The sequence below is a fragment of the Ammospiza nelsoni genome, chromosome 3 (genome assembly GCF_027579445.1).
Source record: "Ammospiza nelsoni isolate bAmmNel1 chromosome 3, bAmmNel1.pri, whole genome shotgun sequence".
Taxonomy (NCBI): domain Eukaryota; kingdom Metazoa; phylum Chordata; class Aves; order Passeriformes; family Passerellidae; genus Ammospiza; species Ammospiza nelsoni.
In genome coordinates this window covers 51,913,555-52,057,733 of record NC_080635.1, presented here as the reverse complement: position 1 = coordinate 52,057,733, position 144,179 = coordinate 51,913,555, and positions in this window count along the sequence as shown.

Here is a 144,179-nt window from a genome sequence, read left to right as displayed (position 1 = left end):
TTAAAAATGCTGAGGACTATGCTAAGGAATAACCAACAGGAAGAAATGTACTTGTGAATTTTATTAGCTCATTTTCTAGAAAGAAGGAACCCCCAGGAGATGTGTCAGCCCATGAACAGAATAAACAGATAGCAAATTTAAGAAAATATGGACACCATGCAAATATGTCTTACATAATGCATCATTTCACCAACAAGGACACAGTAAACAGCATCTCTGTTCAGAAATGGCCGCCCTAGAGCCCACTTCCACTAACATGCAGAGCAGTCTGATCACAAGGAATTCTGAGTAATTCAGGACATAAATGAAGAATACAGCTTGCCCCTCAGTTCTTTTATGGTACATAGTCATAAGTGCTGAATTTTTTTTTTTTTTGTTTATTTGGAGTATGTGTGTATATTTTTCCCTAAACAATGTAGGACAGGATACCTTCTTGCTTACTAGCCACATCTGACAGTTTCTGTCATTTCTTTTTCCTCACAGTATTTGTCTGCCTTCTTATCCCTCTACCTCACAGATGCAGTCAACTTGAAATCAAGACAGCTTTCATGCTTATTCCTTAAGGGTTCAGTCTTCTTCAATTTACCCAAGTTCAGATTAGTACCGGCTCTCTTTTTTTTACCTCCCCAGCACCATCTCTATATGGCACAGAATTGTTGAAGGGGGATGGAATTTAAGAAAAGGGTCTGAAATCTGTCCTTCTTCTCCACCACAATTAGTTATTTTCCTAGTTTGTTAAAATAACAATGGAATTTAAGGATAAAATTCTTATTAAAACAAATTTAAACAATACGTACCCTCTTTGAAAGTTAAGAATTTAAACAAGACAACATTAAATTCAAATTCTGGCAAAGCTGATTGTATTATCATGCCAGCATACTCTGTATTTTCTCCAAGTCTTGAGATGAGCAATAGCTATTTCTCTTGTGGAAGAAAAAGTGGTTTGATAACAGGTGAATCAGTTAAAAATACACTCCTTACAAAAGGAGTAAATAAAAGGTGCACTCTTGTTTTCTGAGGTTGTCATTTTTTCGTATGTTTTTGGTTGAATAAGAGCAGGGAACGTAAACATTGCCTGATGTGTTCTTTCTCCAGATGCAGATATCTGCAAGTTCAGATCCTGGAAGAGATGTCATGTGGTTGTTACAGCTCATGTCATTATACTATAAATAGATATCCAGAGGCATAGGAATCAACCTTGTTGTGCTGTTGTTCACAATGATGACTGACTGTAGTAATGTTTTCCCTTTTGGTAATATAATCTTAGTTAATGACTGCTTCCCTCAGTGCTCTATTTTTGGAAAGGACATTTAATTATATGCCTGGTTTACAATTTTTTATATTAATTACATCTAGAGGTCATGTGCTAGCACTTTTAATATTTAATGTTTTGAAAATAAATTAAAATACATCATTTCAGGATAACTAATTTCCAGATATTACAAAAGGATTACAGAAACAATTATGCTCTATATTGTAGGTCTAGATGACTTAAATGATAGCTAAATGGAGGCTGTATGTTTCCACTTTAGGATACCAGTTCAAATCCATCTGGTTTACTAGAGACAGAAAGATAGATTCAAATATGGGTGGTTGACTCATTTGCTGGAAGAGTGAAACTGATTTAGGCTAGAATTTTCAAGGCATCCCAGAAGCATCTTATCCCCTCATATACCTTTGGAAATCCTAGTCTTAGGGGATTTTTTTTTGCTTCACAAAGTATAAAATCCTCACTCCACTAAAATCAATGGTAATTCTTGATTTCAGCAAGGCCAGAATTCAAACTATTCAGGCCAAGGACAATTTTGTTAATTTCTTTTTTACAGCAGCCAGTTTCCAAGGAGGGTATTGACTGTGTTTGAAGTGCTATTTCCAGACACTTCAGGATTTTTTTTTATTTCATCCTAATTTATGTATTACTACTTACTTTGTGAAGAGGGGAATGGTGGGAGGCAACCTTAGCAAGAAAAGGCAGAAAACAAGAAAATTATCTGAGTATAAATGATGCTGTTTGGATACATCAATTTGTCAAACAGAGTCTCCAAACTAATTGTCATACTGTGAGAGATTTTAGAAATCCCAGCACTGCTCAGAATCTTAAATTCTGGTGATGCCTGTAAGGAAAGTCTCAGCCCTATAAGAGTTGTAATTAAGCTAGCTAGAAATAAAATTATGAGAGCTGGACATCATCACTCCTCTTTACATATGGAGAGCTAAGGCACAAAAATCTGAAAAGACTGCATCATATAGGATGCAAGTAACCAATGCAAGAGCCACACTGAGTCTTCAAAATCCTCATCAAGCATAGTCATTTAACCTGTCTGTAGTCACATTTTCACTCAAATATTTGCATGTTGAAGTATTCCAATTTTCAAGTAATGCTCAGAGTTTGAACAATTTATTTCTTTTGTTCTGTTGTAATTCATCTTTCTGAGTGCAAGAAGCTCAGCAGGATCCTGATGATGACACCAAACTGGCTGGTGAGGTGAACAAACCTGTCAGATGGGACAACCATCTTACAGACACAATGGGACAGACTGGAAGACTGCCTACCAAGAACAGCATGAAATTTAACTAAATGCAAAATCCTGTACTTGGTTGGAATGAACTAAGAGCCCAGAGTCGAACAGGATGTATGTGGCTGGTGAGCAGGCTCGCTGAAAAGGATTTGAGGGACAATGAGCTGAACACAAGACACTAGTGTGCTGCTGGAGGAGCAAAGTTGAATCCTGGGGATTAGAAGGGACACTACAGGCAGAGGTACAGATGTGATTATTCCACTCTACTCAGCACCTGTCAGGCTGTACCTGGAGTAGCATGCACGTTTCTGGTCCCCTCGAGGCAAGAAAGACATGAGCATATTGGACAGGGTCCAAAGGAGTGGCGATGATGTTCACAGGGCTGGAAAGCCTGCCCTGTAAGGAAAGGCTGAAGGAGTTGGGTCTCTTCTCCCTGGACCTCCTCACAACATTCCAGTACTTAAAGGGCAGCTTCAAAAAGAACAGAGGTTCTCTCCTCACAAGGAACAGCACAGGGAAGACAAGGCACACACAGGGAGTAATTTCACCCTAGGAAATGTCCTCCCCAGGGATGTGGTAGAGTCCCCATAGCTGAAGATTTTCAAGATATGTGATTGGACAGGGTGCCAGATAATCTCATTTATGCTGCCTTTCCCATGAAAGCTTCAAACAGATAATCTTTTGGGGTCCCTTCTGGACTATTCTGTGAATGTAGGATAAGTTAGTAAATCACGGTTATCAGGAAATGGTAGCACTGAGATAATTTTCAAGGAGTCTAATATTTATATATCTAAATATAATTCAATATTTAAAGATTAAAAACCTAAAAATAAATTCCTTGGTATGTTCCAATTCTTCTGATTTGCACCAAGATAATTTAAGAGTGCTGCTTATTATCTCCCAAGCTTCTTCACACTTACCCATTTGTAATGCTTTTAGGAGGTGTGCTGGCAAAATGTTACTCTTCTGGTTTTTCAGATGATCATATACCCAGACTCTCATGTTTTGCTCTCTTCTTGGCAATGGCAAACAATTTCAACCCACTCAGTTCTCTGCAGGGCACAATTATATTTTCTGCTCATCCCTGCTGGAACATGGAAACAAGAAAACACCTGTAAAAACAAAAGTGATTTGATCCAGAAAGAAGCCATCCTGGTTTATCTATATCTAAGTCCATTATATATTAATTAATTTCCAGTTCTTGAACTTCTGTGTTGATGACTGACTGGATTGGATTGCTTATTTTGTGTCAGCATGCAGTGCATGCCCATATGCTGAAGCAACAAAGTAAGTAAATGCTTTGAAGATTAAAAAGATTGCGTGTGAGAGAAAAGAAGGGATAGAGAAAGAGCACAGGTGAAAATATAATTGCAGCTTCTCCTCTGAGGCCTCTAAGGGGCTGAGGAAGATTTTTGCAAAGACAAATCATGTCTTGAGGGAATTTTCAGATACTTGGTTTTACTTCTGGGACAGAAAGTGTCTTAGTTACCAGAAGAGATCTCAGACACTGGGAACATTTTTGCTGGAATGTTTTCCAACCCAGAAAGGTGAACAGAACCACACTTTAACATCCATCTCCCGTAACAAAGCCAAATAATTTAGCACTGTTGAGAGGGAAAACATAATGATACAAACTGATACAAACTAGGAAAACAGCATGTCAGGGGAACCAATCATGCATGTTTTCCTGATACTCTGGCAAGCTCAGACACTTTCTCAGATTGAAATGCTGTTTCCAAAACACCTGCCTACAAAGAGCTGACCACAGCAATGACTTGTCAGAGGGAGTCAATATAGGATAAGAAGAAACACACTGGCTTCTTGTATCATCTCAATAAGACTCTTAAATTTTCAGTGAGGAGTGAGTCATTGAGATTCTGGATGAAATCGGCTCTAGTCAATGCAAGTCTTTGGCAGACTGTGAGAAACTTTGACCTGCTTGAAGTGACTGCTTTCAATTTCAGAGTCAAAATGGTTAAGAGCTAGTTCTTTTGAGTCACTGGGTTTGTTCTGCATCTCTCTATAGCAACAACCATGTCTTGGAATACTCTTTGCTCCCTCTTTGCTAGTGTAAGGATCCCTTCATGGAAAGAAGGTTCTGAACTCTGAATAGTTCGCTGGGCAGAAATGAACATCTATTTCATTTAGCATGTTGTGTTATTCAAGCCCCTAACATGACAGTCCATTGACTGTGTTGACCTTAGATCACTATGTACCACACATTTTTGTGGCTCATGAACTAATTATTTGGCATGTACTGTAGAAAGGCAAAGGGAGAAATTATTCCAGGAAAGTATTACCTGGAAACAGTAGTGAGATTTAAGCTGAAAGTTATAAAATAAAACAGAAATCTGTTTTAATTTTGGATCTTGAGTCAGAGGGAAATACTGCTGACACCATCTGGCCTTCAACGTTCAAATTCTATGAATAAAGCATTGTATTAAATTCCTACCTCATTAAATCAGCTGTTTAGTTCTGTTGTGTTCTGCTACTGCAGCTCTGATCTGCATTTACACTGTTGTCTGTAATACCTTGTAAGGCAAAAAAAATGCTTGAACTATGAGGTAAAATGTAATGCAAAAGTTGGGCCAACTACATTCTTGTCTAGTTTACATTCTTTACTGAATACTTGTTGAGCAGCATATTTTTTTAATGTAGTGGGCAGATGCAAGGAGCAATCAGCTTTACCAAAAATCCAGAAAAACAGTCAAAATATCTTTCACAAGAAGAATTTCCTTGTCAGCACCATTCAGGAGCTGTTAACCTTAGAAGGAAGGAAAAAGAAAAAAAAAAAAAAAAAAGACAAACCAAAACCCAAATAACTAAGTCTAAGAATAGGGCTATATCTTTGAAACAGAAAGTTGTTGTTGAAAAGACTTATATTGGCACCGCTGGAGATTTTGACATATGATTAAGACAAATGCCACCTGGACAAGCAACATGGTCCTAATATGCTATTGTCTATCAGTCCTGGCCTTTAAGCACCAGCTGTGACTGTCAAGATAGGATGGGTTCTGTCACAGGCCCACTTACTCCCCTTTAAAAGGACAAGATGCTTGGCAGTAACTATGCTCTCCTGAAAAAAATGTTAAAAGCACTGTTCTCTTCTCAAACTTTTCCTTCAAATGTGTCTCCTGGCTCCTGCAATGAACTTGATTAAATAAGCAGCTGGCATATTGTGGGCAGTGCTTATTATAGCAATCACTAACATCTTAGTCTTCACTGTGGAGATTCTAGTTTTGAATCTCATCTTACACTTTGAATTTAAATATAGCAGGGTATTGTTGTTCTCTTCTTGCAGTACATGGCAAAAGCGTAGGGCATCAGTGTGCAGAAAGAAATTAGCAGGAGCACATGAATAATATAATTTTAAACAAACTAACCAAGTCCATTGCACTGTTCATATAAAATGATCCAAAATGTGACGAGATTAACAGCTTTATAAATATTGCTCCTTTTGTCTTTGCAAACTGTTGCCTAAAGGGTAAGGTATTTGGAGAAAAAAGTTTGAGAGGGTGGCACACAGTTGAAAAGGATACACTTTCCAGTGGGTCCCTCTAAAACATAAATTATATTTTATTCTATTGCTGGAGAAAATAAACTGGAGTCAGTGACCCAGCTGATCATCTCCCCAGTAACTTGTCAGTGCTCCCAAAACTTAGAGTCATTATATAAATGTGAAGGTCTCTGTTCACTCAGGAATGTCCTTTGGACATCAATGTCAAAATTAAAAGGACAGCCAGGGTTACTGTTTCAACTATTTTGCATTTCACTGCCTTTCTAGTTATTGCAAAATCAGAATTGTCAGGCTGATTTTCATTCATGGAGCTCATCTAGACAATCTTCTTGGCTCTATAAAGCCGCAGATTTTATCATTAGTTATTTCCTAAAATATCTCCAGCCTATTTCTCAATCAAGAAATACAAATAAGATACAATGTAAAATATAAGCAGATTTCCTAGAAGTTTTTCAAGAGGTGTTGCCTCTTTATTTAGTTATTAAAGAGCATTTTTGTTTGCTTGCAAAGCAAAGGAATACATTTGCCAGTCCCTTGACACCCGTCTGCAAGTGCATGCGTCTGATATGAATTCTGCCACAAGCCAGTGGGAAAAATTGATGTTGGTGCCCATTGTGAAAAGATTGGCAGCATATCCATGTTTATATCCCACTATGAGTCTCCTGAGCTGCTTATCTTTCTCAAGTGCTAGCACTCATCTTAGGCAAATCCTACATCCTGCCACAAACCTACTGCTAACTTGGTTCAAGTCACTTGGGGCCAGATCTAGTGTTGCAATGCAGAGCACCATGGTCATGCTTTGTGGTTATGTTTAATCCAGTATCCTCTCTCTGACTGCTGCTACTAGGAGAGCAAGGTGCAAAATGCCATATTTAAGTGGAATTTGCTTTTCCCTGCTTCATTCTGCTGGTAGCGGGAATGATGTGAGAAGACAAAAATAAATGGGGAAAAAAGAGCAAGAACAGAAAAATAAGTAAATTAATAAATAGATCTTCAAGATACAGAAATCTACCTTAGAATTGAGAATGAAAAAATAAAATGAAGCAGAAAGGAAAATTACAAAATCAAGTAGCAGAGAAGAAACATTAAAGAATAACAATGCTTACAGCATTCTTTGTAGTGGATATCTATTAAAAATTAATCTGTCTGAATGAAGATGTCTCAAAACCATATAGTTCATATGGTTACTCTGCAGCTGTAATCTCATGCCTCAGCCTGGGCTTTAACCCAGCCATATTCTGAACCCAGCATTTTATCCAAATTAAGTCACGAGATGTCTCTTTCCCTGGCTAGCTATCATGAGAATTCTAATATGTAGATTCTTTGTATTTTCACCTGAAGAGAAACAAATTGAAACCTAGTTGATTTTTGTCTACTATTTTTCAAACAGAGAGAGATAACAGAATTGCTAACAGGGCTGATACTTACTTTAGAGGTTGTCAGTGACTGACCATTCCATAAACTCACCTTTCATAGTCTATTCACAGAGTATCTGAGCATCTGAACTCCCCCACCTTGTCACCTTGGCAATTCTGTAAGGGGATAGAAAAGGGGATAATGATATCCCCAAATACTGATTGGGTTTTATATTTAAAGTGATTAATTTATATTTTCAGTGATTACTAAATCACTGAGCACAGGGACAGTCACCAGGTTTCACATCTTACCCGGGATAAATATACAATAAGGCTACAATTACTGACACCAAGATTCATGCTTTGTGAATCTCCAACTGACATTTAGAGGTCATGTGCATAAAAGAAAAAAATGTGCAAAAATATTTAAAGTGGTAATTTCATATGGATTTCCTCATTGTTGAAAAGTCCTTGCTGTCATAGAACTGAATTGGATCTTGAACATTCCTTACACTTAGCTCATTTTTATTTTAATAATAAAATTATGACTTTCTAAAGTAAAATCAGATTTGATAACTCCCACACAGATAAGAATAAACTGAAAGCATGTTATAAGTGTTATAATTTGCATTCATATAGCACCTGTTATCAAAGAAACTCAAAATATTTTTTAAATGGCTATTATTCAGCTTTTCAGAGAACAAAGCAAAAAGAGAAATACAATCATGAAGATTAGCATTTTTCATCTTGGATATAAATATTAGACACAAAATCCATGACCCATTATTCAGAATATGTGAACACCTAAAACTGCTAGTTGTTCTGAAAATAAGACCACAAGTGGTTTTCTAATCAACAAAAGTGCATTGGGTTTGTGTGGCAAGGTTGTGGCAGGTGAGGGGGGCTACAGGGGTGGCCTCTGTGAGAAGCTACCAGAAGCTTCCCCTATTATCTGATGGAGTCAATATCAACAGTCTTCAAGACAGACACTTTTATCCAAGACCAAATCCATCAGTAATGGCAGTAACAATTCTGGGATAACAGATTTAAGAAGGGCAAAATTGCTGCCTAGGAGTGATTGCACCCTGTCATTACAGGCCCCCAGCTGGGTAATAATTAGCATTGACTCCATGCTTCTCAGAAGGCTGATCAATCACTTTATTGTACTATACTTATCGAGAAACCCATCACCCTTACAGACAGTCACAATACAGGTGGACCCAACTGGTCCTTCAATCTAAACACCATCACCATTGACCAATTAAGAAACCTCCCTTTGGTCAACACTCCATAACACATTCCACATGTTCTCAACAACAGGTGCAGCAAGTGAAGAATTGCTTATCATTCTTTTCTCTGATCTTCTCACAGCCTGCCCCAGGACAATGCCTGGGAAAGTTGTGCATTGCTGTCTGGGGCCAGAGAGCTGCTGCTACAGCAGCCAGAGAGAGAAGTGAGAATTTGAGAGAGAAACAGCTCTGCAGACACCAAGGCCAGTGAAGAAGGAGGGACAAGAAGTGCTCCAGGCACCAGGGCAGAGATCCCCCTGCTCCCATGGAGAAGACCATGGTGAGGCAGCTGTGCCCCTGCAGCCCATGGAAAGCCCCTTGCCAGAGCACGTGGATGCCCAAGGAAGTGTGTGACCCCATGGAAAGCTCACACTGGAGTATCTTTGCTGTCAGGACTTGTGACGTCTCTGGGGACCAGCACCAGAGTAGTCTGTTCCTGAGGGACGTGTGGAAGGTGTCTGTGCTGGAGCATGAAGACCAGCAAGTCATGGGAATGACTCATGTTGGAGAAGTTCATGGAACACTATCTCCCATGGGAGAGGCCCCACAATGGAGCATGGAACAGTGTGAGTCCTTGCCCGATGAGAAGGCAGTGGCGCAGATATCAGGTGATGAACTGAACACAGCTCACATTCCCCATCCCACTGTGTTGCTGTGAGGGAAGGAAAGAGATAAAATGGGAAGCTAAGCCCTGGAAGAAAGGAAGGTTGGAGGGAAGGTGTTCTTAATTTCCCAAACTGAGTCTGCTTTGCCAGTGACAGTAACTGCTGAGTGAATGTCTCCCTGTCCTTGTACTGGCCCACAAGCCTTGCATTACATTTTCTCTCCTCTATCCAGCTGAAGAGAGGAATGACAGAAAGGCTTTGGTGAGAACCTGGCATCGAGTCACAGTCAACACCTCAGAAAAAAGAATTATTAAAATTAACTACTTTCTATTTAAGTAAGTTCTTATTAAAGACTTTAATTGCTTAGGACTACAGATGGTTTAAAAATGGAACTTGTTTTCATGAACTATGTTGATGTCTTGAGTTGGAGTTCGTTCCTAAGGACTTGAAACAAATTGATTTTTATTTCATTTTTCTGTTTATTGAGCAATGGTTTGGAAATTAATGGTTAACATTGTTTTCCATTTGGCTTTCAGATAAGCCAAAAGTATTCTTAGGATTATTAGGAGAGTTATTTTAAAAATTATAAATAATTCAGAGCAACATGCTCCCCCATTATCAGCAGCTACATGCTGGTCAGATGAGCCCATCTACTTTCCCACAGTTCCTTTTTAGTCATGATAAAGCACAACCCATTGGCAGCTTCCAGGCATATTTACAAAATGTCACTAACAAGTAAAATTACATGCTTGATCAGAAATTCTACAGTGGTTATTGAGGTTTAGGCTCAAGCAAAAATTGTCATCCATTCTTCTCCGTTCCCTCAGGAAAGGCCAGAAGTTCTGCAAGCATCTAACCAGAAAGGAAGTGATTGGAAAGAATGGGTAAGGGATTGAGGAAGGAATTCACTCTGCACCTCAAGATCCAATGCTGGAGCACTAGATCTACCCAGGAGAGGAAGGGACTCCCTTTTGTCAGGCTGATGCAGCTTTCCAGTAGAATCACAGAATATCTGAAGTTGGAAGGAACTCAGAAGTATCATCAAGCCCAACCCTCTGCTTCTTGCAGGAATCACCAAAACTAAACCATATCACTAAGAATATCATCCAGATGCTCACTGAGCTCTTGTCAGGCTTCATGCTGTGGCCACTTCCTTGGGGAACTGGCTCCACTCAGTAACCACACTCTTTGTGAAAAACTTTTTCTAATGTCCAATCTGAACTTCCCTTGACATTGCTTATTCTGTTGCCTCATGTGCTGCTTCTCACCAGAGAGGAGATCTGTCCCCCCATCTCTGCTGCCCACATTTTGCAAGATGGAAGCTGTGATGAGGGCACCCCTCAGCCTTGCCTTCTCAAGATGAACAAACCAAGTGGGCTCAGATACTCTTCATAAATCTTGCTTTTGAGGGTTTTCACAATCTTGGTTCTCATCCTCTGGACACACCCTAACAGTCTGATGTATTTTCTGTGTTGAAACAGCCTAAACTACACGCAGTATTAAAGGTGGGGCTGCACTAGGGCAGTGTGAAGCACTGATATTTGAATTTGTTAAAGTCCAGACCAGTCACCTGCAGCTTGGCTAAAATGCTGAGATATTTATGATAAAATCATAGAATAGTTTGGAATGGAAGGGACCTTAGAGATCATCCAGTTACAACCCCTCTGTCACGGGCAGGGACACCTTCCACTAGCCAGACTGCTCAGAGCCCTGGCCAATCTGGCCTTGAATACCTCCAGGGATGGGACATCCACAACCTCCATGAGCAACCTGTTGCAGTGCCTCACCCTCACAGTAAAAAATTTCTTCCTAATATCTAATCTGAACCCGCCCTCTTTCAGTTTAAAAGTATTCCCCCTTGCCTTGTCACTACATGCTCTCATAAATAGTCTGTCTTTCCTGTAGGCTTTCTTCAAGTGCTGGAAGGCTGCAATTAGGTCACCCCAAACTTTCTTTTTTCCAGGATGATCAGTCACAATTCTCTTAGACTTTCCCCATAGGAGAGGTTTTCCATCCATCCAGTCAACTTTTATGGCCCTTCTCTGGATTCTCAAAGTTGATGAATCTAGAGATGCAACTTCAAACTAACTTAAGTCTTGATTTTCTTTCCTGGAAAAATTGTCTAAATTATGAGGATACAGAGTGCCATTGGTGGAATATCTCTTCAGAAAGGGCCACCCAGCTCTGTTTGGTGCTTTGTCACCATAAAAAGAAAAGGCAAAAAACCAAAACAAAAAAAACCAAAACAAACCAAAACAAAACAAAACAAAAAAACAAGCCAAAACAAAACAAACAAAAAAAAAAAAACCAAAAAAAAAAAACCAACATCAAAACCAACCAAAAAAAAAAAAAAAGCCACCATGACTATGCAGATCTGGGAAGCTCTTGTTTCTGTTCATTTTTCTTGTGGTTTAATCCCAGTAAACAACTCAGCCCCACACTGCTGCTTGCTTGCTCCCCTCAGTGAAATTGGCAACAGAACTGGAAAGCTAAAAGTGAGAAAATGGGTTGAGGTAGATTCATCTTTAACAGGCAAAGCAAAAGCTGTGCATACAAGCAAAGCAAAACAAGGAATTAATTTACCACTTTCCAAGGGTAGGCAAGTGTTCAGTCATCTCCTGGAAAGCAGGACACCATCCCATGGAACAGTTACTTGGGAAGACAAAGACAAATGCCTTTAACTCTGAACAGTCTCTGTTTCCTCCTTCTTTCCTCAGTTTTTATTGCTGAGCACGATGTGCCATGGTGTGGGCTATCCCTTTGGTCATCAGGGGGCAGTGCTCCTGGCTGGATCTTCTCATGCACCCCAGTCCATTCCCTGGGAGTGCAGCATGAAAAAACTTTAAGGCTGTGTAAGCGCTGCTCTGCAGGAGCCAAACTGAGGAGTTCTTATCACCACCATTTTGGTCAGAATTCCAAAAGATATCACCATACAAGTTTCTACAAAGAATTCTATCCCAGTCAAAACCAGTACAATTCCCCACACAAACAAGCAGAAGCATGCCTATTCCTCTCAGGTCACCCACCACCCTATTTGCCTTCATGGGGATTTTTGGTCCATCTTTTGGGAAGCTCAATGCTACTTTCTCTGTCTCTAGTAGCAGAAAAAAGCCCCTTTACATTTCAAACACATCTTCAGCCAAGTTGGTATGATTATCTTTCTACACAAAATCCCAGCTGAACCTTCCATATCTTTTAGCACTAGTTTATTCGCCATCAATTTCTACCGCTATAATTCTTTATCATAGCCTACGTGCTACAATATATCTATTAAACTGTCAGCTTGGGGTGAGGCAGTTCAAGGAGGAGGGAAATAACTGAGAGTGCAGCCAGAAGTGTGGAAGGCAAAGATGTTAAAAAGTAGCCTTGTCATTAAAAGTGGCAGCAAGGTACTGAAGATAATCCTATTCAGACTCCCTGTCGGTAAAACTCATGCGGAGGGGAAAAATGGAAACATATAACATCTGTCACCCACCCAGTTGCAAAGGGCCTTTGCAGTTTGCAACATTTGGGGAGACTCAGTTTCCAAGAATATTGCCTTCATTCATCCCTAATTTTACTGTGCCTGACCAAGAAAATTTGCATTTGTCTCAAGCTCAGGAAAAAAAGTAGGGAAAGGGGGAAGGGGAAAGGGGAAAGGGGAAAGGGGAAAGGGGAAAGGGGAAAGGGGAAAGGGGAAAGGGGAAAGGGGAAAGGGGAAGGGAAGGGAAGGGAAGGGAAGGGAAGGGAAGGGAAGGGAAGGGAAGGGAAGGGAAGGGAAGGGAAGGGAAGGGAAGGGAAGGGAAGGGAAGGGAAGGGAAGGGAAACCTTCTTTGGTTTGTTTTCTTGATTTAACACTTCATTAGCTTATCGGCTGGGAAACACAGAGTTTACCCACAGACAATTCCCATCTGGTTCCTCAACAGGTTTTTTGCAAGCAGTAGGTCCATTAGTACTGCTAGGGTTGTTTGGCTTTTTCTTTTTGTTTTTCCCTATTGTCAGTCATTTCTACTATTCTTAAGTGAAATGTTCCATCTCAGAAACAACTCCCAGTAGGCAGTTTCTGCCCAGGCATGACCTCAAAACTGAGTGCTGTCATCATTGAAGACATGCAAACACTGAAGCTCTCTGGCACCAGTCTTTCAAAAGGAAACATGTCTTGTATTTGGGACTGTGATAAAGATCTCATATAAGTCAATGTGGCAACAAGTACTTTAAAAGCTAATAACAGTTTGATTTCTGCCTGAAGCTTCTCAGTCATTCTCAGATGTCAGAAATTTCATCTTCTGCTTCAGTGTAATTACACATAATTCTTCTGGAATTCAAATATTTCAGCTATGGTTAGAGAAAACTCAATGACAATATCAAACCTTTTTAGTAAAAATTCTAGTATATATATTTTAAAGCCAAGGGATGTCTCCTGTTTCAGTTTGATCCTGGCAGAAAAATAAGCAGGAGAACACGATGTTACAGTTCGACTTCCCCCTTACTGAGCCAAGACTGATAAAGACATTAAGGTGTCACTAGTGTTATCTGTCTGAAAAAATATTCAAAAGCAATGCTGACAGACGAATTTGCAAGTCTGCTGCCCACATACTAAATAGTCTGTATAGCATAGCATAGTCTTGTAAAAAAGATCTTTATTTGCTGCTCAGTCAGTTCAGCTTCTTCCTCCTGCAGCTGTTAATCAGAAATTGAAACTATGGCTATCAAATCCAGAAAGATGTCTCAAGGCAAACTGGTCAGGTTTATGATCAAAGGCTAATGAATAGGTTAGTAATCTATGCTGGGGACAGCTGGAAAGTTCACCCTGGAGACAAAACCGTGAATGCACAAGCTATCTTTTCGATAACGGTAAAAATTAAAAATGTAGAATAAAGAAATGTTTGTGTCCAAGTTTCACTGCATTCACTTCTCCTTCTCATACATAATAATAGACCTTTGTCAGCCCTTGAGAAATAACAGCACCAGTGTTTCTCACCAGCTGAGATGAAAGGGCAGAATAAGAAAATCTGTAAGGAGTTTGCTAAGACACTACTGTACAAAGTTAGTGTCGCTGATTTAAATCTCACTTTAATGTTTCACTGAAGCCTAAGAGCTGTGGTGAACTGCTTACTGTCTATTTTGTGCAAACACCAGATAGTGGATGAAAAATTCTATACTTAAAGGGCAACTTTTGCTGATATTTTTTATAAAATGCTCGTTTGGCCCTGTTCAGTTCTCATCATTTCCTCACAGACTTTTTGTTAAACCACAGACACCTTCTTTTATTTTTGGGCTGCTCGGGCTGCTCCCTAACTGTGAGTGATGACTAGCATTCCTCCTCCCTGAGAGCAGTGATGAGGAGACTACACTGGATGCTGTACTGGCAGATTGACTTTACTACACTGGTTTTTGGTTTTCTTTCTATTTCTTTATGTATTAGGGGCAATGCTGCAATGCCACAATGCCAGAGCTGAGGGCAAATATCATCTCAGATTCAGCTTTCAGATTCTTACAGCAGTCTCCAGAAGCTCTGTAATTCTCACACTGATTAACATTTGTTAGTTACTGATCATCAAATCCCTTAAAGCAGAAAGCTTTCTCTTGAAACTAATACCAAAAATCTGACTGAAAACAAAGTAGAAAAATAAAAATTGTTACCCCAATAGGTTTTATTTTACTCAATGCAAGGGTTAAATCCCAGTTAACAATTATGTTGCTCTGGTTTAATAGCCATGATGTCACTTATGGGGGAAAAAGACCCTATGAGAGCAAAAGGTTAATGAAAAATGCCTAATATAATTTTTAAAAGCATAAAAATATAGTAATGGGAAGGGTTAAAAGCATGCTAAAAGAAACTTGAATTTGCCTTCAGAATGAGACACTTGAGGGAATAGGGGAAAAAGTCTAAAATGAACTATGAAAGAAATAAAGGAACATGGAGGAAATACATAACTAAATGATAAAAAGGAAATATTTGTTTCCCATTTCTAGCATATAGTATACTAGAAAAACAAGTATGAACTTTAGTCAGCTTAGGAATTCCTTATTTATATCAGAGGGCAAGGGCAGGAGTTCTATTGGTTTCAGAGATATGATATCAAAGAGTGCTTCTGTCTTTCTATATGCTTTATCTTATGGAGTATTCACTTGATAGTTGTTCATTGTTGTAAAGTGTGAAATAAATCATGAGACTTATAGCATTTAAAATTATAATGAAATCAGCAAATTCCCAATCTGCTGTGTAATGGCTTTACTCTGGTAAACTTTCTTTCCTGTTAAGATTTATCTTTACAAAAAATAAAAAAAGAAAGTAGAGAAATTAATTTGGCTGATGATTTTAATGTATGAATGCATCACTTCCTTTAATATTTCTAACACAATTTCTGAAGACAATTTTTTCAGAATTACATACCTGTCCTTCTGGGACAGTGGTTTTACTCTAATAATATAATTAAATGTAATTAAATTAATGAACTATCACATTAAGTCTGTTTTTATATCAGTTTTATTTATAACAGACTCAGAAGGGCTAACGAAAACATGGTCCACATAAGATTCCATGGATTAAATTGCTGTATCTTTTAAACAAATTTGGACCAAGAGAAAAATTATTTATCAGATAAATGCCAACTTGCTATGGTACTGGTGCTTCTTGTTCACTACTGTAAAGTTCAAAACCAGATTTGCAATATTGTCAAGCAGCGAAAAGACTTAGGTGAGGCTGTGTCATATACACATTCCCAGAATGAAACATATTCACATTTACAAGTTTATGCTCTTTCACACTATCTAGGGTACTCTATCCCTGTTATAATACAAAATGTTATGGAGCTTTACATATCCAAACAAAGTATTTTGAAGTCAAGTAGCAAAGTAGCTATTCAATACTTAATGGTTGTGTTTAGATTAAGTTGTGAGTAGTTAATGAGCCATGTTCACTGAATTTTTTGGATAGTGGGACTTTCATTACACTTGAGAAACTCTCTAACTTAATGTAATTGCTGTAGATTCTGAGGTGGAAAGAAACTTGCATAAACATTTTAACTAGCTTTCCAAAAATTGGCTTGCTTCCTTAGTTGCTGTCTTGCACAGCTTCATGTGTTATACCCTTGTCTGGTGAACAAGTTTCGTTAAGTTCCACATTCCGTACTCCATCTACTGTATTCCATGCATTAACAGTTCCATAACACTCTGTATATTTTATCTGGCAGTGCTTTAAGTTTAGATTATGTTACACTTTAAAAATTTTGCTAGTCAGAAGGAGGCTTTATAAAACTCAATTGTGATTTAGTGTCCACAGATCTCTCAAATGTGGGACAATCTTCCAAAATGGACATCTTCCAAAAGTACCCATTTTAATATGCTTTCTTATTGCTCTGAAGGACATTTATTCTGATTTATGTTTTCAGCACTGTCTGGAATAGTATGTTGCATTTTTTTAGGAGTAACACCTAAGTATTTCACACTTCCTACAGGTTTGTGGATCCAGGGCCATAGAATAGGGAGGAACTTGTTCTGTTTATTATGTGGCAGAAAATGGAAAGGGAGAATAAGGTAACACTTGCTTGAAGTGGTACCAAATGCTGTATATTCTTTGCTGAGTTGTTGATGTACTCTTCACTGAGTTATTGAAGGAGGTCTTCAGCATACAAAACAACAACTGGTGACTCACCAGAACAAGAGTCCATCCTGGTCCCATCCATAGAATCATTTTTCCAAGTAAAGCTCTAAGAAATTAGGAGGTCGGATAAGTTGGTCTGCATCATTCCTTTCCTTTGGTATATTTTCACAACCCCCTCCCTAGCAAGGAGATGCCTGGTGTCACCTGGCAGAATGCAGTCACTGTCAAGCCACTGTTTGTAAATTTGGTCCTGTCCTGGACCATGAGACTATGCATGACTTCTCCTGCATGGTTTCCTGTTCTTTGGCTGACCAGATCTGTGTCCAGTTGTGTGGTCAGAGTACTGGTATGTGTGTTTCCCTCTGTAGCTCCCTGCATGTGTCCTCAGCGCACAGCACTGTAATATCTTTTTGACTTCAGTTTGGTGGCTAAGCCATTAGAGCCTCCACTATAAACTCCTCAAGGTAAGAAGATGTATATCACTGATTAAGGAATGGTTTGATTTGCTCAGAGTTCATGACTGGAGCAGTGCAGCTTCTGGATCTGGACAGAGAGATTATTTTAATGTATACATAAATCAAATTCACAACTACATTTTCCCACAGTTTGAAATGCTGGCTCCTTGAAATCCGGGGGAGTTTTGTCTTTGTCTTTAATGAATATTTGGAATGAAATCTTGGTCCAAAATCCTTTGTTATAAGCTTAAACACAAGCTTAAGTATTTTGCTGAGTCAAAGTCTTCCATTATGTATTCAAATAATATTTCAAACAACAGTTGAAATGGTTTTACTGATCAATTCATATGTATATATATATATTTTATACAGCTAAGTAACTATTCATTTTAATCTTTAATGGCCAAATCTTTATGGAAATCATAAAGAAATTAACAGGAGATTTTCCTAACAACCTGAGGTTCTGAGTTTAACAAGTCAGACATTAAAAAACAACTGACATATGTTGTGGACCTGCGCATGCACATAATAATCCTGATTTCTTTTTTAAGAGCCTTTATGTTTTATCTCAAGCTATTAAATGTTGTGAAAAATTAACCATGTACATAAGTTAAATGTCAAGGGACATTTATATACAGCTTGAATGTTGCACATTCTAAAAGCAACACAGAGCAGCGTATAAAAAGTTGTTTGATTGCTAGTACATTAGGTTACTTCATACCTAAAATACAAGTAAGAGGAAACAAAGTGTCTCAACATTGAAATGATCATTAAGGAAACACACATACAGAGATGAGAGAAGGAGGAGAAGAAATACTTTGTTTTATGCAGGTATTTAGTATCCAAACAAACTGCAGCTCATTTGTAATAATTTTTCTTACAGGTATTTTGTAAAGAGCAGCAAGCTAGTAAGTACCAGCACCTAGCCCTAGAAACTTTGCCTTACAGCTTTTAAAATTGATTAAAATCTTCTGCAAACTCATGATGTATTTCACCATTAACTCATGCAGACAGCAAATACCTGACCTCTCAGTTTGTTAACTAATTATCAGGTCAAATCAACTGCCAGAATTAAGAATATTTAATACTCAAGAGTGCAAATCAGCACTGTCCACACTAGAGATAATAATCTCCTTATGTAAAACCTTCCTCGATATTTCACCAGTAATGGTTGAACAGCCTCATTTATGCATCAACTCTTTTAGAAAATGTGCCCTAACATGTCCCAAGGCACATATACAAAATGCAATAACTTGCACAGAAATAATGCCCCACAGTATAATAATATACAGGCACAGGAAAAATTTATGGTATGTAAAAATCACTCAAACACTGAAATGAATACTGATGCTAACTTTTTTTTTTTTTTGCTAACTTTTTTTTTTTTTTAAGATATGGTTTATACACTGAAAATCTACTCACCCAATATGACTAAGAATTCAGAATACACCCTGTAGGGAATATCTAAAGACAGTAGATCCTAAATCAGACAGATAAATTGAAAAAAAAGTTCCTCCCAGTTCTGTTTTCCACACATGCTTGCCAGGAAGTTATGTGGCACACTAGCAGGGAATATTCCATAGAGCCCAAGGTTTTGCCTACACAGATATATGATATATGTGGAATGATCAGTAGAATAATTTTTCCACATGGAAATGTCTTACTGGCTGCCAGTTTTTATTTTCTATACCATTCCTTAGCTTCACTTTTTTCATCTATTGATGGCCTAGAAATTTTGTATCATTCACTTCAGTGACAGGCATTTTACTACAAAATTTTTCCATTTCTGAAGAAAAAGCAAGATTATTGCAAGGCGAAAATTGAAAATGCAGCACTTCATTTTCCATCTGCAGTAGCCTTTGAGGGTCAAACATCCTAGCATTGCTGACCTAGCAGTCAAAACTGAACTCTTTTCAGAGTAGAAGCAAAATGCACCTGACAGGTAACTACACCAAGACTACAAAGTTTCATTTCAGAAATATAGTAATCATAAAACAATATGTATGAAATAAAAACCACACTCATTCCCGACTAGAAGCTTTTCTAGACTTTCTACCTGTCATATGAATGCACTGGCATTTTACTGACCAATAGCATGAGTTATGACCTGTGCCGTCTACTCTCAGCACTGTAGATGTTACATCAGAGCCTAGTCCTGTCTCTTGGCCCCTTTTTGTCTTATTTTGTAAACATTTCTAAGTGAATTCTTCATATTTTGGAATGTCATGTCAAACTCTTATTTGGGATAAATGCCAAAATCAGATAAAGATCCTTGTCACAGGTGGTTTCAACTCTATTTCGATTTCAAAAGGCAGTTTCACAGAAGTTTTCTACTTTCATTTCAGAAAAATTATGCTGTTTATCCTCCCACGCACTATTTTGTTGACTTTTTGTGTAGATTTCAAAAACAAAAAAGGAAGTGTAAGTTAAAAAATATTAAACATAAGAAAAAAAGAAAAATTTTGAAAGGATTAGGATAAATGATAATTAATAATACAAGCATGCATGTGATTTATGTCATTTAACCTTTGTCTGTATTATGTATAAAAATGTTCCTTGAAAGCCAATTTAAAATTACTGAAATTATTGGGGGGGTTTTGTGTTCTTTTTCATTAATACAGAGATGCTATTTCTGAGATGTATAGATAGAGAATCCCACTGCTAATCTACTAAAGCAGTATTTTATTCATCCTACTCATCTCTAGACTGAATCTTCTATTTTCAATTCACAGGCAGTACAGCATTACTTTATTCTAATATTAGAGACAGCAATGTAAGGAGACCTGTCTTTCAACTGATGCTTCACTTCATACCTTGGTAGAATTAGGCCCATAGGTTCTCCTAATTTTATGAAGCTATAGGATCCATCAGGATCTATTGCCAGACTAGAAGCAACATGAATTGTCAGAGCTTTTAGTGAAAGCAATAACCCAAGAGAAGAAAACCTACTGATTTCCAGAGTAAACAGTGCCTACAGTCAGTATGGAGTGCCTGCTAGTAGACTGGATTTCAAATGGTCTCCAGATCGTGCTGGGAGGCCATTCTGAGAGAAGAGTATCAACCCTGACCTTTCTAGCATGATAGTAATGTTCTGGGGATCCACCATAAATAAGAATAAAGTCAACAGTGTGAAGACTCCACCTGAGAACTGATTAGGCTGCTAGCCCAATGATCAAACCAAGTGATCATTTCACTGAACTGTCCTGTCTGAGGTCCCAGCAGTATTTGGATAAACTGAATACCCTTGTTTTAGCAAAGCACTTAGAAAGCTATAGCCTGCAGGGTCTACTTACCCACAGAAGAGGATTTTAGGGGGATGCAAAACAACCCCTATCCTTTCATTGTCTTGTGTTTGGAGAGGGTGTAGAAAAAAGGCCGCCGAGCATTAGCACTGAAGTGAGTGGGATTCCATAAATTCTATGCAAAGTGATTGACTAACTCAGAGTTTAAAAATTTTGAAAAGTTGAATGCTGTTGTCTATTTTTTATTACACTAAGTGCACCAATGAATGTAATTATTTGAAAACAATAAAAAAACACACTGAAGAAAAACAAAGATAATAATTAAGGAAAACATTTGTTTCTAAAGCAGAGTTTTACTTCCAATGGCATATTTTAAGTATTAAGTGAAAACAAATTAATCCAAAAAACTAGCAATTCCTCATCAGAAATATCTTCCTGTCTCAATTACTCAGTTGCTCAGTTCTCCCCATATTTTCCTTTTTTGGTCCTCATAATTATTTTCTCACCACAAAGAAGGTCTTAATTCTCAATGTAAAAGCAGAAATTCACATAGGAAAAATTCATCCTTATATTAAAAATTAACTTTATTCTCCAAGAACTACTTCCTATATACTTTCAGATGTACACCATGAACAAGATACCTCAAGAAGGGGAAGAACAAGCTCTGTTTCTCCCATTTTTTGGCCACCTTTGAAAAGCTGTCTCCATACAGGTGGCTTGAAGCCTTCAACATATTGCATCTGTTATCTATGATATGCTTAGCGCAGACTCCTGTGGAGACATATTCTTAATTATGAGTCAGAGAAGCTCTTGGAATCCCAACTGTCTCTTTTACTTTATCTAATCTGATGGGCTCATTTGTCCTAAATACTTCACTTTGCAACCCTCAGAGTCATCCTCTAGCAGTATACTATAACATGTGTCACTCTTTCCCTACTAATATCCAATTAGGCAGACATCCATCTTTTGCTATTGCCTTCTCTAATCAGAAAGTCATATGCAGAGATGGAAAAGAACTATTTTATCCATCTCCTGTCAATGTAGATTCATTCCCTAGAGTATATTTTCTAGTGTTATGTTTATTTAACTTAGATTATTATATATTTTTCAAAATAAAGTTCAAGCCAAATTATATGAACAGCTTGATTACACCATTTGGGAGTTATATGATCAGTAACCAATGCCAAGAGAATCAATAGACAGGAAACGACATTTAAATGTGAGGAGAGAAATAAATGTGTCTTTTACTCTACAACCAATACAATTCATAGAACTAAATATTAGCTAAATAGATTCTAGTGGAAGTCTAATGGTTCTTTAGAAAAATTGGATCTATCTATTCCTGGCAAGGAAGCAAGAGGCAAAACAGAGATGGTCATCAAAGGCCAGATGTTTTACATTATCTATGCATTTGCACCACTAAATATTCGACTCTTTTTTTGTAAAGCATCATTGACGGTGTGAGATAGCTGACCTTCTCAACAAAAAGAGCCCAGTCCTGTCCAGGGAAAGCACATACAGCCAACCTCAACAGCTCAGTGGGTGTGACCAAATCCAGAAGCCTGTGCAGTGCCTCGGAGGCTCCCAGTAATGCCAGTGACTCCTGGCCACCACATTAGTCACTTGCCCCCAGGGATTTGGGATGAGACCACCAAACTTACTTCATGTACGTCACTGAGCTGTAATCAGATGGCAATATTAGGTTATTCCTGGCTCACAGTGCCAGCTCTTCATGCTTTCCTGATGCCTCTGGACCTGTGTACGTGGGTTATTCCTGCTCTATCTTCTCTCACCTTGAGTGCACAAAGCACATATCACTGTAAGCAAGAAAGTAAAAGAGGGATAAGAAGCAGCAGGGATCCAGGTCAAGTGATCTCTTAGCAGGGGACATAAACAGCCTTGTCAATACTGTCTCTTTTGGTGCAAAGGAGGTCACAGAAGTGAGAATTGCTGTCCAGAAAAATGAAAAAGACTATAGGGAGAAACAAATAAACAGATCAAGGGTGATGACACAGACAGGTCTTCAGCTTTCTAAACACCCTAACACAAAGATGTGACTACAGCAAAGCACAGTCACTGGATGAAGTGTAAACATGACATAGGTGGAGTTATAGGAATTCTGCCTCTAAATTAACATGCAAGTTGATGAAATTTCCACTTAGCCTTGCCTGTAGAAGTAAAAGCCCTAATTAAATAATAAAAATTGATATCCTAGAAGTTTAATTAAAAATCATAGTCATGCCAACACTTTCTACTTGGCTTTTTTATAGAAGCAATGAAATAAATACGACATAAAGTCCTTAAAGAGAAACTTCATTTTCTGCTGATGAAAATCATTAGCTTTACACACTGTCTCCATTTATAATAAGGTCAAGTTGCATGAAGCTGATGAAGAAAACTTCTTACAAAAGGCTAAACCAACAACCTGTGTGTAAAAAATTAGTCACTCTTGTAACCCTCAATCTCAGTGAGCACAACTACAGCAGTAAATTAAATAACTCAAGCAAATGTACACAAGAACCTGGATGGATTCCATTGTCTAAATAGCTAACACTGACACTGGTTTTGTTGTAGGAAAATTATTCTCCCTGTGATTTCCCTCACATGATCTGGAAACACTGGAATAACTAGCCCAGATGGTGAGGGCACCATCCCAGTAAACATTCAGTGTCAGGCTGAATGGGGCCTCAAAAACCTGGTCTAGTTGAAAATTACCCTGCTTATGGCCAGAGAGTTAAACTAGAAGGCTTTTAAATGTCCCTTCCAATCCAAACTAGTCCCTGTTTCTGTAAATCTATGACTCTTTATCAATTTTCAGGTACAGCTCAGGCATAATCAAGGACTCAGAAGAGGTAGGCATCCTTTTTGGGGGACCAGAACAGTGGATTGTTGTGGCTGTGGGCTGCTCTTTCCAAGTGGCTTCAGATAACAGTACCAGACATATTTAATTTGTTGTCCCAGACTTGGCATGTGGAAGCACAATCCAACCCAGAAACAGAGAAAGGAAGTGAAAGTTCACACTCTTTTCTTTCCCTTTTCTTTCCTTTCTTTCTTTCTTTCTTTCTTTCTTTCTTTCTTTCTTTCTTTCTTTCTTTCTTTCTTTCTTTCTTTCTTTCTTTCTTTCTTTCTTTCTTTCTTTCTTTCTTTCTTTCTTTCTTTCTTTCTTTCTTTCTTTCTTTCTTTCTTTCTTTCTTTCTTTCTTTCTTTCTTTCTTTCTTTCTTTCTTTCTTTCTTTCTTTCTTTCTTTCTTTCTTTCTTTCTTTCTTTCTTTCTTTCTTTCTTTCTTTCTTTCTTTCTTTCTTTCTTTCTTTCTTTCTTTCTTTCTTTCTTTCTTTCTTTCTTTCTTTCTTTCTTTCTTTCTTTCTTTCTTTCTTTCTTTCTTTCTTTCTTTCTTTCTTTCTTTCTTTCTTTCTTTCTTTCTTTCTTTCTTTCTTTCTTTCTTTCTCTTTTCTTTCCTGTGTCTGCATTTTGAAATGATGTGGTTAGCAGACATTCTGGCATACAGATCCCAGTACTGTGGTTTCCCCATGCACACTGACCTTGCAGTGAGTGGCTGTGTGAAGAGAAGATGCACTGTACAGAGGACAGGCATCACTGTTCATAGTCCACTCTTTTCCTTGCTGCCAGTGGGCACTGTTTCTGCTGTGAACTGTGAGATACTGTAAGAATTTTCAAGGGATTACCAAAATTTGAGGGTGAATTGTTCTTGTTCCAGTCAATAATTCAGACTTTCTTCACTCTGTCTTCAATGATAACTTCTCCCTCTCTATCAGATTTGAGGTTGCTAGTATGGTTTTGTGTCTGGTGAAGAGATAACACATTTAGCTGTCAGGAACTTGAACACCATGATAGCAGAGAAAAATGAGAATGTTAGGATGACAGACAATAAATAGAAAATGATGGGTGCTGAGAGCATTCACTGACCATCTGTATATGGCAGAATGGTCATTCTGGGCTCAGGAAATAAGAAGTCTTAATTATGATGCATAGCTGGGATGATTTACTGACTTAAGACACAGAAGGCTACATATTTAATATTGTACATAAAGTTTGCCACATCCCCATAGAAGTGCCACACTAAAATCAGAACTACTTTGAAGCATAAGAACTCATAAAGTTTTATCTTTGGGGCGCATAAAAGTAAGACTTACCCTGGTTAATTTTTAAGCTGTGCATGCTCTTATTTCTTCTGTCTTATGTAAAGCCATTAACTGAGTCCTGCAAAACAGTACCCTTTTAATCCTCTTGTGAATGGGGAATTATTTAACAGGCTGCCCATATTTTAATGCCACTACTTAGGACTCAGATTTGCCTCTTAGAATCTTCATCGTCAAAGAGGTCTCACAGAAATTAATGTGGGTTTCCAAAAGGCAGGGATGGTGTCTGCAGTGGAAGAAATGACAACAGGGTGGGAGTACAGTAGCAATGCCACCAGTGAATAGCAGCATCCTCTGAGCCACCCTTGCCCACAAAGCTGTAAAAGAGGCTCTGGAGCTGCATTATGAAAAACCTAGAAGCTCTAGAGCCTGCAATCTTGGAACAAATACAGCCTGCTTTCAAAAATGTATCATTCCTTAGACTGAAGCCATTCATCTGCTGCAAGAAGTATGAATCTCAACATTTCAAATGTCCCTGATGTTATTCCTGAAGGTTGTGACCACCTGTTAAATTAGAGGCAAATTAAAAAATTAGGAGTGAATGAGACACAGAAGGCATGGTTGTTAACCTTGAGCAGTTACCTATAAAGGTAGTTGCAAAATCACATCATGGTGTGAATTCATAGACAATAGCCCTAAGAGTATATTTACTGCCCTGTTTAATGTTTTGGCTTTGATGTTAAGTGATTGATAAGACAGTGTAAAACTCCTTGAGAAAAATGTCCTTCTGGGAAGAATTAATAAGTATTCTGTGTAGTAAAGCAGAGTATTAACTTTTGAAAAGTTAATATATAGAACGTTGCAAAACAAGCAACAATAATGCCTCAAAAGAAAACCATTTAAATTGCTGTGTTAAAATATCTCCTGCTGACTGACACATCTGTAAGTATTATACCTGTGGCTTCTTTTTATTTTTTTCTTTTTGTTTCTGAGACTGATTAGAAGAGTTTTCTTGTTATGCTCCACCTGAAGCTAAGTTGGAGAGAGCAAAGGAGCTCTGCACTGTTATTCCTATTGCGTACTGGCTTCTTGGGAACAATTCTTTGCATCTTTTTTTTTTTTTTATTCCTGCATGATCCTTTTGCCATCTGCTTTTTTTGGCACAGGAGCAACATGCTGTCTTGAAGCAATTTCTTATGTTTCTTTTGGTCTCTTTCATTCATTCCCTCCTATGTATCAAGGGTCACAAGCTCATAACACTTTGGGGCATTTGACAGACACCTCCCTCTTTCTTCTTTTATTCTTCTTCTGACATAAAATTGGTCTTTCATTCATTGTGTAGAGGATGCCTCTTACAGATATCCCAAATGAGGCCAATGGTGAAAATAGGTTAAGAAATATATTTTTAGAGATTTATCAAATACAAGATCACAGACAGAATTTCTTAAATTTTCTGTCAAAATCTTCCCAAAAAAAATTAACTGAAAGAAGTATCATGGTATATTTTCCAATAATAATTTAGAGTTAGCAGGGTGACTGCAGAGGTAATTTTCTCAAATTCAGATGATGATGGGAGTTTGTGGGTCCCAAGCATTAAGTGAAAAGTAAATAGAATGCAGATAAAAAAGAATTTTGCAAAGCCGATTGTGGTACAGACAGATCTCAACTGATGTGTCTTTCATGTAGCAGTTAAAGCCTCAAAGAAAGCTGCCAACTGACATTGCTAAAGACCTAGAAATGCCACTCTGAGCTGCTGGAGAGGCCCACGGAAAGATCTCCTATCAATCTACAGAGAAATGGCAGTCTACAGAAAACACTTTCACATGGATGCAAATGGTCCAGGGCAGTCTCTGCCCACATTCCCAGCCAGCCAGCTGTACTCCACTTGTATTTCACAAGATGTGTTAGCAGGATCAAGGGGTATTTGCCCACCACCTACCAGCTCTAATCTACATTACTGGGAGGCACTAACACCAGGGCAGGGTTTTATCCCTGCCTCTCGGGGCAGAGGTCTGTCTGTGCACTTCCACATAGAAAAGGGTCCTCAGGAATATACAGGCCTGCTATGAGCTGATTTAACATATTTTCAAGGTTTTCAAGGGTATGCTGAGAAACAAAAGGATTCCTGTGCCAAGAAAAATCTGAAACTCAGCGAATGGGGATGGATGGCCAGGCTGGTCTCATTTTGTGAGCTAATTCAAAGCCTCAGCCTCTGACCCAGAAGCAAACTACCTCTCTGTCCACCTCAGAATTCAGAAACAGCATGCACATAATTTTGTTTCATTTCTATGGCTGAAAAGTTAAGGCATTTTGGATTGGATATTTACATTTTACATTTACTTTACAATTTCATCCATAAAAACCCTGCAGTCCAAATAACTCATTACTGGATAGCTTGCATGGATAATTTTAAATTGTCTATGTATTTTATTTGAATGCTTAGGCATGATTTTCAGTAATATATTGGTTTATATTGCTAGAAATTCAAACTGTTTGCACAGCCAAAATCATGCATTTGGGAACAATTTGGGATTGCTAATAATATTGTCTTCTTTTTTCTTTTTTGATTTTGATTGCCACAAAAACTGTATTTGTAAATTGGTCAGATCCAAAGGAGCTTTTACTCGGACCCTATCATCAAGCACTGGGAAAGAGGAAAAGGGAAGATATAGTCATAAAAACAACAACTTTATTTGAAGAACCACCATGCTTTAATCTGATACCTAAGGTGAGTAATTGCCTTATGCGGGCCCAATTTATCTGAATCTTGGAGAGCATCTGGGATCTGCAGTATCTTTGATCCATGTCCAATGCTGTTCTGTGGTCTAGGTGCATTTCAGACTTTCCTTGCCTCTGGCTATGCAAGATGGCTATTGTCACAAGGTTCTCATGCACATCCTAGCACAGATGGCACACAATCCTCCACAACAGCAACAAATATGAGACAGTCTCAGATATTTAACTCTTTTCCTCTGCACCGTGCTGGTATTGTCCTTCTCTGTATCCTTTCATTTTCCAAGACTTGTATTTTTTCTTCAGTGCTCCAAGTTGCTATATTCCCAAAGACTAAAATACACTTACCTTATGTCTGTTTTGCCCAGCCAAAATGCAATAAAAACAGAGCTACATTCACACACACAAAATGTAATTTGTATTTTCCACTCACACCAAAGACAAAGGTGAGGTCAATGAGATGGAACAAGAGGAGCTCTTAAGTCATAATAATTCTGTTCTAAAAAAAAATTTAACAGTCTAAAAATAATTTCTATTATTAGCAGGGGAAAAATACTACTGATACTGGCATATGAATTAACTCTATATAAACTCAGTAGCTATATCTAATTGGATTGTCTGTAAAACATACACAAAATATTCCTCTCTGCCCAGGAGTAGTTGAACTGCTGAGGGAATTCACCTTTTCATCATGGAATATTTCCTCTTTACAGATCTTATCCCATCTATGTTACTTCAGATACTGCTGCTCCCACTGCTTATGATTTCCATGCTGAGATATCTATCAGCAAGCATTAGGGCAGCTTGCAGCTCTCAAGGAATCACTGAAACAGGAAGGATGTTTTGTTTATCCACAGACCCCTCATGACTTTTAGCCATCACTAGCACCATGGGATTTGGACAGCTGTTTTACTCTGGCAATGGCTTTGATGAACAAATCTCAAATCTAGGTATGACAGCATGTGAAATGGCAAAATTTAGTGGTAGATCAGGTTCTAAGCAGTCAAGCAGTCAGATATTGACAGGAGTTAAATGCTCAGGTGTAAAAGGACAAGCTAGTTTCAGAAATCATTTCCCCAAAGTCTGAAAAATTAAACCAGTAAAAAGTAATTGGAGGAGAGAGTAACTTGATGGAATGTTTCCCACTATTTCAGCACGTAATACAGGACTCAGCCCTACTCTGTTTAATTGGGTCACTGTCATAGTGAAAGAGAAAAGATTTAATCAATGCTGGTCTATGTTTTTAAAGACAAACATAAAAAGATATAAAAACTAGGAATTAAGACAGATTGGTTTAAAAACCATTTAAAAATGAATGGTTTGGGAAATGAGGAAGGGTTTCTGGCTATTTGAGTTTTGCAACAGTATAAGCTGAGGCTTACCTCTTCACACCTTAATTGCTGGCAAAAGAATGGTAGATATACTAATAAACACTTATATTTATACTTTATTTTGATTTTATAGCTATCAGAGTTTTATGTGTCTATTTGTGATATGTTAGTGACCAGGACTCTTCCAGGTCATATAATTTTACCCTAAAGGCTTTTCTTCATAATAGGACCATAAAAGAAACCTTCTAGATTTTATGGTATTGCTGTAATTCAAGCATTAGATGGTTTAGTACAGATGTTCTAAGAGAAAGAAATTAGTCAACAAGTTTATCTACACAGAATGATTATCTCTAGACTTACACCAGCATTTCTTTAAATCTTGTTAGGGAATTCATTTCATACTATTAGAGGTGTTTGCCCTACAGCACATGCAGTTTCTTTCCTTTCATTTGCATGGTTATCTAGTAATTTCCCCCTGAGTGTCACAAAACTGTCACAAGTAACATTTTACAGACACAGAAACTTACAGATCTCTGTTCTGCTGAATTCATCAGATGCTGTTTCATACATATCTAGCATCTCTCTAAACTTCATGGGCTTGCTCAGAAGTGTAGAAAAAGAAGAAATGCTCTCATGGCTGCGTGACTTGCTATGAATGCTGCAATTGCATCTAGTCCAGCTGACCCCAGATACCACAGGGAATGCTGCAATGCTCAGGACTGAAGGCACAATGCCTGTAAACAATGAATTTTAATTCATTTCAGTATCCTTAAGTCAATCAGGAAATTCTGACAGAATCACTGAAAAATTTATTAACAGAAAATATGAAAAGAATAGTGACAGTGGGAAGGAAAGTATAGATATATATAGTGTTTCTCAGTTCCTTTTTTCAGTTATTTCTGTAGAAGATAGATCTTTACCTCCTGCTCTTGGTATGGGTTGAATTATTTAGAATCACATCGGATTTTCCTTGTTTGCCTTGCAATCTCATATACTTCCCTTTCTTGATTTAATCTATGATGATTCACTGTTTTCAAACATAACCAATACCTTAGATATTCTCTATTGGAGAAGGCTGGTGCTTGAAAATAAACCTTCAATATTCTCATGAAATCTGAAGCAAAGAATCAGTCTGGACAGGTGGGGGCTGCAGGGGCAGGGGCAGGGTGGGGAGGGGTGGGGTGCAGGGACGTGGTAAAGGCTACATGGAAACATGGAAACAAGGAAAGGAACATGTTCTGGAGAGTCAGAGAAATGCAAAATGAAGAGAAGGTTTTCCAGGACAAATCATGCTGTATTATCCCTCACCCATTTATCAACAATAAATATTATAACTAATAAAACATGAAGGATCTTCTTTTAGCAGATGACCAGGGTGATATGCACAAAAAATATGAAAGCATATGATTGCCACTCAGAAAGTTCTTTCTGTGTTTTACTGTGTTGCTCTTTGAAGGGATAATGTCCTGTTCCCTTCTTTTACTCACTCTGTGGCCTTGCAAACAGATATTGTTCTGCAGCAATTTTGTCTCCACTGACATCAATGCAGCTGGTTGGTAAGTGGGAAGATCTGTATGGATCTTATTGCTTGGGGTGAAGCTTACATGTAAGCTTTTATTTACTGTAACAGAATAAAGGAAAAGGATACAGTTGTGCAAGAACTATGACTGGCATGGGACTCTGAACATAGGGATTTATCTCTCATCTTTTAGCTGGAACATGCGAAAAGCTTTTGCAGACTTTTGGTAATGCAGCAACAAACTCATTCTCTCAATCCTTGGCATGAAAATGAAATCATCAGCTTCTTTTTATCCTTTTATCCAACTTATTTTGAGGGTAATCTGGGTCAGCAAGGATGGGTTTCTACTTTTGAGCTAGCTGTCTTAGTTCTTTTTAGTCAGGAGGAAGAAACAGACCTTCCAGCATGTAATTCTTCTTACCTTAAATGAGATACCTAAAATAAGTTGTGCCATATATACCCAAAACCACCTATGTCCTATATTACTAATCTAAGGTGGCTAGCCTGACAGTAGACAACTGTACAATATATATCTGTGTTTGGTCACATTAATCCCACTCCCCCCTTATTTATTTGTGGCTATTCAACTGTGGTGAACCAACTAGAAAATAGATCTCAAAGCTTGACAGCAATTTGTTCCCAAACAGAAATTTGTAAAATAGGAGTAAACAATCTCTCCTGAGTATTTCAAATTTCTGGCTACATGTTCAAGGCTTTATTTATAAAAAAGGTTGTATGAAGTCATGGGGTTTTTTCCAGTCAATGTTATGTCCCAAGAGCTCTAGACATTGTTCTACTTTCATAGAAATGCAGAATCACAGGACTGCAGCATCATTTGGGTCTCTAGTCAAACCTTCTCCTCAAAATAACAGCTATAAGGTTAGACCCTGCTGCTGAATCACAAAGACCAAGGATATTTAATTAAATTCCTACATCCTTCTTTACACTTCATGGAAAATTGTCTGTTATTTTGAGACTATCTTAAGATATATACACATCTGAATCTTACAATCTTTATTTGATGAATTTTAGAAAATATAAGATTAAGTTTTTCTTCTACTGTCTTGAAAACGTTTTTTTTTTTTTTTTTTCTGTTTCAGTTCTTACTGGAGTCCCAGGATTCCATTACCTATTATAAGATAATCCCATTACAATGTAAGACTGAGGTAAGAGCACTGAAAATGCTACTTCATCAAGTATACCACTACAGTTATGTCCTATCAGGTAGAGCCATTCCAAGAAAAATTATTTTTAATTGGTCAAATTTTCCTTGAGGTGTTTTTATGTGTCTTGTACATGCTTCATACTCAGCTATGTTTATTCTTTCACAAAACCTGTGTTGATGCAACCAGCACTATTAACCACACATGTAGGAGTATAATGGAAAAATACTAAGTAACACAGACATGGATAGGAAAAATTCTCTGAGCAAATCTTCAGTATATTTCCATTCTTCCTCAACAGAAATTTCAGTCCTTCCTCTATGTCTGTAGTTTAGACACCTTGGAAAGACATAAACAGGAGACAGCATTGACATGTGGAGGACCCCTCTGGGAGACCCTATCTAACCTCTCTAGGGCCAAAGAGCTCCCAGGTGTTCCAGGAAATTGGATAGTGCTGTGACATTAGTCACTAAATGCTGTAAAGGGCAAAGACGCCATATCTGACTTCAAGTTCCTGAGTCACAAACCACACACAGTATGGCAGACAAAACCATGGGGCAAATATCATTGTGTGCTTCCCCTTGTTGAAACCTTCCCCTATAAGCTGCCAGAAGATGGGAGTCTGAGCCCAGCTGGTCTTTGATCTCACATTGCTTTTGTGCCTCTACCTCCATGCTCTACCCTTCAGATACACCTTAATGCCCTTCCTTCTACACTGTCCTGTTTTGGAAGGCTGGCTTCACAATGCATGGCTGCTCTAAGTAATTGAAAATAGACAATATGTGGCAAAAAATTCCCTCTGGGAATTCAGTTGGAGTTTAACATCAGTATAATACTTTGTCTTAAAACAAAAGTCTCCTTAAGTTGAATTGTACAGATCATCCTCTCCACAACTTGCCCTCAGAGGGATTACAGTTTGATGGCTGAGATTGTTATGTATATTGACGCTGTTTTTAAGAAAAACCTTTTGTCTACTGCTTCATCTAATAAAGCAAGAGATTCTGCAACTCTTCACATCAAAAGATACAGCCTGACATTTCTTATGAGTCATGAGTCAACAAATTATGTAGCTTGCTTTCTCTTAAGCACATAATTTGATCTGCAAGCATGAGCAACAGTTTTTGTATTTCAATCAGTAAACAATTCCTCTTTAAAAACATTCCAACTAATGTTTATTTGTACAATCTGTCCTTCAGCAGAGCCTTAGTTTGATGAAGTAAAAGATGTAACTCTAATAGGAAAGTGTCTAAAACCTGACAAAACATTGCATTTGATCATGTGTGATGAGTGCACTAAGGAAGTACATAGTTTGAAAAGCCGATACTGCATTTCCTTGAAATCACTGTCTTAAACAGTGGTTTATTTTTTTTTTTCTGAACTAAACATTGTTCTCGCTGCAGTGGAAATTTTCTTTTTTAAATTACAGGGATCAGATTTCCAACAAAAAACATGAGTAGTGCATAGTCTAAATGAAAGAAAAAAGAAACATTTTTTTTTCTCTCCTAAGATAAAAGTGATTACGGTGGATACTTCTTTCCCTTGGGAAGAGTGCAATGAGGTCCTTTATTTCATTAGAGATGTCAAACATGAAATCAATATCAGCGCTGAGACCTTGACTGGTGGCCAGGGTGGGTGGGCACTGCTAAGGTAAGGAAACAAGATGTTCTTTCTTGATTTGAACAATTTTGTTGCAATGAAGCAAGCTATAAAAATTACAAAAAAAAAAAAAAAAAAAAAAGAAAAGAAAATCAGAACAAAAACCCGAAACCTGAAAGATCAAAATGTAACTGGAAACTTGACTGCAATTTTTACAACCTCAGAGGTAACTACTAGAATGACAGACAGCTTTGCACATCCATTTGTCAGACAAGAAAAAACAAGAGGTTCTTACTTACTCTTCCAGTGGACTAACACCATCAATTGTACAACACTCAAGATCATCATTTTAACACAGATATTTAAATGTATGTGTTTTTTGTTTTTTTTTAATTCACAGAGCTGCACATCACTTTGCAGAGTTTATCCAAACCAAAGAAATATGCTATTGCAATGCATTTTAGACACTGCAGCAAACAGCACCTCAGGATTGCACTGGTCAGCAAGGTATCTCAAAGCAAACTATTTCAAAACACCATGTTCTCCTGCAGATCTAGGTCCATGACTATAAATCATTGTAAATCCCTGGGGTTTTATAAAGGTTAAAAAAAGAGAAGTGTTCCCATCTCCATCTTTCACAGCGAGAAAATACCTTTTTGCCAACAGTGCTATTTTTTCCTCCCAGTTCATGGTCATTTCCTTTTATTGAATAAAAGTTCTTGTGCAAACATGACAGAAATGCTTATTTTAGCAGTTTGGGTTTTGGGGGTTTTTAATTCTATATCCGTGCTTATGACTTTGTATATTATTATGGCAGCTACTCCCTGTGACAGAACAGGGGTAGATTTAGTACATCTGTATCTTGTTCTGGATGTCCACAGTACAGTACATTACCAATGCCCTTATATATCATAGCTGCTCTAATGCCACAGCCTTACAGACAAATCACTAGTATGACCATAGACCTTATGGATACAGCTGTGCCATTTTGACAAGTCCCTAAATCACCAACTAGATTCTGATACACAGTGACAAATAATCCATCCCCTGAAAAGTCCTTTTATACTAAATTCAGCAACTTGTGAAGGAAAAAAAAAACAATACCCAGACTCCAAATTTATTGATCAGCTACCTAGTTTGGTTTTTTTCATGTTCTGTGCCATCTTTATGTCTCCTCTTATCTCTAATACTGATCTCTTTTGCTTTTTAATGTGATCTTTCTCCCATGCTGATGACACCTCAAAATAATGATGCTTTCCAACTGATCACTAAAGATAGGTTTTCAGGGTTTTACAATTCCTTGGGTAAAGCTGCTCTTTGAGATCTGTATGGACCCTTAAGCCAGCCACAAGAACTGGAAGGAAATGTCTTCTGTCAGCTGAGAAAGACAAACCAAGGTTTTTACAGCCTGTGGGTGCTAATGGGTGCTAATCTGCCTCAGAGCTTTAATGATTCTTTAAAAAGAGAAATAATAATTATGTAGAGAAAGTTTACAACAGACAGAGACTAATCAAGTGGAAGTGAATGTAGCTCAAATACACAGTAAGTCCATAAATAAGTGATCGAGAAGGAAGAGACACTTTGCCTTTCTTCTCTAAATTGCTGTTTCAAATCCGGACTCAGTGTCTAAAACGTTAATTTGAGCCTATGACATCTATTCTGTGGTCAATATGAAGTGAATTCCTGGTCTCTGGCCAGTTTCTAATGGACAGGCGGCAACTACCCAAGAAAAGATGACAGCCACAGTTGGCACCCCAGTGCAGAGTCAGCAGTGGGACAAAGACTGAACTGGTCAAAAGGCAAAGTGATCTCCTCACCCTCTCCAGACAATTCAGCTAAAGGAGGCCTGAAATTAATGGGCAAAGCACCGAGGGAGAAGATTTTATCATGATTGTTCTGCCATCTTTTTTCTTTGTGAATAAACTTATTTTTCTAAGGCTGTCAATCTCATACCTTTCATAATTTGAAAAATAGGGAGACATGTTGCTCTGTCCCCCCTTACCAGGTCTCCCTCCCATGACAGTGAGTGTTGTCAGTCATATGCTTGAGCTCTAGATCAAAACCAGGTGGCAGAGCAAACTGTATTCAAACTTTGAGCCTCAGTTCCACACTGTAGCACAGCTTTTGCTTTGAAAAATAAAAAGTAGAAAAGGTTTGGTTTTGCTAGCAAGAAATTATTCCATTCGCCAAAGAACCCATTAAATAGGTGTTCTACCTCAACCTCAGAAATTTCTGTAGTGTGACCCTCCTCCCAGAGCACCAATTGCAAAAGACATTTGAGAATCCATTTTTATTCCAGTTTCCAATATTGCATTTTCTTTCCTCTTCTCTTTTAGAGCAGCAACTGAAAAAAAAAGTCATAACAAGGAAAAGAAATTGATAAATCTGTCTAGCTAGTGTAAGGAAACAAAATGACTGCTGTGCAGTGTCACAGCTGGTAATGCCTCAGATTCAACTGAAACAGCATTGAAAAATAGCCAAACAGGAATCTTTCATGTCTGACTTCGTAGGTCACCCACCCCATGCTATGTGTTCTTTTTGTGAATCTCTCAGCTAAGTACTTCCAGCTAAAGTAGTTCAAATACACAGAATGAGAAAAATCAACAAAGAACAAGACACAATGAGCAGTCTAGAAACACCACTTAGCTGGTGCTTTGTATATGGGCAGCAATGGATTAGTAGCAACATGGCAAGCAGCTCATTCCAATTTGAGAGTTTTTCTTACAACCAGAATACATTTCAGATTTATCATTCTAGTTTTAAATGTGTATATACATGGTCAGAGCATAGCTGGTGTTCATACGAGTTAAAAAAACCTCCAGGCTCTGCTCTTCCAGGAAAATGTGACTTTAAAGTAGTTTAATACCAACTAGAGGCCATGAACAAGCACAAGACATTGTAAGAGATATTCAATGAAAGGAACCATCTCAAGAATTTATTCTAAAATGTTTAACACAGCGGCACAGAAACTGGAAAGGCTGTCTTTCTGCCTCCATGAAAATAACAAGAACTTCTCAAATGGTAATAATTTTGGATATCATATTTCCATTATATAAATAAATAAATAAATAAATAAATAAGCTAAAAGTGTCTATCACACCTAGAATTATCCCCAGTGAAACAGAGTAAAGACGAACTTTTTCCTACATTATGCGTGTGTCTTTGCATGCTTGTATACTGTCAAAAAAATACATAAACTACACAGCAGGAATAACAAACCTTACAAAAGCTTTCCAATAGTTGGGACTCTAAAGGTTTTCTGCATTAACTAAGAATTCCTTTTCTTCCAAAGCATGTGACAACAGGAAATTATTTCAAGCTGGCTAAGATATTCAGAAAAAATACAAAGGCTCTGATTTCAGATTAATTTTTTTACTGTCTAATCAGTTACATTCTTGATAGGTTTCTAATATTTTGTATTTATATGATAGCTGTCATCTTTATGGTTTAAGAAAGTTCAGTAAATTGCCAGGATATAATTTTCAGCAAGGATCAAGAAAAGATGATGATGTAAGAAGTCTCCAGGCTGGTTTCTTGTTTGCCCTGCAAATCTAAACAACTCCTGGACTTCAGAGAACTTACTTACCCTCGACAATAGTACAAAAACTACTACAATTTAGGCCACCAATTCTATTTGTTACAGTTGAGAGGCTGACCCAAGCACATGGGATTTAAAACGCAATGTCTCTCTAGTAAAGCAATGAAGAGCTCCGAAAAATTCCTCCAGATTGGGGAAGTTTTGTTCGCTTGTTTGTTTGTTTAATGAACTTGCTCACAGTGCATCTGGTCATCTAAGATTAACTTTCCTCAAAAAGCTTGGTCAATGCTGGTTTACTGCAGACTGGTTTACCCCGGTTGTTTTTCCATGTTCAATTATGTGTTCTTCAGCCTGTGGCTCATTTGTACAGGACAAATACAACATTCTTAGGTAACAATGTTTCTTAAAATATTTTTGCTCAGGCTCATATATAGAAATAGTTCATTCTCTGCCTTCCTTCACACAGGTTATATTTTTCATTCTTTAGCAGGTTTTCAAAGTAATAATGCTTGCTTGATCATGGTTGTCTGTCTGCTGACACCCTTCTAATAACTTTTTTTATTTTATCAGATCTAAAAGAGAGGTTGGAATCTCAAAGAGAAGTTATTAAGAGAATTGTGAGGAAAAGTCAGAAAGAAGGTGGATGAAACTCCAGAATTACTGCCCCCACTGGAAGAGAAGCCAACAAACAAACGTAGCAGCAGGGAGCTGGCCTGGGAGCACCAGGTTACCCAGCACAAATACTGTTGTTTTCTCAGGGGGGTACCACAGGTAAAAAAAGAGTAATTGTGAATTTGCCAGTCTGTACTGAATGCAGGCACAAATTCATAGGAAACTGGGTTTCATTAGATATTCTTTTCCTCTTCAGGATCTACACATTTTACAGCTTCAAATCTTTGTAAACATGTTTCCCAGAACCATACCCTTCTGTCACACTTGAGAAATCAAAACTGTTCTCCCAGCTTTTATGAGCAATCTTCTCTTTACAGCACCAGCACTCCAACTCCACTCTTGTACAATTCTGTAAATAACCTAATCATAAAATAACTTTTGTTTATTAAAAAGTGAGTATTTCAGTGGCTTTTTGTTCTTGCTGTTGGCATATTTTACAAACACAGCTCAGGTAATCCTACTTTTCAGTTCCCACATCAGTGTTGATTTGCAACTGAGAACACTATTTTTCAAAAGAAAAGATCAGATATTCTCAAAACATTCTCAGCTGTATTTTTGAGTCCCTATCTCCACAGATCTGAATGAAGTATTTGTATTACAAAGAAAAAGATACCAGGCCTCCCTTTTTATTGAGACATCTCTAGAATTCATTTTTATTTCAAGTTTCCAGTGATACACTGGAAGCCACAACACTGGTGGTGTAACACAGCTACAGGTATGAGTCTCTTTGCTTCCTCTCACAGCTATTCCTTGCTTTTTTTAAAGTAATTTTCCTGTCCTTCTCTGTCCTGGATACCCAAATAAACTCAGGATGGCAATTGATTTTCCTAGGTGAGTCTGCTGATTTGTGGTGAAACCGCCCCCTAAAGACCTCTTCCTTCCCTTCTTGGTAACTTCATTTCTGCTGATGTTGTCCCTACATTTGATTTATATAACTTTCTAGATGAGGGATTAAAATTCACATATTTCAGCCACTCTAAGTTAATATAAATATAGATTATGAAACCCTCAAGAAATAACCATAAATTGTTACCAAACATTTCAATTTTATTAAACCAGATCAGAAATTACATGATGTGCCATTTGGCAATGTTGAAAACCTTTACTGTAACTCAAGTGCAGCTGTCAACTATGCAATTTCTGATACATGAAGCAGTTTCACATTATGAGAATAAATCCATTTTATCCACTCCTCTCTGAAATTGCACACACAAGCGAAACAATTTTTATGGCTCAATTTAGTTATGTTCTTTACCAGTCTATACTACTAAAAATCTAGAAATGGATTTAGAAGAGACAATATATTTTTGTTGTGGAGAAAAGTGAGAATTTTGCCACTTATTAAGGGCTGGAACTTTGCATTTCAGAATATAGAAGATGTAGGAATTAGTATTATCCTTATGGTTGACCATATGTGAGTTTTCTGTTATAACTATCTATATCTAAATATATCATATCAGCAATATATTGCTCATGTTTTGAGTTACAGCTACACACAAGAACATCTGTCATATTGACAATGTTGTTACAAAGACTTTAAAGATGATAAAGACTCAGACCAAAACAGAATTATTCTGAAGATAGCTAGAGAGAGAATATGAAGAAAAATTACATTTATTAAAATTTGTATGCTTCATGCTTTTTCTCTTTGCTTTTGGGCAAAGATTCAGAAAGCTGATACTGGTGTCATGATACTTGTGATAGCACAACCTAACTGTGGCAAGCAGGCAGTGCCCGTTTTGAGACAGAACTTTTTCAAAAAAACTTTGGTGAAAGACTTGCCCATTCCCTAGAGAATAGCTATAGCTCACTGGTTTGGAACTGAGGTTGGGACTGGGAAGATTCTGCTCTCCATGTTCCCGTGCGTCTCCACATCACCTACATCAGGATCACCCTGAGCAGCAAAGGTGCCCAATAAAGTCTCTTTGAAAGAACACATGATCTAGCAACCCACATGCTGTGAGTCTGGCTTGGAGTCCATTCTGTGGGGTCAATTTTGCATGACTGCCTGAATGACTCGCCAGCCCAGAGGAAAGCAGTCTGCATGATCACTTTAAAGTAACAACTGTTACACCATTTACTACCACAAACATGTACATGCTTACATATGTATGTACATGTAAACTAGGGCTTTTGATAAATTAGTAAATTTGACACATGCTTAAAGAAAAAATACCAAATCAATATTTACATTGTCTCATTTTGAAGCATATTCATATTATGGGAAAAACTCCTTATTTGACTTTCCCTTATATGTTTTAGAAATTTTGTCATTAATAAGCTCACTAATATTAGTGGAAGCTTATTGTTAAATGTGTTTCATCTTTTCATATTAATTCAGTATTATATCATTTGTATTCTCTTTGGTGTACACTCCTTTTGATCTGCATCTTATCACATTAATGATTTTATTACAAACAACATTGTATTCTGAGACTTCAATATTCTGCTGGCATATTTAAATGCTAATAATTCAAAGTTGATCAAAACACATGCATATGACAAAAAGAAGGTCAATAAAGGAGCAGTCATACTACAGGGCTGGCAAAGCTATTAGAAAAATATAAAACTCATTAATGACCATCAGATCGGATACTTTCAGAAATGAGTAATGACATGAGAGTCCAGAAGTAGATAGTTAATAAACTATTAGTGCATAATTTGCAACTAAACATATTTCCAACCACAAATTAAGAAATAGCCGAGGAAACTGACATATTTTGCCCTCATATTCCTGATGTTCATTGACCTATGCTCCCTACACCATCACTGTTCTTTTTATTCACAGTGTGCCTGTATTAGTTTTGCCCTCTGAAGATAATGTTGTCCATAGTTTTAAGGCTGTTCCTCGCCTTCAGACATTTCCCCCCTTCCACATCTTTTCATTTCAAACAGACTCAGCTCTGGGTGTCTACAGTAAATGTGCAAAATCCAGGAAGCTGAAGTGAATGAAGCTAGACAAAAAGAACTTTCTTACATCCCTACTGTCTGCAGTTCAGGCATAATTATTTTTAGAAATGAGATTATACTGGTCACTTTAAAAATATCTCTATGATAATCTACTTTATTTTTTTCTGTAGTATCAGATAACTGCAAACCAAAGAGATTATGCTTCAGCTGGGACTGTTTAGGTGTGGACAGCTGAAGATTCTGAAAGTCTGTTTTAACCTGAGACTAAGCTTTTAAATTCTACTTTAATTTATTTCTTTAAATGCAGTCACTATGCAGGTATTCAGGTACAGGTTTTGTAGAAGAGTCAACAGTGCAACATAAACTGTTGTTTAAATTACACTGCACACAAACATGCTCTGGGGCTTTGGGAAGTAAATAATTGAAGATAGAGAAATAATATAATTTCTTAAGAGAGTCAAAAGAAATATTTCCCGGGTCCAAACACAAATAAATGTTTCTGCTGGAAAACAAAATGGGTATTTTAGCTTTTACAGTCCCATCTGCCCAGTTCAGAATTGTCTTCTCAAAGAGACAGGGCAGTGTTTGGAGGTAAAGCAAAGAGAGGGTGATCATTTCAGCTTTAAAGCTGTTCTTGCTATTGTCACAGAGCAGTGTTTTAAGAAGTTAGTGCTACTCTGACTAATGCCTGCTCTATCCTTAACCTAGCTAGTGTTATACTGTCCCACAGAAAAACCTTTATCATTTTTTTCTGGGTCTCATTTTAAATGCTTCACTGGGTTTCTTGGGTTTTCTCTAAGGTAAGAATATTTGCCATCAGGCCTCTGGACCTGCAGGATATTTTGTGCAACTTGACCTTTCCATCTTCATGAAGACTTTCTGAGTCCATCAGCAGCTGTCTCTGGTGTCAGAGCCTGCCTTCACACAGCCCCTTACAAGATCAGAACCATTGTCACACGTGAGATCAGTAAAAAAAAAAACAAAAATTTTTTTAAAAATTGACAGATGTGAAATCACCACTAGTTAAAGAGATTCTCAGAAGCAGAGCCACTGTCTGCTCTGGTGTGCACTTTCCTATAGCTCTAACTGAAGTTTCAACCTTGGAACTTGACACTTACTATTAATGGTCACAGGAGTATGTCTTCTGCAAAGGAAGAAACAGCCTTTGCTTAGAAAAACAAGATTTTTCTGCAATTATTTCTGAACATGCTCAAAATGCTGCAGAATGTTCCATACTTTGTGTCACTCATCCCATAGTATAAATGAAAACTTAACTGCTCTTCTTGAGCCTGTTCCTGAACCATTGGACTCAGTTCAACACAATATTATAAATAATTAGAGCTAATTTGCAGGTAGAAGCTAATCTTCCACTTTGCAGCCACTATCTCTGTTCAAGTCAATAGAACCTAAATAAAAGTTTACTGAAAACAATATTCTGAAGTTCCATAATTTCACCCTTGTCACCCATCTACATCCATCCAAAGGCATCCATCAGATACCAGGTTCTTGACACCACGTCAGGTTCATTCATCATGAACTTCCATCTGTCTTTCATTTTTCATTTGGTTTCAGAAGGTCAATTTAACATCTGCCGCCCTAAGACATTATGTAATCATTGTACTTTCCAACTAGTATATTTGTAATTTGTTTGGTGGCAGCCCAGATGTTTTGGAGAAAGCTCCATCATCATCATCATCATCATCATCACCTCATCAGTCTCAGTTGATGCTTAATATGTTCCTGTTGCAACAGCTTAAAAGAAAACAAACAAACACCCTCTGGCAGGAGGTAAACAGGGGCTGTACTTAAGCTCCTGACTGCATGGGTGATAGATTTTGTCTGACCAATTATGTCTAGAAGGGTGGCTTCAGCGCACATAAAGATATTTAAGTTTTATTTTAAGTGCTTTTAGACATGCCATTGACTTCTCAGACACTCATTTCTACTGCATTTCAGTTTTGACCTATCTCAACCTAATTAGAAACATTTGAGTAAAACAAACCACATTTCTGCATTTTGTAGTTGTACAGCAGGTTCAAAACACAGACTACACAATGGAGTTCTGATTCCTCACAGGCTTCTATGCAGTCTTATTACTTAAATAACCAGAGGAAGAAAAAGAGAAAGAAAATGAGAAAGAGAAAGAGAAAAGGCAAGGCAAGGCAAAGAAAACCAAAACTAAATAAACCAATTACAAAATCTTCCCTGAGATGTCAGCATTCCAAACCAACCCAGCCTATTATGATTGCAGGTAGGCAGGACTTGCCGGGCTTTGGAAATTCCCAAATATATTTTATTTTGACAGCTCACTTCCTTTATTCTTCTTGCTTATTCAATCACCTCAGTTCTCATTTTAGATTGAATGCATTTTCAGCTTAGCAGGATACTAAATGTTTCTGCTTGCATATTTTTGTGCCTTTCCAAAGCTTTAATTGAACTCCCATTTTGGGTACCACACACTTGCCAGGTTTCTTGCATAGAATGAATGTTTTTAAACTGTCCAATCAGGCTTACTTTTGACTTGATTCTAATTACTACTGTTGGACCTGGTCTTACTTTGGTCCTTATTTTGTCTTTGAAGTTACTAATTTCAGAGCGTTTAAAATTCGTACAATTAACTTGTTCAACGAACATAAATGCTTGGTTATTATTAGTCTTGTCTTCTTTTTTATTTTTTCTTTTTTTGTTTTAACCAAACCCATGCAAGAGGTTCAGCTTGGTCTATTTGTATAATCTATTGAGCTGGGCAATCTATTTATGACATAATGGAAAAGCAGACGAGAGTGATGGGAGCCGTGTGCTTGGCAGTAGCTGTTGCAATCAATATTCCAGTCACAAGCAAACTGTCAAAAATTAAGGATGAACAGAACTGTATTATTTTATCATGGGCTGGGTTATTTTCAAAGGAATACGGGGGACTTACAGGCCCAGTTCTCATTAAATTCTAATGGGAACTGGGAATCACACTCTATTGAGCTGTCTTGAAAAAAATTGCAGCAGTGGTGAATAATTTTATGAGGTCACCCAATCAAAATAAATTCTCTCATGACCTCTACACACAGTCAAACAACTTTTTGGGTGCTTAATTCTTCTCTTTTAAAAGTATTAAGAAAATCTAAATAAATTGTATTTACATTTTTGTGGAATTTCAAATTATGTTTTCCTGGAAATAGCCTGGTTTCTTTTTTCTTTTTAGAGGTAAATTAGTTTTCATGTCGTACTTTGTCTTTACTGTGCCATAATCCCATGAGAAGGAGATGAAAAATGTAACTGCTAATACCCTTGCAGGGGGAAAAGAAGACGTGCAGTACATATTATGAGACTTTCATATTCTACAGGTAGTTCTGGTAAAACAAAGAAGTGTGATCAAATTTACTGTTAGATTAAAGAGCAAGAATCAATACTTGTCCAGCATTAATAAACTTTCATCTCTTATCACCCACCAAGATTTTCTTCAAAATTGTATTAATATATTTAATTTTGTGCACATTCTCACCAGAGCCATGGCTACATGCTGAGCTTCTGTATAATTTAAATGGGAAAATAAGAAAAGGAAGGGGAGAAAGTTGTCATGAAATGGAGCATTTCCCCTGCCCTTGCATCAATGATGTGAGTGATTGTCATCGAGGTGGCCCACCATTCTCTCTCTATATACAGAAGCTTTTTGTCCCAGTTTCTTCTTCTTACCTCATGGCTCTACAGGAAAATATTACATAAATTCAATTTTTCATTCTTTCCAAGCAGTCACTTCCACAGTGGTCATGGGCACACATATACATGATGTCCATGGTGGAGGGGAACACATCTCTTTATATAAAGTAGGCAAACTGCTCATTCATCCTAACAGGAAAGACCCTATTCTTGTCTCATCCTTGCAAACACAGAATTCAGCAAATCCACAGGAGGTATTTGCAAATCCAAGTTCACTGATGAGTTCAGTGATGCTGCTCTTTGCTAAAGCCATGTGTCTCTTGATTTGTCCACCTTATGTTACTACACAACCCTTCTGGGGAAAACGAGGCCTGTTTGCAGGTCCACAGTCCTGCATCCTCCGTCACGTAATGTCATGGAATGCTCATGTTTGTAAAATAAGTGACTTGTCTGCAGCTGAGATTTTTCTCCTGCCATTTGCTTTATCTGACATCAAGGTATATAAAACTGAAAGAAAAAAAAATCAATAGGAAGCTGAGGGCCTTAATTACCAGTAAGGGCTGATTAATAACCATCTCTATTTCCTCTCTCTTTTCCCATTCTCCAAACACTCAATGGTGGTACCAGACACAGTAATTAGAAAACTCAGTGCAAGTAAGGCAATTTTATTTTACAATGGAACCTTTGCTTTTACTGTTTCATGAACACAAGACAAGGTCTATTAAAATGACATTAAAAGATGAGCTGCTGGACTGAATTAGAAAATAGGTTTTAGAAAATCCAAAGGAACAAGGGAAGGAGATATAATTAAAATATTGATATGATTAATAAGGAGGCAGAAAAAGGGAATAAGCAGCTTTAGCCAAAATAAGTTTTCCTCTATTCCTTTCAATTTTCCACTAGTTTCAAAGCTTTCAGGAAAAATGTGAATATATTTATTCACATATAGTTATGCACATAGGCATACATGCATACTAACACGGACATACACAGGTTCTCAGGTAATGTGAAACAGCCTTTTTTTAAATAATTTTTTTAACTTTTTTTTCCTGTGATAACATAATGGCTACTGTTTACCTAAAAACTTTCCTATAGTCCTTCATTTAGAATGTGGATTTCTCATAACAGTTTTATATTATGTGAATATAGCCAGCAGTTCCAAGAAAATATATCTGGTAGTCCCTCTGCAACTACTCTATCATCTTGTTAGATTTCATTTTTATTCTTAATAATAATACCATAATATCCTTAATTTTATCACAAGTCATTTGTTTTATTATGAATGAATATTTGTGGAGCTTATGATCTAATTACAATCAATAGCAATAACTTGAAGCAATAAAGGCCACTGAGTTCCAGAGAAAACTCCACAGTCAAAGAATATGTATTTTTAACAACTTTAAAATTTTCCTTTTTCCCCCTTTACTTAGAACATTTTGAAAGGTTACTGGAGCTAGTGTTTTTCGCACAGTCTTTGAAACCCCAGAATACCTTCCATCAGCACCTACAAGGAGAGCCATACATTTTCAATCTGTTGAAAATAATTGTGTGGAAAAACCCATTCTGTTGCTTCCAGACACAATCCAATCAGTGTAATGGTTTTTGAGAAAGAAGGAACTATATTCACATTTCATTCATGTAAAGAATGAGATAATAGAAGACTTTCATGGTAGATGAGCACCCTGCAGGTACTGCAGTTTGCTGCAGCATACATAAGGCCTTGTTGGGTTCATTGCATAAGGGAAAAATCTCCCTTAAATTGTATTCGTCCCCCAGGCTTCAAATACATATTTTTTTTAATGGACTGAAGCAGGAACTGGAGGGATTTTGCATCCCAGTGTGACTTTTGCTTTTGAATGGCTGCTCTGAATTTGTGGAAGAACTTGCCATAATTCTTGTCTTTCTTTAATGAGGTAAAATTGGCCCAGACAGCAGATAACCCTCACCACCACACTTTGATCATTATTTCCCAATAACACAAAGAAAACCCCTAAAACAAAAGCAGCAAGGAACGGAACACCTTGTTTCTTTTTGGTGCTCTCTGTGCCTGCTCCCTTTGTGTGGTTTTCAGTTTTAAGAGAAATTCAGTAACAGCAGAGTTCAAACACAGAGTGGCTGCCAGCCAGTGTAGTGCAGCAGCAGCAGCACTGCCAGAGAGGTGCGGCTGTTTGACAGAGAAGAATGTTCCTTTGCTTTTTATAGCACACCATTGTTAGCAGCTTCCTTTCTATTGTCCTGTGAAAGAGAGCCACCACTTTCCTGTTCAAATGCTGTGCCCACGACAATCCCTCCTCGGCTGCTCAAACTCCCAGATCACACCCCACCCCTCCTGAGCTGAGAATGCTCACCTCAGCTCTGCATACAGATGCACACATTAACAAAGGTGTGCCATTAAATTAAAAACTGGGGGGAAACGTGGAGCTGAAGACATTCAAATATGTCATGGAATTGAGTTTTGAGCAGTAGTGACTAAAATTTAGGAGTAGTGATTCCTCACCTGATTTATTTGACCTTATATGTGTTAGCCAATTGGTTTTAATTCAAGAGATGCAAATGATTAACTGATATATAAAATGTATATATATATATATATTATATTTTATATATAAATCAGTAATATAAAATGTATGCAGAAAAAAATAAATTATTGAGGAAAAACTGCATGGTTCAAAATTACTAAGAAACATGAAAGAGCTCTTCATAAACTATCTAATCTCATATTTTGGATCAGTTCAAAACAGCACTCAAGATAGATTATAGATGTGTTGTGCTTGCAAAGCACAGGTTTTATTACAGAAATAAAGGTTTGTGTTACCTATTTACTTTATTAATGTAACATTGTCACAGGAAGAGCTTATCAAAATCAGAGCTCACCAAATCTTTCTAGAAAAATAAAATTTGTGGTACAACTGCATCTGTAATATGGAATTTTTAGGTCTGGAGTTGGCAGTCAGCAATCATGCTTATTCCCATACCTGTGTGACACAGCCAAGGTTAACACATTTAGAATTTCATGCGGCGCAAGTGAGTTCACTTCAAGACTTCTCATATAGAGGAAAATTCCTGCATGATTTAGCAAAGCTCATGAGTTCACTCACCCTTCCACAAACCTAAAAGTTACAGGAAGAGACTAGAGAAATATCTATATAACTCTTGTGAGACTTACTACTAGTTCATTAAAACTCTTTCATTCATGGAATGCTTATAATTTTTGGTAATGTTGCTGTTATAGAGGTAATTTTCACTACATTTATTTTATTGCACTGGATACATTTTTGTGGAGACTAGGTGTGAACTATGCAGCTGAATTTAGAACAGAAAACAAGAGTTTCACACTGAGGATGAATAATTCAGTTTTTAAGTTGCTAGCAAGATAAGAATAAGTGGATTCCTGTCAAATGATCTTTATCTTATTTGTCAAGATAAAGCACAGTCCCAAAGCCATAAACAGATTGTAAAGGAGACATTTTCTTCTTATCCCTTTTTTCACACTTTCAAAGATCTTTGCAAATCTGTCCAGCTAAATTAGAGCACATTTTTTCTCCTTATAAGCTGGTACTTTTTAAACACGAAAAGTCTTACCTTATGCACCAATATATGGAAAGACTTACATGCCCATCCTTTTAAAATTCTACATGTATTTAATTAGTGTGTGATTATATCTGCAAATCCTACCATCAATTTTATGACATATTTTAAAAAGAAAAAATATAGAGAACGGAAACAACTCCACATTTACGTATTTCTGACATAAAAAGCTTTAGCCAACATATTCTACCCCCTAAATTTATAATCTAAGTTTAGGTAACTTTATCTCTGGCCATAGCTACCACTGTATTGTTCTCATTAATGACAGTGAGAAAAACAATGTCTTCCCTCTTTTCTGCCTCCCTTTACTTCCCAAAATCCCTCTTCCAGAAATGACATCTTATTGAAAAATAGGTCAATCAACCTCTTCTTCTTCTCTACCTATCCTTTTGAAAAATGCCTCAGAGGGTTAAAAAAAAGTATTCTTACCAAATAGGGAACATATTTCCAAGCTAAACAGTAGCTGCCACCAGCAACAACTTTGGGCTCAGAAGCTCAACTCACATAAATCAACATAAAATGTTTTTGAAATTTAGAACTAAGAACTCTCACTGATTTGTTTCATTTTGCCTTAATTCTGTTCCTTTAATAATTCACTTAAAACTGTTTATATTTTAAGGAATATTCTTCTAGTTCCCTCTTTTGAATTTCCTTAAAAAGATGAAATTAGGAAATTCTCCCATTACAAAATTTATTCTGGAAAGTCATACTGATACAGGCAAAGCTTATTAGAATAAGCAATTATGTTCAGAAAGCATAATTTAAGAATATACACAGGTATATTTTGTCAGCTATCTACAGTTGTAGGCAACATTTTCCAACACTGAATTGTCCAACACAGAGATCACAGAGTCATAGACTCATTAAGATCAGAAGAGACTTTTAAGATCATCAAGTCCAACCACCACCATGTTCACCACTAAACCATGTTCTCAGGTGCCATAGCATGTGTTTTGAACACTTACCAGGAATGAGGCTGCCCAGTGACTGAATTTGGAAGGAGTGAGAGGAGGGAGGAGATTCAGGCCATGTCCCCACAGGGTGTGTCAGAGGGTGGGCACCCCAGGGGATGCAATGGCACCTCCCCACTGCCCATGCCAGGACAGCCCGTTCAGCCTCAGATTTTACATATAAAGGACTGTCCTCATCCATGATACTGAGGGTCCTTCTTTACCTCCCTTTCAAGGATTTCTTACTCTCTGAGATAGCTGGTTGCTGGAGTCATAGGTTCCTGTGAATGATGCCTTTAGGCACCAGGGCTTATATTTTTCAGGGAACTTGGATCTGACAAACTTGTCATTCAAGAGGCCCTGGCATGACTTAGGACCAGCCATGAGAAGCTTGTTTTATTGTGGTACCTTCAGATAACACTTCAGATATCTTGCCTCTGAGTGACTAATGAACTCATCTCTCACCCTTTAAACAAAGAGTCATCAGGCAAAGAGTGTGACAAAAAGTTCCCATTACTTACTTGTCCCTCAGAGTCAATCTTTGGCAGGGTTTTTCTAAAAAAACTTTCCCAGCATTATCCAATTATAATGTTGAGCACATATAGTTTTCTAGAGAAATGTTTCATTCTCACAGTCCTGTTCTTCTCATGAAAGCAATATGTGCAGCAAAACAACAATGGCTGAGGAGCAAAACCAAAATATCTCATTGTTTTTAACATTTCTTTTTAAACAATAAAATGGCAGAATCGGTACATCTTCTTGTGAATTTAATGAATTATTATGTGCATAAAAGAGTGGCACATATCTCTGTACTTAATATTTCTGAGAGATAACCACTTATCATTGGATTACAAGTTCCTTTGGGGTTTGTGAGAGGGAGGGAAATGAATTTTCTGGGTATTCAGCAACTTAAACAGCATATAAAATTACATCAGTCTTTTGCACTGCCGTTTGGCAACCGAAGAGGGGGCATGTTTAGGAAGCAGTCATCTGACAGATCCCCGAGATGTACCAAATTTCCAAGTATGATCTGATGACATGGTGTGGAGGCTGTCCCTAGCAGGGTGCTGTCAATAAGCACCAGCAAGGGGCTGGGGCTGGAAACCCAGGTCTGCAGAGGGAGCTGCACGAGCCCTCAGAGCCTGCTGTACAGGCTGTGCAGGAGCACAGACATGCAGCATGAACTCCCAAATTCAGTGCCTCCTGTTAGAATATCTGAATACACTTAATGCTGCCATCACACTGACTTGAGTTTCTGCAAGGAGGAAATTCAAATGTTTGTCTGGAAGAGATCTGAACTTTCTGCCATTTAATGCATAGGAGAGTTTATTGTGGCAATTAATGCATTAATTATTTTTTGTGTGCATTTAGAAACATTTCATATAGTAGAAAAACTTCATAAGAGATGAGAGAAATATTCTCCTGGAAGATCTGAGGTTCTGAAAAGCTTGTGTTTCAAAGAGCAATTGCTGTCTAAAAGAAAACTATGAAAAACATTGCATTTGGTCACATTCCACATTCTCATTTCTTCCTCTTACTTTGTACTGGTTGGGCTATTTACATGAAAACATCATCTTTGTTCCTGAAGTGTTCATCTGTTGCTTGTTCTGTGCCTGAAGCTGAAATAATGCTATGTTTGCAATATTTTAATCACCTCTACTACAAACAATTATGAAATTATAAACAGAAGATTATGACTTCAAGTGGGAACTAAGTGGCTGGAGCTGATGAACTCTTAAAAGCAAGGATCCTGTTATCATGTAAATGCTTCCAGTAATGAAGAAAATTTTAAAAACCAGGCAAAAAAAAGAAAAAACCCTAAATATGAGTATCTAAATCAGAGACAGCAATAGGTCTTTCAGACAAGATAATGGTAGTGGAAGTTATTTCATAATAAAATTATGAATCCATGCTAGCAATTATTCTTTCATTTCATACACACTTTTGCATCTGTAACATTTTCTTTTTAGTCAGTAGGATTTTGTTTTGGAAAACAGAACACTCACAGGGCCCACCATTTTTTGAACAGCATATCATCATTTTCCGCAGATAGCACCATGCTTTTCACACCTCTTGTTTGTTTATGGCAGTTGCATCCAAGAAAGGAAGGCATGCATGGCTTATGCTGCAGCTTCCCTCTCCTTCCAGCTGAACAGTGCTGAGGAAGTCAGGAGAAAGCCTGAAACGTTCAGCTTCACACGGACCTACAGAAGAAGCCCACAAGCCCATTGTATGCCAGCACTGGCAGAGCAGCAGCGCAGGTGTTCTCCAGACAAACCCTTCACCTCAGCTCTGTGCACTGCTGCCAGAGGGAAGGGCTCTAACCCAGACTGGCTTTCACCCCCAAGGCAGGATACATTGAAAAGCATTTGACACCAACCCACCTTCCCAAAGAGCTGCAGTGATGCGCCACAAATGTGCAGCCACTCCTCCTATGCCACTGCCAAGCACTCTGCTCACTGATACCGCTCCCTCCCGATTGGCATCAGCTTAGGAATGCAAATCAGCTGAGGGAGGGGAGACCTGCTGCTCTCCTGCTGCCTCTGGATTTGGATTGCCCTGAGAATCCCTGGCAAATTCTGACACATCCACTCTAAAAACTGCTCATTCCCAGTATGCTCTTTGAACTGCACTCAACCTTGGTAATAAGTAGCTGGATATTTCTGGCTATTACTGAGTTCTCTGTGCTGTTTAGGAACCTCTGCGCAACATTCCCTTAAACCTTCCTTGCATGTTGTTGGGGTGTGCTTTATTCCTGGCGGTCAGGCAGGTGGCCTGACAGATGTTTTAGAGATTGCAGTTGCTGCTGGCACCGGAGCAGGAGGTCACTACAGCTGGAGACACTTCCAAGGCCACTGAGTCTGGCAGAGGTGACGTGGTCCAGCAAAGGTGATGCGCCTGAGGACTGAGGTATAGCCCAGTGCCCAAGGGGCAGAACTGGTCATAGCAAAACTGAAATTACCGAGAGAAACCTAAGTTACTATCAGCTCTCTACACAAGCAGATAGCATTTTGACAACTGAAGTCATGCTGTATGTATAATTTCCTGAAAGCTAAAGCACCTGTAAAGGTGAGATTAAGGATATTGCAGACATTACTCACATCATAAGATTTTATGATAGCCTGGTAATCAGGTGAAAAGGGTTTCGCCAGAACTGCACTTTGAGAAAATGGCTGGTATTTGTTAGATGACAGGTTTCAGTATATGTATGTGTACATGTATTTGCCTTGTTAAAATGTAATGTTTTGCTTTGTAAAAATGCATTTAAAAATGTTTGATTTGCTAACTGAAGTTGCAGTTACTCTAAAGTCATAATTGTATGCCATGGGATGAGAGCAATACACCTTTTAAAAGCAGCTTCCAAAAGATAAAAAGATCTTCTTTTGAGGAGACATTTGTCTCCTCAAAGAACTAGTATAACTTTCAATAAGACTTCTTTTGGTAATGTTTGCTACCTTGCATGGAGTCTCAGCCTCCTGGAAAAATTAATGCATGCAAAAATCTGATTTTATTTTTTAAGTAAATTTTTAGTATTGTGATGAAAAGAAAATCTTAAATATACTATTCAAGTGCACTTTGAAATTGCCTAAATCAGAAATCTAATTAAATAAAATTACTTTTCAAAATCTCATGGGAAAGAAGATAACTGGAATCTGTGGAACCTCAATCACATTTACACAATAATTTCAAGATCTTTGTGGAATTTCAGCATATTCTTTCCAACATAAAGTTTGCCTTCAACTTGACATATATAATAGATTTTAGTCTAATCCATGCCAAGATCTTCAAAAGGTGTGTATTTGAAAGCACAAATATTTCTGACATGTAAAGCCTTCGTTCAGCTATAGAAGCATTTAGATGTGTCTTGTGTTTCTTTCTCTGCAGACTATATGTCAACAAGAAATTTCCCACCATCATTTACATCTTATATATTCTTTCTGTAAAACTTTGAAAAACCCACATAATTGAATGAGTAAACTATTCCAGCTTTTGTTGTAATCCAGACAATGTTTCTTATAATCTTGTTGTTCATCCCTTTAATTTAATGGCAAGTATCACAGGTTTGGATTATGTCAATAAAGCACATTAAAAAATCAGCTTCAGAAGAAAAAAAACTTTCTTGATTTGCTCAATAAATTACTTGATACAAAAATTGTACCGTGTACATACAGAAATCAGAAAAATAAACAAAATGTATTATAATTTAGTAGCTTAAAGATTTCTGAATCACCAGCATGATGTCAGGGACCTAACTCAATGCGATGCTAACTCAAAAGATGAACAATCTTCTTATATATGTGCTTTATTGCATTTAAAATACAGTGTTAGGAGTTTTTTAAAGATCAGAAAAATTCCTCCTCTTTCTGACATATGGAAGTGCAAAACACTTTTACTTACTGTCAAAGTTTCTTTTCTAGTCCTCTCTACAGAAATAATTGAAGGTATAATGTATTTATTTTAATATAGAAAAACATTCATGCTTTTAATGACTTTCCTGTTTAAGATTCTTAAAGAAATAGACAACTACATCTAAAAGCAATGATTGTGGCTACATTGCAATGCCAGCATTTCCTAACTATTCCTAGCACTGTTTTTATCACTGGTTCTTTTTCTCTTCTAGGCCCATGCAGTGTACAAGCTGTTATTACTGATTTTGCTACGTTTGTTATAACAGTGTATGTTCTAATGAAGATTCAAGGAGCAAAGAGGCAGCAGGCCAACAGTTTTCACAGAGATGCTTAGCAAAGTGAGATATACAACCACGGAAATTACTTTTTTCTTCTCAGTCTTTGTGGGATGCTGTTGCAACCTGCAAATGCCACAGTGCAATTGTACAGCAATAGACTTCTATCATCCCCTGCTGCAGGGAACAACCAGCCACTGAAACACAAGTGCTTCTCTATTATCCCTGTCTAGTGTCTCCAGCCAGAGAGCAAAAGCAGCAGTTCATCCTTGGTCAGGTCCCACTTGGGACTATGTAATTACCATTGTGGTTGATCAGAAGCAATTTATTTTATTCCTCTTGCTTTAAAAAGAAACAATCAAAAGAGGGGGGTGCTGAGGCTCTTAATGTCCAAATTCAGTCCAACACAGAGTTTACACAATTAAAATAAGAAAATGTCAAGCAACAAAAAAGTTAAAATAGCACTACCTCAGATGGCTTACAGCAGTGGCAGAGAGCTATGAGGAACAATGCCACTTTATACTCTCCAAAGAGCTATTGCAGGTTTCCAGCAGTTCAGACATTGCTATTAAACCTATTTCTTATTAATCACAAACTGCAGGCTTTTCTACTACAACAAGCTTTGTTGTTTGATTGTTCTTGTTCAAGGGATGTTCTTATTCGTAGGACATGATGATGTAGCCCTTTTGGATAAGTGTGAATGACCATGGCTATTGTTTCTCATGGTGCATATTTACACTGATCCCTAATACCAATGGTTTCACTCTAGGAAACAAAACTTTGAAGTAGCAAAATGTGAGAGATTTCTCTCACTTTTTCCAGGCTCATATTGCATTTTCTTTCATAATAAGAAATCAACCACTGCTATAAATCCTGTCTATCACCACAAGCCTCACTCATCATAGCTGTAAAATAATTTAAAGATTATGTAAGTTACATCCTTTCAAATGTCCACTGAACTTCACACAGCAAAAGCATGCTGCTCATGAAGAGAGCACAGTTGTTTGTGATGCACCTTAAAACAGTTGGGTAAACTGTCAGTGACAACCATTAGGTTTTTGTCTTCCCTACTGAATTCCCAGCAGAGAAATAAAGCTTGCTGGAAAGGCAGTCTACAGTTTGCCTTGTCCTCTATCAAAAACAATGTCCAGAAAATAATGTTCTATATGGGTAATAGAGCAGAAGCTTTGTTAGATATGGTTCAAAGGAAGAAACATTGTAAAATATATGACTGAAACAATCTTAGATGTAGTAAACTATGTTCTAATATCCTTCAGAAAAAATAACTCCTTAATCTAACAGCAAAATTGTATGCTAGCTCTGACCCACGATGGTGCTCATGAAAAAGAGACTGCAATAAAAATGAGGAAGGTGCTTTGCTAAATGATCCATTTCTATTCAAACTTCTCTTAACATCTAAAAATGTTATCTCATCTCTTTTGAAACTGAATGGGCTTGTCAGTAGACCCCTGCATGGCTGAATTGACTCAGGCTATTTTAGAGAATGTTTGTGGGTAGACTCCAGATAAACATATAGAGAATACAAAATAGGATCGGATTATGCTCTGCTACATATTACACAGCTAATCAGTTTATTTATTTATTTCTGATACTTATTTTTAAGGTTTTGCAAGTTTTTTTTTATTGGATGTGGGTTTTAATATTACTCAAAAACCTGACAAGTGAAAACATGGATACTTAAGCTGTCAGACTTCAGGGCTTTTTAACCACTAGCGTTGGGAGCCTTGCATTTGCCTTACTACTAAACCAGACATCTAAACCAGTCAAATAAGTAAATGCATACTGCTCAGCTGTCCTGCAGTGAATAATTTGAAGGCTCTTACCTTGATTTTCTCTCCCATTATGGAGGTTACTGGGGATGATGTTAGTAGGTGTACAGAACGGTCATAGTGTCTCATTTCAGGAATGCAAGCACCCCACTGGCCGCAGAAGGCTGGAATAAGAAAGGAATTACATGCTCTGTTAGGGTCAGGAAATGTACTCCCCCTTCCCACTCCCAGTTTTGTGCCTGTCTGCTGCAATATCCACTACTCACCTGTCGTACAGTCCAAGACCTGGGCTGCACAATCCACTACTCACCTGTCCACCTGGGCTGCCAGCCGTAGATGACACTGCATGTAGGAAAGCTCTTCTCTTAAACCCCAGCACACAGTCCTTTCACAAGGCAGTGCATGAACTCAGAGACATCAAGACTTCAGGAGATCAGGAGCCCTGTAAGAACAGTTGTGCTCTCAGCCTTAGGTCTAAGTTATGAGGTGCAGTATTACATTTGCAATGTAAGTGGAAAGGTTTCAGTTGGACAGAAAGAAAATCAAGGCCTTAAGTTCATTAGTGGCACTCCACACACTAGGTCAGTTTTACATTGGCAAAACACCACCAGACTTTTCATTAGAACATTCTCTTATGCATCAGAGTAGGGAGGAACATATTGTAAGTCACATTCAGACCCAGCACCAAAGGCAGGCAGAAGGGTTTGGGAGCCCTTAGCACGTGTGAAGAGCTGTCAGAAAGTTCTGACTCATATTGAGGTTAACTTCTCAATGCTCCTGTCACGAATGCCTAACACACTTTTAAAACAAACAGATTACAAAAATCAGAAGTTATGCATGTAAGTCTTACACAAATTAATCCATTGTCAAAGCATCCACTAACCTGAGCAGTCATTTGTTTATTAAGCTGGAGTGATATGGAAGTGAGTTAAGGCAGACGGGTTTGGCCTGCACTACTCATGGACCTCTGGGTAAATAATATCTCAGGGGCAGCCTCAGTTTAGATTCTGTTTTATGTGATATGCTGAGAGTTTGCACTCTGGCATATTTGTATCATTTACGCTTCTAAGGATCTTGATGAAAATATTGAGGAACCAAAGGCAAAAATGCATTTATTGCAATATGCAATCTCAAATCCTAGGTGCTTGTATTACCTTTTCTCTCAAAAAATGCTTCCAGTCTTCTGTCTATCACAGTCTACTTTTCCTCCTAGAGCAGCATATTCAGTACTGACAATTTAGCTAAACACCAGCCTACCTGGGGAGCAGGGAAACCTGCTTAATTGCCTGGATTCCGGCTTCACAGAACAGCTTTCACACCTTAAGCTGGACTAGTTTGCATCTGTGGCTGTCAAGTTTCTGGCTTGCAAATGAAGAAATCAGATGCTCGCGCTCCTTAAGGAATACCCAATGGTACCAAACCTCATGCATAAAGTCAAAACATATGATCTGATTTCCATACTGTATAACATATTTTGTTAATAAGGACTTTATTCTTAATAAGAAATTACTGTATCTACCTTTTTTTAAATTAATATTTTTTGTTGTATTCAAAAGACACTATAACATGATTGTAACCTCAATTATGTCGTCTAGGTCCATACAGACTTTTTACTAACTCCATTTTGTCTGACATGTTTGAATCATTCTGTAGGGTTTGTTTTTTTTTAATAAAAAAAAGTATAATGAAAAGTCTGCCTTATCACAACATATACTCAAAAAATTATCAACCAACTAAAATTCTTGCCTTTTAAACCTAAGCATCAGTTCAGTTGAGAACTGTGGAATAGATTGTTTTATCCCTGTACAATTTCCCTCTTTCAATACAGATTGAGTCAAGGTAAATCAGTTTCTCTACAGTAAACCTGAATGTTAAATAACTACAAAGCTCCAGTTTTTTGAAGGAAAAGGAATCCTCTTTAAAAAAAATGTTTGCTGGCATTAGATGTTCTATTAAAAAGATCTGCATGGCCTACTTTACCTTTCCCCATACAAATTATTTTTAAAATTAAAGATCTCATACACTCTTCTGCATTTAATAGATACTACCATATTCAAAGAACTTTAAGGGTGACAAGTTAAATAATAAAAAATGCTGGAAATTTTCTTCTACTTTACATACCAAATCAAAGTCCCTCATTGTGGGAGCTGAACATCTTCCATACAAAATCAATTTCAATAGCAAAATCCTCACAGAGTTTATAGCATTTTCATACTTATGTGCTTTGACATCAGAATTTTACCTGTTCGTGATTCACTCAGCTGTGCTGTTTATGTGTGTTGCTGATACAATCTTTATTTAGGTAATTACCCAGTATTTTTCAACACAATGCACAAGATGACTAGCTCTCTCTTCATGAGCAAATAATCAATATTTCTTTTGTCTTCCTGTTTATTGTGTAGTTCTGACCCTATTTATTCCATAGTCTCTTCACTGAGCAGAAAAATATTTATTTCTCAATAGAATTCTTTTTGATATTGCTGTCACCACAGCGGAGCTCAAAGGTAAATAATTCATTTTTGCAATAGCCTCAGCAGGTAAAACCTGTGGAGGATTAAGACCTAGGGAACAATTGCTCTCTGGTAGTATCTGAAAGTTTTTTTCTCCGGGCCATTCCTCTGGCTCATGCTTTTTGACTTATACCAAAATCACAGAATGGGAAAACGGAAGTGAAGAAGTAGCACACATCAAATTCCCATTTAGTTTGGACATCATGCCTCTGGAACTGGCAGCTTTTTGGGGTTCCACAGTTTAAACTTGGCCAGAGACCAAAGCTCTAATAATTGCCGCACATCTTTTTTGCACAGATGTAGGAACAGACTTCTGTATCTTTTCTTGATTTCTCAGTAATTCACCAAAGAAGCTCAGCTGGACAACAGCTCACATTAAAAGGGAAAGAAAAAGATTGTGAAGAGACTCACTGGAGCCTATCCAGATCTTTCTCTTGTAGACAATAGCTCCAGGCCCTAGATTTTCACACAAAAGAAATATGACACAACAATCATCAGTGTTTGAAGCAAGAAAGACTTGTTCTCTGAAACCATACGCAATTTAAGGTAGTCATAGTAAAATAAAGATAAATGAAGATAAGTGCATGCCAAACTGAGCTCTGGAATATCAAAAGTGGAAGCTATGAGAAAAACTTTGATGCTGTTTAAGCTGTTATGTTTGACAATGTTAAATTGCTTATGAAATTTTAAGACAGAAAGTAATAAAAGAAATTTTAAAATAATTTTAAGTATTTTTCCAATATACTCTACTTAGTGTGAAACAGATGAGGCACAAGTAAGTGTGTATGTCCTTCTTCATACTCTTGACATGACGAGCAGAATGCCCTGATAAAACATGTAGTGGGAATATACACTTTAGGAAGACAAATTTCTTGGGGTAATGTCCCAAATACTAGGCATTTCTTCATTACCCAGAGCAACTGGGGAAAAAAAGGGTATTAATTAGATCTTCACAGAGAATTTCAATACCTTCTTGGCAACAAGTCTAAGGATTTGAAATGGACATGGAAAGAAGTTTGAAAACTCATACAATTTGTACTGTCTCCTATCACCCATGTTTCAAGTTGCTTTTTTAAGTTGGAAGTTTAAGCACAGAAATTTCAGTAGGTAAGTTTTTCATGTGTCCCATTTACTTTTTAGTGCTATTTCTAAATGGTCAGCAAAAATTTTTATCCAGTTATCATCAATTTAAAACCTGGGGGAAGTAAAATACCCACTAAAGAGGAATTTAGATCTTATTTTAGCAGCTCCAGCCACTGTGACATTCTCTCAGTACGAAAAAATTAGTTTCCCACTTAAACACCAAGAAGTACAACTTATTGATTTTCCACAGCAGAAATAGAAGGAAATGAAGGTCTAGAAGGAAAATAAATGTTTCTATGACCATGTGCACTGCACACAGTACTTCCAGATTTTCAGACAATTGGCTTATATAGATCAGCATCTCCACAGCATGTTAAACATGCAGCTTTCAGCTGTAGGGATAAGTAGAGTGGGTAGATGCAACGAAGCTGCACCTTATGCACAGGTTATCTTTAGTTTAGCAAGAAATCAACAAATTCCACATTTGAATTCTTATGCCCTGAATTTACTTTGGTGCGAAAACAAACCATTAGTACTCAGTTTTCTTTCTCTTTAGTCTCACAACCTGACAGACTGTAGAAAATGAAAGACAGAAAATGTCAGCCTTTTTTCCCTTCCTTTTTCTTTTTCAATTTCTCTATAAAAGGGAAAAATGAAAGCCCAATAAATATAGCTGGGGGAATGATGCCTGAGTTGTTGCTACACTGCACATATTCTTATAGCCTTCTAAATCGTAAAATGTTAACAGCAAAACTAAATCTTGACATGTTGATAGCTAAAACCATACTGCAATATGGCACATCAATTGCCTGTTATGTTTTTGAGGACCAAAAAATATTCTCTTCTGTACCATTAACATAAATCAAACTGGTTAAATCACTTGAATACTCCAGGTACCTTTTTTTCCCCCTCATATGGCACAATGGTTGATGTCAGTGCTAGTGGCAGAGCGGGGAGCGAAGAAGAGGGGGAAGGGAAATCAGATAGACTGTAGATTTGTAGAAGGCTTCGGTACACAAATCAAGCTCAATAAGCTTGTCAGATGAACATTTCACATTAAACAAAATAATAACCTGTCATGTGATTTTAAACAGCTTCTTTTCTCTCTTTTTTTTTTTCTTTTTATTTCCTGCCAGGTTTCAGAAGAGCAATGCAGGGCTGTAGGTATAGTATCACAGCTGCATTTCTCAGAGCAAATATTTGAAAGGCTTCATACACTTGGTTCTTGCCAGATGTTGATTCTGACAGGAGATAAAATACCAGGATTTTCCAAAACTTCAGCCAGGGTGAATAACGGCCCCAACAACAACAAAACTAAAATCTCTAGTTCTGCAGAACTGAAAAATTACTGTGCACAAGTAACATTTGACTAAGGAGACAGGTATCAATCAAAATAAAAATAAATAGAGAAAACACAACTCTTTTGGAATTTGACTATTTTGAATGTTTAGAGGGCTAACTCTCATTCCTTAACTAACCAAGTTAGGACCTCAGCATCCTCTCTGCTAACCACCAGTAACTGATTTCTCTAAAGCAGCTCCATACAACCTCTAATAAATATTTAATTCTCTAATGATGGCAAAGGTCATCCTGGAATTCCTCTACTTAGAGAAGGAATGGAGCTAAAAAATCTGAGGGTTCACTCAAGGTAATCTGTCTATGAACTAGTTTTTCATAAGAAATTCTGTTTCATGAGCTGCCTCAATTTCAGATCACTAAAACTGTAATTAATGGTAATGGAGTGACTACACCTCATTTGCCTGATGAGTGCACATACCACCTGATGCCCGTTCTTATAGTGGGGTTTGCTGCTGTGTTCAAACATGATTATACATGGGTTAACAGCTGTGAGACTTGGGTTCATTTCTGATGATGTTTATATAATCTTAACTTTTTGTTTAGAGTCTGTGCCTCAGCCTTCCTGGCTTTAAAGGTGAAACCCAAATGTAGAATATGCAAATCATTTCAGGTTTTGTGCATAGGGGAGTCCTAGCTGTAAGTACAGAGCATTAGCCAATTCATCCTACAGTGTAATTAGGTTGCTTGTAACTAATTCTCTTTGTATTTGTATATGATGTATTACAAAACTGTTATTAAGGACCATATTTCTGAATGCCTTTAAGAAATTAGGTTCTGGTTCTGTTCATACTGAATTTGACAGCAAATTTTCCATTAAATTCATTGGTTCAGGATCACAGCTTAATGACCATAATTCTGTGAGTCTGCTCGTGGTATAACAAAGAGTTTTCATTATACTGTATTCTTTGTTCATTGCAACATTCAGGATATAGTCAATATATCATTAAAGGAAACTCATTAAATGTGCAACTACATTCAGAGTAACTCAGATTAAGATTTCAGTATAAAAGATACTGTAACAGAAAGAGTGGATATTTGTAAATGAAAGAGAACTAAGATACAGAGTTATTTGTTTTGAAAGAGCACCTCAAGCCCTCAATCTCTCTTCTCTATAAATTGCATTCATAATCGACAGCTCATTAACAACTCATTATGGACACTGAACATTGCACAAACAGAGACAGTGCAGCAAAGGAGACAAAAAATGAATTCATGAAAGGGAAAACAGGAAGATATTTTTCAATTGAAGAGTATGGCTTCATTAATGGCATTTTGGGTTCTTTTTTTTTCTACATTTCAATCACTACAAACAGATATCTTGATAACTACCACTTCTCAGTACCTTAGGAAAAAATGTGTGTGCTATAGGTAGATAATGGACCAGCTGTATAACCATGCAGTGCCTGTTTCTTAGAAACTACAAATTAGTAAAATTTTACTAAATTGGACATAAAGTAATTAGAAATTCAGTAGCTTTCTGTACCATAAGTGAAATGAGCCCAGTAGCCTTCATAGTGCAGCCTAGGAAATATTACTTCTTTCTTACACTGTCGGTCCTCAGAAAGTTACAGTGACACTCAACACATTTACATTTGACCTGAATCTTTATGCAGCCACCTATCATATGCATTTTAATTATTCTATTTCACAGGAAAAGTAGTACCAAAGGAAAAATATTATTTTTCAAGTCCACAAGATCACACATAGACAGATAGCTTCAGGGAAGAAGGGTAATACATTTCCCTAAATTTAAGTATCATTTTAAGGTACTGCACATATATTTGGCAGCTTCAGATTACACAATTTCCACAATCATTTATCAGTACAATGGGATAAATTACTCTTGTAAGCCCACAAAAGCAATATTTCAGATTATTTAAATACTATCTAAGAAGAATGAGTGAAGGAGTCAAAATAAACACCTTTAAAAAAATTAAGGAATTAGCACAGAATACATTGTGCTGAAAAAAGGTTAAATTCCTATCTACAGGCAAAGAAATGGGAAATTTATAAGAATTATGCATTTTCAGTGTCATAGAGATAACTTTTTATTTCATTATAATTTATTACAAGATTTATTAAGAAAAGATAGGAGCTGATAAATTTCTTTTTTTTCATCCCCTCAAGGGAAGCCCAAAGCCTGATTTGTTTACACTCCGCCTGTGCAGCTTCTGTCTGTACAGAGCTCTGCAGGAAGTACTTACGGAAAACATTTTGGGAGCATTCATAAATGGCAAACTTGAGTGTATCTCAGTTTTCCTATGTGAATTTCTGAATGGATTGATCTTAGCTGAAAGAAGATTCTCCCAGGTTTGAAGAACTTGCTTGATTTTCCTTGTGTCAGGTCTAGCTCTATGCTGACTGCAGCAAAGAGCAAAAAAGTCATAACTGAACATTTTCATGCCAAAACTGGAAAGATTAATTTTCAGGCTTCTAAAAAGCTCTTTTCCAGAGGAAAAGGTGTAATGTCCCTTCCCTAAAGCATGTGCCAAGACTGGTCAAAAAGGACCTTAAGATCATTGCTTCCAACATTCATAAGAAAGACAAGTGAAAAGATCTTTCCGCGTGGCTATCTGTTGAAATCCATTTAATTTCAAGAATGAAATGTTTGTGGAAATTTGAATATTGTTTCATACAGAGGTTTTGAGATCTCATAGACAAGAAGGAATACCTTGCTTTGTATTTTAGCAATCTTATATCAATGAATTGTGCATGTAGTCACAAAATTGACATAGATTAACATAATTGGAGACAGAGAGCCTCAGAACTACAAGACTGCAAGATGAGCTATGGGTGATGGCATCTTTATTTCATGTATTTAAGATTGTGTAATAACATTATTTATCATTTTTCAGAAGCGTGACTGGCACTCAGACAATGGGAGCTAGACAGCCAGCACCACAGAAAATGCCCTCTGGTGAGGACTCAAGCTCCTTTGTGAAGGCTTCAAAGCAATTAATGGTTGTACATTCACATATACCCACTACAACAAAACTTACAATACAGGCAGTCCCATGTCACAGCATTACTGTGTAGGGAATCACAGGTGGAAAACTGTTGAACACCATATACATCATGACTTTGCTGTTGGTAGGATGAACGTGAACAGACACATTTTTAAAAATGCGGGAAAGAAAAAAGGATAACTGTATGTACAATGCTTTAACTTAATTTACTTTAATTAACTGTGGGAATCACATTCTAATAAACATGAAAATGCAGAACATCAGTGAGAACTAAATCTCTGAGGACTATCCCAGGCTAGCCATGAAATAAACAGGAAAATTTTAAAATTTTCCCTGATAAGGTTCCCAATAGTAGATTTTTTTGAAAATATGGATAAGGATTTGTAACTTCAATTGACCATCATAAAATGTTGGATTATGCCAAAGGCCATGAAAATGTGTGCGTTTGTTGCAGAAATGCTTATTGGTGAAATTTTTTGACAAGTGCAACAGCAAAAGGATGGTTTGATGATTCCTAATAAATGAGAACATTCATTTCCTTCATTCAAACACCCTAAAATTCCCCTGCTCACTCTGAAAACACTTTGCAAGCAGATTGATATGCAGACATTCATGGTTTTTTCTAGCAAAAATTAGGTTAGTACTTCTGTTCTAAACTGATATCTTCAGTGATAACAACAGCTAATAACTCATTCTTACATATACATTCCAGGCTGAAGTTCAGAAAAACAATTTCAGTCTAAAATCAACATTGGTCTTTCATCAAGGTTTTTTAAAGATTTTCTTTTTTTCTTTTTTTTTGGGGAGGGCAATTTTTTTGCTGATACCTTCTGCAATGTACATGAAATCAACAGGGAAAGAAAAGGAAACCTAGGTACTTTGTATTCTGAAAGGAAACTACACATTTTTCCTCCCCATTTCCAAGGACTTTTCAGTAGGGAATACCCAAGAACAATACTTTTTGATCAGTGGTAAAGTCAGTATCTCAGCAAAGTCTTTATATTTAGTGTAGTAGCTTTTTTTGAAAGACGGGTTATTGAGAATCATGTAGTTGTTACCAATTGACTTTAAACGGCCTTGTTATAGACTGGGTCAGGTTAATTATTCCTTCTGGCTTTAGAAATCTAATCAACTCAGAAATAAGGGGTACATTTTGAATAGGTATTCTAGTTTATTATTTTTGTGGTCATTCTATGTTACAGTACAAACTGAAATTCCTTAATATTTTGCACAGGCTGTGGACCTTGAGAGACCAAAACATCAGAATTTCGACCCCTAATTGACACTCAGTTTTGTAGTGTCAATTTGTACCAGTATAAAGCCCACAGAATTTTACAGGGAAAAAAGAAAATATTATCCAGATATTTCTCCCAGGTTCTCTTTTAAATACTGAGCAACTTCAGATTTCACAGAAAAGGCAACTTCTGATTCAGTTGCATTCAGTTCAATAATGTGTCTCTAGGTTTAAAACTCTGTTCTGAACTCTTTAATCAATGGAACTCTTTTATGTCAGAAATTTAAAAACAGTTTAGATTATACATGGTGTACCAAAAAGCAAATTGTGACATTATTCATAGGGAAATTTTTGTGACAGAGGGAGAATGTCCAATCAGAGGGAGAATCTCCAAAGCACACCACACTGTGTCCAACCAGAAATTTTGTAAATTAGCAGAGTGTAGCTCTATCATCATAACTGCAGCGAGACACAAAGTATCACACTACAGCTTATTTCAGAAGAAGATTTTTAAGTTATGATCTGCTTCACCCCAAGAAATAGACAATTAGCTTATAAACCCTAGAAATGAGATATGAAACTAAGTCAATGATGTATCAAAACCTGTAAGGAAATATGACACTATGCACCGGAGTGTGAAGCTGTGATTACTTTGGACAGCTATTCTCTTAGATCACACTGAAAGTAAATAATTCACTGATGACTGTTAAAATACCTTATCAAATTTACTAGCACAGCTGGGCAGATATATGGAGCAGGCAAGTGGGAATGAAAAAGAAGAGAAAAAGAATACTGCTCAAAATATTTTAAGCATTCAAATAATTTAATATAAAGGAATAATGCTTTCAAAATTCAGGAAAAATAAAGGCCTAAAAATAAATATCCATTCAGCTGACTTTAAGCCACAAGCCCTACATTCTGACAGGATCTGTCCATATAGGCAGATTTTCCTTCTCTGAGTAAAGTGTTACTTTGAAGTCCACCTGTCCCACAAGTCCTTGTAAACAATTGTACACTTCATCACCCTACAGAAAGATGCAGTTTTTTAATTAACCCTACTTCCACAACCAGAAAACTATGTTCCTTCAAGGGCTGAAATGATCTAATGGATCATCCCTTCTCTATCTTGCAGTACCACAAAGAGAACACTGGAATTGTCAAAGGCATCCATTGAAAAATACAATTGAAAGAGATAGGAGAAAGAAAGCAGAAAAGTCAACATGCATCCATTTTGATCCCATCAGTGGAAGTAACTGCACAGAAAACTGCTCAAATTTTATTTAACCTGTATATCTCTTCATTCCCACAAAGACACCACAAAAAGATGTGATAACTTAAAAATATCTTGAGTTTTAATTTTTTGTGTGCTTTAACCAATTATTTCTTTATTTGGTAAGGAGGAATCAGAATTCTTGTTGCATTCATACTGGCAAATAAAAATGGAGAATTATTTCCCTCCAAGATGGAGAATTTCTATTAAAATTTTTAAGGAAATTAATTTTGATCATCAGCCTATACAATGACTGAAAAGCTTAACATAATTATTTTTCTAAATTTGTGAAGGCCTCTGTTCTCAGATAGCAGAATTATTACAGTTTTACTACCACATTACAATGACAAAGTTAATGATCTTTATAGGAATACAGTAACAGAGAAGCAATTGATTAAATTTTTCTTAAGGCATTTAGAATAGTTAGAGGATTTCCCCTGTATCCATTTCAATTAACTTGAAGAAAACACCTCTTCAGGATAGAAACAAGTACCTGTACCAGGAGTTTGGCAGAAGCCAGTGTGCTCAGGAAGTTAAAGATCTTGAGCAAATCCCATCTGCCATATGGAGCCTTCTACACAAGGCTTGAGAAACCTGCACTCCAGCATGAGTGGCCCCAGCACAGCCATATACACACAACAGTGTAAGGGAATGTGAGGGAATATCCTGTTCCAGGATTCTAGATATGCTGGATATGCTCTGCCAGGCATTAAGAAAAGGATAACAAACTCTGTCAATAGAACTTGGAGAGTTTTGCTGCTGTAGATGTAAGGAGACACCATATACAGAAAGGGTGAAACTCTCCACAGCTGGTGATCCTGCACAGCACAGCATGGCTGTCCAGCTGGTGTCTGCCCAGTAAAGTTCCCATCCCTTGAAAGAACATTAATATTGGCCTGCCATCTGTATTTCTCTTCCTACCTTCTGCCTTATTCTATTTAATGTTCTGTCTTACTGGGACTTGGAAAGAGCCCTGCTCCACCTAGGGCAGAACAATACCTCCAGAGTTCCAAAATAAGGTTATAAAACCCAAACTCAGCAAACTAACAGCCAGTTCTCAAAAGTTTGTGATAAGCCTCCAAGTCCAGAAGGAGACATTCAGGAAAATTTTTGTGACCTTTCTGGGCAGCCAAGAAAGCACAAGATTTGACTACAGGATGGTCTTTTGGGAAAGACTGTGACTAAATGTTGAGCTAGAAAGGGAAGGAAAAAGAGTTGTCCAGGGTTCATTATTTCAGTTCATGACATAAGCAAAATGAGGGATAGGAGACAGGTGACTTCCCAAATTCTCTAGCACTGCAGCTAAGGGACAAAAAAACCAAAACCCACCACAAAAAAAAAAAAACAAAAAAAAAAAAAAAAAAAACCCAAAAAACCCACAGCCCTATCTCAGGTTTATCTCAGGTATCTGCAGTCTAAGCACAGCACAGAAAATATCCTCTTTCACTGTTTAACTTCATCACAGTGTCACACCGTGACAGAGATGTACCACAAGGAGGAATTAAGAATGAGGTATGCAAACAAAATTCTTTTTTGGCTATTCTAAACTAGTTCTAGAATGGAAAAGGGCAAGGATAACATAATCTATCCTTAGTAGAGCCTGAAGTTATCTAAAAAAAAAAAAAAAAGGTGAAGGGGAAGAGAAACTGAATTTTTCAACTAGTTATTTGACTTTGGATTTTTTTTAATTACATAAAATTAGGTTAACGGAAAAAAATAAAAAGCAAACAAATAAACAAACAAACAGAAAATAAAGATAAAAAAGCTACTGTATTGATTCTGTCTAGTCCAGCAGGAGGAAGATGAGATTAGACAAAACCTAGGACCAACCATGGGGTTTCTCTGTATGAGGAAAAATTAAATAAGCAGTTACGTAGATCAGTGATACAGAAAGAGTAGAAACACATTGTGACCCAGGACTTCAAAGCTTTAAGTTCAAAGGTATTAGATGCCTCACTTCTATTTAAAGCAAGGTCAAGTGATTAAACACTTCAAGAATTTTATCTGGAAAGTCCAAAAGGAAGGCTACCTGCACTTGAGGTGATAACAGATACATTTATTCTGAATGCAATCCTAGTTATGGGTCTAAATAATGATTCAGCTTCTCAAATCAGGACTACACCAGCACTTTCCTTGCTGCAGGAATGTTAGTTGCTTTTTTGCTACAGACAGATACAATAGATGCTTTTCAGTTCCTACGCTGCCCTTTGAGATGACCATAGGACAAAGTTTTTGCAGAGAGCTGGGGCCTAACTTTCCTAATGTTCTTTTCTTACATATCTTATTATACGCTTTAAAAAAATTCCAATGACAGATTTTGCATTTAGTTGCAAATTTTTAAAGTATGAAGTTTCAAGACCCTTATTCTAAAATAACATTTTGAAAAATGTCTTTTGCTCCCTGACAGAGAGTTTCAGGAATTCAGAGATAGATGATGAGCAGCACATCTCCACAGCCTTCCAAAACAGGTGGCTTTGTCTGGGAGCTGACATCAGGTCACAACTTGGACCTATCCCAGGTGTCACTGATAGTTCCAGAGCAATCTCCATATTTTTTTGACTGAGAAAACCATCAACACCAGTGAAATGCCTGGAAGAAGGTGCTCAAGTCCTATGCTCATACTAAACTAGATGCATAATAAAATAAATCATTATAGCTCTTTTAATTCAGTAAAGGATTAGCCTAGAAATACCTGCATGTACATCCATGTGAGTTTGTCTTGAGCTGTCTCCATATCCAGTGACTCTTGGATTTGGTAGCTGAAGATTCAGCCAAACCTGACTGAGGAATGGAAAAAGAGAATATTTCAGTAAATTAAGAGGACCAGAAGGAGGTATTCCATTATCAAGTCATGCAATGGTGGAGATTCTGACAATATATATATATTTCCACACATAGCCTTTAAAAAAGCTTCAGCAGCAAGAACTTCTGTTAGAGCTCCCACCATATGGAACTTGAAACCAAAAGAATGAACACAAAATATATCTGTAGAATTAATTTTATAGATTTGTCACTCCCAGGACTACTTACTTCTTTTGCTACTACATAGCATCATCTGTACTTGAAGGTCTGTGGGCCTTCCTCTCTGTAAAGGTGGTAGGACATTAATTCTAGACAAACCATAGAATATTCCCTTTGTGAGGCAGTTAAATATTTTTTGAGATTAAACATTAATCATGAACTCTGACACTTATTTCAGTGGAAAAATATTTTTCCTGTTTCTTACATCCCACTTCCTCCCTTCAAAGGAAAGAAAAATCTGCTATCTGATATATCACTCCTGAAGTAAGACATACACTGATGAATCTGCAATAACATTAAATATGAATTTCTATCCCTCTGTGTTCCAGTTTAAACATTTACTTACAGGTCATTTATCAAGAAAAGAACAAGAGTCCATTTCCAGATTCAGTGAAACAGACTATATAACCCAAAGTTAGCAAAATAAGATCAAATCTTCATTCTTTAATAGTCCAAAAAGAAAGTCCCTTTGGACTACAAAGACAAAAGTAACACTGAGGTGAAGAGCTTGCCTTTTCCTTCACATAATGTCTATGGCCTACTAGCAGTCAAATAATAACACAAATATTAAAGCAAACTGAAATCAGTTTTGCTTTTAGGTTTTGTAGTGGCTCATACATGTTAATGAGGGCTCAACATTCTTCCTCTCTGTTGACACACACAGAAAATAAGAGTCTCCTACTTGTCATTTTGAACATGTATCTTGAGTCATTAAAAAGGGTGATTTGAAACTTTCCTGGGCCACACCACCCACCCCTGCCTGCAGGGCAGGTCTCTGATTTCAGGAGCATTCCGTTCACCAGGAACATGCTATCAGTACTGGCCAGCAGGTGTTTACAAGTCATGCTTTAAAAAAGAATGCAAGGAAGGCAATATCCTTAAATAAATATAAATATTTAATCTTTTAAGGCCACTCGACAGTTCTTCAAATATTTTTAAACCATGTGAGCAGAAGTCCAGCTATTCAGAACAAAACCATATACACTAACACATCTCCCAAATATTCCTTTTTAAGCACTGAAATGGGATGTGCTAGTTCTGGATCATTTGTTGAGCACATCAACTGTTGGCAGGAAACCAAAGATGATAGCATTTTACACATTTTTAAGTAAATGTTTGTTCTTTTTTAGTTTGCTTAAATTAGAGGAAAGGGTTTCCAGTAGAGAATATTCTGCTTTATTAAATGGAAAGAATTGTAAGATTAGTTGCAACTACAGATAAACTGTACTGAAGTGCCTTTTCATAACTCTCAAGCACACTTTCCTGAGAAGAGGTTTGTTACCTTCAACTTTTTGTGGATAGAGCCATATGGTCCTACCACTCTCAGACTGGAAATCCTGGCGGCAATCTCTCATTTACTACTCATGTTCAACTGACAGACCCAACTGTGTTTGTCATCAATATGCCTTTTCTTCCAAGAGCCTACAACAGCAGATGAATTGAAGTGACCCTTAGCCAGCTTCTCCAAAACAAAGCATTATTCACTCAAACACACAGAAAAGGGCTTAGGCTTAAGCAAACAAAAGACCTTTAACTCAGCTTTCATCTTTCAGTCCCAGCCTCAGTAAATTCAGCTTTTTCCTGCTACTTCCACCTTCAGGTTAGGTGGGAGTAGGTGAGACTGTTTGTTTTGTTCCAGCTTCCTTGAGTGTTCCCTGGAGTCAGTCACCATGTCCCCTCTGTGCAGCTGCTGACAGCCCACTCCACCTCCCTTCTTCCCTTGAACCAGCATCTGAAAAGTTTTAAAACTTTTGAGCCTAAAAAGGGCAAACTTTCTGACCAATTCAATTCCTGGCAGAGGCCATTTCCTATTCAGAGCTTTTCTGTTCGTTTCCAAGAGAACTTCAGACACTTTCCTCAGAATCTATTATTTTCCTTCATGTGGTTTTCCCTTTGCAGTCAGGAAAGGCAGTAACAATTAAGGAAACAGAGATGCATAAGGTATTTGTTAAAAATATGCCTAAGCTCACAAAACTTCCAAAGCAGTAGAAAGAGACTTTAGTGGAGGTGACAGCCTTATAGCCTGTGACAGTGTCAGGGTTTAACTAACTGGTCACAAGGAAATAGAATTTCTTTTTCTTCACTATCTTAAAATTTATCTGTTTATTAGGTGGTTTGACATATTGTCATTTTTGATTCACCCTGAAACATGTGTTCTGTGAATTCAGTAGTAATAGCTGTGACTAATAGATTTTAAGTGACTTTTCTATAAAACACAGAGTAAATTGTTTGTAAAAGTAGGTGGAGCTAAACTACTTTTGCGATACATAGTACCTTGACACTCTCTGGGACAAAAAGAGGTGGAATTCATTCCTACTTACCAACACCTCTGAGCTTCAGCTGCTCAGAACACCTCTTCACTTTCCTCCACACTGTGTTACACATAATGGGCTTCACCTGCTAAATCTGTAGGAGCATCCAAACAGAAGTACCCAGATTCTCATGTGGGCACTGTTTTACAATATGCTGCAGAAGGTACTTAGAAATTGAGTATGGATAATGAAGTGGATGATGAATAAGCCTACTGATTGTAGTATGATCCACTTTGCACCCAGCATTTCTTACTCTGTTCAGTGACATAAGGGCAGGTGGCTTGGCATTGCAAGCTTTGATATTACTGCATTACTGGTTTTTGCTATTCAGACATGAAGTGAGGACATTGTTATCTTCCAAAATCTAAAATACTGTCCCTTTCTGTATATTTGCTGGCCTGTTAATGCTATATTGAAGCATTTCACAGTCAGCAGAGGACTAGAACTGTCCAGTTATGCAAGCCTTCCATCTCCTTCGTTTTGTGAATTTATACCAGAAACGCGATGAATTTGGCTGCTATAAAGCGAGCTGAGTGGGCAGTAAACTTTTAGAAAATATACATTGTTTGAAAAATTTGAAAAGCAGCTAATATTTGTAACTGCAATTACTTTCATCATATTTACTAAACTCTATTGTGAAATATGTTCAAAGTCGAATTTTAAGCAAATCTTTTTGCTATGTATTGTTTGATTATCACAAGCCAGTACGCTTTGTGGGCTTTCTCCCGCTCTAGAACCACTTTCAGATACTGAAGAGAACACAGTTTTGGGGAATATGCTCCTCTAGTGGGCTTCCTGGGAGGAGCCCTCAGGATTGAGATCCCTTCCACATCCAATGAGAGAAGAGGGCAGAGCAGCAGAAAGCGTCCCTGCAAGCACCAGATCAGACTGAGAAGGAATCTTGTTTGCAGGTATTCAGTTAGAAATCTGGCTTCCTTAAAGAGAGATAGTCCTTCCAAAACTGCCACCAGAGACTGATACATTGAAAGCTGCTCATATTCAATGAGCATTTTATATCGGCCCTCCTTTGTAGTGTTTTGGTGCAACCTGCAGATGCGACTGGTGTCAACATAGAGAGCACTGTCCTTGTGAAGTGCTGCAGGGTAACATCAGACTCCCCAGTAATGCTTCAGAATGAAGGTGACCACGGTATGCATTTTACACTATTTGGGAACCTTTGGTGCTGGATTTGGCTTATTTTGTTCTATCATCATCTATTAAACATAATGGCCCCTGATGTTTGGTGTTCAGTGAGAGGAAGGAAAAACATTCTACTGGTTTATATTTGTTAATTTGAATTCATAATGGATACACATTAGCTGTATAATGGTAAAATTATGTAAAAAAAAAAAAATTCTTAGCACTTCAGTTTAATTTCCAGATACTTGCACTGTAGGCTAAACTAATTTGTGCATTTGATGTAAAGGTTTTCAAAACCCATATGCAGTATTTGTGTGTATTCCTAACCAAACAGTCTTTGCCAGGAGAAACAGACAGCTTAAACTGTGAAGACAAAAATTATTCCTATGGTTAAATAAGATATTATTTGTCTTATCATACAATGCACACCAATTATTAGTATGCAGCATCACAATGCAATAAGAACTGTGAAGGCCATAGCACCCATGTTAAACCTGGTTGACACAGTTTGAATAAAGCAAACAAACAAAAAATGCACAACAACAAATAAAAAACCCACTACATTTCTCTTAGAGTTAGGATGTGTACTTTCAAAGTGCTTTGAAATAGCATGGTGTCATAAACATTATAAGTTTATGAGTTTATTGATACTAAGAAAGTTCACAACAGTTTGTTCAAACCTTTTCCTGAGATGCTTACTTTCTAAACATGCAGTTTTCTTAAACATCTTGACTTATAGATTCTGATCCTGAGCTTACCATTAAACTCAACTGTGTCAGGGCCCATTTGTTGGCCCTGAGGACAATGGTATACTCTGGCTCCTTTAATTCTGTAGCTTACTAGCAGGAATGGTCCATGTTCTCTACTAATGCCCTACACTGTCCCTAGAAGTTACATGAGCGAGTACAAGTTGGCTGCCCTCAGAAACCCGAGGGTTTTATTCTAACAATATCTCTGTGCAGAATATTTTCTGCCTGTGCCTGGATGTAAATTTTAATTCCTTTCAGTGTAACAGAATAAGCCTAGCCTTAAAGTTTTGGGATTTTTTTTGCTGATGGTTGCACATTTAACCCAATCTCTTGTTCTTAAATAGGGAAAATATGTTTGTTATATGTTTTCCTTTATGAAATCTGTGAGTTTGGTGTAACAGCTGATCTGCACGAGGACCTTTTGGTATATTGCGAGCATTAAATTCCTCAACTATCCACATTGATTAGCTTGAGGGCACGCTGATGCCTTCCATATAGAGTGAGTGGAAAGATTTAAAATACAATCCCTCTCCTGGAGAATTTGCCAGTGCTTGAGCTGTGCATAAAGTATATACCACCTCAACATCTTCATGACTGTGTTACAGCTCATCAGCAGTAGCTATCTAAGCTAATGTTCAGAAATCCTCAGCCACAGGTGACCACATTTCCTGGGCCGTCCTGCTGGTGTGGTAACTCCCACACACATCACAAAAGAGGTGCTGATCACAGCAAACAGGAACCTCTCACTAATAAAAGTGCTCCCATGAGCTCACAGACTTATGTAGAGATCAGCCCGGAGAGGTCAGTGTAGCTAAATTTTCATCACTCCCACTTTTAGGGATGGGGGGTTGAGTCCCAGCTCTGGCATTTTCAGGTGAGCACTAAGGGGCACAATCAAAGTCTGCTTCAGCCTGAGATGAGAGCAAACAAAGACTCCTCACCCTTTGCAAATATGAAATTGATGAGCTTCCAGCTCAGGTTCAAATAGTTAATATTTCTACTTTGCCAGTCTGCAGAAGCACCTGAATAGTGTTAGTGAGGACACAAAAACAGCTTCAGTGCATCATGAAAAAGATTGTTCTCATACTTCTCTACTTCCTGCTTCCTCTACAGCTCAGCCATTATTCTCTTAAAAATCCCAGACCAGCTTATACCAATCCACTTCCCTCTACCACAAGTTCTCCTAAGCACCTTAATTAGATTCTGTCCAGTATTTCACTTAAAATCTGCTTCCCAGAAAGGACCAGCAGTAAAATTCTGGTGCCAGTCTCTTAGATATCTTACAGAGTTGTGTTGGAGGCAGAGGAAAAAAACAACTGGCATAGGACACAGGATGAGAATTTTTTATATTCTATTTATACATAATCACCTTTGCATGTTGAGGTATGGTGAAACCCTTACTTCCAGCTTTCTGAGAAAGCCCATTAATCACCACAGCTCTTCCAAAGTGCTTATTTCTTTCTGGACTGGTATATCAAAGAGCATTTACATTTCACCTGTCATGTCCAGCTTCATCAGAGATGAACTTGCCTGGGGACAATATCCTCTAAAGAAATGTGGCATCCTTGCATTGCCAATTCACTGCAGAGGATTAGCATGTCAAAACAAGAGTGGTGAATAGGTACAGGTGAAAACCAGAGAAAATGCTAACACAAATGTCTTTGCAGTTGCAGATTTTCTGCCTCCAGTCTTACCAATATAGCTAAAGGCAAATGAAGGAGACTGTAATGATTTAATCACATTCAGAAATGTTTCAGTCTTAGATATCAGTCATAAGAGAGGAACCGAGGCAGTAACTCAAATTTTAGCAGTGCTAATGGGAACACAAGCAGATAACAGAACAGTCTATTCTGAATTTAAAATCTATGGCTATTAATGAAAACAAACATATCTGCTGTTTCATCATCTACCTTCCAAACTATATAAACAGCATTTTAGGAAGTAATACCAAGTTCTTTCTGGAAAGAGTTTACACAGTTCACATGGAAACAGAATGAAGGCCATCCATTCAAAAGTAGAACTTGCATTTGCTCACAAGTGTTAACAATATATTTGTAAAACATTGAGGTTTTATTTGTAATTTTAATGTGTAATAGTCATGTATATGTTTTTGAGAAAAGTCATTAAATAAGCTTAAGACAATCATGATTATTTGGCAAATGAAATGTGAACTTCAGTAATTTTAAAGGTGCACAAATATCTGTATAAATATTATAACAATGCAAAAAGTCTATGTATAGGGAATAAAAGGGAGACGTCATATTTATTGCTGAGCTGAATTGTCACCAGATAACTGTAAACTTTCATCAGAACTGTCCTAAATATGGTACCTCTTTGAAACATATCACAAGCCTGGTTCCAGATATTTCTAGTCTATTTCTAGTTTATTTCCCTTTTAACTGTCAGTCTGTTGCAAAAGCTGAAAGAACCATCCCCTAAAGTCTTTTTCTTTTACTATCAGATACATAAAGGACAAGTAGCCTGAGGCTCAATATTTTTCAGGCTTTTAAATATTTTTTTCCTCAGAGTTGAATGAGCATGTGTCATTTCTGCAGCAATTCAGAAGCAAATGGTCCCAAGTTCAAACTGTGACTTTTTTTAGATTAGATCTGTTGGATAAAAATTTGTTGAGATGAAATGCAATTCATCTGCTGTAGATGTCAACCCAAACTGACAGAAATAAGGATTCATATACAAAGGAAAAAAAATATTCTAGGGAACCAAAAATCCCAAGCATGGCAATGTGTGAAGTGAAAGGTCTTTATTTGCAGCCCATACACCCGACTATTTTGTTCAGTGACAAAGTATCACAGGGATTATCCAAAAAGCAATCAGACAGGTGGACTGCTCCTAAATGCTGGTTTCTCTTTTTAAAGTGCACCATCAGTCAGCAAAGAGAGAACAGAAACACAGAGCCAAGAACAAAACAACCATTAAGGGCCAGCTATAATACATGAGCAGTTCCTTCTCAAATTCATGGCTTTGGTTCTGTGGTCAGTGCTTTGAGCACCAGTCATGAATTAATAAACATCCATGGCTCCAGCTGCCTCACAACACGGACCTTTCTGCAGTATTTAACTGAGGGAAGAGACGTGGCAGAGAACACATAATGGTTTCCAATATCTGGACACAGGCAAGGACAACTGTGTTCTTCTCTTAATTAAATGTTAGAGAACAGTTAATAATTTAACATGGAGTATTTGTTTGACAGGTCTGTTCTTTTACTGATTGCCTTCTTGAGAACAGTTATGTCCTCCTAAAATTCATTTTGTTTCAAAGGATGGAAGGACCATGAATAATTCAACCTATTCATTCATTATGTTACTACTGAAATATGAATTATCTTTTCTCAAGTTTATTTGTTGGGTTAAGGCAAATGGAGTAAGTATGCGACCTCTTCCCATATAAAAGTTTTTATGCATTAAAATTTTAGGCACAAGTGTCTTGACACATATCAAGCATCGGATTTTCAGTATACATCACTCTGGAACTGAAAACTTTGAAAGTAGGAGAGCTACCAAAAATTACAACCAGCTTGGAAAAATCAACCATCTATAACAAAAATTATACCCCACAGTGTATAAAATTTTGAAAATTGCCAAGATTATTAAGTATTTTCTCATTTTTTATAGCCTGTGTACCTGCTTATTTAACATTCCCTGCTGGATATCCAGTTTTCCCTTGCTGTTTTGATATACTTGGCACCATGCAGAATCTGTGAGAGGAAAATAAATAGCATGTTTTAAAAATGGGCTTTTGTGACTGTAATACTAAAAAAATCATTAGGGTGGGTCAAGTACATCTTAATTTGCCCAGTTAACAATATAGCTGTGAGAATAACTATTCTAATAATATCATAGGTACAGTTGTAACCCAGGCCACTGCAAGCTAAATTGCATGGCTGAACCTAGAAAAACATGCAGCTAAAAGGTCCCAGAGGTTCACTGTGCTTATCCCACCAGCTAAAAGTATACTCAGATATGTGCTCATGAAATCTGAAGGCAAAGTGTTATTTATATTTCCATACTAACTACAGTGATACTTACTGATACACGCTCATTGCACTACTACAGATTAAAAATTAAAAGAAAAACATACATATAAGTACCCAGTCAGCACTTATCTTAACCTGTAAGGTTCATAAAAGACTAAGATCATTACATCAGATGTAGAATAATGAAATAGGGGACCACAGTCTATTCTGCAGTGACAAATCAAGAGAGAATACTTGAATGAGTGTGCATTCAATGGCTTCAAGGAAAGGTATAATTAGAAGTGGTAAGGTGAACATAAATATTGTACACAATCATCTGACTGACAACAGCAGGAGCCAGCAGGAAGCATCTTGATCTAATTGACCCCTACCCCCTCTGCCTGAAAAGCAGATTTGGACCTAATACAAAAGATTTCTGAAAACTTTGACGTGGACTGCTATTACACATTTCAAGGTATTTACAAAGCAGCACCTGCTTGTGCTACCAGTTAGAAGGAATGTCATATTTTCCCATCTTAGGTCCCACTCATAGGGCTTTCATAGTGACTATGGAATTATTTTAAAGGCTCAAACTTGACAAACAAGAATTTCTGAGAGAGATTTTCTAAAACACAAAGGGCATTCAGCCACTGGTGGATTTTTGTTAGAGTTGCGCAAATAACCACCTTTTTTGTGTATGCAAATCTCCATCTCAGCTGCTTTTTTCCTCACGCATTCCTTCTTTCTTTCATTAGGAGCAGAATATTACTTTTAAAAACCCAACAACAGCAGCAACAAAACATGTAAGCAAACAAGAGTAATTTTTTGTTTGCCTATTTCACTATAAGCTCACATTGTTTATAGTATTAGTAGTCTCAGTTTTCTCTTCACCCTCCTTTTTCTAGAATGAGAATTGAAGGATAATGGAAACAAAGGTCACTTTGAAAAATGAGAAATTTTTTTTGCTAAAAAGTATTCTGCTGACTTAGAAGCAAATCAATATATGGGTGGTGAGTCACAATGAGTGGTGATGGATACACACAACATAGCAGTGAAAGTGCTGTAAAGGCTGATGTTTAAACAGAACCAAAAGCCTGTAAGAAAAGCATGTGATCTGTGAAGGTAGAAGCTAGGAGATGGTAAAAAGTGGAGTGCTCATGCTTCTTTTTTTCTTTCTTTCCTTTGCATGGAAATATTCGAACAAATCCAGACTGAGAAACAAACCTGGGAACCTAAAAACATTATTCTCTCCCACAATATAGACTTAATTTTCAATTGAGCTAGATAGGCAGGTAGGGGTAGGTAGGTAGGTAGATAGATATAGAAATAGAGATAGAGATGATATATATTTATATAAGCAAGAACTGTACTAATCTTTATAAATATAATACTTAAAGGATCTCACTTTCTTTGCTGACTCAGATTTACAGCTTCAAATGAATCAGAGCAAAGCTCTGTACAAAGAATTTACTTCCGTGGTTTTTTATACATAAAGCTACTTCTCTCTACGTTCTTCATTTTAGTAAACAGTTTTAGTCTCCCTTTTAGTATTTTTTTTTTAAAGTACTTATATTTACATATATTAATAATCTTTCCAGTGATCAGCTTCACCAGAGCCCAGATCAAATTTGGAACCTATGTTGACAACTTGCTTGTGCCCAACACTTCCTCTTGTCTTCCATTAAGTTATTTGGAGAAAGGAAGGGACATGCTCAGAGTTCTGTGCTTCAGAGCATTATGTTAGGTACTTGCACGCAATATACATGGCATTAAAGGAATTCAGTAACAGCAAAGTGAGACTACTCAGATATTTCTTTCTTTATGTAAGAACATTCATTTATTTTCCAGTGGCAAAATCTGAATGCCTAAAAGGCCTCTGTGTGACACAAGGCTTACTGGTGGGATGACTGAGATACAGCAGTCTAAGATTTTACTGCCTAAATGAAGTAGACAAGTTATGAGTAAGAAAAAAGCTAGAAGACAGAAAGGTGTCGTGACAAGCAGGTTTGTAGCTTCCTTAGGTACTCAGTTGACTGTCAAAGGCTAGAGCAGCTGCTCAGCATATGGCCTGATGCTTCAAGAAGCGCCTAGGAATGAAGTGCCTCCCTGCTTCTTCTGTGTGATCCAGAAAAGGGACACCTGGGAGAAAGCTTTGACAGGCAGGAGCCTTCCTGCAGGATTACACAAGGGGATGGCGATAGGAACAGCCCAATCAGCTGAGCTGTCTCCTGTGCTTCTGTCTAAAAGTAACCAGAGGAAAATAGCAACTGAAAGAGACCTAAGTATAGTAGGTATTTCTGAAGTAGAGCTGTCTGTCCCAAGTCAGAAGAAATAAAATATCTTACTAGCAATATGTGCAACTGAGAAATTATAGTTGAGTCAGGTTGAGAATGGGATTGAAAGTGGATATAAAAGTACCTTGGGAAGAGGAGTGGGGAGCAGACAGTGCTCAGACAGAGAAGGATTGGAATGATGGGACAGAATAATTCATACTTAGAAGCACTGACAAGCTAGTTCATTTTTACAGCAGCAGTTCACATCTCTGTATGTGACAGAAGGGGCCTAAGTCTCCTCATTCCTCTACTGTCAGAAAACATGATGCTAGAAACCCAACAGAAAAAGAGAAAAAAAAAAAGCACAACTTATATTTTTGTTTTGGGGATAAACTTGAGATATATATTGGACAGACCCTCTCCCCATTCATTGACAATGTCAAAGACAAAGATGTCAAATGCTAGTATAAAAGCTAATAGGATTATAAAACCCTCCTTCTGTATCAGAAGAAAAGAAACATAAGTTGAGATAAAAGAAAATAAACCCTTTAAAACTGTAACAATGGTTGACCATAACTACCTTTATATAAACCATTCATACATCATGTCAAAAATGAGGTGTGGAAAAGCAATTTTTTGGTTTTATATGTGTTGAATACTTCTGGCAGCTTTAGCAAATTCAAGAAGGAAACCTCATCCTAAGTAAAACCTAAGGAATTTGCTTAAAATTTGGATTGAACATTAGGCACAGTGACCAAGATGTAACTCTTACAATACTGTAGTACAGAGTGGGCTCTTCAAAATCAGGAACTGTCCACACACCTTTCTCCTTTTCCATCTTCATTAGATATGCTAATTCATCACAGGGATAGATTGACAGAGAACCTTTCAGCTAAGTTTACCCAATATTTTCCAAAAAATGACAGCCTGAAAGAGACTTTGAAAATAAACTCCCTGAACAAAACAGACTACCAGATGACCTTTGCATGCAGTGGGGGAAACTTGAGGGACGTTTAAGAGACAGGAGCAAGTAGGTAGAGGGAACTTGTGGGAATGGTGTAAGAGGTTTCACAATCATGTGGGGTTTTTGAGAAAATTAAAATTCATAGCCAGAACCAGCACTGGACCTCTCTGGAGAGCTGACGGGAAGTAAATTCTATGGATCTGAGAGACTGTTTCTTTTTCCTGCACTGGCAATTTTTTTTTTTTTTGTCTGTCTCCAACCAAGGACAATTCCTGCTGGAGATGAAACCTTTGATAACTTGTGTCTAACTTCTAATTCAGGTGGGAGACCATAACTGCGCCGTGCAGGTAGCTCAGAGACCTGCAAAAAGATCTTTGTTCTCCATGACTGCATCCTGCTTAAGCTCTTGAAGGCTATTAAAACTACTTGAAAACAGTGATTTATGTGAGTCATAAAGATATGATGACCAAGGAGAGTAAAGCTCAAAAAGCTCCCTCCCAGCTCAGAAACTAAAATTGGCTCAATCTATTTTGTCTTATTTTCTAGGGGTTTTTTTTCCTCTTTGTTTGCAAACTTGCACAGGAGTGTCATATCATGTCACAACTGCTAAGAGAAAAACAAAATCTTCAAAGTCAATGAGGCTAAAACGGATATTCAGATTATATTTAATATAGTGGGACTCAAAACTATGAAGAATGCCTTCTGTTCTGAACAAAAGCCAGCAGAAAATTAAAATCACCAAAATAAAGAATAGAGTGTTCCATTCTTAATGCAGCAAAAGTTGGTGATTCAACTGCTGGAATAGCAGAGGGCAAAATAGAAAACATTTGTAGATAAGAAAGCAAAAGCTAATGGATATTTTCAGTAAGCCTAAAAGCTCTGTTACCACTATAGTGCAAAGATAATGGTTTCTACCTCTACAATTCCTTGCAATGATTGTTTTGCCAATATATAGTATAAAAGAAACAAAGAGTAATAACTGCTTGTCAGCACTGATGAAGCATGACAGGCATCAGCCATGGGAAGGGGAATGCCACTTCACTGCTGCATCCGATGGTAACAGACTGCCCAGAGTTTATGCTGTTCACCTATGGAACTGGGTCAGGGCTGTGAAGGAAAGGACAGCTGGAGGTCAGCTTCAGCAAGCTGTTTGTGTCTGTCTAGTGAAAGTACATTCAGGCACTCTCAGCCACTGAGATAATTTCAAACTGAGCAGAATGGTGTTGCAAATCATATGATAGATTTAGGCTCTGCTCACAGATCAGGTCGAAATGAAGTTCACAAAAGCTGCAACAAAATAATTTTTCCAGGAAAAGGCATATGTCTCAGAACCTTACATCACAGAGGGGTATCTAAATATAGTCTAATTACATAAAATGATATGCAGCATACTGATTCAAATTTTGTAGTGGAAGCAAAGAAGGAAGGAGTCACAAGATAAAACCTCATTATAAAAAAGGATGTGCAGTGAAAAATAAATCATAGTTTATGAACATCCTTTGTTAACTAAGTGAAATCATAGCAAAGCAGAAAGTGAAAAGCTGATAATGTTGTTATTACTCATTTTCTAGCTATCATTTGAATCAAGCCTCTCAAGTATAGTTCCTTAAGGATTGATTTCTTTTGGAAGTTGCAAAGGCTTATTTTTGAAGGGTTTTTTTAGTCTATTTGTGTTTCCATAATAATAAGGTTCTTAACCTTTTCAAAACTGTTTGAATAAAAATTTCAAAAGGCACTGTGGTCTTAGGAACTTGACCTGGAATACCTTACAAAAGTCAGACTGTCAAAAGCTGGAGCTCTTTAAATTCTGAAAAACATTAGTCAATTAGACCTCAAGACCCTCTCATTCTTTAGGTAACGGTCTACCCTAAGAAGAGACAAAGCAACATCTCATACATTAAAACATATAGGAGACAAGTAATCCAAGTTCTACCTGGATATTTAGGCCATAATGTTAATTGCTACTTTGATTTATTTAGGAAAAAATGAATCAAAAAAAAAACCCCAACAAAAAAACCAACAATAACAAAAATCAACAACAATCAAAAAAGCAACCCTCAGATATTACATTTTAAACACATGTAAACACATTACTAATTTTGAGAGGAATCCTATTTTTTTGTCACAATTTTTAAGGCTAATTGTTTTCTCAGTCATTTGGGTCTGCAGACTCATTTTACTGTAAAAATTGAGGTTTTTTCCTGCAATACGAGCATATTTCCCAGAGGAAATATGTCAAAAGTGCAGTTTATCAGAGACAGGACTCTCCCACTTTACTTGTAAGAAATGTGTTTATCAATGCAAAGAGTAAAATGTACTACTGAACAAAATTCATAATACAGTTACAGAAAACAAACAGTGGTTTTACACAGCAGGGTTTCTGTAAAGAAAGAAAAAAGCTACACAATTTTATATTTAAACTCCAGAGCAAGAATATCTACAGCTAATCAGCTTATTCCCCTGATAAGTATTTTGCTACAGACCATGGAATTGCTCCAGAGAGGTTCACAGATGCAGGGACTAGGTGTCTCAGGGGAATAATACTAGACTACCAAGCCTTGCACCTCTAAATCGACAACAGAACACTACACAAGAAAGAAATAGGTTATATTCTGAAAGCAATATAATGTCATTCTTTTCTTTTCATCACTAGAGCCCATAAAAATATTCTTAAAGGAATCTTTTAATCTGATGTGTGTCCAGGGCCAGTGTTAGTGATGCTTGAATTCTTTTATCATGTATCATACGTCCAGTCATCATTAGTGCTTCATGACAGCTTCAGATTCATGTATGTAAGGAACTTAGAAGATGAAATATCAGCCCAGAAAATTTCCCTCCCAGCAAGACTTCTGACAAATTAATGGATTAGTGAGGGGAAATTTACATCAGATTCCCTTAAACAACAGAGCATCAGTAGATGTCTTCAGTTCCCAAAGCTATCGAGTCAACAGCTTTCATCATTTTAATACCTTCCTAAAAAACTCATAAAACAGAGTACATTCTCGGGAAATCTGGATTCACACAAATCAATGAAAGATAAATCAATGAGCCAAATAACGTAATAAACTACCAAGAGAACAGCACTATCTGAACACATAAAAGAATAAACCTTCAATACTTCATGCCATGCAAACCTTTTGCGTTAAAAAGCTCTAAAAGTAGAGCTTTTTAACTGCCATCTGACTAGAAAGGTTTCTTTTCAGATGTACATATATTTGCTTTCTGTCACAGAGTAGTCTGTTTATAATCAATGTTTAACTTTTCTGGGATTAAATTTTAAGAACAGTACTTTGAAAATTACTTTGAAAATATGTGTCCTTCGCTGTAAGATTTACAACAAGGAATACTTGAGGTTCATTTAATTAGATGATTCTGCCAAACAGAGATGTAGGTATGTCTTTCAATTTTTTTCCCTTCTTATTTCTGTGTATTACCTCATTTTGTGGATAAGGATGAGTGGTTGTTAACATTAAAGGAAAAGAAAATAGCAGCACTGTATTCTTACTCTCGGTCACTATGTCCTTCTAAAATGCAGATTTTTTTCTTTGTTACCATAATCTCCATAGAAGATATAATGCAGACAGAATAATTACAGTGTAAGATGAGGAAACTGTGTCCTTTTTAGTTAACATCTTGAGGGGACACATTTTCTTCCTCTTATTTTTGAGCAATATATGTAGCTTTATCACATTTGCTGCAGGCAGTTCCCAGAGGATTTTCAGAAGAACTCTTCCTCCTGTAAATAGGCCAATTCACTTCCAACTATGTATTCTAGAAAAGAGTAAATATATAAAACTTGAAGGTGGCTGTTACCATGCTCTGGCTGCACCTTGCACTTCACACCTTGTCTACACTAAGGATGTTTTAGGGGAAGATTCACACCTAGACTGGAAAACCTAGTTTGACTTCTGTCAGCATTTTAGCACCATATTGATTAGACTTGCACACACAGTTCTTGAAACACTCACAGAATATGGTGCTACAGGTACTTTCTATGTCCAAACAGTGAAATCAGTGAAATCAAATTAACATTAGGAAGAAAAATTCCTATTTCTAAACTTTCTAACTAAAAAAAAAAAAAAAAAAAAAAAAATTACAATAGCTCCTGCAGAATTGTGGCTGTTACACACATATGCTCATTCATTCAGCTGAATATTTCTGAAGGATGTAACCCTTTGTTTTGCTTTTAAGGTAAATGGGGTGCATTATGAAGCAATTCAGTGAGTATTGACCCTGTATTTTCTTTCTTAAGTTGGGTTTAGTTCAGAGGATTCTGTAGTGCAATGAGTAAGGGGACTGAGAGGGGAAGAAAAAAATAAGCTGATGAGAATGGATGACATTGCAGGGGGAATATTTCAGTGGAAAATAAACAACTTCATGTCATTTGTCTGTAGGACTCTCATACTGTTTGTATCACCAGCCTCAAAAGTACTACCAAAAACTGAGTTTTTGGTGAGACCCTACAGCCATATGCATTTGACTCACACCCTTCATTTTTTAGGATGCCCAGATGTTTAGCTGAGGTACTCTTAATGTGATCCACAGCCTTCACTGTCCCCTGCGATCATGGCTCAAGTTATCCACTCTCCTGCCAGGGTGAATAGGCGCTGTTATCACAAAAGGTTGTGGCTCTCTTCTGTTAGTATGGAAATGCCTCATCTGGATATATCAAATGTTAGTACCACTAAAGCTATTGCAACTCAAACCCTAAGGCTTGTCCAGTGCTGTGGGCAACCACTGAAATATAAAGAAAGTTTTATTAAATTTCTGTCCATCAGATATACCTGTGTATAGTTTAGTCATACCTCCGCTTGCAGTCCGCAGTCCAATTTCAAAGTTACTTTTTAAGGGTACTCTAAAAACATTCTCTTCAATGACTTTGGCCCTCTGAGACATTTTCTCCTGACATTTTCACACAAACAAGCAGAAAGAAAACATTAGCAACATGGCATGTACTTGCTAAATCTGCTTGCTAAATCTGCCCATTAGAAGATCACAACCAGCACTTCAAACTTCATCACAGGATGCTGCAATGGATTTGAACTCTAGATAGTGAACTTCCCCCTATCCGAAGTGTTCTCAGCAGTGGAAGCAGCAGGGATATCCTGGAGGCAGAAGCAGACTCTCAAAGGTAATTCCTCTGAGCACAACAAGCACAACAAGCCCAGAGGCAGCCGCAGTAACCCCCTCCTATCCTTGGGAGTCCACAGGAGATGGGTTTGCAAACTCCACATTTTGAGGTTTCATACCTGCATAATGCAAGATGGCTTTTGAGCAGTTTTGAACATGGATGAGCCCAGGGACTGAACCCAGTTGGGATGTAAAAGTGCAAAGGAGATTTTACAGCAAGGCACAAATACTGTGATGTCACAAGGCCCTGTGATGCTGAAAATATGTATTGATGAAATACTGAATATACAGTGAAAATGTACTGATGTCAGCAATACTATTGATAAGTTTGAAAAGAACATGCTAAGGGTTCAAGGTCAGATTGCCATCAAGAAAAGTAGCCACCAATATAAATCACAGTCAAGTCAGCTTTCATAGTTAACAGCATCAGTATCTGACATTCCTCATCTTAAATAGCTACTCATTAGCTGTATGTTTACAACACATGGTCCACATCCATGGGAGCATGTGGTGGGCACAAATAAATTGATTCTGCCTGTGTCTAGAACTGAGGGGAAAAAACCTGCAACCTTCAAGTGTCCAGAACCACGGGAAAAAAAATTCCAACCCTTAAGTGACCTGTGTCAGTGCATTACACATTGTGTGCTAATAATCTCACCTCTCAACAGCTTTCACTAGCTCAGCACTGTATTAATGCCCTCATGAATCCTTTTCCCACTCAATTAAGGGTACCAAGAGGGCAGGTTTGCACCTACCCAGGGTGTACAGTGTAAGTACCATGTAAGAGGACTTTATAACAAGGATTATTTAACATCCCTCATGTGGACCAGATTTCACTCCTGGAAAAACAAAAGGGTTAAGGATGTGAGCATCCCCTAGCTCAAGCAGTGGAAGAGAAATAAGAATGTGCTGGGAGGGATGGAGAGCAGCAGCTGTAGAGTCACTGATTGATCGGTGTGGGAGGGGCTCCCATACAAAACTGACTTAGATCTATCTTTTAATCTAGCAGCACAACAACAAATCTTAAGGCAATCAATTCTAATGGTATTAATAGTCTCATTCAAAGTATTCACTTTCTCCCTTAATTTAGTAGGCTGGCTCCATGTTTCCTTGGCAGATTTGTCAAATAAATATTGCTGGTTTTTTGAGAGCAGCTTTCCTTACTGCTCCATTTCCTAAACATTCTTGCTTCTTTAAAGAGTGTCATAATTTCCTCCCAGGACTGAAAAATTAATAATTCATTCATTTGCTACTTGTTGTGATAATCTTTCTTCTTTGTATAAATCATTTCCATGTTGGCTTGGTTTTCCTTTTAGAAAACTACAGTCAGCTTCAACATGTCTTAACCCAACATAAACTCTGATCAGTTTAGATAATCTTTGTCACTCCTGAGTCATGACTGGACACAGGTCAGGACTCTTAATTCTAGTAATTGCCCTTCCTTCATCTATAATTTTCTCTCTTGAATAAACCATCAGTTCAACTTTTTTTTCCTTTTCCATTCACTTCAGACCTCACCCAGTGGCCACAGGAATCAATGGGAGATTTTACTCTGAGAACAATAAACAATGTAAGCACTGAGCAAAATTTTTATCACTTTCAAGTGTACCAAACTGGGTGAGAGGAGCAAATGGAGCAGGGCTGGAATGAACTGCTTCAAGACAGAAAGCAATAACTTGAGCAGCAAGCTCACAGAGCTCAGAGCCCTGCAAGCATATGATCATCTTCCACGGCTGCTTAAGTCTCTGGAATAAGTAAATAAATAATAAATACATGAACAGAAGCCAAATTGCAGTATTCCTGTAACCAATAGCCGTGAAGCAGAGCAGCAATTTTTTTTTTCCATTTTAATTTGGTTTTAACTAAAATATGAACATAAATATATGTCAACACCATATGTAAACCCCATATATCCCTGCTATTAAGGGATTACATTTTCATTTAAGGAATACAGTTAAGGGAATGCAATTAAGTAAATACATCTTCAGTTTAAAAGATCTTCCTAATTTCAGAAAATCCAAACACTTTGAGAATAGACATCTCTGCTGGAAGTTGGAAGATTGAGTTTGATTTCTCTCTCTTTCTTCATGTGGTCTTCCATAAGGATTTGTTATTGACCACTTCTATCTCAGGTTTGGTGCATTTTTCATCTGAAACAGTAAGACAGTCCTTGCGCACTCACAGTGGGGGTTCCTGCAGCACAGGCCATGCTGGCTGGTTGTCAGGTAGATTCAGGAATGTTAACTATGATATCTGTCTCTGAGGCATCCATCTGTAAGTTTGGGAATTATCTCAGATCATTTAAAACTTCCAAAAAGCTGGTCTCCCCCCTAACACTGCTGGATCATCCTTTTCGAAAAGGCTTGTCATGTCTATCTATTTCAGTCTAGACATTTAGAACTCAACTTCATCCACTGGTCAAGGGTATGACCACCTGTGTGAAACTCCACTGTGTAGACATGGCCCAGCCAACTTTGGCCCATAGCTATCAATGCTAATCTGTGAGTATAGCTGACTGTGAAGTTGCACAAACTAAGAGAGCACAGAGGGAAGGACTAAGGCTATGCTCATAAGAACCTATGAATTCAGTTTAAGAGGAACATTGCCATTAAACTCTAGAACACTTTCAGAGAAAAAGTGGAGAGTAAAATGGAAAGTGATTTAGCAAGAGAGAGGATAAACCCATTCCACAGAGCAATGGAGGCTAATGCTTTTCCCAGCTGCCTTACCAAAAAAGACTCCTAAAGTGTCTGCACCAGTGGTAAAATTAAAAATGCTTAACTTAGTTGTATTTTTGTCTCAACTTTTGATAGCCATATTAGCTGATAACCAATTGCTGCATGCACAGAAATAATGTACATGATTCTGAGTGCAAGTCTTTACACAATATTGTCTAAAAGAAAACTCTAAAGGAAGTGATTCATATCACTAAACATAGGTACATAGTACCATTTTAGGTGTCTAAATTGTCTGATACACCCACAAATAGACTTTATTCTGACAGATAAAGATGCAAGGCTATTCTGTGGTAAGATTATTCCGCTGAATTCAGGTGTGAGAGCATAGGGTATACCATTAAGTGCTCACTGTAGGTCTGAATCACATCCTGATAACCAGATCAAATTAATCTTGAGCTTAAAAACTAAGCCTGAATACTAGGCAGTGAACTGCAGTAGTCATTAAGTGAGGAAGTAATTCATTTCCCTAAAAGCAGTATATCTGTATCCCCTTCATATTTTCAAAGATCTCCATACCCATCTTAATAAGGAGATACACATCCTATCACTTACTTGTGTGTAATTTAGTAGCACAAGAAGTGTTCATCTGATCCTGGAGTCTTACGTTGTGCATAATATAACATAAAGGACAGCAGGAGCATTTCCCAAAGAAACTTAAAATGTAAATACAAGTTTCTCCCAGGAATCTGTTGGAACAGCAGTCTCCTTCCTTTATCACTTTTTATAAAGAAAACACATGGAGAGAGAACTGAGAGAGCTCATGTTACACTGGGAGAGAAACAGAAGATGGTGGAGCTTAAAAATTGCAGAAGAGAAAAGCTTAGGGGGAGTTAAAAAGGGAAAATAAAAGAAAAGAGAAATATAGACACAATCTCCTAATCAGAAAGAACAAAAGAAATCCTTTTATAATGAAGCCATCCCCAAGGAAAACAGAAGAGAAGCATTTTCTTGAGAACATCAGAACAAAAAATATATTCTTTTCTCTTTAAGATGTTGCAGGGAGAGAAATTTCTCTGCCTTAATTAATTAATGTATGAGAAAGGAGATAAACCTATCAAAAGATCATCAGTAGCACAGAGATCTTTGGAAAATCATTGCAGAACTTACTCTGGAAGAAGATACACTTCATGGTAAAGCATAATTATGCAAGAGTTTCACTGCAAATTATATGGCAGTTGCCATTAATAAAAATGGAACGCAACATAGAATATCTCAGTGTTAATCCCACAGGCTTGTAATTTTAATATTTGCTTTTGAAATCCGGGTATGGTGTATCTGACTGCACACTTAATAACACCATACTAAAAATGCTATAACCAAAGTTTACTCTACTAGCAATGAATTAGCCATGCATAATCACCTTGTTGAACCCTTAATGCATTTTTTAGAACCTGTATTTCACTGTACAGCTATATAACACATAAATGTGAGATACAAAGACAAATTGCAGTGTAATTTTGGTGCATCTATGGGATACTGAATGAGTCAGCCAAAAGGATTTAAGTGCTGTGACTCCTCAACACTATGTTGGACAGTGTATGCTAAAAGTTACCTCATTAGTCTCCCCAGGAATTGAGAAAGAGGCACATAAAGATCTAATGTGGAAGAAGCAATGAGGACATTTAGAGAAACAAACATCAATCCGCTGAGTCTTGGGGAAAGATTCAAACACCTCAAGAAGTCAGTGAAGTGTTGACTATGAACCGCTCATGTAATATCTTGAAGGTAACAGGCCCTTGGAGATAGTGAAGAAGATTATGAGAAATATTTGTCTTGCTAATGGCTTATAGAATACAGAAAACATGGCTTATTTAATACAGAAAACAGGCAAATAACACAAGAGGTGACAACCCAAAAAAGTAAGCCACAGCTGGCTGTGGTCTGCACTTCTGTATCTGAAAAGAAACTTCAGTCATATGTGAAAAGGAATAAGTGGCAGTGCTACCATTTGTGCAAAGCATTGTGCTCTCTCCACTCCTTAGTTATTTTTCCCTAGCCTTTTTTTTTTTTTAATGTTTGGAAGAAAAATTGATTGGGATATTGATGTGTTCATCTTTCCTCTGTAGGAATCTCCTCAGCATCAAACATCGTTGCTAAAATTTCAGAAGTGTTAAAAAATCAAGAAATGCCAGCAATCCTAGCAGAAGCCCCCATATAAGCCCTATTTTAACCCTTTTATAATCTTGCTTTATAATCTTTAAATTCTTGTACCCATTTAGTCTGAAAAAATATAGAACATGGCTTCACATGCTCCCCATGATGTTAATCCCATCTGGCCAAAGACTGAGACTCCTTGGATTCAAGAACTGCAGAAGCAAATCTATGTGGCGGCCACAACACACTGTTCAGTATTTATAGTGTGTCAGTCAGCATTTCCCAGCATAAGGAATTGTCATTGATTCCTGATGAAACCTAAAGTATGAGCTGTCATTTTATGACTTTCCTGGCTACATTAGAAAACAAACCTAAGTAGCAAAAATGCTGTATGATTATGGCTCTATAATGAGATAAAAAAGAGAGAAAGGCTTGATGACCAAGTGGAAAGACTGTGCTACAAGTAGGCTCCATGAACTATGTTAAAATTTATAACCTTGCAATCTCTCCCTCTTTCTCTTCCTCTTCTCTTCCAGCTAAAGAACACATGATAAATGTCTCTTCTATTTGTTTCAGTCATATCTGATAATTGTGCCTTTTTATTCATGTGTTATTAACACCTATGAGTTCTGGTCACGGACAAAGAACTGGTGGTCACAGGCAATGCACACAGATCAGAAAGTTATTCCTACTTTACCTTTTACTCCACACAACTTTGGCAAGCAATTTACTAGACAATAAACTATAGTAATTTTTTCTATGAGTGCAGAGATTGCTATATTTTGACTGAGAAACTGGAATTGTAGGCTGAGACTGAAAATCATTTCTATAATATTGATTCAAGTGGGCAGCCAAGTCCATCAGGGCAAGACAGAAAAATGCTTTATGACTCTTCCCTTAATAGGGAGAAAGACATAGCTGCAAATTTTCAAAATACTTCACCTGCCATCTCCTGCATTTCCATTCTAGTACCCCCTCCCAAGCTACCTTGAGATAGAGATGGCATCCTGGAAGCAATAAGCTGCTCACAGGAGCCTTGAAAGCAAACAAATGGCTCCAGGAAGAGAAGGTGGACAGGAAGGACTGTGCAAGTGGTAGGGTCTGCAGTCTAAATTACCACCTGACAGCAAAGGGCCAGACCTTTCAGGTGCAAGACAAAAATTACAACTTTTCATGCACAACAGATTCTTTTCCTTTGTAATGCAGTCAGAGTTAATGAGAGTGGTATTATATAAGAAAAGGTTTGTTAATTTATTTCCTTACAATTATAGTAGTGCTGGAAAAATGTACCCTCTTATAAAAGCCTGGGAGCAGTGGGCAGCTGTAGTGACTGTGAACACCCTACAATAAGTTATGACCTTTCCCCACCTCGGCCCCTGCCTGCACCGAGGATGGCTGTCACTCTCTGACCACTCTTGCAGCTTTTGACATTTTATTTGGGCACAGAGATAAGGTTGTAACAGGAGAACAATGGAAGCAGAGGCACCACAGAGCAGTTTTCCTCCCTCCACCTCCAGCTGCTCATCCTCCCCCAGCAATGCACAAACAAATAATGCGGCTGGCAGACCTTTAACAGCTTGGGATTGGGTGCACACTTTCATTCAGGACACTGCCATAGGATAATTCGTGTTTATCTGAGCCACTGAAGTAGTCAAAACAAGGACCAGTGTTGTTTGATTTTTTTAATAATAGCAGTTCATTGGAGCATTTCAGGCTTTTTCTGGACTATCTTCTATAGAATGGAATCCAGTGAAAAATATAAGTGTTAAAATAGAACAAGCAAGACTTATGCTCATCCACTGCTGCAAGCCCTCCATTAGTGGTATTTAAGATCTAGCCAGTCTTAGAGTTCAGAAGGTGAAAACTTCCTCAGAAGGATCAAAGCTGCTATTTTTGAAGGAAGAACAAAAAATTTTAAACCACAGTGGAAAGACATGGAAAAGCAGACTTATCTATTTTTGTAAGTTTACAATATTTCAGATGTTTTCTAAAAGGCATTCTGAATTTCTTTCATTATTTGAAAATGGGGCATTTGGCAATTTTTCTTTAGAAAAGATAAATCTCATAAAAATGCCAAATGAAAACTAAGTTCAAATATTTTCAGACACCTCATAATTTCTTTTACCTGGAACCCAGGTTACTTTTCCATTCAAGTATTTAACAAGCCATTAATATAGTCAACATTTTAGTATAATTTTAAGTACACTTTTGTCTTTTTTGGTTTTGTTTTTGTTTTGTTTTCTGAGACTGTGAGCTATATAAGCAACTTTTGTAGTTTCTAGTCAAAATGCTAGAAGCTCATGGCTTTTTGAGAGTTTTGTTCTGAATCATAGTTTCTGACTTAATTTCATTACTCAGGAGACCATCTTCCATACTAATAAATAAAATACGTAATGCAGTTGCAATACTGTCTTTCTTTCATCTGAATATTACAGTTGGTGAAAGAAAATCTAAACACCTGTAACCAAAACAAAAAAATTTGCAGATGAAAGGTTCTGCTTTCAACAAAAAACATACATATTTTTCCAGATAAAGATTTTTTTGAAATTTTGTTTCTCATTTTATCTGAAAATGCTATGGAAATCTTTAATTGATAGGAAAGTTTTGAAATCTTCTTATATATCTTTCCTGCACTGCTTAATCACCTTCTCTGTCAAGATGCTTATTTTCTTTTTCTCCTTTGCAATTGTCTGATCTCAGCTTCCAGCTCTTCTACCTTGTAACGCCTTTGTCTTCTAGATTAAAGAACATTTCAGTAGCCAGTGCTTTCTCCCTGTGAAGTTACTCCATCTACGTTATAATCAAGTCACCTCTCAATCTTCTTTACTTTAAAGGAGTGTGAGGGATGAAAGAGCTAACAGGCTGGGAACTCCAAGGGGCACTAGAGTGGGATACCCACTGCTCATTATGGGACCCATCATTCACCCTCAGGCAACCCAGCTTATCTACCCCCATGCTTCCTTACTTACAGACTTTCCTTAGTTGTTTAAATTGCAAAGCTTTGGGGTGTGTCTGTAGCACAACAGATTAGAGACCTTTTCCAAATCTTTATTAGTGCAATAAAAGGCAGCTAAACCGTAGTACAAATGGCTGTGTCCATTGTAGCTCATTTACAATGATTTTGTTGGCAACTGTTCTTACACTTTTCTCTAAAGCTTTTCTTTGTTTGCTTGTCTGTTTTCTAGATGCAGCATTGATTTAGAGCACGTGAGAATCTCTCTCTGGATCACTGCTGACCTGAGTTCAGCAAATGTAGGATGTTGTTAATATCTTTGTGTGGGTTTTGTGAACACCCAGATAACTAACACAGGAAATTCTGTCCTTCTGCACTATTAGTTGTTCCATTTTAATTAAGCATAGAGAAGAGGTCCTACCTTATAGAAAAAGCTTAATTAGTAATATCAGCAAAAAATGTGTGCTTTATACATTTCTTTTGTACATATTTCTGCAGTAATTAAAGACCTTAAGTGACCAAGACAGAAGTAAAAGGCATCATTTAATGATATTTGAACTCCACTCCATAATGCTCATAGGTTTTAATGCAGGTTGAGTTAGTTAAACTTGGAGTAAAGGGTAAAATGTTAATCAAACCTAGGGCAAAGTGAAAGATTTTTGAAAGTAAGAATTTACACAGGTATAACTGTGGCAGTCAGGAGGGAACAATTCTGGAAATACTTCAAAAAGACAAAATAGCACAGTAGGATGAAACAGGTAACCCATGGTAGATAATTTGTGATAGATAGCATTCCCTCTGGCCACACAATTCTGCCTGCATCCTATGGACGTCATCAATGCCAGCTAAACTATAAACACTGCTTCAGTAAAAAAGACCAAACCAATGGAATAAGAACATAGCATATTACTTTCATCAAGGTATTCACTTCTGATTGAATTCTGCAAACATGACTGGAAGGAACACTAAAAAGTCTCTGCTCATGTACAACCAAAAAAAGACTGATGAGGCATAATAAATAATTTTTAATTTTTTGTTTTTCACTGAATTCACACAGGAAAAGTTGGAGGCAAAAAAAAAATTAAATTTTTAATATTGTCAGGAAATTTTGAAACATCACAAGTATTTATTATCCCATGCTGAGCCACCTAAGATATGACAAAAATTAATTTTAGTATAGCTCTAATTTTGAAATGTACCTCTTGAAAACAGAGACCCTTTATGAAAATTGTGGAATCAGAATTAAATTAACATTTAGACAGGTACATGAATCTACTAAGAAATACACTTTCATGAATTTCAGTTAATTACTTCTTACCCATCCCAATAAATGAACAGGAGCAGGGTTTATTCTATGTCTCAGTCCACTCTGGAGGTCCTCCAAAATTGATGAAGCTGAATATGAAGCATCACTTCAGGGAAAGAGCAAGCTAAAGTACTAAAGTGCTGTAGAAACAAACTGATCAGGACATTGTGAGGAAGTTTGTTTTCAGTAGTTATGTAAGATGAGTTTGCTTCATAATTCCACATAGCAAATTCCACTCCAACCTAATCAATAAAAACTGAGAAAGACAAAGGAAAAAAGTCTGAGATTAAGGTTCATTAAAGTGACATTCCATCTCATTTTAAAGTAAGGATTAGGGTCATCATGGGTCACTTTAGTGCCAGCACCTTATTTACACTTATGTCCATTTTACACCTTTGGGCAGAAGCCTAAAAGTAAAGCAGTTGGGCTGACATTTCCTCACAAAACCCATTCCAATGTTGAATTCCTGTAACTGTGCAAGACCCAAACTGATTCCCATGATAAAACTGAAAAGATGATAAACCTATCCAGGTACGTTGACTCTGTTGAATCCAGGCATAACTACTGGTGGCACAAACTTATCATCCCTGCTAGTCTCTGGGCTAAACCTGGCTGTTTGCCTTCATGTTTTATGCTGGCTCTTTCCAACTCTAGCATTTACACTTTGGCTCTCATGGCTTCAACTTCAGCTTTAGGGATGGCCCATATTAAACCTGAAGAGATCCAAATTGCCATTTGGGGGCAGTTCTAGGGTGAGCATAGTGCCTTTTGGACATGTCTGCCTGTATAAGCCTCTACCAGAGGGTCCTAATTTCAAACCAGGGGTTGTTTCCATAGCTAGGGATCATAGACTGGGCACAGTTCATGCTGACTGCTGCTGCTGGTTGATCCTGCAGGAGCCCTAGTCCAGTTTGGCCTGGTTTGGCTCTTGCCACCTCTTGCCTTGTGTATGTATATGTCATATAGGCATGTAGAGGAATAGGAATTAAAATTAATACCTATATATGTCTGTAGCTGTATGCACACTGTACACATGTATACACCACAATACATGAAAAATATATTAATATATACATATTTACATATCTATATATATACATATGTAAATATCTATATATATGTTTTGCTATGCTGGTAACAAATACCACTGTTACATTGTGATCTATAAAAACACAGGTGATGTCTGTCCATGTCAGTGCTAGTTTCTGCTATATCCATAGCTCAAACACATAAACTTGTCCTAGCCCCACCCCTCAAAACAATCTTGTAGTAGTCCTTTCTGCTACAATAACCTCTTTTATTGTGCCTTTCTGGTACAATAAACCCATGTTTCTCTTTCCTACTAGAATTCTAACAAGAATATTTAAAAAACCAAAATAACAAAAAAACTAAGGACAAAAACAACCAACCAAAAAGCTCAAACAAAAACAAACAAACAAAAAACCCCAACAAGACACACAAGTGCTCTTGGAAGCTTGGTTTGTGCTTTGTTTTTGCAATCAGCAAATCTGATGTGATTCTGAAAGTACCTAAAATGTTCATTATGTATCAAGGATGTAGAAAGGCTCTTTAACTGGTGCCCTGGATGGCTTAAAATTGTACTGGCGCCTTCCTGCCTGCTTCAGTATCTTAAACTAGGCATGAATCACAAGTAATTGCCCAGTCTAATCAAATTCTTCCTGAATATATGTTACATAGAGTTACAGAAGATGTGCTATATCTTGAGAAACGGAAATATTTCAAGGTCTAATCAGATCACTATAAGTAGTAAAGCAGTGATCACTAACACCAAATGAAATTAGATTGTGAAAAGTACAGAGTGGGTTATTAGATAAGGCCCAAGTGATCGGTGGTATAAATTATTGATCACTACTTTCAAATTCCACTGTATGACTGACGTCCCCTCCGGTGTTTCTATGTGTGGCTCAGCTGTTATATGATCTAAGAACAGAGCAGTGATATATACAAAGCCTGATTCATCACACTTTAATTTCAGTTTTAGCAACATATGCAATGCTATTGAGTTCAATGGCAAATAAGTAGAGGTAGTGAATAAACCTATAATGATCAATGAGAAAATTGACAACAATCTTAAATTCCATTATGAGGGTTCCAGTGCTGCTGGATTGAGCTGAGGGAGAATGCTGCAGAAGAAGCAGATAGAGAAAAAGCTGTGTGATTTCAAAGAACATACCTACTCAGTAGCTAAGTCTTTTTTCACTGCCATAGGTACTCAGACACCTAAAACACCAGGGTCAAGAGTGTGCATGTCTGTGTTGGTGTGTGAGGAAGACAGGAACAAGAAATATTAGCAGCATTGGGCTAAGAAATCCCTTTGTTATGAAGGGTAACATCCTGCCTGTTCCTTGGAAGGCTTTCGGACACAACCAAGAAAGATTCAATTTACTCAGAGCAGAGAAAGCCTCAAAACATCCAATTCACAGATATCTGAAAACAGAGAATCCAAGCCCAGCAGCTCATGGAGGTTTGTTTACCTGTGCCACAGAATTAAGTGCAGACTGCACTAAGCAGATATGTAAAAGGAAGGGAAAAACCACAGAATGACTCACAAACTATGGATCATTGGACTGATTTGCCTTCAGAGGATCACTGAAATCCTGCATCTTTCAATTATACTGCAATTTATACTTCATGCTGCCTAGTCTTCTGAGCCAGGTGCACACCCCAGGTTTTTGGATCACTTGACACTTTACTTTCCCATGGTTTTCAAGATTCTCCTCCTGACTATTCCATCATACTCCCATTAAACATTAAAAAAATCCGTATTTCTTATGCAAGAGCTCTACTTTCTCTCTAGGGTGCATGGGACGGACCATTTTTGTATGAAATCCAAAAAGGGAGTGGAAAAGAAAATGGGCAAATTGAGAGGAAAAACAAGTTGCTCTGAATTGCTTTATTGCAGTAAAAACTAAGTTCAAGTACTGTGAAGAGAACAAAGGATGTCTTTTGATTTTCATACAGAAGTGTACCCCAAAAAGATTTCCAGCTCAATATTCAAATAAAAAGCATTCAATAGAACTATGAGTTCACCTTCTACTCAACATCATGCGCTGCCTGTCAAACATATTATTTAGGTCAAAAGTGTAGTTTTCATTTGATCCCTTAGTCTGAATATTCATATCTGAGTGGTTTTTTGGAGTGAAACAAAAATTGACATTGAAGCAAGAGTTAATGCACACTAACTGTCCAAATTTTTCATAATATTTTTGTCAAAACAAGTTTCTGGACCAGTTGAAACCAGCAGGCTTGGGAACTTGCTATCAATTCAGATTACATAGGTATGAAATCAATAGACCTGTTGAAATTCATAGTGCCATTCTAAAGAATATGACTTGCTAACTAACTAACATTTAAATAATCACTCCTGGGCTCAATATAAAATTTCCTTGGTTTTAAACAGTAGTTTGAGCAAATACTCATTCATTAGCATGTCAGAATTTTTAGGTATGGCTTATTGATTTTCAAATCAATGAAGGATGGTTTGGAAAATGTAACAGAAACTATTTATTAAGAGCTCTAATTTAAATTCACAGAAGTATTAACAAAAATTGCTAAAGATAAAACCTCTAGTGTATAAAACATTGAGATCAATTAAGGAAGGGCATCACTTTTGCAAGTACATTATGATTTTCTGCATCCATCTCATCTTCCTAATCTACTAGCAAGTGTCAGAAGAAGTCAGAAGCAACAAATGAGAACACATCTACTGATGCAGCCAAGAATGCTTTTTAAATTCTTAAAAATCGAGAGCGAAGAATAAACCTGTAGAAATCTAACTGATCCCATGAAAAGAAAAATGAAGGTCAGGAAAAATACACTGAGAAGCATCTACTTCAGAACAGTTCACCGCCACTCAAAAGTAAACAGATTTATAGTTATTATTGTTCTCTTAAGATTCATTTTGCAATGTCAGTTCTAGACCAAGGCAAAGAGCTTCACTCCATTTTAAAATTAATTTCCTATTGTATTCACCTTCTCAGCAATCCTGTTTTCTGGCACAAATGCAGAAGTGCATTTCAAGTATACACAGAAATAGGATTTTCAATTCACCCATGCAAATAGTCACCTGGAAGAGCACACATGGTCATCCAGTCCAGAAATAGAAATTATATCATGTGGGTTTCTGACCAGCTACAATTGAGCAACACAATTATAAACATTGGCTGTTCGCATATCAACTACTCACAGAAAATTGTTTATGATTAATGTCTCCAGGCAACAATTATTGAAAAATGGCAACCAGAGTCCACTCAAGAAACAAGGAATCCTAACCTGAACACAGCTATTTCAGAGAACACACACACACACACACACACACACAAAGATAGATTTATTTAAATTATAACTTCAAACTACTTCTGGGATGGAAACAATTTGTTATTATTTTAGATACAGTGGTTTTAAGTGCAAAATTAATTCTTTCCAGTTATCCAAAAAAGAAAATCCACTCAGCATCACTGGCTCTTCATTTACTTACCAAACTGTACGTGGGAATGTTTTGCAGTATTTAGGCACAACATACTAAGCTACAGAGAAGCAACAGTGCATGACTTTCTGGACATATATAAATTCTAAGTGTTATTGTACTTCTTTAACATATTTCATGTGTTTCTTTAAGTTGTACAATAAGAAGAAAAGCACAGTCCACATTGGCTGTAAAAGTACTGTCTGCATTGCCCTCCAGGAAATCAGGCTGTACAGACAGATTATCAGCAGGTTATTTTCTGCTGCTTGACAGCAGCAGCTGCATTGTGGGATTTTTATTTTTTTTTATTCAGACATTTGGAATTGTTTGTTTCTGTTGGTAATGAGTCAGTGTTCCTAACTAATAAGTACTTGAAATTTTCTTATTTCAGAAAAATGACGGCATAACACGAAAGATGCTGTCACTTACTGCATTTTTCTGCAACCTCTGTGACATATCTCAAGTAAAGAAGCAGAACACTTTCCCCCACCCTCACTAGGAAGAGAGACTGTGGTGAATTCAAACCATTTTAACTCCCTAGTATCTGACAGCAGAAGAGAAGCAAACAGCAAGCACTAAAAAAAACTAAGTCTGGAAGGATGAGTCAGGTAGACAGGAAGAACAAATCAGGGATCCACCATCTTCTCCATGAATAAGGGAAAGGTACTAACCCTCTCAGGGACTTGAAGAAAGATGTCTGGAGCTCTCTGGAAGAAAGGATTGCTTGATCCAGCCCAAACCATGATGCTCCATATGAACACAGCAGGACATTGCTCTAAACTGATTAAACTGGATTATTTCTATTAACAAATAAACTCCAGGAAGAGAAAACAGCCCGTCTCACAGCACTAAGCTAAAGATATCTTGTTTAGTACCTCTATCAGCCCTAGCTACAGGATCACAGAGCATCAGCTTAGTTGCTTATTACTACAAGCATGCCTTCAATGAATATAAAATTGGCTTAACAAGCTTCAAATCGAGAGAACTGTGATGGCAACGGCTAATACCTACAGTCTCCTCTCAGAGTGACACAATAGCAGTGATCTTTTGTGACTGACTGAGCATGAATTTTATTTTCCCCAGTGTGGCTTAATCTACCCTGTCAGACTCACAGGGGGTAAACTAACATCAGTGGGAACCATTCAGTTAAATCCCCGTGAACTATTCTTTAAATTTCCCCCCACACACATCACCTTTTAGAAAGGCAATTATACTGCACCATAACACCCCCTGAGTCTCTGGCATCTCATTGCCAGAGAAGGAACACAGTTTCAAGCTATCAGGACAAAGCGGAGTAATGCAGACCATCCCTTCTAAGGAAATCTCTTCTAAGTGGATGAAAATAGAAAATTTCTAATGATAAATGAGACATACTAATAGCAAGAGACCCTACCTTGGCACTGGTATCTTGTCTGCTGCTGGAGCTACTGATACTGACCTCTATACTCAAAAAACATTTCCAGAGTTATCTCCCATGTCTATATTTGGTCCACTGACTGAAAGCAAGAAATATTTGAGGATTCGGGACCAGATCTGTTCAATCAAACAAGCCAAGGGAACTTTATGCTGCTCTACTGTCGTTGTTAGAATCACTATCAGGAAGGCAAAAGAAGCCTTAGCTAGCAAAAAAAGATTACAATACTTGTGAACTGAGGCATGCTAAAACCTATTTACCTTTTAATATCTTTAAAACTTTATCTTTAAATTTTAATGTCTTTTTTCCTTGTAAGCTCCCCGTATGACCTCACACGTGTCAGGCCTACTGCTCTAATAAGAGTTACAGCAGTCGCCACAACCAGCTCTCATCCTTCCCCACCGTTTATTTTGCAATATGAATTAATGAACTGAAGGACTAAGAAATCCTAATTCAGATTTCATTTCCCTATTTTGCCTGTGGCTAGCTATCTGCCTGCAGTGACACAGAGCATTGTTTTCTATCCACTGCTGTATGTGCTATCCTCCAAAGAGAGTACAGGCACTGCAATCCCAGGCACAGATCACTTCAAATTTCTGTTTATCACTTCTTGGAGCATTTTTACCCAGCAGTATTATTCTCCTACAACTCTTTTGCCATGGAGAAAATTTTAGGTTCAAGATGCTGGTAAGTAAATTCTTCCTCTTTCCATGGCACAAATATTCCACCAACACAATTTCATTGCTTCTTTTCTGTAAGTAGGTTTGCATTCAAGGATACTTAAGACCTCATTTTAAAAGGGACACATAAAAATAAGTAACTCTTTTCCATTACAGCTATTCTCTCCACACTCTAGTTCTTGTATGTTTATATAAAGTAAGGAAAAAACTTTTCTTAAATGTGATTTTTCAAAAAGCATTAAGAATACATAATAATTTAAGACTAGACAATTTTTCAGGTTTTTTCCTATACCTATTTGCAGCATTCATCAGCTTTTCCTGAAATCCCCATAAGCTTCTCCCATTACAAGCTCTACACAATTTTTTTTCTCTGTAAACATCCAGTGAATACAGACTTTAATTAGTAGAGTGTTTTCCCTAAGGGTAAACTTTATTAAGGACTCTCCCAGGCCCACTGGAGCTCTTCAGTTTTAAGTGCAGCTGAGAAATGCAGGTGGAATGAAAACTGTTAGAGGAAATTCCTTAAAGTGTCTCAAATCCCATTATATACATATACATATACATATAAAGGAGTATGCTTAGGTTAATATCAAGAAGAGTGGCATGGAAATTTTCTCTCCTCTTTTATGGCACTGAGTCACTGGTATGGGGTTCATGAAGTTCAGCTGCACTGGACAGCTTAGACATGGAAAAGGTAAAAATATTTTCATGCAAAAAATTTGAAACATCACATGTTGAGATTTGGATATATGCACACTCACTGTCATAAATAGAAAACATGCAAAAAAGGAAAGGGCTTAAACAGTCCTATGGGGGATCATTCACTGGCCTGAAACTTTGGCTCACCATGGAATATTTGCTTCTGTTATAAACAACTATTGCCTAATAAGTGATTTGGAGTTTCACTTTGTTCTTTTTTTTTGTATTCAGTACTGGTTTGTACTTTGTGTTTCACATATTATCTTCACACTGTATAGATCAAATACAATTCTTCTCAGAGTCATAGAGAAAAGTTAACACGTGTAAGTAAGGGCCTGAAAAGCTTCTCAGTGAAGAACAGCTTTTAGTGCTCTTGTCTGAGCACAACAGAGCCTGGTAGGATATTGAAATATTGCCCATGTTTCCCTCCCTCAACTAGACTCTCACCTTTGAAGGCTGACAACTGTGCAACCCTTTTCTGCACTGCCTCACAATGCTCATTGCCTGGATACCCTCTGAGGAGCAGGGGTGAACAGCAGCCAAGGAGTGAGGCAAAGTGCACAAAGGCAGTCAAACTACTGCACTTTCTAAATGCAAATATTTATTTTTTTTTAATTTCATTTCTGCAGCATTTAAGTGGGAATAGCCACCTTGTTCATATTTCCAGGGAGGTGAAATTATTTCACTCATCTTCCAGTTTGATAGCTGCTGCTTCTTTTATTACCCCTAACACTTTGTGAGATCCCAAATAAGATATTTATTCAGTGCAAACAACCTCTGCCCTCCAGGCCAGTGCAGGGTTTCTTAGATAAACAGCTTCATATATGCTAATGATGATGTCTGCCTGGAAGTAGGGTTATAAAACTCAGAACCACCCCAAGCTCCTTTTTTCCACCATAAAAGAAACAGGTCAAAACATGCCCCTTGGGCTTCAAGAGCAGCTTATATTACCAAAGAAAAAATCCATGACAGTGTAAAGCCCCTGAACATTATTGCACAGAGAAAGCTAAGTTCTTTTAAAAGAAGTAATGAATGCAAAGTCTAAAAACTCTGAATCCATTTTGGTCCTTGCAGATGCAGGTTGCTCTCAGGTGTGGCACAATTTAATTCCTTTTACTAATTGATTAATTTATGCATGACAGAATAGTCAAATATGCCTTGGCAAACATTTGCCAAGATCTGCTCCTTCTTTCATCTCTCACACTATCAGGTGAGATCTTTCAGTATGACTGGACCCTTGTCAAAAAAGAAGGATGCCACAGCAATGGCTCACACTACAGAAAATGGGTTTTGTGCTGAGAATTCTTCCAGGACTCTGGAGCATCTAAATTACACTTGTGCATTTTGAAATCCTACTTCAGTGTGCTTCAGTGTGCTTCAGTGTGCTTCAGTGTGCTTCTCACACATCCAGGAAGGCAAGACAGAGCTGTAACACCCAAGGTTTCCTCCTTATCTGAGCTAACCTTCTCTCCTTGTAACACCTCCTTTTTTAACCTTACAAAACACAAAATGGTAGCTGGAGGAGTGATACAAGGATCTAAGCCCCATTCCTTTTAAAGGATGCTCTACTAAAGTGACAGCTTGGTTGGAAGTCTTATAAATGTCTGTACATTAAGGCTGTTAACACCCCCTACACTGTTTCTTTAAAACAAACAAGAGCATCTTTTTCCTGCTATTACTCATGGTTCAATGGTGAGGCAAACTAAGTAGCAGATCTTAATTCTCAGCTCAAAAGTCGACCATCAGTTGAGAAAGCAGTCACTACCACTGAAAAGATGCAACAGCAAAGTATGCCAGGAAACAGGGGGGAAGGTGGGAGTGGTGCTGTTTATGAGACATATTTGAACCAAATGCCCAGAAAAGCCTAGCCCACACACAAAAAACCAAACCAAACCAAAACAAAAAAATCCAACCAACAACCAACCAAAAAACACCAGAAAAAAAAAAAAAGAAAACAAAACCCACCAACCTAGCCATTCAGGTTTTCTCCTAGAGACTAAGACATTAACTTAATCAGGAAAAATTCTTATCAGATTTTTGTCAGGACAGATGGATATAACACTAGTAAAAGTAAAAGAAAAAAAATTAATTAAAAAATAGGAATAGCTAGCCCATTATATGCCAGCTGGGATGTCTGGTTATATTACCCCACTCATAGTCTGTTAAATACTGTTATAGTTCTTACCATGAAAATGAAACCACTGGGTTTGTTGCGCTGCTAGCTTCTTTTTTTCTTTTCAGCATTTAAGAATGACACAACAGAAATATCATTCCAAATACAAAAGTTCTACAAATTCAGGAGTTTGATGGACGTTTGCAAAGTTCTGTTCGGGAGGAATAGGTCCTCCAGATCAGTAACCAGACCAGGAACACTCCCACCTGATCAGCTCAGCATTTGTTCCTATTCAGGAGTGCTAGGGGTGTGCCCAAGCAGGTTGGCTGGCAAGATGCCCTAGAGAGATGGAGGTGCTTAGCACTGATGTTTCAAAAGTGGTTTAGCAGAGAGAAGAATCAGACAAAAACACTGTCACAGAAAAGCAGGAAATTAATGTAAGGAAAGTCCTTCTACTGTATGCATTCAGTCCTTGAAGATGGCTAATTGAACCTCGAAATAAGAGCTTATATGCTCAAACATTTCTGTATTTTCAATGTTATGATTTGCTCCCACAGAAAATAGCGCCTCTTTCCCCAAACCTGGCAGATCATCAGGAGAACTCTGCTTCAGAACTCTCTGAATCAGCAAAAAGAAGAAGGTAAAAGGAGGAAAAAATAATATTAAACCAAACCTCAGCAACAAGAGTGCAAAGGCCTTTGTTAGTTTAGTAGTTTGTTTATTTTAGTTTGGGATTTACTGTGCACAGATTATTTTCTGGTTCATATTAAGAAGTAGGAAACAAGTTTCATTGTCAACAAACAACCACCTCCCACAAGGATGTGACAACGTTGTGAAATTAAACTCACTCTTAGTCTAAAATACGTTTAGCAGAAGGAAGCAATTTTCTTGCATTTTTATCATTATAGATTTTTTTGCAGTACATTGACAACAAAGTGACCATTTAGACTTATTCTACCAGTCTGGAATTTAGGCAATGTTTAAATGGTTACTTTTGCTTACACAAGCCCTTGAAATATTTTCTTTTGTGTTTATGGCCTGATTATCAAAAGAACCAAGCAGATTTTGAAAATCTGGCTGCCATATTTTACTGGGAGGCAGAAGGAGATTGATTGTGTGGCTGAAAACTTTTGTGCTTTTTTTTTTTTAATTGATACCAAACATTCATCATCACTAGGCACTGTACCTCAGACCTTTGGCATCAAACTCTACCTTTTGAAATAAGGAACTGTTGGCTTCTAACTTTATATCAACAGTCTTTAGAAAGGAAAGAGTTTGTATGGATTGTTCACCTGTATGACATTTATATCAACTGAATCTCTTCCAATTCTGACATCTGTCATTTGGACAATCAAAATTGACACTCATGTGCATAGATAAATGGGTCACAGCCAACACCTATCTGTGAAAATATCCCTGGATAACAAAACCCCATTGAGTCCTCAGGTAGGACTGCCTATACCTATTGGTAGCTACACATTCTTTAGAAAATACTCAATGAGTATGGAATGTTCTTTAGCCATTCCACTTTCCTTCAGCTTTCTGCATGCCTGTGAATGTATGAGAATCACCAGAGCCCTACATGTTTTCTTTTTACAACACAATGTACCCTCTCTCCACTGCACCAGAACAGTTACTTCTCATCACAACTGTGCTCCCCAGTACAGCATAGAAGAAATCTGCTTTAACACCTCCAACAAACTTCCCACCCCAGGAGTGAGCTATTCTCCTCAGGTACTGGTGAGCTCACTGGGATGCATCATCAAGAAGAAGCTGCCTCGTGAGAGGACTGCTGAACTGCCTGGAACAACTTTGGATTGGAGCTGGAAGCAACAGTAATATTAAAACAGATAAGACAACAGTAACCAGAGACTACAGCATCATGTCACGGTAACTGTTCTTGCAAGCAGATGCCTTACAGCCAAGACTAATGCTAGAACTGTGGAACAATAGCCAAAATATAGAACAAATATACTTTACTTATATGTTCCCATGTCATGAGAAGACAACAGTTTTCCCAAGAACACTGAATATCATTCAGTTCCATTCTCCAATGGCTTCTAGAGTTCAAAGTTCATCTGATAGGAAACATTAATTATTAAAAGCAGGATAAATTGAGATTATATCCAGCACTAAAACTTTTATTTGTTTTTTCAGAAGATACACCACCACCTAGTTTCACAAAAATGAACTTTATCCACGTCGTTGTATAGGATAGGGTCAATAGAGTTTAGAACCTACTGTTGTATAATAAAGAACTGCTATTATATTGGTGTGCCACTTGTTTTCTCTGCAAAGCATGTATGATTTTCACTCTAAAGGCTGCTAACTCTTTTATCAGCTTCTGAGATCCTTAGGACTCTAACCTAAGTGTCATCAACTAGCAGTTCTTCTTGGGAAAGGTTTGCTGCTAAAGAATTACTTTTATTGAAAAAATATGGCAAGCAATACACATTCTTGGTAATATTATACATCACCCTTCCCATCATAATTCATCAGGGTCAATTAACATTTTTGACATAAAACATGCATGTTATCATCACTACAATCTTGCAATGTATGCTAACTCATGGGAACACAGTAAATAATTTCTCAAATAAATAATACAGCGTATTGTTTGTATGCTACAAACCTTTTAATAGAATTATAATCTAATCCGTCTGTATTCAGCACAATGCTTGTGTTACTCCATAATCCTGGAGTGTGACATTCTGTGTCATGTATTAAATATTTACTTTTGACTTATTGGGCTCTCAATCTAATATAAAACACCTTTTGGGTCCACTTATCTTCTCATACAAACCAATATTATTTGCTAGAGAAAAGCATTCCATATTCCCAGGGGCATATTAACAGCTGCCTGGCTTAAATCCAAGCTCAAAATGAACAACAAATTTAAGAAAAATTCTTTTCAGTGACTGTTTTATTTCTGAGGGATCTAGTATCACAGGAGGCATTATCAAGTATGGCAAACAATTTTCTTCCCTTGACTTACACAAAAAATCTTGGCCACATGATTCACTGTTCTTTATGTTATGCAGGACAGTGAGTACATCCTTCATTTGATGCCTAAATCACCCATTTCCCCAGTCCATCTCCACATCAGGAAACTTTTATCCCAAAGTCTTTGCAAGGAAGAATAGAACCCAAAATCAGTATTTGAAAACCAAATTCAACAAATAATGGAGAAACTTTTCTTAGTTAAGACAAACCATTCCTTCATAAATTTTCCCACCTTTCAGGCATGGCATTTAGGCTTAGGCTGCATCTGTAGACATGGGGAAGCAAAGCACGTTTTTTTGTGAATTTCAGCGTGCTTGTTTTAATATGATTATGGCACCAGCTGAACACACTTACATGCACATTAGGGAAAGACTTGCAGAATTGATTACTTGGGCTTGCCATGCATTTAAAAATACATGACTAATGACTTTTAACCTAGCTTTTGAATGAACCTGCAAATTCAACAAACACTCATGAGGTGACAAAATTATGGTGGGCTGTCGTTTACAAACATTTTCATCCATGTCTTGTTCTGCCTTTTTTGGCACAATATTGCAGTTAAAAAAAAGTTATGAAAAGCACACAAAGTAATGACCCTCTCAAGGTCATTCTCTTGCTTCTGGTAGCCTGCCATCCCTTCCTATATAGCTTTCTTCAGCTTCTACCTAAAGTATTTTAACAGGCAGTGTTTCTTACGAACGACTAGTGTTGTATAGTCAAAATTTCACATCAACTGCAAATATTTGCTCCTTATAACTGCTCTTTTTATCTTCCTTGCATTAAGATTCCTCATTTGCAAACTGTTTTCCTTTTTTATAACTAAGGATTACACCAATTAATTTCTTGACCTCATGTGCCATGCATCTATGGACATACCATGCTGTGTCCTGGCTCTAACACTTGTCATGCAACTTGCAGTCATTACACTACGCTTCAGCATTTATTTAATCATGTCCTGTTTGACTTACTGTTTAGTAGAAAAAAAGATCTCCCTAAAAACAAACCATAGTAATAAAAACCTCTCTAAATGAAAATGGAAATCACTATGTTACTTTACTGCAGTCACAAGGACTATGAGCAGCTACAATCACATCCTAACAGAAAATAGTCTTTATCAAGCGTCAGTCTATCCCTACAAGTGATCACAGTTGCCTAATTATTAGGAGAAGAATTTTTGACATGTTGTGGATGGAAGGAGTCGCTGAGCTCCCCTGCCACCACAGCTGAAAAATGACATCTGGGAAATGGCAGTTTTCTGAGAAGGAGGGGACCTGCAGAACTAGTGCATCTCCCTGAACTTTAGAGAAAGAATAAGGAAAAGAAAGACCCACGAACAAGCTTTGAAATAGGTATTCTGTAAATCAAATTGCCAAAAGTATTTCTGGCTTAAAAAAAAGAATAACAAACTCTTGGGATTCATAGCAGCATGGAGCAAGGAAGGCAACAAACATGCAAGGAAGTGACAAACCTCAGAGACACATGGGGACACATGTCATTGGGAATCCTCTGGGGCTTGGAAGCCTGAGGAAGAAAACCAAAAGTAATACCAACTCTGCTTTGGGAGATCAAGATAGGACCTGCCCATGCAGGAAAAGCATGAATGCTTCATACACACAGATAGGTTGGCATATGCTTTTTTTATATATAACATATGGTCTGTGTGTGGACTGTAATTAAAGGGAACCACTCTTATGAATCAATATATGATCTCACATAAGTTCAATATGTAAAACATATGCTATTTAGGCATATATAGCAATTGCATATAGCTTACATTTTTGATGCATCATGGGCAAGGATAATCAGAGACATTTGGATGACTGAATGCAGAGGGAAGGGATTTTCAAGGCAGGAGAAGACAATATTCTACAGAGTGTACAATAGTGGGAATGATGGAAAAGACACAAAGTAAAATCAGTGAAATTACTTAGAGACAGTAAAGCAGCAGTGTGAGAAGAGGAGAAGGAAGAGGAGAGGGAGAAGGAGGGGTGGAGGAGAAAGGGTAGTTCTGTTTTCTAGCTTGGAGTGCAAAAAGCCTATAGTGAGAAAAATTCAACTCATAGAAGAATTTCTATGACAGATGGGAGAGAAGCAAAAAGCAAATACCAAAAAAATATGGATATAGAAAAATAATTTAAAAAACACTAGCAGAAAAAAAAAGAAAAATAACAGAAGAATGACAGAAAAAATAATGTTAAAAACAGGGAAGTAAAAACAATTAAATGCTAAAAAAACTCACATTAAGAAGGAAATGGCGAGTACAGAAAAAGAAACAAAAAGCAGTTGATTATTTTATTGATAGCAATTAAATGCATTAATACAGCTTGAAAAATAAAGTATCATTTTCTGTGTATTAACAAAGTAATATTAGACATTTTTTTCTCAGCCTTTGTCGCATCATGCCTCCTCCGGATGTTGAGATTATACATCATTAGGATCCATTCCGATGAAAGGCACTATGTAAATTTAAACTTATTAGCATAGTAATTGTGACATTTTCACAAATGCATCATGATTCACTCTAATTTATTTGTTATTTGAAATGATTTGCCAACTAATTTCTATAATTCTTGGTCTGCAGCTCATCCATAGTTCATTGTGAAGAACTGAAATTCATAATCCAAGCTATTTTGGTTGAAGAAATAATCACATGGTGATTTTTTTATTTCCTGATTGGAGGACCATGACTCTTAGAATATTCATTTTTCTCCTTGATTACCAATTTAAAATCTGTTTGTAGCTAACAGTCTGTATTTTTCATATAAAACCCTTTGCTCTAGAAAAAAAATCTTGCAGGAAACTTGTTTGTCAGAGTAGATATTGATGGAAAGTGAATAAAATAGTTATATCTACAAAGTCATTAAAATTCATTTAAAATTGCAAATGAATGTTCACAGTATGTTTCTTCTAGCATTTGCCAGCTCTGGAAATAATCATGGGCTAAATTACACCCAGGAACATGTGTGTACACCATATTTAAGACAGATTTAAAATTCTCACTAATTTATGTGTGAAAAATGGAGTTGATAGCACTTCTAATTAGCTTGGTTTACAAAAGAGCAACATACTATTGTTCTTCTAAAGACAATAAGCTGATAGGCCCTAATACATCAGCAGCAAATGTAATTGTATCTGTATTTGTGAGTCTTTTTCTGAAATGTAGATTTGTTTGGATAATTCAATGCTTGATACAAGACATGACTCATTAAACCTGAATTCTCAGTAAACACCAAGCAATTTCTTTATTCTTAAGGAAAGGTTTTGTCAAATTCTGGGATGAAAATATTGCTTATGATTTCATCTCACTTAGAAATACTGCATGCATTAGAGCTTTTATTGAAGAACTGTCTTTCCATCAGAAACATTTTAATTTGAACCTGTAATCAATCTCTAGTTTCTATAATGGATAATTTCTGCTTCACATGGCACTTTGCCACATCAGCTTGTGTTTCACCTATACAGAGAGAGAGATGAATCATAGCAAGGATACTGTAAGATACCTCCAGATGCAGACTTAACTGGGATTTTTTAGTTCCATCCATGTTATTGGTTTAGTTCCATCAGTTATTGGTCCTGTACATCACATGCCAATTCTTTCGTTCCCACAGACGTGGCCTCGTCTTCATTTGAAGACAGTTTCTTTCACAACGCTTTCTGCCCATGAGTGCAGTTTTCATTAGGGAGAGAGTTTTTCTATAGTCAAAGACCTGAGATACCCAAACTTTGCTGAGAATTTGAAATTAAATGGAAGCTGTTAACAACCATTTGCCTATGTAAGCAAAATATCCCCACTGGTTGTCTGTTTGTTGTCAATCTATGTCGTCCCCTTCCCCTCCCTGCTCCAAATACAGAATAAAGTGGCAGGTCTACACACAAGCAAAAACACAGAATATCCATAAGTAGGCTATAAATTTGGTCCAAGAATAACAAAGGATAATTTTTAATTCCATTATTTCATTTTATGTCAACTTGGTGCTTGTAAAAAATGATAGAATAATTGTCTATGGGAATTAGTTCCTGTGATCATCAGCCATAAATTTAGAGCAGCAGTAAGACGAGTTTCCATTATTTTCCCTGAAAAATACCTCAATCCTCATTTTGAAAATCAATAAAAAATTAATTCGTCCACTTGTCTGTTAGATTCCTAACAAGTGGTAACTGTCATGATTTTATGCAGGTAACACACTGTGGGCTCGGATACACAGCCAGTCAATCCAGATGTGTAAGATAATGTTTAGATTAGTGAGCAGATGTTCTAGACAGCCACATTTTAAAAGTGCAAGGAATTTCAGTATTGCCTGCATATTCTGTGGTGCATAGAAATATTTTTCTATTGTTTCCTGCACATTAAGGAATTACATTCCATTGAATTATAATCAACAAACTAAGCAAGTAAACTTGTGCAAAATACACTATATACTAGATGTTTGATAACAAAATTATTAAAATACGAAAGCGTTAAAGCAGTAAATGCAATTATATTGTCTAAATCAGTGTTATTATTTCTCACTGAAAATGGATACTGTAATGAGATATTTAGAATGACAATACTCTGTGATGAAAGAAGGACCAGGCACTGAGGTATCTGAATTATTTTTTTTCTGCTAAAAATGTGTTCTGTTTTTAGCTCTAATTATACTCTTGTAGGAGAATAAATTGAGCAGTTTGACATACTTAGAGGTTCTCCATCGAACATCAATAAACTTCAATAAACTTCAGTAAAATTTCAAGAAAATCAAGCTGTGTTTTGAGCAAACTTGATTCAAGTTATGGAAACCATTCAAATTGTACAGTTTAAAATTATTCTTGTCACTAAACATAACAAAAATACTGTTGCCAGTCTGATTCCATTTTAAGAACCTAGTACTCTTCAATTTAACATGAAAGAAAAACTCTGTGGGTGAAACAAAACCAGAAACAAAGTTATTGACGTGAAGGCAATCTGTTGAATCTCATCGAGTCCTATCAGTATTTCTGTGAAATTAAACATTATATTCAGAAACAAGAGGAAGAAGAAACAGTGCAGTTGCAGTTTACTACTATAAAAGCATTTCTTATTGTTTTCCTTCCAAAGCTATCACTTGTTCCAAGATTTAATTGGCTAGTTATAAAAGTTGCCGAACATCTATTATAGAACTCAACATGGTACTTAAGCATATATATTTAGACCTTTGCATCTGTTCCCAAGCCCCCACACACTCAGATGAAAAGAGAATTTACAAGCCGGTTGAAAACCGCGAGTGTCAGATCATGTGATTAATTCAAAACACATTCAAAATAGATGAAGAGTGGGCAGAGCTAGAATCTAAATACACCCAAAAAAAGCACAAGGAAAATATGTGGGCAACTTCCCCTTGTGGTGGACAACACTACTTTTTAAAGACTATGCTTACTATATAGTAAAATACTTATTAAAATACAAATTAAACTAATCAGGTTTTACATAGAAGAAACTATCTAAGACAAAGTGAAGAAGGTACCACCTTTCAAAAGAAGCATTGAAGTACAGAACTGGGTTGCTGTTCCCCTTCAAATCAGCAGTATACACTTTTGAGGGTAATTTATTGAATGGCAATGTAAAACTTTATTTATTAAATAAATAGACTATAATGTTTCCTCTGTAAAAGAAAACAGCATCACATCACTGATTATGTTTTTTATCTGAGGGAAAAAAGACAACTTATATAATTCTCCTAACAAATCAGTAGTGAATCTTTTTTTCTCCTACTATATAGCCTGGAATATTTTTCTTTGCCACTAAGTCAAGGAGAACCATTTGAAAGATGAATATCATAGTGTGGTTCTGTCATTTTTTTCAACCACAGTGTTCCTGAGACTCTCTGACCATATATGTTCGAAAATCAGATGTGATAATTTGCATTGTGAGACTTGGAAGCAATTCAGGTATCATCTCAGCCACACCATAAAGGTCAGTTCAACATAGAGTTCAGTATTTCGGGAGGACACTTTTGGCACCAAATTACAGGACTGAGATTGTTAGCTGCTGAATGAGCTGATTGGTGAACAGTGTTAAGTGCTCTTTAATAAGTGCTCTCTTTATTCTTCTCATATGGAAGGCTGGGTTACAAAGCCAATGGGCTTTGTAGGTGGAAGCAGGCAATTAAAGTCTTTTTCAAAAGTGTAAATCCCTGTAAACTGAAAACAATCTTCAGCAGGGCATTTTGGCTCTTGAATTTTATTTTAGTTGCTTTGAATATTAACTTTGGTGTTAAATTGTTTCCTTCTGTTTTATTGGTGGAATTTCTATGCCAACCTCCCACACATATCTAGTATAATATACTTCATGTTGCACTGTGCTTTTGTGTTCTTTGAGGCAAAATTTTCATTCAGGCTTGATGCTTTTTTTATGCCCCATACCAATCCAGTACTCCTGAAAGGTCAGCTAACTGCACTGAGAGGAAAACTGCTCCCACTTGCAGGTAGTAAGCATGCACCCTCCTCTCTTGGGCTCACCCCTGCATTTCCCATACTAGTCTGCAACACTTCCAGAGGGGACCTATTTATTTGCAGATAACACAGGCAGTTCGGACCTTGCCTTTGATCCCAGCAAAAATCTGCAAGGAGTGAGAAAAGTTTGCATATTTCAGCTGATCAACACTTGGCCCAGGTGCACAATTCTACCACTCAAATTTAGGCAGCTGCCATGAAGATGCCTGCATCTGAGCTAGTCATCCTGCATTCTCTTTGTAAATCAGAGGGGGGTGAAGTCACTTTGAGATGCATCAGATCCACCATCAAGTGTTCACATTAGGAAAAATTAAACCTTACGCTAGGAATGCCTAAGAGGCATAAAAGAGAAAGATGTTTGAGCAAGATGGAACTATTGGGAAAGTTTTTTTCTGGCAGATGGAGACTTTTCAACTGTCAGCATGTGAGAAAATGGGAAGCTGGCAACAAAGGAAGGAAATGTAAAAGGAAAGAAGGAAATTTCTATTCAAGAGAGACTAGTCAAAATATATGAAGACATACACTACACTGAAATTCCTGGACTCCTAAATGACCCAAAATATTTAAGTATGTTAAGAAATCTGATGTTTTCCCTGTATTGCATAGTTGTTTTTCTTTCTGGATTTTTCTTTTAACTAACTAAAATGCAGGTGGCATTGTAAATGCAGGTGCAAAGCTTGTAGGCTTGACTGTTTTCACCATCAAGTGTCAAAGAAGCAATGAGCTGTAAGCCAGAGCCATGACAGGGTAAATCTTCAGGGAAATTTTCCTGGACAACCTTTAAATACCAGCTAGTCTTAAAGAGCTGAAGCTCTAATTTCCCATTTCTATCAGCTGGAAAGTGTTTTTGCCTAGACAGAGTGCAAAAGAGTCTACAAAAAGTTCTGAGCCTGGAATGTCCTTGGAAGACAGAGGGCCATGACCCAACAGAATGTGCACATCCAGTGCTTAAAACTACCAAGTATTTAGCTGAAGTGCTTGGCCAGAATTTACTTTGCAGAGTGTTTGATCTCATGCCAAAGTAACTTTCATTCTCCTACAAGTGCTCCTTTACAAATCTAAGATGGTATAAGAGGATTTAGATTGTGGCAGAAGAGCATTTAAGAAATAAAACATGATCTAATAAGCAAAAATTCCCATCTCACAAGGTCTATCACTGTGTCTTAAAACATTTGTGTATTTGTTTAAATAGGCCTCCAACGTGGTGACCCACAAAACTGATAAGAGAGAATTTTGCTGAGTGAAAAAAAGTATTTAACCATTGAGGGGGAAAATGGTTAAAGGAAAGGAAAGTAAGAAATGTTTTTGAACCTCAAGGTGTAAGTCTGCAATTATAAGCATAACTAAATCTGAAATTAACAATTTTCCTGGGAAGTAAGAGAAATTTCATTCTTTTAATAATCTGAATTGCACAATATGCTGTAGGTTATAATCTCAACATGGCAGAAAAATGAACAAAATGGCCTTATGACATTATTAGTATCTAATTTATATGACACTAGAAGTCAGATGCTTGGCAAATGTGAATTTGCATGGCTCCATTGAATTCAATGGACCCTTGAAGATCTACAGGCAAAGACAGGAAAGAAATGCACTCCTACATAAAGCAATTGGAGATTTATTAATTATGAAACAGGTGTTTACATCTCCATTTGAATGGAATACCATCCTATTTCTTTTGCAGCTCTTGAACTCTTCAGTGTAACGATATTTGAAGCTGGCCTTAATTCAGTTCTAAAGTCTAACAACTTTTTTTCAGACCCCCTAATTCAGTTCTTGAATTCTCAGTCTGTAATGAATTGGAACATGTGCTCTTGACACACCATAACTGCATGATTACGTATGTAAAGAAGTGCTCAGGATCTTAACTCTTCTGTCAAAATATACAAAATGCAAGTGCTAGGTTAAGAGCATATGTGAATGCCATCACAGAAGCTGATCACACATTTTCCTTTCAACACTTCTTTTCATCTGTATTTAGCACTTAGCAATAGTAACATACATTAAATGATTTGGAGCCGTTGCAGGTGTAATTAAGTGAATAAACACAAAGAGAATGGAGAACATTTACCTCTCTAGCAACAACATAATATTTATCTTTCAGATATTGAGCAAATGAATATTTGATCGGTACACTTGATTTTTTCTTATGTTATGAGGGTATCAAAACAATCTTAATCAAAATCTTAGCTAATGTGTAATTTTCACAAACTGACACAAAAATTGTTTAATTGAACAACAAATTACATAGAAATTTAGCAAAAACATTTTATTTTAAAAATAATTGAAATTTAGACAGGGAAAAAGAAAGTATGTATGCTAAAGACTCTGGTTCCAGGAAGACCCTTATAGAAAGTTCAAGGGCTTAAATTAACTATGATCTTATAGAAAAAGGAGAAAAGTGGGATAGAAAAGTCCAGAGCTGCATTTAGCACCAAAAAACTTGCTTAAAAGGCAAGGAGATATATAATATATAATTACATAATTCAGCAAACCTTAGTGTTTAACTTTCGGCCTCCAAAAATATTAGTTCTTAGCACTTCCTTATCTGGAGATATTAATTGCAGCTGTAAATAGTTATCAGCTGATCATTAAGGCTGGAAGTTTTTAGTGATTTCTCTAAAGAATCAAAGATTAGTCACATTCTGCTCCCTTTTGGCAGGCCTGTCCTCTACTGAGGAAAAGTCTTTGGCTAGAAGCAGCTACTCCTAAGCTTCTGGCTCTCAGCTATCTGATCTTCCAAAGCCTATCGTGATGAAAAGCTGTGCTACCCTCCAAATCTTTAAAACAAGCACACACCAGTACAGTGCAAAGGCTGAGTTGATTAATGCTTGTAAGGGCTTGCAAACATTAAATGTTTACATTCAGGAAAACACATGCAGAACTATCTGGGTCTTGGGAACCAAAAGGCTCTCTGGCCTCCAGCTTGGGTGTTTGTTATACCATGTTCTCAAGGCCAAATTTTGCAAGACTGCCCATGCAAACTGGTGATACTTGTGAGCAGAGTTGGCAAGGACATCTGTGGGTCAGCTTGAAAAAATATGATTTATGGTTATAGGAGAAGGGTTGAGAAAAGAACATGCAACACTTTTGCTGCTGATTGACATTACTGTATTCTAATTTCTTTATTTTAACTGTACAATGTATTTTCCTATAGTATTTTCTTGATTCATTGGACATCAATACCATAATATTTTACTTTTAACCACTCCAGAGCAAGAAAGATCTTTTTCAACATTTTATTTTTCTTTTTCAACATTCATTTTTCTTTTTCTTTTTTTTCCTTAGAATATCACCACCTTACAGGACTTTCTGTAGATTAATACTTCCCCATACGATCATCACTTTTGTCAAAAGCCTATTAAAATGCAAAGCCATAAAATTTGCTTTAATTTGATACTGAAAATATCTTGACAGTTTTCTTTCTAAAGAGAGGACAAATTTCTTAGCTTTGCTTTCAGAAAAGAAAGGACTTAAACTCACAGATATAAAATAATTATTATTGTTCATATTTCCAAACTTATAGAAATTTCACCAGGAAAACTGCAGAGTGTATCTCCATATCAAAGATATCAGTCATGCTGCTCAAAGCAGACCTAGAAAGTGTTTGTCTAATGTGATGGTGGCAGCAGAATTTGGGTTAAGACAACATCTATGGCTACGATTAATTAGACCCAGGCACCAAATTGATCCCACAATGATTGCCATTGTGGCATTTACCACATGGGTAATGTGGGAAATGGGAAGCTTTGTACAGGCCTGGAACAGTGCATGACTCAGATGTTAATTGTCCAGAAACTAGTTCCCCCTTTTTATCTTGTTGCTCCTGTCAAGTACAACTAGAAGGCAGATCTGAAAATAAATAAGAGTGAATGGGGGACCCAGGGACTGACATATCCAGCCTTTTGTAATTGGACATTATTGCTGCTTGCAGGATTTGTCCTCGTATTTTTTTGAAGAAATTGTTCCTCATGGTTCCTCTGTATAGACAGTCCTGTTGAAAGCAAAGACCAGAGTCATACTGTGGGATTTAGAAGTGCTCTGTTGTGGTTGAAAGAGGGTGAATATCAGCCCCACAAACCCAGGTTTCCATATAAGCACATCTCAGTCCAAGCAGGAAGGAAGTTGTGGTGCACAACTTATTAGTGCATCCATAATTGAATAAGGGGGGGACCAGAATTTCATTACTACGTAGAGGATGTGTCACACAGTATAAACATACGTGACATGTGACTTTGCAAATGTATGAACTTAATCTACTAAGCAGAATAAAGGAATCTTGAAAAGTGCCAAACCAATACTGTGCTCAAAATTCTGAAATCCCACTTTCCAAAGTTGTTCCCTCATGCCATATGCTTATACGCCACTCTTCATCCACAGCTTCATTACTCATGCTGGACAGGCACACAGCAATTCATGAAATTTCAGTTGTGATGAAACTAATTGCTTGTAGTTGATCAAGGTGATAAAAATGAGATATTTTCTCTCCCTCTCACACATAACTTCTTGCTCAAACACATTAAAAAAACAGAGAGCTGACAATCTGAGGAAAGCATCTATGGTTTCCCATTTTAAATATCAGTGGAATACCATGACTGAAAAAAGCAGATGACCTGAAAAGTTCAGAATATTTCACGGTCCTTCAAAGTTAATGTATCACTTTTTAAAAACTTGATACAAATCCTATAAAAGGCAGAAGTCAGAAAATTTAAAAGCAGCTCATCCGTTCTAAATGCCTACTTTCCAACTGAATCTGTCTTTTTCTAGGAGATTCTTTTAGTTGGAGGTCTGTGTCTGAACTATATATAGAGATCACATCCCACTGCAATATTTGGAGTCACATGTGGAGGAAACCAGCTGAAACAGCTGTCTCATATTTTGAAGCCAGGCTATTAATTGTTAAGTACCTATTCATCACATTCACAAACCTGTATCTACAGAGATAGATTTTTTTGCTTTATAATACAAGCAAAACTAAATATTCTATGAAACATCTTGGCATGGAAGAGTATTTCCAAGGACCATATTCTGCACAACCTTAAGCATGCCTGCACAGGGAAATTGCGTATTACAACTACAGTAGAATAAGCTCTCCCTGTAAGCTCTACCAGAACAGCTATTCAATAAATATTTCACTCCAGAATAAAAGTGTTTTAATATCAAAATAATTATTCCACTGAGATTTACTTTGCCATTGGAAAGCTGGACAATTTCCTGTTTTCAATTTTTCTGTTCCAATAGGAATACCTACCCGAAGGTTTTAATCATGTACCAAAAATGGAAAAAAAGTCAAATGTTGTTTTTGCTTTCATTATACTTATGTTAAAATTGACATTATTTATTTATTCAAATATGGTCCAATTCATGTGATATTATTAATTATTCTACACTGATAGAGATCTTGCAAGTCAGCAATCAATTACTGCACACCTCTAGCAAATATTGAAGAATAATTTTTTTGAAGGATTTTGTTAATAACAAATTGCTACATTTTCTAAAAAGCAGAACTACCTTTTAGGCTGGCTTCAATTAAATTACTTCCTATGCATATATAAATAGAGGCTTTATACATAAAACTGGAAAGTCTTTTGGTACAGTCTCGTTCCATTTGGATATGATAATGTTTTCTTTTTGCTTTAAAGACTTTATTTGCTAGCCATGATTGGAATTAACTAGACAACATTCTTATGTTTAAAAAAGGTTTGGTGTGAAATATTTTAAAGGACAAACAAGTGTGACTAAATATTTATTTCACACACTTATTCCTGAAATGCTAAAATTCAAAGGGAGTTAAAGATTTCTGACACATCACATTTTGTTCTTACTTTTCCCTTTCTCCATCATGGCCTTCTCATTCCTTTCTAGGATATCACAAGTTAAACGATGACTGTTGACTGCTCATTGTATTTTCTCCTTATTTCCAACCTCATAGCAGATGCTTATTGTAGTTCAAACATTTATGATGGAACTTAATCTTTTGAGACATGTAAATATCTTCTATTGAGAATTTTCATATGCCTATAATAAGAAGTAGTTTATGCAGCATAAGTTTAAACAACTGAAGAGCTTCTGTCTTCCACCACTTCCTCCAAGGCATGTACGAGATATACTCACATAAGAGTGATCAGACCCATGCTGAATTAATAGTTCCCTTAAGCGGTGACTTGAGGCCAAATTGACAAGAGAAGCAGGAAAAAATTATCAGGAAATTCCAGTCTCCATAAAGTTTATTCTTCAGCTGCTTGTTTGAAAAGTGAACTAAAGAGAGAGCGTTTGATTAGCTGATGTATGTGCAGATCCTTCACATGCAACAATGAAATTATCTTAACAAGCTTTGTGGTGTTCTTATACCTGAGCATCCCCAGAAACTTTAGTTGCATTTAATCAGCCTGAAGACGTATTTTTTCCATATTGAAAATATTTGAGGGAAAAACACTAATCTCAGAAAAGGAGTAGATGATTAGATCAAAAAGAGAATGAATAATTGCATAATTATTTCAGAAAAGGATATAAAAAGTTAGTATAAATTCCATGTTTCATTTAAAAAAGTTTGTCTATACTTGTGTCCTTGAACAGCACCCCAAAAGAAATACAAACGAACAGTCCCATGGTATTATGAAGTCTAATCTCCTTTTGAAGGTCATAACCCTCTTTTAAGTCTGGGAACTTGATACTTCTCTTCAATAACTGAAACAGCTGAACATTCTGAAACAGCTGCCAGAGGATTCCTGTTCACCCTGGAGGAGACACACAAGGTACTGGACATTCTCCTTGTACTGGAGCTAGAACCATCTAGTGGGAATCAATAATCACCATGTTATTAGCCATTCTCCCCTGCAAACCCAGCCAAGGTACCAAGCTCCAAGGGTTAAACTAAGAAAAGCAATCAGTATCATTGAGAGTCATAAAATCATAATATAGTTATAAAAGGAATATTTTTGCTACTGATGTTATAGCTATTTTAGCAAGATGAAATGCATTTCGATTCTTGATGCTCAATTTGTGTGTGTGCCTGTGTCTGAGTAAGATCGAAATATTTATTAGACCACTGTCATTGGGAAATGACTCTGCACCTTCTGTTAACACCCTGATAAAAGCACAGAAACTAAGCTTCTGAGCTTACAGTTAGAGCTGTAATATTTTAGTGAAACAGATTCTGAGTGTATCTTCTGCAAGATGAAAAATCAGATACCAAAACCACAATAAGAAAGAGAATTATTGTGTGAACTTTGACATGGGAAAACAATAAAATAGGTACCTACTAATTCCTAGCTGCTAAATTTTTGGAAGCTATTCTGATGCCTTTCAACAGAAATTTGAGTATGTATGCAGTTTTAAGCACCTATGAAAAGGTGGGAGGGGTGATGCGGGGGTGTTGAATACCACTAGCATTTAAATGTCAACCCTGGCTGCCTGAAGAGGTATTTATGTGCCTACATTCTCCTTGTGAATCTAGGTCTTTAATGTTTAATGTGGATGTTACTGATTGCTAGAGTGAGATGAATAATTCACAATTAGCAATGTATTCATGCAGCCTAGCTCTTTTCTGCTTGCAGAATGTGCAAGAGTAAATCTAGATTTTCCTGAATTTATTTGCTTTATTCCTTTAGAAGGATTGCAAACAGCCTCTGTCAGAGGTTTGTCCAGCACAATAGAATACTAAGCTTCATAAATTAAACTGTAAGAGTTCTGATTATTTGATGCATTGTTCTGATCTCTAATTGTGGTTTCCAATAGGTTTTGAACCTCTTGGGGAATTTCAATAGATAAAGAAGATTAAGAAATGTTAGAACACTTTAATTCTTATCCTCTTTAGTCACATAGCTTTTCAGGAATTCATAGCCACCACTATTAGTTTTCTATTGAATACCTTTCCTGAAAACTGAGCTGAAGTTACTTTTTCCTTTCACTCTGTTGGAAAGTCTTTGCATGGAAGACTTTTGAACTTGAGAAAGGGCAGGGGGGAACCACAGAAGCCTGATAGATCCGTCTCAGTCACCATATTTTGTTACATACATCTTCATTCTCTTGGACTGCAAATTTCTACAGTCAATGCCTGGCATTGCAAACTCCCAGTCTGTAGAATTCACCCATTCTCAGTGGGACAGCTGGGTGCCACTGTTGTCCACCTCTCTGAGTGATGTGTGTCTCTGAAGCTGCTCTTTTGAGACATCAAACCTGCACTGAAACAGGCAGCCTTAAGCCAGTTAGATTACAGTAAATCCCTAAAAAAACAAATACTGCTTTTGAATCAGTTTTGCACCCAGGTGTATTGCTTGTCTGTTTCCTCTGTACAGTAATAAATGTCACCTATTGTGTAGAATGGTGCAAATAAAGCCTGTTTGCTCAAGCCTTTGTTGAAAGCAAGTGCAAAAGGAATAGGAAATGGATATAGAACTCAATCAAAAATGCACAGAAATTTTAGAGTATTTGTCTAGCTCTTAATGATTAAACAACCAACACGTCAAGCAGTTGCCATGCAGAATACATTCACTGTTTGTTTGGCAGTTTAAGGCATCTATTGTACCTCAGTGCAAAATGCTGATGTTTTATTAACATATCAAGCTTTTTAATGTGTCTTTAATTAAACATTAAAAAAATTCTCGAGGATAAATGTTTTGATAAAACTCCAGTATTTGTCACTGCTTTCCAACCATGTGCCCTATCTACTAAATCTCTGCAGAACCAACTGCTCTGTAGCAGTCGGAATGCTCTAAATGTCCATCTTGGTTTTAGAAAAGCAAAAAGTTTGCTTCAGTTTCTTCTCTAGACAGCCTCATCTCTTCTTTCTCTGGAAGTGGAGAGGTTCATAATGTCTGGAGTTTCAAACAGGCAACCTATTTACAATCAGAAATCAGGCGCCTGCTTCTTTTATCAGATCTTGGCCTAACCTAGCTGGATTCAATGTGGACATATCATGGCATAAGGAGAGGAATCTCCTCTAGAAAAATCCCCAATTTCACCCCATTAAGTTTATGGAAGTCTTGAAAATATTAGAGAACACTTCTTATGCACATATTTTGCATTTATTCTAGCAGCACATTTTGACATTATACCACTGGGAAATAAGACAGAGGTCAGTAATATGTAATCAGGGATCAAAAAATATAGCAACTTAATTGCTGCCACAAGTAGCTGGACTTGAATGAACGTAAAAACTTCTTTTGAGGTTCAACTTCTTATAGCATCTACATTTTGCATACTATCCAGCTTGGATAATAGTAATATCAGACTCAAGTTCTTCTGGTTAGCTTTAATTTCATAAGTTTACAGGTAATTCCTTATGTTTCAACATAGTACTTCAAATTTCCTCCAAACTGAAAGAATATTTAAAAGCCCCTAAAATGCTTTTCCATATAATAAATAAATAAATAGGTAGATATATACATTCCAGTTCACGGCTATTTCTTTAAAATTTATTGATGGGAGAAGAAAAGTTTCATTAGTGGAGTTCTTAAACTTAGATCCTGTCACAACTTGATCACAAGGATAATACTTGTAGGACACAGGTGATACATAAACCTTTGGTATGGACTTTGATTCAAGAGAACCTAACTTACACTCTTCCTGGCAGCATTACTGCACAGCCAGTGGATCACAAGAGAGCATATCAAAGGGAATACCCAAGTCAGTTGCAGTCCTTTACATTTCTGTTTATAGAAATAGTAAAATGTGGCCCTTATTCAAAGTGGCTATGTTCCAGTATATTTCATAGCCTAATATGACTAAGAGATACTCATGCCTTTGAGCACACAACATTTGAAAAAGTACAGTAACTACAACAGGTAAGTAATGAAACACATGGAAAAATCTTTCAGCAAAAATTTCAGAAGAATGACACTTCAGTGAAGACATTTTTTCTAATGTCCAATCTAAAACTCCCCTGGTGCAACTTGAGGTTCCTTCTTCTTGTCCTGTTGCTTGTTACTTGGGAGAAGAGCCTGGCCACCCCACCAGGCTACACTCTCCTTTCAGGCAGTTGTAAAGAGTGATAAGGTCTCCCCTGAGCCTCCTTTTCTCCAGGCTAAACACCCCTGGCTCCCTCAGCTGCTCCTCACAGGGCTTGTGCTCCACACCCTTCCCCAGCTTCATTGTCCTCTGGACGTGTTATGGCGTCACAGTGTTTTTCTGGAAGATCTACTGTAGCTCCATAAAACACTATTGCTATAAGACTCAGAACCTCATATTCCTGCTGTTTTCTTAAAAGACAGGCTTTCACTTTTAATGTTCATTGCTGCTATGTAATATGTGCCCATACTTTTAGATTTCCTGCCAATAACACTTCAAGTGATAGATCCCAGTTGTATAACTCTTAACTTTAAAAAAGCATGACAACCCTAGTAAATCAAGATGAAATTTCTACCAGTTCAATTTACTCAACATCCATGAAGGGAATCTATTGACCTTGGGATTTTCTCTGCTTTGGATGGTTGAAATCAGGTGTGTGGCTGTAATAATGAGCTGTTTTCCAGAAGAGAAAGGGAAAACATTCCTCAGCATCTTTCTCTAATCTTGGCCTGGAAATACCATTAGTGAGAGTCAGGTGACTGTGCGTTCCACTCTGCTTGTTTTCTCATCAGCTTTGCTGATTTACTCAAGTCTCTCCTGATTGCAGTCTCTCATGAAACTTGAAGTTAGTAAGCATTCTAGAGATCTAAATATGTACTCATTTTTTACCTAAAAATGTACTTGTCATGTTTGCCTTTAATGCAGGAGTTCTGGGGCAGGGTTGCCCTGTACTCAAGAATTGAATGGACAGAGCCTGTCTGCAGGTCTCAGCCCTAAACCAGAACACTCATTTACACTGCAGATTAACATTCCCATGCTCAGCACTGAAAAATAACCAGGTAGCTCCACCTCTCTCACAATTTAGATAGCTCCCATCTAGCTGTATGCATTTTAATGGTGTTTAGGTTCAGCTGGCACTGGTGAACAAACCTACAAGGCAATTCTGGACAATTACTGAATTGAAAATTTAAGTTTCTAAGGGACTGATCTGCCTAAGAACTGAGTCCTCAAGGTACGAGCTAAGGCAAAGAAAATACAAGGTGATTAAGATCTCTAGAAATCCAAGGTTGTCTTCTGAAATCATACATATGTAAAGGAAGGTCTCATGGGCACTTGAAAGTGTCCACTATAATGATTATATTTAATATATTTGCTTTGCTTCTGAGCATTCAGGTGCCAGCCCTGTGAACATGAACTCTGACAAAAATAATTTTGTTCCAGCATACCCACTGGCTCTACTGGCATCACTGTTTGATTAAGCATTCTGCCCAAGAGCAGTACATTGCCAGATCAGTCCAAAATGGTGGCAGGAATAAGAAATGTTTGTAACAAAAACTGATTATTAGAACAGGAGGCGTAAGATCAGAATCTCTTCTTATTGCTTCAAAAGTAGAAATGCATGCTTTTAGGCCATTGGAGTATTTTCTAGGAAGACTGACATGTAAAATCTGAATATTTCTTCCTGTTTCAGAACATTGTGTAGTTTCAAGCATCAGTTAGATTTCCTCAGCTGTGTACATCCACAAAATTATCTGATTGTGCTATGAAAGGTGAATAGTACATAATATATAACATGCTAATTGCATCTCATATAATCTCTATTTAATGATTCACTGTATTGCTTTACTCATAAACAAAGATAGCTAAAAAAATTAAAATAATCTGATATTCATATTAAGTAGATACATGTGGCTTTTATTTGCACTGTTCTTCATTATCCAGAAATCAATTAAATTAAATTCAAAATCAGAATTCTTATTCTTAGCGGGTTTTTCCACCTAAATATTAACATCTTAATACCAGTATTGATGTTAAGGGAATGATAATAGATATCAATGGCCAATTTATCAAGAGGCCATCCAGGACTAGCTAAACTTGCCATAAGCCCAAAGAATCACTGTAGAAGTAGCTTTTTCCCAGAGGCTGAAGAAGATAAAAAAGATCACGTTTAATTACGGCATAAATACGATGCCATCACATATTTCTCATCATATGTTCTCACAGAAGATAAAGGTTATTTTGTGTTAATTTCCAAACTTGTTTTATACATAAATTATCATTGGATGGAATTAATTTGTCATTTTCTTTCAGGAGAAAGGATCTTCAAAGTACCAGCAGGTACTCTAGCAGCAGGTAAAGTTTATTTAGGCTGAAATGCAGAACTGCTCCAACAGTTTTCCTAGGAAACTTCCTTAATCTGTGCCTGGTTCAGAATGCAGAAACGTGGAGAGGTTCCTGATGAAGGTGGAGATGGTGAATGAAGGGTAGGCAGGTACAGATTTACTGTGCATGAGGTGGGGGTTTCTTTCTTTTCCATAGATAAAATGTATTGAGTGGATAATACTTTCGTCACATTCATCAGAGGTGCCAATTGCCACCACCATGAGCTGGCAGCCTCCCAAGTGTAATTGTTCAAACATGGGAAAGACAGAGTTATGCAGATGTTGAGCAATTGTTGATAAAGATCAGGGGAACTTTAGAGGGAAAAATCCCAGTAGCCTAGCACAGTAGCTCCATAACACAAGACTAATTTTAACCTAGGAAGTTAAACATTGCCAGAGAAGACAAACAGTACAGAAACACAAAATGAGGTCAGAAGATTAAAATAACAATGCCAAACACAAGTGCATGAAATCCAGGACTTCAATGAATCTCTTGCTTCTGATTTTTTTTTTCATAGTACAAGCTTCAGAGCAGCTACAAGTACCTTTGAATTCAGTTTATCCTTTGGGCTACTATATCCTTTTTATTTTTATGATCATCTGAAATACAAGCAGCAATACCATTTTCCTCTCACAGTGGGACACTTGCTGTTGTAGGCACAAACTGCTATTCTCATATTCACCCTACTTGTCCCCCAGAGCTACAGGGTGAGCAGGCAGGCAGACACACTCTCCTCATCTCTGAGACATCTCTGGTACCTCGTGTCTGCCGAGGAAAGGCAGAGGCATCATGTAGAAAGGCAGTGCAAATAGCGAGCCAGCCTACTCACTTGCATTGCTTCAGGTCAGGAGTCATGTGCTGCTCAGGTGGAAAAGGCTAATAAAGAAGGCCCTGTAATACCCAAAAACACAGGAGCAAAAACAAAGAGATAGAAGGAAAGGAGTCACCAGCTCAGTGTTGACAGAGTTTTTACAGACCAATGCTTAAGCATATACAGCATATGGAATGAGGTGTCCAGTTGCGGGTAGGCATTGTTGGATGGGCTGCAGGTAACTAAAACCAAGATTAGGAAGGTAAATTTGAAATTCCATTCAGCCAAGAAATGTGATTTCTGATATTCTTCTCCACACATCTTCAGTCTATCCTTCACAGAAGGGAAAGCACTGCAGGGGAATCCCTGTAATGTATCCTAGAGGGTCTGACAGACGGCATTCCTCCTTCACACCAGAAAGGGAAAAAATCTAGAAACCATTCATGTCTGTTATTCATATACTAATATATCAAGAACTGTTAATACTCACAGGCATCTGCACTGCTCAAAAGGGCTTTTAAACCTTGCAATATAGTCTCTACAATATGTTTCCATAGGATACTATTCCTTCATCCTAACAATTTCAATTTCCCTCCCTGAAACAATCCATTTCTCTAAATCTGCTTCGAAATTATCATGTTGTTATGCAGTGGCAGATGAATTGTCATATTGCTACCAATGTTAAACGCATAATTAGTGTAGTCCAAAGGAGAACCCATCCTATCACTTGTACCAAGGCTGAGGACCAGACTTCTGCATTTAACAAACAAATAGCAACTCAACCTAGCCTGCTTTTTCCTCAAAACCTGTTTTAGTGGAATTTATTTTAACTGTATTTCATTACTGAATATCATAAAAAAGTAATAAAAAGATACATATCTGTTTCCCTCAAAGTGATGTGAAAACACTTCTTATTGTATTTATAATCATTTTAGGCTATAACTTTATGATCAAACAGCTGTTGAAACAGTGAATTTTATCTTCATAATCTCATCTAGTGATGTCTCTTAAAAATTGATACTATCTTTTGTAATATTAATAATTTAATCTACAAATAGCTACACAATATAGATGTACTATTAAAACTAAAGGACAGTGCTGGCACAAGGACAAATGAATATAAACTTATTATGAATAAATTTAGTCTGGAAATCAGAAGAAGGTTTTTAACCAGCTGGGGACTATGGTTCAAAAATAGCCTTCCAAGAAAAAAAAGGACAGAAAAAATGAAACAAACCTGTAGTGAGGGCAAGAAAGCATTTAATTTCTGGAAGAATTTGATTCCTGCTGTCTCAGCAAATGTTTCTTTTGAAGGCATATGTTCTTTGGTGTTCTTGCTCAGTTTGGAAGGGTTTTTGAACTAACTGATGTTTTAAAAATTTTTCTACACATTTATTTTGTCCTTGACACTGCAGTTACAAATAGCATCCTTTAATGTCTATTTTAACATTTTCACAAGTCTTTTGAGTTTTGTACACTTTCCCACGAAAAGCTGGAGATCTCTTTCAAAAACCCCACAACCTGTTCTTGGGATGTACACATGAGGGAAATAATATGTTCACACTTGAGATAGATTTGTTCTTAGAGTTTTGCTCTTCACTACTGTTCTAGATCATTACCAGCATTTTATGTGCCTTTTCACACCACTGGAAGCTCCTTTATTCATAAGAGGGGATTTTTTCCTAGAGCAGGAGATTCAATTAATGTCTTTGACTTTTCTCAATCTCTTCTGTGTGGACTACTCTAGCAAAAGACACATAGAACATTGTGGTTATTTCCGTATAATTTTGCTAGCTACTATTTCAAACGTGCAAAGTGTTTTTGTCTGTAAGAAAGTCTTTCCTTCAGCACATTGTTTCCCCATGTCAGCCTGTACCCACAAAGCATTTGAATTTCTTACATCTTTCTGTTTGCCCTAATAACAGAAGAAGCCTTTACTCATGCTTCTTGTCAGATCATTGACATTTCTCCTCACTTCACTTGCTTTTTTTTTTTAATTTTAGCTTCTCTTTTCTGTATTTTTCCTTGTTTAGTTGTACTCTATGTCTCCTTCAAGGACCACAGCATGTTTTCCTGGTTGTTATTCAGCATAAGTGTCAGGTCTCTGAATGCATTTCCTATTTACTTTCTATTCCTGCACCAAAAGTTATTTAATTTTTAATGAGAAAGACTTTGAACAAGACTTTTTATCATTATGAAAAATGACTGTATTGCTTTGTCTTCTTACTCAGTCTGAACTTTTTGGAATATATATTTCTAGAAAATTTATTAAGCTTTTCTGACTCGAGGTCTGCCTGCCTGTGTTCCCCCACAGCCTCAGAAAAATCAAACAGCTCACACTTTCACAAGAAAACTGATTGTGAGAGGCTGTAACTCCCTCTTTCAGGAGAGACTTCAGACCTCCTGAAGACTTACTAACCCCTTTGCTGGCCAAGTGCTATGCTAAACCTCCTTTGAAGCAACTCAGCTCAGTCTTCTCTGAAGAGACTTGAAAATATTGTAAGCACTTGGAGTTTGTATTTAGCCTTCACATCTCTCTTTACTCAGGGCATACCACAACCTCCTCATGTACAGACTCACACGTGTGCACGTACAAGTTCTCAGGAGAACTATACAGGCACATACCTGTTACTGAAACTTTCTCACCTTTTTCATTTTGATAAAGGAATGATTTCAGGAATAATGAAATATCGTGACCAAGAGTTTCATAGAATTGTAGATTTCTGGTGATGATTTTATAATACCAGCAAAACTCACTTTTTCTCCCTATTCTGCTACAGACTTTACTATGACCCTGGCAAGTCAGCACTCCAGTTCTCCCAAAGAATGTTCCTTCACAAAAGTACGAGAACAGAAAGTTCCCCACTGATTGGTTGATGCTTAGGTGTTGTGCAGACAGGGAAGCAGAAACTTGATACAGCCACTTTCACTGAATCAAAAAGGTTCTTCTGATTAGAGCATGTAGTGACAGACAAAGTGGGATGGTTTTGAACTGGAAGAGAGTAGGTTTAGAATAGGTATAAGGCAGAAATTCTTTACTGTGAGGGTGATGAGGCAGTGAAACAGGTTGCCCCGGGAAGTAGTGGACGCCTCATCCCTAAAAATGTTTAAGGATGCGTTGGATGGATCTCTGAGCAAACTTGTCCAGTGAAAGGTATCCCTGTCCATGGCAGGGCAATTGAAAGTAGATAATCTTTATAGTCCCTTCCAATCCAGGTCATTCTATGATTCTTTGATTTTCACTGATGGTACTTATCTTAGCTTGTTGTTAGACATCCAGCAGAAGGTTCTGAATGCACTTCAAATTACTTGAATATTTCTTTTTTGTTATTTAAATTATACCCTGACTAAAGTTGTGGGTAAAGCAGCATAATTTTTCTCTTTTTTTTCTGTCTGAAAATTGCACTTTTCATAGAAACAAAGAACACATTGAAAGTTGTTCCTATCTCAGTAGGTATTCTGAAGGCAAACTTCCCTTAGTCTAGGGAATCCAAGGCCATGTATTGGATTATATCTATTTAATATTTTTGGCTGTTATTTGGAGAGTTTTTTCCTTCTCTTAAGCAAGAAAAACCTTCATTTGTAAATAGAAACACTTGCGGGTCTTTAGTACATAAGGAAGCTGAGGAGAACATATTTGGGGATTTCTGGAAAAGTTAAAGTTATTTATTGTTAAAAAAATGCTCTTCACACATACTGGAGAATATGTCCTAATTCCACATCAAAACTAATACTATTGCATTCATTAACAGCACAACATCAATATTCAAAGGCATTTCTAAGACAGCGTACCTAGTTCAGAATTATCCAAGCACCACCAGAGATGTAATGCATAGTAATCTTATTACACATTGACAGCTTACACCCTAATGGCTCTGATGGAGCTGTTATGATGTATTGTGTCATATCCTAATAGGGATATAGCACTAAAAACAGCTGTATCTTGACAAGCTCCACACAAACTAGATCTGAAGGATCTATGGCTCTGTATGCTGACAGTGCATATAAGCTAAAAAAGTTTATATAAAATGAAAAATTAAGTGCTCAGGAGAGTTCTGCTTTAGTAACAGTAATACTTTGTTCTTATCTAGACCCTTTTGTGTGAAGATATTGAAAGACTGTGATTAATTGAGCCTTACCAACACTTCTGCGAGCTAGGAAATGTTTTAATATCCCGCATCTCACGCTGAGGCACAGATATGTTCTGTGACTTCTCAAGGTCACCCTGCAAGTCTGTGACTGGGAACTCAATGTTTCTTGCTTCAGCCCTATGCCTTAGGCAGTGAGAGCATCTTCTGCTACTGCTTAGAAATACTAACAAACTCAAATTTCACCCAGTTATCGTGTCCTTCCAAGACCATTTAGTAATGTAAATTCATACTAATTCTACAGATAATCCTTCAGCACCGGTAGATAACAAAACTGATGGGTTTGCCCTTGCCTTTCCTTAATTCCATTCATTAGACTGGTGATATTATTTGTATATAATTTTTGGAATTTGATTTTCCGTCAGGCTGAAAGCAAAAGAAAGATTTTTTTATTCTCTTGCAGGCTGGTTCAGAGGTGTCACAAGCCTCTGTTTCTACATAATTTAATGCAGTCAGAGTGACTGAGAAAAGAACTGCAGGACCATAAAATATAAAAACAGAGAGACAGTTCAGGTGCAGTGTAAAATGAGATTCTTGTACTAGTATCATCCTTTGCTTTTCCCATGGGGAGAAGGAGTTGAAGTTTAAAATAAAAGAAGACAAGATCATAATATTTTAGTACAAATTAATATTTGAATATTAAACCTGGGGGAATGGTTCTGGTTGGAGACATTTAAACCAACCTGGAAAGTGGATAGGAGATGCACTGTACGTGCTCTCTATAGCTGCTGCTATACAAGAACAGGGTACAAAAAAGCAAAGTATTTTAAGTATAATTGGTGGAGAATGCAACCAAGAGGTTTGTGCAATAGAGTTAATTTCCTTCTCACCATGCTACCTCTCATGCTATCTTTCAGCAAACAATTTGCACTAACTCAACTAATCGATGTACCAGCATTATTCAGAAGTGTGCACAGGCATGAATTGTGCTCCTAATTTTCCCACTCAAAGCCCAAGCTGCCTAATACAGCTTTCCACCAACAAAGATCAGCCAAAGGAAAAAGATTCAATGTGGCTTTCCCCAAGGCTCTGGGTAGGCAGTGTTATTTTGTCCTTAATCATACATGTTTAAAACAGAAAGAAGAATGAAAGATAGATACCAGGAGATGAGAAAAAATGTATTAAAAGACACCTGCACCCATTTAGAGCTAAGAACCAATAGCCTGTCACTTTATGTCATTACACTAAAACATATTTGATATTATAACTTATATGAGGCTTAAAAAGTCATGGAATATCAAAATGCAATGAGTAGTTTTAGACATGTGCTTGAGAAGGTATAAATACAACACTTTCCAGATCACATCCACAAGAGCCGCTTAATGGTCAGTACAGTAGGAGGAGAAAAGCCACGGCCTAAGGGGATGAGAGACTTAATGTCAGTTAAGAACATTTCATGCAGCATATACATGTACACTTCCCCAAGAGAATTGCAAGAGGATAAAAGGATGAAGAAATAATAGATATCCCAGTGGATCTTTTATAGTAGCTTCTCAATTTAATCTAGTCAGCTTATTACAGAAGAGGAAATAATTCAGAATATATATTTTATTAAACAAATTTCTTCTCTAATCCAAAGAACAATTTTATCTAATTTGTTTAGTATTCCAAATGATTTATGAAATGTTTTTTGCACACAATGATGGGTCTGAAATGACTTCTGAGATTTGTTGCGTAAGTATGCAAACGATATTGATTGGAGAGAGAGAGCTCTGTACTTCAGTGAGCGTCAATTGAAAGATCAAATACCCTATTTAAATTTAGCAATCTGTTCAGTTTAATATTACTATCTACTGATTATTCAAGGGAGTGAGATAACAGAGTAAATTTACCTGCATACCTTGCTATTAATACAGTGAGTGCTTTGTGTCTATAAGCCTAATTATTGCCAGGTGTTTTATGTGAGCATTATTTTCCATCACATCTAAAACAAATAAATACATATGAGATTTTATAAAATTATCAATTTATCTTATAGGAATGTTTTACTTAGGACAATGCAGGACAGTATTTTAACATGTTCCTAATTTTATTTCTAATACAAACAGCACAGAAACACTTGTTTATATTTAGGAACATAAATAAAATCCATTGAGTTTGTTGCATTATGTGTCCTAAGTAAAAACTATTTTCTCAGGAAAATTAAAATTATATTTAGCCAGCTTTTCACATAAAATTGCACTATAAATTAGAATATTTGACTATTTTTAAATCTTCATATAGAATCCCTTTCACAGGTTACCCAGTTGAGTGTAATCGTAGACACTCCCGTAGAATTTTAAATTCCTCATCAACAAAAGTATTTATTAAAGGTATTATTAAAATAATGCAACAGTCTTTACTTAAACATCCTGATCCTAAACCACCCAAATTACCTGTTAGGCCATTTCTGAATGGAAAAACTTTACCTGGATTTCTCCAAATAAGACCTTCTGGAAACCGTTTGTGCTTTATAATTCTTGAATGGTTAAGAATGACAGTTGCACTTTAGTGCACTATAATACACAACTTAATGATCTAAATGTTTCCCCTTTACAACATGGCTTCCTGGAGCCTAATATCTAAAAACTTCATATGGTGCATGATCCTTGGACTGTCTAAAATGAAGGAAAGATTACTATGCCTTGCAGGTAGAAGAAATGTCAACATATTCCTTTTATTTCCCATCTGTTCATTATTTTCCCATATAGTGTCTTCTAAATAAGAAGTTTAAAGTTTTCTGTGCCCTGGTGTTTGTTCTCTAACTAAATTATATATGTATTCTTTTACCCTGGAAAGAAATGTGAATATATTTTGAATTATGTAACCCAAGGCTCATAATCAGGCAGCTCTTCCTTACCGAGGCCTGTGGCAATGTAACTTAAGTTAGGTAAATGACATAAAATGTGACACTGGACTTCATTTATTCCACTTCTATTTGCCTATGATATTTATTCTTGTATACCCAGAAACCTATTGACTTATTACCTTCTCCTTAATTTGCTGTACATGACTATGACATTAATCTGCATTTGTTACTTCTTTACTGGCTGGGAAAACAAAATGACATAAGAAACTTCTTTCTCCTTTCTGCCAAGAGATCACTGATTTTGCCCTTTTTGTATATCCAGTTTTGAGCATTGCCTAACCTTTTTGGGACTTGCAATTTACTTGTTGATTTACCAGATTAAGCCAAACCTATAGATTATCTTGATCTCTGCATAGAAATAGTTATCTAAAAGCAATACTTTCACAGTGGCTGAGACAACCAGGGTACTGCACAGGTACATGCAGTCCTCATCTGTGAGACCATAAAAAAGTCGGTCTTGTTTAAAAAATATATTTGGTATTCACTGTAAGAAACCACATTTAAAATCCTTGGACTGAATAAGGGAAAAGGATAAGTAAGAAATGTCCCTGAGCTGCAGATTAATCCTCATACAGCCCAGTGTGCTGCCTCCAGTAACAGCAGAAACACAAGAAGCCTGATAACTTTCTGCAGTCTGTTCCCCACATGGCTCTTCTCAGTGTGGGTAATGGTTTAATTAATATTGTCAGTGGGTACACTTCTGCCCAGTATTAAAAAACTAAAGGGCATCTTTGTGAGAGATGACTATTTATTACTAACCCACTAGAGAGGTGGGAGTACTACTGGTACTGCCAGTAGTGGAGTTGGAGTTTCCTCCAACCGCTCTAGCCAGTGTCAGTTCAAGAAATTCACTGTGTTAAGGACTACAGTCACCGGCTTTAAACAAAAGCCTTACCAGTTTCAAGTTCCCATAGTCTAGGATTGTTTATTCAGTTTATGTATTGCCTATATGGTTTCAGGAACCTCAGTCATAACCTTCCTTGGCCTTCTCTTCTTCAAATGAAATGTCCCAGCCTTTAAGTGTTTCTGCAAAAGGCAACTATCTTGAACATTTTACTTGTTTTTCTCCATACTTCTTTGGAGTATGGAGCTACACCCTTCCCCATATGTGAAGACAAAACTACACACAATCCCTAAGATATGGGCATATCAGTTTTCAGACACTCTGCTATCCTCTTATTCTCTCTCTGTTCCCAAGCTAAATCTCATTAACTTTTATAAAAAGTTGTTGTTTGACTTTGAGACTTCAGAGAAATGTCAGAGGTCCTTTTCTGAGTTTTAAGTGCCAATTCTTTGTTTAGCATCCTGTCAGCATGGTTCATGTTATATTTTTCTAGATGTATTTCTTCAGACTGAACTCAACCTGCTGACTTTTGGTCTGCTCAGTTTTATTTTGGATATTCTTGCCATTGAAGCCATTGGTATTGAAGGCAAATGACACTGATTGTCAACAGAGAACTCATCCACAAGCTTGCAGGTTTCACTATCCATTGCCCTTGCTGGAGCAGATTCTGAAATATGCCATTATTAAGGCCTATCATAGATTCCTCTTCTTTAAAAATCTTTCCTCCAATCCCATGGCAACAAAATTTTGTAACTAGACTATGGCCTGGAGCCTGATCAAAGACATTTTTAAAAACAGTGTGTGTTATGTCCATTTGATCCCATTTATCCTTATTATTACTGAAAACAAATCCAGAAGCCATGTAACTTCTTCTGAACAGGTTTTTTTCATTCATACTCATATACACAGTCTTAACAGAAATGGGAATCAGGCTCACTGGTTTGTCATCCCCAAGATCATCTCTAAAGCCCTTCTGACAGATGGCAGATTCAACAGCTGTCCTAGTCCTTTAGTTCAGCGTCCATTTGTAATGACATTTTACATCCCTTAGCCAGAAGTTTGGGAATTTCATATTCAGAGCTCTTGGTTTTATGCCATCTGGTCCCAGTGACCTTCCTAACCTGCCTGACTGGTCTAATATTTCCTGTTCATTTACTTCAAATTTATTCATATCTTATAGACAATCTGCTATCTAGAAATCTAGAAATGCATCAGGTGTGAGAGTTAGAGCACTAAATGCTTATGCAAAGATTTCACTGAGTTTCTCTGCAGTGTCTTTGCCAACTCTGCATGTCCCTTCTATGACCTTGCCATGAAGCAGTAAAAATTAAATCCTTGATGATCCTCACCTTATGAATTATCCATCTTTGTCAAAGATAAAAATTGTCCCAATTGCTGAGCAGAGTAAATTTTAATGTTTGTGAACATAACCCTAATGTATAAGCTTGATGTGATCTTAGTCCTAAAGAGAAGTTCTGAATAGTAAGGTTCTAAGGAACATTAGAACATGGAACCTAAAACATAATTTGCTATTAGGCACTATTTTCACAATCTGATAATTTGAAAATATTTAAAGACTTTCATAACCTTCAGAAAAGCGTAGGCCTGAGATTGTACCCTGGAAAATACATGGAGTTCACTTCCACAAAAGGTTTTTCCAGGAGAATCAAAGAGCAAAGGTGTTAGACATAAAATAGGTACCACTTCAACCAAGACTACCACAGCTTCATCCCTTTCTTATTGGCTGTGGAAAAATTAAGTTCTTATTTTTGGAAAGTAAGCCTTCCAAAGATATAAACAACAGTTTGTGTGCTGCTCTGTGTGTGCTGTTCCTAGAAAGCAAAGATTTTTCAGTTTCTGTACTTCCTGCAGACTAGATTTTAGGGAAACAATGGAATATACAGGAGTGTAAATCAAAAGCACTCACCAACCAAAGAAGAAAGAGAGATTATCAATTTCCTTTGGTAATTAAAGTGATAAGAGGAAATCTATGTTATTTGTCCAGAACTACTTAAGCTATTAAAAGAAGATTTAGTTCTCACACAATGCTTTTCCGTTTTAAAACATTTACAAACACAAAGCTGTAAAAATTCTGAATGATATCTAAACCTGCACAGGGAATAGTATAAGGTTTAGATGCCTCGTATTGTGTACTTCAGACTATATTTTGGAGGCATGAGAGTGTTTGGGGAGTGATGAGAGAGTCAGAAATTCTTCACCTCAAATGGGTGTTTGTATTAGAATTTGGGAGCCCTAACTCCCACAGCTGTGCTCTGCTCATAACAACCTTTTATAAGTTTGGCTCAAAAGTCTGCACGTCTGAGTTAATTTTGTTCATGGAAGAACATATTTCTCTCTGAGAATAACCACCTTTTTCAAACCAAAAAGAAGTTGCTATTATTGGTTTATTTATTGTGAAGGCCCATCAGACTCATTAAACATTTAATATGCATTATTTACGTTGATTTTCAAACAGAATTTTCAGTTAAATGTTTAAAAATGGGACATATATCCAGGAAAAAAATGTTCATTAACTCATTACATGCAGTAAGAGTGAAATCGACCCTCAGAAATATGTCATAAAAACAGATTACTAGTTTGACAGAAGTTTGAAATGTTTTCTTCGGCAAAATATTTTTGTATAAGCTCAAGCAGACCAGAATGTACTAGAAAATGCTTATACACAAACAACTGAATGCTTCCAACTTCATGTATGCCATTAGTTCTAGTAGCCTCAACATTTCTACCTGATGTAAGCAGTTTTAAACAGATTCAGTTGATGTGTGAAGACCAAATACTGCTCTTCTTCTCACAGAGCATATATTTCCACTATTCTTAATATTTCTTAAGAAGTTCCTTCTTAAAAGATACACAGAGATTTTTTTATTAGCACATTGATTTTACTTAATGGCAGCACACAAAACAAAACTTTGGCCATCATTACTCCTTAACTGAAAAGACAGAAATCACATTACCTTTATAACAGTCCATTAATTCACATCTGCACAAACAACTGACTGGAGTGGAATACTGAGGTAATATTTTGTACAGCTCTATTAAACTCCCTTCTCAAAGTTCGGGTTAACTCTTTGCTGGAGCAGAGAGCACACTTGTCTTTTCTGAGACATTAAGCATAATTAAGCAGCATGTAATAACTTAAAACCTGAAACTAGGTACTGACCATATTTCACACACCAAAGTGCAATTTCTATATTCAAAATATCATGAAACTGTCTAAACATTGCCTGAAAAACAACTGAAAGCTTAAGCAGAAATATGAACACTACATTTACCAATAGCACCTCCTCAGCTTAACAGTTATATGAATATATGTTATATATATGTTACACGTATATTTCCATGTGAGGTTTCTATACAACCCTTTCATGTTTTATCTTTAGCAAACATATCAATACATTTACCTTTCAATTCTATTCAAAGACAATCTCATGTTCTTTTTTCACCGAGACTCCAAAGATTTGAGAAAAGATGTCTGTTCTTTCTGAGAGGTAGACCTGAACCCTGCAAACAAAATAACTTGCAATCTTCTCCCCATGAGTCTTTGAACATGCAGATCCCATCCCAATAAAGTATAGATGAGGGGGTTTTGGTGAAATGTGAGTACCACTACCTTCATCCAAGGTGGTACAGACAGAGTTTCAGTATATGAAATAATAATCTCTGGAGTTCCCTAAGACTATCATTCTGCACGTCATTAAAAAAATAAATTCCACTGTATATAAATTTACCTCACTGACTTCTCATTCTTTCTGCTCTCCACCTCTGAGAAAAAAAAAAAAAAAAATCACACCACAGCTTGAATTTCATTAGTAAGTCTGTTAAGCTCTTTAATCCTGAAACTAGTGCAAGTTTCCCCCCTGACCTGCCAATAGGACCCATAAAATATACTGAGAAAAGTTTCCCTAAAAAATAAAGTTGAAATAACAGACAAAACTGAGGAATTTGTGCAAAAAATCTTATTAATAGATGGGACTCAGCACTTGCTCATCTTTCAGACATCTTTGAGTTCAACTCCAGCATTTGAGCTACTCACAACTTGAAGCCTTAAGGTTTGACTTTCCAGATTATGACAACTATAATGTGAGTAAGGTCAATATACTGCACATGAAGTGTGGCAATGAAAACCGTAGTTGTACATGGAGTGAATTATATCCTACATGATGCAAACCAAAACTAGTGGATCAAAGATGAATCCTACTTGAATGGGAAGACTCTAGTACAGGGTGTTCACTCTACTGAAAAGAAATTAATTTTGTTTAAATTGCCTTTGTGAATGAGAAGGAGAAAAAATACATTTGGGGAATGGGAAATAGAGAGAGTAGAGTAAAATCAGTCAATCCTGGATTTACAACAGTTGTAGTAATTTAAGCAGAATTCAAAGGAATGCCCATGAAAACAGGGAACACAGCAGGAGAGCAGAACAAAAATAAATGGAAATTTTTGAGAATATTGAGGAAAAAAGGAACTGACTTCACAGTGTATGAAGGGAGTATCCATGCTTCAGTAGTGAAATTAGAGGGATAGAGAAGACTCTGGGACATACATTGGTCATTTTGATGCAAACAAAACATCCATGCAACCCAGAACGTTGCCAACAGCAGTGACCATAAACAGATACAATGTGAAATGCAACAACACAATAAATTATACTTTCACAGCTATTTTCAGCTATAGAGATTTCCAGATTCTAATGTGATTTATCTGTTTAGTGACACTCAATACCTCTCTCTTTCAATTAGTTGTCCAGTTTCTCCTGTGACACATGTAAAATTTCTGTATCTCAAACATTTATTGCAAAGGAAAATTCCACAGTGCTGTTTGTGACCCTGTCCTCTAGCAGTTTCATTTTATGGTCTTTTTTATTAAATTGGAAGGAATCGAGATGCAGAAGTTCAGACCTTAACATTTGTGTTTCTTCTACTCTGCTCTTTTCACTAACTTAACAAAAGAATGCTGCTATAGAATCTGCACAAGATGAGTACAGAACTGAAAAGTTAGCACAGCATTAATATTTCTCTTATATATGGGGAAAGCACAATGTCATATTTGAACCCCAATGATTTATAAGTAGCATATGCCCTGTACAACCCTGACAATGTAGATATCATCAACCAAAGTCCTTCTACATTTGAAGCACCAGCTGACAAAAAGGCAACCTAGAAAAGTGGTCAGAACTTTTTGCTCTCACAACCACCAGTTAGAGGTCAACAAATAGTAATGTGGCAAGGGATGTCAGGTAGTCATCATCAACACTTTCAGTGACAGTGCGAAATTAATTTACAAATTAATAACTTTATAAAGTTAAAAAGTAGGAAGAAATTATGTGGGCCTAAAAGAAAATAGTGTTTGCTCAGAATACACAGGACAGGAGGAGAATGGCAAGATGATATTCACCATTCTCATCATTGCTATTATTATTATACAATTCCACCCATAATTCAGTCTGAAAGTGTCCTTGTTAAAGCAGCTGTGGCCTGAAGGATAAACAACAGTACAAGTAGTCACCATTAGGGAAAGAAGGAACTCAACAAACAAAGCCTCATGATTTGCTATCAAGGTTGTCTTGTTTTCAGATGACCTCCCTTCTTCTGAATTCCCCTTGGTAAAGGTTATTTGCAAATGCCTATTAAACGCTGCTTCTTAACATTCTCTCTGTGCCTTGTCATTGTAGCACAAAACAAATGAATAAGCCTTCAAGCTGATTGTTTTATTTTATCTTTTTCCAGATTTCATGGGGATATCAGAAAAACTTGACACTGTCTTGAACTCTTCACCTCAGAATCCGACATGTATTGTGTTTCATATACCCTCTTGGGATTCATGTCCTCTAGTTAATCTTCAGCATGCAAGAAAGCTAAATGGAACGAGATTTTTCAGCTAAGAAACATATCTGAAAACAAAATTTTATGGTTTCACCCTGCTTAGTTTATAGATATCAATTTTTGTTTTCTGTAGTGCATTCAGTTATAATATTCATTATACTATTGATCACTAATTAAGCATGCTGTACACGGTCATCATCCTATCTGATGATATATTAAAAAACACCCAGTCCAATAAGAAATATTTGTGAACAATTGAAAATCAATCATAAAAGAAATATGTGCAAAACACTTATGCAAAACATCATATAAATGGTATAAACAGCAACAAAAAAAAATTTAACAGGTAAGTAAGCCTGAAAGACACTGTGTGATGAAGTAACTGCTGGATAGAGATGTCAAGAAAAACCCTAACAGAATAGGAGGAAAAAGCATGGGATCATTTTGGATAAGAAATTCCAGGTGGAATCATCACAAGAATCCAACAAAGAGTATCTCTAAAAATGGAAATAGACAATGGAAATTTCAAAACACCAGCAAATATTTTTGTGATCTATATTCTGCCTTCTCTACATCCACCCTACTTTCATATCACTCTTCTTGCTAAAATAAATGAAATTGGAGGGGAATAAATAGTTCTACGTATGAGGTGTTCTATATGGACTATTTCATTCACTGCACATCCTTCAAAAAGACTTGGAGTTCAATGCTTATAATCACCTACATTTCCATTGCAAGGTAAGACTTCTGCTGTACAAAACTTTCTCCCTGTTATGAATTGAATGCTTTGCTTGCACTACACCTTTTGCACATTTGATCAACAAATGTAAGACTTCATTAAATCTCAAAGAGCTTAAGCTAATACAGAAGGAGTTTATTTTTCTAGGCATGGTTTGCATTATAACTACCTGCAGTTCATTTTAGACCTGAAGTTTTATTTGCCTGGAAAAGAAAGGAATGTGCTTATCTTTAATATATGATCATTAAATAAACATCTTTCATGCAAGAGATTTGTTATATTAAAGAGTATTAAAATTATATCAGCCAGCTCTTTTATTTTGAAAGACTGCATACAAGTGATGAAATACAGTAATACTGATGTAGAGAGGTATAAATAATAAGAACAGCTTCTCTCTCTCTCTCTCTCTCTCTCCTCTCTAAAATAATAGAAAAACTCTATTATTTTACATGCTATCCTGACAGTCCTCCCTGGGATATAAAATTACTCCAGTTCATAGCTGACTTTGGGTAAGATATTTTGAGTTTCTACCATGAGTATGCAACCCCATCTAATTTTCCATGAGACCTGAATATCAACCTCTCTTTTCAATCCTAGATCAATCAGGGAGCCCCAAATGTCCCATTTTTTCAGTGAGTCTCACATTGTTAATGAAGAGAGAAAATGTAACTAAGCTTTTCTAACTGCCAGCAATAACCAGTGACATGAAAAAGATTTGTCAGCTAACAAATCTATAGTTCACTAAGGACTATTAAAATTCTCCTTGGGCCCAACAGTGCTTAAATTTTGTGAAAATGCAAAGTATTCCTCTTGTGCCCTCAGAATAAATCTTCCAGAAAAGCATATCATATGGGTTCTGGATGTTTAGAACTATTAATTTCAAGCAAACTGGATACACAAATTAACTGTACTCTCCACCAACCCTGCACCATGTTCTGACCTAACCACCCTTGAGTCTAACTCTTCCCATTCAAAAATGGGAAAGCAAACTCTTGGGATGAGCTGTTATGTCTGTGAAGGCAGGCAGGGAAGAACTTCTGTATAAAACTTTTCCCCACAAATAGCAAAAAAGGTAAGGCAACAACATAAAGGAGCAATCTCAGAAAAAAGAATTTTTAATAGGTCCAGAGTGAAACCATGGAAGGCATTGGTCCTCCACACCAGATCTAGCAACACTCTGTTACGCACTGGGTTTTTAATCTTCTTAGGAGTTGCTAAGGCTCATGATCACTGCTAATGGAGCATTTGTCCCGCATCAATATGCAGTTATTATCACAAAAGTATTGCCCTAGCTCTAATGCTAAGAAATATCTGAAGAGTCAGGGCTCATCTGAATTCAAAAGAATGTGTTACACTTAATAAGCTTTTCTGAAGAGCTCAGATAAGGTATTGCTTCTGGTTTTTTGGGAGGGTTTTGTGGGTTTTGTTGTTGTTATTGTTTATTAAAAAAAGGTTTAACAACATGAGTTCATCTGAGTTGTATGAAATCTGTTGCATTCAATTCCAACAGTTAAACAAGAACAACCAAGCTTTAGTTCATATCCTGTTCCTGCACAAAATTCATTTGCATGCAGTTTCTCCCTTCGCAGAGGTTTTGTTCCATGGAAGCCCTTATTTCTACTGGTTTCAGTCAAGCAACTCTAGATTACTCAGACAGAGAAACAGGTTTTCCGACAGTTCTATAAATCTCTGATGCTCCTCTGAAGCTTCTGCCAACAGGTGGTAAACTGCTACCATTCACTGCAAACAATTTTACAGCACGGGCATCAGGATGTTACACTAGCATTTAGTGCAAAACAAATGGACTTGCAAAATTCCTGAGACCACACAGTAGGTTTATTCCAGCCATGAAGCAGCTATCAGATGGCAACAATTTTGTCACCCCTAGTACAGAACATAATGGAATATGTGTCCTGGAGCTGAAAAACTCCATAACTCATTAACTATCCCATGAGTCATGCCTGTCACCACTAGCTTTAAGTTTTAATTTCCTTGCTTTCACTGGTTGTCAGGGCTATCTGACTATATCTCTTTCGTGTTTAATCAGCAGTACCAATGCTTTTGATGAGATTACGTTGCTAACCTGGTGCTCCAGGAAGCCACAAACATAGATCTGTTTATACAGGAACAAATTAAGTACAGCTCTTTACTTTGAGACAGAAAAAATAACTAGTCTTATGAAACATAACATCTTTAGCAGAAATGCTTTGGAGAGCTAGATTATCAAATGTAACAGTTCAGTGGTTCAATTCATACCTGACAGGCTTCAAAGAATATATATGCAAATTGATCTCCCAGCTGCAAGGGTAATTAACATGGGCTGCTGCAGGGGGCTCTTCTTCCACCCATTCTGTTTCATTATTATTTTAGTGACTCTACATTTTTCTCAACCCACTGTCTTTTGGTATGGAAATAAATTTATCTTCCTCCTTTATGTAAACTTCATTACACCACAATCAGCAGGGAGTCTAGCCTGCTGGAAGTGAGAGCGTTTGAAAACCAATATAGCCTGACATAAAGCTTAGCTCTGTACAAATACTTTTGTTGTTGATATTCTTATGTGTATTTTTGTGGTTTTTTCCAGTACACTTTTTGTACTGTTAAAAGGGACTAGAGTAAGCCTGATTAATCTCTTGCACTTAAACCAGTTTAACAACACTGAGACAGAGCTAGAAAATGATGAGGGAAGACAAAGAATCTTGGAAGATGCTGTTTAATTCATCTTTTCTTAGGGCATTAAAATCATATTTGTACTCAAGCCAGCAGATTTCTTCCCCCTCCCAAAGCAGGAAGGATACAGCCCTAAGGGTAGACCACTTCATGCAGTATTAGTACTGCTAGCCATGTACTGGGTCATGAATGGAAGTACATGGTTCTGTTTCCACAGAGATGTGCTCTCTGAATTATATATTGTTGAATGTTCTCCATATGGTTATGAGAAACACCAAAACTATTTTCCCATTATACATTAAGAGTGAAACTTACAGAGAAACAACTACTTTACACATGTCTGGGAAAACTATAGGCATAAAAACATTACTGCCTTTGGATACCTTTCATAACTAGAAACTTCTGTATGAAGCCATTTCTACAAATTATGAAGGAAAATCATATGTTAAACCATCTTAGGCAAATGTTTATGAGTAGATATAAAGCAACAGGTATATCTATAATTCATAAGTGGCTAAACTTTTCTTTACAGAGGGCCACTCAAGCCAATTGATTTACTACAAAGGTAATGTAATCCATCCCAGAACATGTTTCCATGTTTCCATCTTTTATCAAAGTTTGATAATGCTTTTTTCCACAGAAGCCTTTACAATCTTGAACGAACAGTGTGTTTATGAATGCATACGTGTGCATAAACACACATCTATGTTAAATAAGGTTGGGGAAATCCTGTCAATAGTTGCACTATTATGTTAAGCATTCAGCCAGTTTCCTCATTGAATCAGTGTCAGCTACACAGAAAAACTTCAGTCTCCGTGTGTTACTAGATCTGTCTAGGCCAGTGCCCTGGAGGGCCAGGTCACGCCCTGTATTTATTCTCGTCTGATGCCAGAGTGCTAAACAACTAGAGGAGCTCTTCTGCTGCCTACACACCACTGCATACCCAATACTTAAGCAAGGTTAATTGTATGTATGCCAAGAGGGCTCTGGTGGGAGTGGGAACAGAGTCGCTACTGCAGGGCTGGATGAGGCCAGCCCCGAGCCTGGGTATCCATCCCACATCTTTCCAGAAAGTTAGTAAATGAACTATGAGATGGAAAAAGAAAAATATGATAGAAGGGGGGAGAAAGAGAGAGAGCATGTGTGTGCTAGCTGTTTGAATCCATTTAATATTTATGAAGATATATTGTTTTAAGCATTAACAGATGGGATTTTTCAGAAGTGCTTTGTAGAATTAGATATCCATTTTCCCTTGAATTTTATTGCTGGTTGGGAGTTTATCTTTTTTAGCTTCCTTAGAATAAGCCAACCTGCATTTTGGTCTGAAAAAGGAGGCTTCATAAATTACATGTTGCCAGTATGGCGAATTGCACTGCAT